This window comes from Miniopterus schreibersii, assembly GCF_964146895.1.
Source record: "Miniopterus schreibersii genome assembly, chromosome: Y".
In the NCBI taxonomy this organism is placed as follows: Eukaryota; Metazoa; Chordata; class Mammalia; order Chiroptera; family Miniopteridae; genus Miniopterus; species Miniopterus schreibersii.
The window spans coordinates 5,942,460-6,080,194 of NC_138120.1; the positions used below are offsets into that span (position 1 = coordinate 5,942,460).

The following is a 137,735-nucleotide window of genomic DNA, read 5'->3' on the forward strand; positions in this document are numbered from 1 at the left end:
TTCCCACTTGTTTATTTTGTTTGTTTGCTTTCCTCTCGCCCGAGGTGATGTATCAGAAAAAAATATTGCTAAGAGAAATGTTGGTGATTTTACTGCCTGTGTTTTCTTCTAGGAGTTATGGTTTTGAATCTTACATGTAAGCCTTTAATCCATTTTGGACTTATTCTTGCATATGGTGTAAGAAGGGGGAGAGGGGCAGGAGGAGATTAACCAAAGAACTTATATGCATATGTGCATAAGTCATAGACACAGACAATTGTGAGGTGAAGGCCTGAACTGGGGCGGGAAACGGTGGAGGGGGCAATGGGGAAAAAGTGGAGGACATCTGTAATACTCTCAACAGTAAAGATTAGGAAAAAAGGTGATCTTATTTCTCTCTCTCTCCCTCTCTCTCTCCTTTCCTTGCCCTCCCCCCCCCCCCCCCCCGCCGGGTCTCTAATTTTCTCACGTCACTTATTGAATAGACGGTCTTTACCCCATTGTAATTCTTCCTAGCCATGAACATGCTCTATGCCTCCATTTATTTGTATCCTCTTCAAATTCTTCAGTGTCTCATAATTTTCCGAATATAGGTCTATTACCTACATAATGTTAGGTATGTTCTCTCTAGCTCCAATTTACTGAGAGTTTATATCATAAATGGGTACTGGATTTTATTGAATGCTTTTTCTGTGTCTATTGGTATGACCATGTTACTTTTGTCCTTCATTTTGTTTATGTGATATATTGTATTAATTTATTTTCAAGTGCTGTGCCAGGCTTGCATCCCTGGAATACATCCCAGTTGACCATATTGCTGAATTTGGTTTGCTAATATTTTGTTGAGGATATTTCCATCTATGTCCATCTGGGATATTTGCTCATAATTTTCTTTTTCTTTGTAATGTGTACATCTGGTTTTGGAATTAAGATAATGCCAGCCTTGTAAAATGAGCTTGGGGTTTTTGAGATAGTTTGAAGAGGGTAGCTGTTAGTTCTTCTTTGAATGTTTGGTAAAGTCTGGTGAACAGCTTTTGTTCCTTGGGAGTTTTTGATTACTGCTTTGATTTAGTTGGTGGTCATTGGTCTGTTCTGATTTTTTATTCAGTTTTGGAAGATTGCATGTTTCTAGAAATGTATCCATTTCTTCCAGATTGCCCAATTCAGCACATAGTTGTTTGTAATATTGTCTTTAATCCTCTGTGTTTCTTTGGTGTCAGTTGTCACTTCTGTCTTTCACTTCTGATTTTATTTATTTGGAACCCTCTCTCTTTTTATTGTAATGAGTCTGGTTAAAGGTTTAGCATTCTTGTTTATGTTTGCAGTAAAACCAGCTCTTGGTTTTAGTGATCTTTTTTCATTATTATTTCTTTTTAGACTCCAATCTATTTGGAGTCTTATCTTTATAATTTCTTATCTGTATAATGTCCTTCCTTCTACTCACTTTGGGCTTTGTTTGTTGTTCTTTAGGTATCAGGTTAGAGCGTTTATTTGAGATTTCTCTTGTTTCTTGTTTAGGCCCGGTATATTGCAATAAATTTCCTTTAGGACTGCTTTCACTGTGTCTCATAGTTTTGGGGTGGTTCTGTTTCTATTTTTGGTTGTCCGAAAGCATCTCTTCATGTCCTCCCCATCGCATTGTTAACCCATTCATTGTTCAGTAACACGTTACTTGGCCTCCATGTGTTTGTGTGTTTTCAGGTTTACTTCTTTTTTTGTAATTGATTTCTCAGTTCATACCATTATGGTCGAAGAATATATGATTTCACTCTTTTAAAATTTATTGATAGCCCGGCTGGGTGTGGCTCTGCGGTTGAGCGTCGACCTAGGATCCAGGTGATCGGGGTTCGATTCCCGGTCAAGGCACATGCCCGGGTTGTGGGCTCGATCGCTGACTGTCTCATCATTGATGTTTCTATCTCTCTCTCTCCCTCTCCTTTCCTCTCTCTGAAATCAATAAAGATATTTTTCTTTAAAAAATAAATAACTAAAATAAAATTTATTGATAGTTGTTTTGTGTCCTAACATGTGGTCTGTTTTTTGTTTGTTTGTTTGTTGTTGTTGTCTTTAATATTTCATATGTCCTATGAGAAGAATGTATATTGTGCAGCTTTGGAGTGAAATGCTCTGAAAATATCAATTAAATTCATCTGGTCTAGTGTGGCATTTAAGGTTGCTATTTCCTTGTTGATTTTCTGTCTGGAAGATCTATCCAGTGATGTCTGTGGGGTGTTAAAATCCCCTACTATGACTGTATTATTGCTCATTTCTCCGGTTATGCCAATCAATAGTTGCTTTATATACTTCGGTAGTCCTCCGTTGTGTGCACAAATATTTACAAGGGTTGTATAATCTTGTTCGACTGATTCCTTTATCATATGTAATGTCTGTCTTTTTCTCTTATTGTATTGTCTTGTTTTTCCCTTGTTTTATCACCTATTTTGTCTAAGTATCACTATCCCAGCTTTTTGTTTGTTTGCTTGTTTCCATTTGCGTGAAACATCTTTTTCCATCCCTTTACTTCTAGTCTCTGTGTGTCTTTTGTTCTGAGGTGGGTCTCTTGTAGACAGCAGATATATGGGTCTTATTTTCTTATTCATTCAGCTACCCTCTGTCTTTTGGTTGGAGCATTTATGCCATTTATATTTAAAGTGATTACTGATAGGTACGTATTTATTGTGAACCTCTTTGTTCTTTCATTTTAAACCTTACTCAAAGATATGTTTTCATTGACTCTAAAGAGAGAGGAAGGGCTGAGAAAGAGAGAGAGAGACAGAGTGAGAGAGGGGGAGAGAGAGAGAAAGAGAGAGGGAGGGAGGGAGAGAGAGGGAGGGAAGGAGGGGGAGAGAGAGAGAGAGAGAGAGAGAGAGAGAGAGAGAAGAGACGAGACAGAGATATTGATGTGACAGAGAAGCATTTATTGGTTGCCTCCCATACACACCCCGATTGGGGAGCCAAAACCTAGGTATGTTCCCTGACCAGGAATCGAACCCACCACCCTTCAATGCATGGTATGATACTCTAACCAACTGAGCCACACACATACAGGCTAGGTCACCCCTTTGTACTTCTTTGTAACTATGTTCTCCTTCCTTCCTTCCTCCCTCCCTCCCCCCCTCCCCCCCTCCCTCCCTCCCTCCCTCCCTCCCTCCCTCCCTCCCTCCCTCCCTCCCTCCCTCCCTCCCTTCCACTCTCTCTGGAAAGCAATGGGAAAAATGTCCTTGGGTGAGGATTAAAAAAAAAAAAAAAAAGTGGCAAGAGGAAAGCAGTTAAGTTACCCACAGGGGAGCTCCTATAAGACTGTTAGTTGATTCATCAACAGAAACAAGTTTCTGGCCAGAAGAGAATGGCATAAAATAGTCTCAAAGTGATGAAAAAGCAAGGACGCAAGGACATACAGCCAAGATTGCTTTACCCAGCAAGGCTATCATTTAGAATTGAAGGTCAGATAAAGAGCTCCCCAGAGAAGAAAACAATAAAGGAGTTTCATCATCACCCAAACAATATTCTTTAAGAAGAATAAAAGATAAAAATAGGAACAGTAAAATGTGAATAAATACATATCTATCCACAATTGAAAGTATAAAACAAAATAAATGAACAAGCAGAACAGAAACAGACTCATAGATTCAGAGACTCTTTCAATGGTTGCCAGCTGGGAGGGGGCTTAGGGGGGATGGGTGAAGAGGGGAAGGAATTAAGAGGTACAAATTGTTTGTTTCAGAATACTCACAGGGATGTAAAGTATAGCATAGGGAATATAGTCAATAACATTCTAATAACTATGTATGGGGTCAGATGGATGCGAGAGTTATTGGGATGATCACTTAGTGCGCTATGTAATGTCTAATCACTGGCATATACACCTGAAACTAATATAATAATGCATATCAACTATAATTGAAAATTTAAAAATGGTTAAAAAAATTACATGTGTGTGTGTGTGTACATACATACATATATATATACACATATATATTACATATATATATACACACACATATATATATATATGAAGAAATAAAAAAGACTGGCAGTTTCTAACAAAATTACACACACTCTTACAATACAGTCCAGAAATAATAGCACTTCTTAGTATTTACCTAATTGAGTTGAGAACATGTCCACACAAATACCTGCACACAAATGTTTATGGGAACTATATTCAAAATTGGCCAAACTGGGAAGTAACCAAGATGTCCCTTAGCAGGCGAATGGGTAAATAAGCTGTGGTATATCCAGACAATGGAATATTATTCAGCTAGACACAGAAATTAGTTATCAAGGAACTAGAAAAAGATAACTTACACTCAAGTTATCAGATTTAAGAAAGTAAAGATTAGAGCAAAAACAGAGAAAAAATCAGTGGAAAAGATCAACAAATGTAAGACTTACTTTTTGGAAAAGATCAACACACGTGACAAACTCAGCTAGATTAAGAAGAGAGAGAGAAGAAATTACTCATTCGCTCAAATCACTAAATTCAAAGTGAAAAGGAGACAGATAATGCCACAGAAATAAAACAGGATTATAAGAGACTACTAAGAATACATATATACCAAAAATTAGGTAACCTAGAAGTGGGTAAGTTCCTATAAACATACAATGTATCAAAACTGAATCATGAAAAATTTAAAATTATGAACAGACCTATAGCCAGTAAGGAGATTGACTCAGTAATTTAAAATCTCCTAACAAAAAAAGTCCAAGTCTATATGGCTTCACTGGAGAATTATACCAAACATGTAAGAAAATTAATGTCAATTGCCCTCAAAATCTTCCAAAAATTCGGAGGAAGAAATTTTCAAACTTATTCTATAAAACTAGCATAACCCTGGCAACAGAGACTGCAAGAGAACTACAGACCAATATTCCTGAGGAGTAGAGATGCAAAAATTTTTGGCAAAATACTAGCAGACTGAACTCAACTGCACATTAAAGAATTATAAACCACAGTCAAGTGGGATTTATTCCAATGATTGGCCAAACTATAAAAAAAAAATTGTGATACATCACATTAATAGAAGGAAGGACAAAAAAACCCACATGATCATCTAAATTGATGCAGGAAAGGCATTTGGCAAAATTCAACACCCTCTCATGATAAAAAACCAAAAACCCAAAACTGAACAAATTAGAAATGGAAGGAAAATTCTTCAACATTTTAAAGGTCGTGGATTAAAAAACCACAGTTCATACTATACGCAATGGTGAAAGCTTTGTCTAGAATGCCTGCTGTCACTACCTCTATTCAACATAATATTAGAGATCCTAGACAGAGCAATTAGACAATGAATGAATTAAAGTCATGCAAATTGGAAAGAAAGAGAGTAAAATCATCATCTCTTTTTGCAGATGATTTTGTTGTTGTTGTTAATCCTCACTGGAGGATATTTTTTCCATTGATTTGTTAGAGAGAGAGGAAGGGAGGGAGGGAGGGAGGGAGGGAGGGAGGGAGGGAGGGAGGGAGGGAGGGAGGGAGGGAGGAGGTGGGGTGGGGAGAGAGAAATATTGATGTGAGAGAGACACATTGATTTGCTGCCTCCTACACGTCCTCCAATAGGAGGCAGGAATCCAACCTGCAACCCAGGTACATGCCCTTGACTGGGAATCAAGCCTGCGGCCCTTTGGCATATGGGCCAGTGGTCTAACCAGTGAGCCACACTGGCCAGAGCTGCAGATGATTTTTTTGATAGAAAACATAAAAGATTACACACACAAATCTGTTAGAACTAAGAAAGGAATTCAACAAAGTGCAGCATACCAAATCAAAACACAAAAATCTACACACGAACAAACAAAGAACAATCCAGAAAAGAAATAAAGTAAATAATTCCATTTACAATAGCACCAAAAAGGATAAAATACTGGTAGAATAAACTTAGCCAGGGAGGTAAAAGACTTGTATACTGAAAACTACAAAACATCACCACTGAGAGAAATTAAAGAAGACACAAATAAATGGAGATACATCCTGTGCACATTGTTGGAAAACTTAATAGTTTTTAAATGTTCATACTACCCCAAACAATCCATAAATTCAACGTTGTCCCTATCAAAACCTTGATGGCATCTTTTCCAGAAAGAGAAGAACCCACCCAAAAGTTTATACGGACTCTGAAGGGATTCTGAAAGCAAAACAAAATTGGAGGTTTCACATTTCCTGATTTCAAAATATATGAAATAGCTACAACAATGAAACAGTGTGGTTCTGGCAATGGAGGCACACACATACACCAATGGAATAGAAGAGAGAGCCCAGAAAGAGTGCAAAGACTACTAAATGGGAAAGGAACGGTCTCCCACAAAAAGTGGTGTTGTAAGAACTGGATATCCACATGCAAACAAATGAAGTTGGACCCTTACCTTACACCATAAACAAAAATTATGTCAAAATGGATTTAAAATGGATTTATTTATTTGTTACAGAGAACTTTTTTTTTTAATTTTATTTTTGTTTGAAATATTACAGATGTCCCTTTTTCTCCCCAATGACCCACTCCACCCCGTCCCATCCCTTAAAACTATAAGACTCCTAGAAGAAAGCAGAAGGGAAAGCTTCCAGAAATTTTATTTGGCTATGATTTCTTGAGCATAAAATTCGTGGTGACTTACTGTACGTATTTACTAATAATAAGCAGCAACAAAGGCAAAATACACACAGAGATATTCACAGTACAATTTCCTGAGATGTTAACAACGGGAGGTTTAGTGGTGAGCTGACTCACACTCGAGCATTCTCTCCTTTGTTTGTCACCAGAGAGTCACGTGAGTGTCCATACAGAAGAGTGCTGATGTTACTAAGGGTGAGAAAGTGCTCACAAAATAACAATCACAGGTGACTGAAGAGGTAGAAGCATTGCTGTTGTTTTGACCAAATGAAAAGCAGTTAGCCAGGTGACAGCATTTTGGAGGCTACATGCTGACCACCTGAAAGAGTGCTGAAGGTGATTCGTGTAAGTCTAGTAGAGGGTGGTTCAATGAATTGAAGAAAAGAAGAGGCACTCATAATGCAGGGAGGCACGGGGAGGCTGCCAGTTCTATCAAAGTAGCTACTGATAATTTCACGACAAAATTTCAAGAATACACTGTATAGAGGCTGAGGGAGTCATTCCCCAACATGTGGTCAACTGTGATGAGACAGGCCTCTTCTGGAGGAAAATGCCAAAGAGGACCTACATCACACAGGAGAAGAAGTGACTGCCAGGACAGAAGCCAGTGAAGGATGGGCTGATGTTATGGCTGAGTGGGAATGCGAGTGGGGACTTTTATTTATTTATTTATTTACACAGTTACTTATTTATTTTTCAATCCTCACCGAAGGACATTTTTTCCATTGGTTTTCAGAGAGAGTGGTAAGGGAGAGACAGAGAGAGAGAAACATCAGTTGGTTGCCTCCTGCACGCACCCTGACCACTGAGGCTGGGGATTGAGCCTGCAACCAAGGTATATGCCCTTGGCTGGAATCAAACACAGCACCCTTCAGTCCACGGGCCGACGCTCTAATCACTGAGTCAAACTGAGCCAAAGGGTAGGGCATGAGTGCGGACTTTAAATCAAAGTCTCTACTCATCTACCATTCTGAAAACCCAAGAGTTTTCAAGAAAATTAATGTCATGAAAAACAAGTTGAATGCGATGTGGAGGGCTAATTGCAAAGCTTGGGTAACCAGGCAGGTTTTCACTGAGTGGATTCATAAAGTGTTTGCCCTGAGTGTGAAGGAATACCTCCCGGAAAAGTAACTGCCACTCGGGGCACTCCTTGTAATGGCCAGTGCTCCTGTTCCACCTTCCAGGCTTGGAGGCTGAGATGGCGTAGGAATATAGCTTCATCACTGCTAGGTTCTTGCCACCTAGCACAACTCCGCTCACCCAGACCATGGACCGGCACGTGGTTTCTAACTTAAAGAAACTCTGCAGAAAGGCACAGTTTCAGAGGTGTTTTGAGGTGACCGCTGAAACTAATTTAACCCTCAGGGGGTTCTGGGAAGAACATTTTAATATCCTCATTTCCTTGGTGCTCATGACAAAGCATGGGGGGGGGGGGGAGAGTGTCTTTCAGCATCATGCAATCAGCCTGGAAGAAATTGTAGCCTGAGCCTGCTACTGAGTGAGACTTTGAGGGCTTTGAGGATGAGCCTGTGTCTGTTGTGGAGGATATGGTGTCTCTGAGCAAGTCCGCGGCCTTGGAGGCGGGTGATGATGAGGTGGAAGAGTTGGTGGGGGACCACAGCACTGAGCTGACCACCAAGGAACTCCAAGACCTTCAGAGGGGGCAGTAGCAGATGGCAGCTGGGGAGCTCTCTTCAGAGGAGGAGGCGGGCAGGGAGGGTATTCCTACTTCACATCAAGGGAATGCTGGGGAGAAATGCAAAGTTTTATTGGGAAATATTACCCTGACAAAGAAGTAGCAAACCATGTGACGAACTTGTTCAATGACAATGCACTGTTTCACTTCAGGAAAGTGTTAAAATGTACGTCACTGGATAGGTTTTCAGTGAGACAGAGGCCCAGTGAGCCTGAAACAAGTTCCAGTGGAGCAAAGACACAAAAGAGAGAAAGAACCCCAGAAGAACAGCTACCTGACATTTTTTATGGAAGGCGACTCCCCTTCCAAACAATATCCCTCCTTCCCTCCTCTCCATATTCAGGCATCAAGAGCTCTCAACAATAGGGGTGAGTTCTAGTGTTTACATAAATTTTCATTTTCTATGGTACATTTCATTTTCTATGGTAATTTCATTTTTGTGAAAATTTCTTTTACATTTCATGTCCTTTTTGTCTTTAAAGTGTTTATTTATAGATTAAACAGTACATAAGAGAGGTTAAAACAGGGAGTCATTTGGGGGCCTGAAACAAATTATTTCAATTTACACTATGTCTAATGGGAAAAATAATGATTCCGTTTCTGAACAAATCTCTTCTCAAACAGCCTCAAATTTAATTAAGTTTGAGGTTCCACTGTACTTTAAAACTTCTGCCCATCAAAGGAAATAATCAGCAGTAGGAAGGCAGCCTATGGAATCGGAGAGATTATTTGCAAATCATACGTCAGATAAGAAGTTAACAGTCAGAATACATATGGAACTTCTGCATCTCAAGAACACTAAAAATAATGAATTATTATTTATTATAACATGATTTATAAAAATGGGGGAAAGGACATTGATCCAAAGAAGGCATAAAATGGCCAGAAAGCAAACATAAATAAAGATGATAAACATCACTAATCCTAAGAGAAATGGAAATCAAAGCTACAATGAGATAACACTTCATATCCATTATGGTGGCTATTGGGGTTGGGGGGTGGTGGTGGGGGGGATCCACACCAGAAAATAACAAATACTGGTGAGGATGTAGAGAAATTGGAACTTTTATATACTGTTGGTGGGAATGGAAAATGGTGCAGCTGCTATGAAAAACCGTATGGTGATTGCACAAAAAATTAAAGTGGCAGGTGAGCGGAGGAAGCTGCGGCTGCTTCTGCAGGAAGTGCTTATGGGGGACAAATAGCTGGGCATTGTGGGGAGGGCAGAGCTTTGTGGCAGCCAGATGTGAGGAATGTAATCACAGAGTGGGCACTGTCACACTTGTGTGCATGGATATTTATGTAGACAGAATAAATATATTCCATACATAGTTCACTTTACAGAATGACACCGCACTATTCCCAGTAAAGGAACCAGCATTTACTGTTTTTGAATGGAAAAAGGATTTAAAGAGAATTACCATGTATAATCCAGCAATTCTACTTCTGTATATTGCCAAAAGAACTTAAAGATCTCCAATAAGTCTTTCCACATCCATGTTCATTGCAGTACTTTTCATAGTAGCCAAGAGATGAAAACAACCCACATGTCCATCCACAGGTGAATGAATAAACAAAATATTCAATGGAATATTATTCACCTTTAAAAAAGGAAGAAAGTACTGTCACATGCAAAACACAGGTAAACTTTAGGATATTATGGTTTGTGAAAAGGGCAGTTACACCAAGACAAACACCAGATGATCACAATCATATGAGGTAGGTCTAAAGTGGTCAAACTCATAGAAACATGGCATGGAATGCTGGTGGCCAGGAACTGGGGATGGGGGAAATGGGAAGCAGTTATTGAGTGGGTATAGAATTTCAGTTTTGCAAGATTAAAAAAGTTCTGCAGATTGGTTGCACATCATTGTGAATATACTTAATACTACCGAACCACACACTTTTAAATAGTTTGGATGATAAAGCTTATACTGTTGATTTCTCTACCACAATTATTTTTAAATACTAGGAAATTTGGGGAGAGAATAAACTCAAATATGACTATGTGTTGATTGCTGGAAATTTGGGGAGGTTAAGCCTAATATTCTCAATTGTCTCTTGAGAAAGATGTTTGTGTGTGTGTGTGTGTGTGTGTGTGTGTGTGTTATTTTTTCATCTTTATTGTTGAAAGTATTACAGGTGTCCCATTTTCTCCCCCCAGTTGACCCCCTCCACCTCGCGCCCACCCCTTCCCCAGGCCTTCACCCCGTTCTTGTCTGTGTCCATGGGTCATGCATATATGCATGTAACTTTTTGGTTAACCGCTTCCCACCCTCCACCCCCCTTCCCTCTTCCCTCTGAAGTGCGATCATCTGTCACATGCGTCAGTGTCTCTGGATCTATTTAGTTTGTCAGATTCCTTTGTTCATTAGCTTCTTCTTAAAGAAGACTCCTCAACATTTCATGTAGTACTGGTCTGGTGGTGATGCACTCCTTTAGCTTTTCCTTGTCTGAGAAGCTCTTTATCTGACCTTCAATTCTAAGTGATAGCTTTGCCGGGTAGAGTAATCTTGGTTGTAGATTCTTGTTTCTCATCACTTTGAGTATTTCTTGCCACTCCCTTCTGGCCTGGAAGGTTGCTGTTGAGAAATCAGTTGATGGTCGTATGGATGCTCCCTTGTAACTAACTGCTTTTCTCTTGCTGCTTTTAAGGTTCTCTCTTTGTCTTTCACCTTTGGCATTTTAATTATGATGTGTCTTGCTCTGGGCCTCTTTGGGTTCCTCTTGTTTGGGACACTCTGTGCTCCCTGGACTGGTAAGCCTATTTGTTTCCCCAGGTAGGGGAATTTTCCTGTCATTATTTTTTCAAATAGGTTTTCAATTTCTTGCTCTCTTTCTTCTCCTTCTGGCACTCCCATAATATGAATGTTGCCCCACTTGAAATTGTTCCAGAGACTCCTTATCTGGAACAGCTTCACTATCTTCCTACATTATCTTTCTATTTCTGGATGCTTTTTTCTTTTTGCTCTTCTGGTTGGGTGTTTTTTGTTTCTTCATATTCCAAATTGCTGATTTGATTCTCAGTGTCCTCTACTGTACTGTTGATTCCTTGTAAATTAGTCTTCATTTCAGTTCATGTAGCCTTCATCTCTGATTGGTACTTTATTATGTCATCGATGGTCTCATTTGTTTTCTTAATAGTCTTACTACTATCCTTGAGCATCCTTATAACCATAATTCTGAACTCTGTATCTAGTAGCTTGCTTGGTTCTATTTCATTTAATTCCTTTTCTGGAGATTTCTTCTGTTCTTTCCTTTGTGACATGTTTCTTTGCCCCCACATTTTGGCTACTTCCAGGTGTCTGTTTCTATGCATTAGGTAGAGCTGCTATGTCTCCAGGAGTTTGTGGAGTGGCTTTGTGTAGTAGGTGTCCTGGAGGGTCCGGTGGCTCAGTCTCCCCAGTCACCTGAGCTGGGTCTTCTAGGTGCTCCCCTGTGTGGGCTATGTGTACTGTCCTGTTGCAGTTGAGCCTTGGTTGCCATTGACGTCACTGGGAGGAACTGACCCCCAGGCCAACTGGGTGTGAGGACCAGCTGCAACTACAGCCAAAGAGCTGCTGTGATTGAGGCACCCCTACGGAGCGGGGTTTACTTCAGTGGATGGAGCTTTGGTGTTCACCCAGAGCACCCCTTGAGTGTGTCACTTGTGGATGTGGTAGGGTTGGCAATCCAGCGTGGTTGAGTCTGACCACCAGGTGCACAGTCTCTGGGGCCTCCCGGGAGGTGCAAAGTCAGCCTCTGCCAGTGTCTTGCCCAGGGCCACCCAGCATGAGCTACACAGCAAACTGTAGTCGGCTGCTACTTGTGCTGGGCTTGGAGGTGTCCAGGAGAGGCCAAGCCATGAACCAATGCAGCTGCCACTAGTGCCAGGCCTGGGGCCACTTATCAAGCTGTACAGGGCATGCTGATGCTTACTTGAGAGATTTTAGGAAAGTCCTAAGCATGAGGCTTGAGAGGCCACTTGCATAGAAAAGGCCCTGGAAATGGCTTGGATGAGCTTGCAAGTAGGGCGGGGGGGGGGGGGGGGGAGGCGGGGAGGGGTCTCAGGGAATCACCAGGGTGGGGCCAAAGGTGTGAGTCAGGTGCCAGAGATTCAAATATGGCACCTACCTGGGGGTTCTGTGGGGGAAGGGCTTGCCAAAGGATCCATGGCCTCTGCCAGCTCTTCTGCCTGGGAGAAAGCTGCCCCTCCACCCCTTGCCCTGATTTCAGGCAAATTGGTTCCTCCCCAAATGTCCCAGGTTCCTTTTTGGCTGCTGCCCAGCACTGGAGCTCAGAGGGAGTGCATCTGAGTGAGCCTGTGTGCCAGCTCTTTAAGAGGAAAGCCTGGGACTCCCACAGCCTCCATGACCCTCAGGGACAGTCCCCACTCGTTTTTACAGCCTGAAATTGTGGGGGCTTCTCTTCCCGGCCCTGGAACTCTGGGCTGGGGGGGGGGGCTGATGCGGGGCTGGGACCCCCTCACCCCTCCAGGAAACCTCCACCCCCAAGATATCCCTCCCGGGTTTAAACCACGGCACCGGGTGTGGACCCGCGAACGAGTCTCTGGGACTCAACTCTGATCCGCCCCATGTCTCCACCCTTCCTACCAGTGTCGCCTCTTCAGTTCCCTGGTGTAGGACTTCTGTTCAGCTAGATTTCAAGAGGATCTGAGTGATGGTTGTTCTGTATTTTAGTTGTAATTTTGTTGTAGTTGTGGGAGGTGGCAGGTGCAGCAGTTACCTACACTGCCCTCTTGTTTCTCTCCCTCTGAGAAAGAGTTTTAAAACAGTAGAAGTTTGAGATAATCATGATGGGAGATGTCACAGTGGGTAATGTTGAGTTTTAATGCATTACATATTAATTCTTTTATACCCACACACAAAAGTGTGTTATATCCATAGAGTGGAATATCATTAAGCCATAAAAGAGTAAAATACTGATATATAATACAATACAAATACTGATATGTGATATCAAAAATGTAGATTAACCTTGAAAACACAATGCTAAGTGACAGTATCCAGAGACAAAGGTCACATACTCCATAATTCCATTTATATAAATTATCTAGAACTAGTAAATCCATACAGAAGATGGTCATCTTTAAGGTTTCTAGGCCCTGAGAGGCCAAAGAAATGGGAAATGAACTGCTTTATATGTGTGGGTTTTGTGTGAGTGTGAGTGTGTGTGTGTGTGTGTGTGTGTGTGTGTGTGAGATGAGGAAAAACACTTGCAAATTAACCCAGGTGGTGGTTGTACTGCACTTTTGAATATATTAAGTGCTTTCAATTATATATACTTTTAAATAGTCAATGTTATGTCATATGTACTTCACATCAATTTTTAAAAGCTCTGCTCCGTATATCTCCACCACACCCCACCCAAGGATTATGCTGATAAATCTAGATCTATAATTATTGCTTGATATCATTCCTTTAAAACCAGTTTGGGAAGTAAAGGAGTTACAAACAAACAAACAAAAATATTTACTTTGACTTGGATATTTGCCTATGTAGTTACCCCCCCCCCCCCCAGGAACCTGTATACTTTAATGTTGAGTTGAGTGACTGTACAGTGCAGTTTCACTTCTGTCTGAAGGATTTCCTTTACCACTTGTTGTAGATGAGGGCTCAAATAAATAAAATCAGAAGTGGAAGAGGCATTAGATTTCCAGCAATCAACACATAGTCATATCTGCAATTATTCTCTCCCCAAATTTCCTAGTATTTAAAAATAATTGTGGTAGAGAAATCAACAGTATAAGCTTTATCACCTAAACTATTTAAAAGTGTGTGGTTTGGTAGTATTAAGCATATTCACAATGCTGTGCAACCAATCTGCAGAACTTTTTTTATCTTGCAAAACTGAAATTCTATACCCACTCAATAACTGCTTCCCATTTCCCCCATCCCCAGTTCCTAGCCACCAGCATTCCATGTCATGTTTCTATGAGTTTAGATATACCTCATATGACTGTGATCATATGGTGACCTGGCACCACAGAAATACAAAGATAAGAGACTACTATTATACACCCACAGATTGAGCTACCTAGAAGGACGGGATAAATTCCTAAAACATAAAACCTAAGACTGAATCATGAAGAAATGGAAAACTGAACATACCAATCACTAGAAGGAGATTGAATCGGTAATAAAAAGTGTCCCTAAAAAATAAAAGTCCAGGACCAGATGGCTTCACTGGTGAGTGCTACCAAACATTCAAAGAAGAATTAATACCAATCCTTGTCAAACTCTTCCCCAAAATAGACAGGGTAAGAACATTCCAAACTCATTTTACAAGTCCAACATTACCGCATAACAACTAAATCCAGATAAAGACACCACAAGGAAAGAAAATTACAGACTAATATAACTGATAAACATAGATGTGAAAATCCCCAATAGAATATTAGCAAACAGTATTTAACAATACGTTAAAAAGACCATACACTAAAAGTGGGATTTATTCCAGGGAGTCAAGGATGGTTTAACATTGCAAATCAGTCAGTATGATACACTACATTAACAAAAGGAAGACTAAAAATCATCTAATCATCTCAATAGGTGCATGAATCAATAAAGTGGGAATGCCTCAACATACCAAAGGCAATATATGACAAACCCACAGCTAACGTTATACTCAAGGTGAAAGCTGAAAGCTTTACCTCTAAGGTTAGGAATAATGCAATGATGACCACCCTTCCCGCTTTTTTTAAAGCATCGTATTGAAAGTCCTACCCAGAGCTATTAGGAAATAACAGCAACAAAAATAAATAAATAAAAGGCACCCAAATTGGGAAGGAAGAATTAAAATAGTCTGTCAACAGATGATATGACCCTATAAGAAGGAAACCCTACAGGCACCAGAAATTTTTCCTTAGAAGTAATACAGAGTCAACATACAAAACTCAGCAATTGATATCTTTTTTAATCAACAACTCTTTTGTTCATTTTCAATTTTCATTTTTAAACAAACAATTTAAAAATGGAACTAAGTAAATTTAGTACATTCATATCATTGTGAAACTATCCGCAATATTTATCTCCAGGACATTTCCCATCATCCCATACTGAAACTCTGAATGCATTAAGCAATAACACCAGGCTATGCACTCCATGTAGCACCAGGTTACATGGTGATTCTATTCTGTTGTGTATATACTATAGGTTTCTGTTTTGTGGTTACCATGAGGCTTACATAAAACATCTTATATTTTTAATACTCTATTTTAAGTTGATAAAGACTTTAGTTGAAATTCATAATCTCTACATTTTTACTTCACTACCACCACCCCCATTTTGGTTTTGATGTCACAACTTGTGTCTATTTATTTTGTACATATATTAACAAATTATTATTTCTACTACTTTTGTCTTTTAATCTTCATACTGGATTTACAAGTAATTAACCCACATCAGGTTATTTTGTATTAGATTAATCTGAGAGGTGGCTTTTTCTTTATTGGGTACTTCCTTGGTCTCTGAAATCACTGTGCATTTTCCAGAGTTTGTATTACAAGGCTAGTTCATCACATTTCTGGGAATTTTTGATTGTTTGTTTTTGTTTGTTTTTAATATTAACATGACAGAATAATAACTTGGAGCTTCCTATTTCAGTGTGTTTTCTTAGGCTCTGTATGTGTCTTTGGCATCCATTAATCATAAGGTCAAACTACCAGCCAAAGTGTTTACCTCTTTCCTGCAAGTCAGCTTGCCTAGAACTCACCTTTCATGTACAGACAACTGAGCCAATACTATGACCCTATCCACTCTCTTATCTAACTCTCACACACCACGCCAATATTTTCCCTGGCAATAAGTTATCCCAGCGCCAGGAACCAGGCAGCCAGAGACCACCTTTATTGCTTAGTGCTGTCCAGAGCATTCAAACTAGACAACCCTAAATTTTACTCTGCCCATTTTTGTCTTTCCTGCAGAAACTCCAATAATTGCGCTGGCCTATGCCACCCCCTTGTTTCTGAGTTCTGCCTCCTAACGTTCCTGATGTTTCCCCTGGGGTCCTGCATGGCTTACTTTTATTTGAGGGGTTGCTTTAGGAATTTGAAATGCTAGTATGTTGAAATACCTGGTCATCCTTTTCCGTGTGGTTCACAGACTGTCCGTTTTGTGAAGATACAAACTCTGGCCTGCGACTTCTTGAAAAGGCTTTAGGCAAGCGCTGTATAAAACCAAAAGTACCTGTGGATGACAGAGGCTTAAGCAACTGTAAATTAATGTATTGCTAATTATTTTAAATATGAAATAATTAATCAGGGTTTACAGTAAAAATGCAATTGATAATTGTTTCTGTGGCATGAAAAAATCAAGATCGCTGTACTTTAAACCCCCTTGATTATTCTTTAACTACCAATTTGTGCTTCTTAACCCCTTAACATTTTTCACCCACCTACCCCCAACCCCTCTCCCATCTGGCAACTGCTAAAATGTTCTCTGTACCTAAGAGTCTGTTTCTGTTCTGCTTGTTCATTTATTTTGGTTTTTAGAGTCCATATAGAAGGGAACTCTTCTGGTATTTATCTTCCCCTGACTTATTTCACTTGGCACAGTACCCTGGAGGTCCATCCATGCTGTTGCAGATCGCAAGATTTCATTCTTTTTTATGCCTGAGTCATAGTCCATTCTATATATGTACCACTTCTTTTTTATCCATTCATCTACTGATGGGCACTTAGGTTGCTTTCATATCTTGGCTGTTATATATAATGCTGAGATGAACATATGGATGTATACGTCCTTTGGATTTAGTGTTTTGTGTTTCTTCAGATAAATTCCCAGAAGTGACATTTCTGGATCCTTCTTTCTCTCTTGTTATATAACCTTTGTTTTAAAAATCTATTTTGCCTGGTGTAAGTATTGCTACCCCAGCTTTTTGATTGTTTCTTTCCACTTTCATAAAATACCTTTTCCATTCCCTTTACTTTCAGTCTTTAAGTGTCTTTCGATCTGAAGTGAGTCTCTTATAGACAGAGTATGTAAAGGTCTTGTTTTGTTATCCACTCAGCCTCCATATGTCTTTTGATTGCAGCATTAAATCCATTTTCATTTAAAATAATTGTTGACAGATACATATTTATTGGGCTGCTGCATCATTTCAGCAGTGGACAGATAATTACAATAATGGTAATAAAGGTCATGAGACTCCCAGCCCTCCCTCGTAAATAAAACCAAGTGTTCTTTCAACCCATAACTATCCTTTCAAACAGCAATTAAAGTATGGCAATGTAGGGGGGGAAATTGTGCCTCCTTGGAAAACGATGCCAGTTTAAGGGAGTACACCCACCTGGGCTGTCTGGTTCTGATTGTATGGGAGCTATTTTACAGCTGTGTTAGTTGTAGATAGTGATAGCAGTACAAAATAATTTTTGTGCATAGACATGCAAGTAAATTCTGTGCAGTTTAGGACATCCCCCTCTAACAGTCATTTTTGCCACTTAACATTTCAATATTTCTTTATTCCATATAATTTGTGCTTCTTTGACTACTCCTTTGAACTGGCTATGAGCTCATAGTGGTTCCTTCATTTAATAAAATTAAGTAAAATCCTTAATACATATTCATTTTATATGTGTCAACAAAAGTATACTGCCACCAATCTAATACCAACAGAATTCCCCAATCTGGGATGTGGTAAAAGGAGAAACTTCATTCAGGGAAACAGTTTGCTAATGGGAAAATTCAGCCTTTGGTACAAAGGGGAATCGCGCTCCCCTGACACGAAGGAGAGGTCCTCTTAAATAGAGAGAGTGCTTGCCCGGTACCACTTTTAGGCAAATGAAGAATTCAAATATGCACAACTTAATTGCTTGGCTTCATGAATTTCTGGTTAGTTGAAGCCTTCATGAATTTCTGGTTGGAGCCTCTCTAATTGGTCAGCACACATGCAAATGAGACTATAGCTGCCTAGGTCTGATTGGAAGGACTGGGGCTCAGCCCACTGGTTGAAAGATGATTTTAGGAACTCTTCTATATGTGTCAGCTCTCAGCAGGAACTGTAGTGTAGGAGGATGGCCAATCAGTCTGTGGCTTTTCCCTGAAACACAGAGTGTGTGAGAGGCCTGCTGGACTTGGGGTATGAATTTGGGGCCAGTTCACCACAAGGAATCCTTTTTTGCAAGATATAGTACTTATTGGGGTTCAGATATCTCTAAGAAAGTTGTAATTTTGCCTCTTTTTGAAAGTTATATTTTATTTGTGATGAGATGAATTTATACTTTTTTAAAAATTAAATTTATTGGGGTGACAATGGTTAATAAAATAATATAGGCTTCAAGTGCACAATTCTGTACATCATCTGTATATTGCATTGTGTGTCCACTACCCAAAGTCAAGTCTCCTTCTGTCACCATATGTTTGGCCCCCTTTACTCTATCCCTATACTATCCCCACCACCCCTTTCTCTCTGGTCACCGCCATACTGCTGTCTGGAGTCTACACTTTCTTATAAAGGAAAACACAGAGGTCTCAACTTCAGAAGGCTTTTGGAGAGGGGTGAGTGTTCCTCTGATTCCTCAATGAACTTGCTTTAGTGAAACAGCAATTTCTGAGGTACTCACCTAAGCGCCGGTTCTCCTCTCTGTTCTTTCCCTCTCCCACTATGGTCTTTAAGCTGTGGGGGCAAAAAGGCTTTGTCAGTGCAAAATTCATACAGGGACACGAAGGAAAATTCGCAGCGGCACCTCCATACCTAGACAGCCATTATCTCACACTTCCCTCCTCATCGCTGTCACTTCTTTGCCTTTTTCAGGGCTTCTTTATATGTGTGGTAAATTACTGCAGAGAAACTAGCAGATCTTTTTTGATGTTTTCTTATGAGAAATGGGATAAAAGAGAGAAGACTTGTGACCAAACAAGTCAGACTGTGCTTTACATGCACTGTCCCTGCCTAAAGACTTTAACAACTTTTGCCACGCTGGAGTCTACCTGTTAACTTATAGAGAAAAGCATTTGCTCCATACCCCCACCAAAGTGAAACATAGAATCTCCTCCCTCATTCCTCCAGCAAGCTCTGGACTCAGTCCTAGTAGGGATATTGTTGAAAAGTGCAGTGCTAAGGCTGCAGGAGCCCCAACCCTCAGAGAGGGTCTGCCATCCACAAGACCCTACACAAATATGCCAGGTAGTGGCTCATGTCCTCTGATTTGAGTTCCATTTGAGATTCTGCCATTTCTTCCATGTTTAGTGGCTGCCCACTACTTGCAACGTTAGGAGGTCCAAGAAATCAGGAGATGTCTGTACCAAACATCCAGGCTCTGCACAATAAGCGGAGGCTCCGAGGCTGTCCAAGTGAATTATCTATGGTTTAAGTTGGTTCTCCAGTACAAGGAACTCATGTGTGTGGGAGCTTGTGTCAAACACGGAAACTTACCCCTAGGAGTTAGTTTATATCTTGGCTATTGCAATAGGGAGAGCACCCTATATCGGAAAATGAGAGTATCTCTACAGGGTGGTTTTGCTTTATAGTTACAAGGAAGAGTAGACAAGTTACAGGTGAAATGATTACAGCTGGTGTTGATCTTTGCATATATGGGAAGTGTTGGTGAGTTACTGAAAAGGAAGTGTTTTTCTCTCTAGCTGGGGGAAGGTCTGTGGTTAGCAGAGTTTAAGGGACTCATCCTGAGTCTTATGGAAATTGTGAGAAAAAGTGCACAGGTTCTCACACAAATCACATAGGTTAGCAGTTTCCTGGAACATGGAATGGTGAGGGGGTTTCTGTATAGTATAAAAGGATTGAGGAAATTCCTTAACAGTTGTTTCCCAGGAACATGTAAAACACAACATAAGTCACTGGATCCTTGCTGAGAACCCAGGAGCATTTGGTGTGCCCAACAGTCCTGAGTACAATACTGTATTGTCAACTGAAACAGGAATTCAATGTCCTTTCTGCTTCAGAACTTGCTGCAGATCACAGATAACTAACTCTTGAAATCTGCCAACCATTTAGTTTATCATTGCTGGGTCCCCCTTTGTACTTATCGGACCTTTTATATGTTAAAAAAAAGTCTTGGTGCTTCCTAAACAGTATTTGTATAGCCTTCTGTTTCAGATAGGTCAGGTTATACATACAGTACATGCGCGCGCGCGCACACACCCACCCACGCGGCTGGGCGTTGGGGAAGGAAGGGGAGGAAGAAAAAGTACACTGTACACTGATCTTTGCCAGCTTAGGAACTGCTTATACTACACATCCACTCACCCGAGGCTGTGGAGGTGACCAGGTTTTCTGCCACACAGTAAAATGGATCGTGGGGAAGAACAGGACTCAAGGGATAGGAAAATCTCCAGGTCCTGGCCATGTGTTGGGAGGGAGGGCAAAGTATTCACCAACCAGTGAGTGGACAAGGGTGTACCCAATTCTGGCTAGAGGGCTCAGGACCTGAAGGGCAGAGGAAATCCTGTCGACAGTACAAAGGCAGGAGGCAGGGTGAAGAAGCAACCTGGGCCTCCTCAACAACATACCTTACCTATGGCCATACTTGCTATCTGAGGCCATTTGCAAGGGGGAAAATCACAGAGCACCACCTTGCCCCAGTTTCAGTAGATGTGGGCCTTTAATGAAGTTTATTTAAAGAAAAGCTTCAACATTTTTCACTGTCCCTGACCTCCACGCCAACCACCTCACACTTCGCTGACCAAGGCTAACAGTTGGAATACTTCAGGCGTCCAGAGCAGGAAATGGTGGTCATATTTATGGGCATCTGCTCTGCAGACTAACAGAGGGGTCCATAGTTAGTTAATGAGAGACTTTGAATTTACATTGTTTATCAGATTTCCTTCTTAAAATGCAATTTGGCAAAACTGACAGGCCATTCTTTCCCTTTAACACCCAACTCAAGCAAAAAATTAAACTATGGTAAAAGACAACAAAAAACTACTATCATAATCATTTTTTCCCCCCAGCCGTTTCCTTCCTTCCTTCCTTCCTTCCTTCCTTCCTTCCTTCCTTCCTTCCTTCCTTCCTTCCTTCCTTCCTTCCTTCCTCTTTCCTTCTTTCCCCACTGACCCCCCTCTGTCTTTCTTTTCCCCACTGACCCCCTCTGCCCCCATGCACTCTCAGCCCCAGGCCTCCACCACACTATTGCCTGTGTCCCTGGGTTATGCATATATGCAGATAAATTATTTGGTTAACCCCTCTCCACCCACCCACCCACCTGCCCTCACCTTCCTTCTGATATTCGTCAGTCTGTCCCAGCCTACTATGTCACTGAATCTATTTCGTTCATCCGATTACTATGTTCTTTAGATTCCACATATGACTAAGATCATGTGATATTTATCTTTCTCTGTCTGGGTTATTTCACTTAGGATAATTTCCTCCAGGTCCATCCGTATGGTCCCCAAAGGGTATGAGATCCTTCTTCTTTACAGCTGCATAGTATTCCATGGTGTAAATGTCTCACAGATTTTTTTTATCCACTCATCCACTCATGGGCACTTGCGCTGTTTCCAGATCTTAGCTATTGTAAATTGTGCTGCTATGGACATAGGGGTGCGTATATTCTTTCTGATAGTGTTTCAGGATTCTTTGGATATATTCCTAGAAATGGGATCACTGGGCCAAAAGGCAGTTCCATTTTTAAGTTTTTGAGGAACCTCTGTACTATTTTCCATAGTGGTTGCACCTCTCTGCATTCCCACCAGCAGCGTACCAGGGTTCCCTTTGCTCCGCATCCTTGCCAGGACGTGTCGCTTGTTGACTTGTTGATGGTAGCCATTCTTACAGGTGTGAAGTGATACCTCATAGTGGTTTTAATCTGCATCTCTCTGATGGTTAGAGACGTTGAGCATTTTCTCATGTGTCTCTTGGCCACCTGTATGTCCTCTTTGGAGACCTGTCTATTCAGGTCCTTTGACATTTTTTAATTGGATTTTTTGTCTTCCTCTTGTTGAGTTGTGTGAGTTCTTTGTATACTTTGGAAATTATCCCCTTATCAGATGCATCCTTGGCAAATATTTTCTCCCATACCATGGATTTTCTTTGTATTTTGAGGCTTTCTTTTGCTGTGCAGAAGCTTTTCCGTTTGATGTAGTCCCATTTGTTTATTTTTCCCTTAAGCTTCTCTTGCCCTAGGAGATGTACCAGTGAAAATTCAACTACATGAGATGTCTGTGACTTTATTGTCTATGTTTTCTTCTAGGATTTTTATGGTTTCGTGACTTACATTGAAGTCTTTTATCCACTTTTAATTTATTCTTGTGTATGGTGTAAGCTCGTGATCTAGTTTCATTTTTTTGCATGTTCCTGTCCAATTTTCCCGACACCATTTATTGAGGAGACTGTCTTGACTCCATTGTATGCTCTTGCCTCCTTTGCCAAATGTTAACTGAGCATAATGGCGGGGTTCTATTTCTCGGGTCTCTGTTCTGTTCCATTGATCTCTATATGTCTGTTGTTGTGACAATACCAGGGTGTTTTGATTATAATGTTTGATATCAAGTAAAGTAATCCCTCCAACTCTGTTCTTCATTCTCTAGATGGCTGCAGCTATTTGGGGTCTTTTTTGATTCCATATAAATTTTTGGACTATGTGTTCTAGCTCTGTGAAATATGCTGTTGGTATTTTAATTGGAATTGCATTGAATCTGTAGATTGCCTTGGGTAGTATCGACATTGCAATGATGTTAATTCTTCCAGTGCATGAACATGGTATATTCTTTCACTTGTTTATATCTTCCTCTATTTCTTTTTTCAGTGTCCTGTAGTTTTCTGAGAAAGGGTCTTTTACATCCTTGGTTAAGTTTATTCCTAGGTATCTTGTTTTTTTAGTTGCAATGGTAAATGGTATTGCTTTTTTAGTTTCTCTTTCTGAGAGTTCCTTGTTGGTGTATAAAAATGCCATTGATTTTCAGATGTTAATTTTGTATCCAGCTACCTTGCCAAATTCATTTATCAAATCTAGCAGTACTTTGATGGAGTCTTTAGGGTTTTCTATGTACAATATCATGGCATCTGCAAATAATGACAGTTTTACTTCCGCCTTTCCAATTTAGATACCTCTTATGTTTTCTTCCTGTCTGATGGCTGCGGCTACGACTTCCAGTACTATGTTGAATAAGAGTGGTGAAAGTGCACAATCCTCTCTTGTTCCTGTTTTTAAGGGAAATGGTTTTAGTTTTTGACCAATGAGTATGATGTTGGCTGTAGGTTTATGATGAGGCATGCTCCCTCCATGCCCACTTTGCTGGGAGTTTTTTATCAAAAATGGGTGCTGGATTTTGTCAAATTCTTGTTCTGCAACTATTGATCTGATTATGATTTCTGTCCTTCATTTTGTTTATGTGGTGTATCACATGTATTGATTTGTGGATATTATAGCAGCCTTGCATCCCCGGAATAAATCCCACTTGGTCGTGGTGTATGATCTTTTTAATGTATTGCTGGATCCGGTTTGCTAGTATTTTGTTGAGGATTTTAGCATCTAGGTTCATGAGGGATATTGGCCTGTAGTTTCCTTTCTTTGTAGCGTCTTTATCTGGTTTGGGGAGCAGCATGATGCTGGCCTCATAGAAAGAGTTTGGGAGTTTTCCCTCCTCTTGAATTTTCTGGAATAGTTTGAGGAGAATGGGTATTAATTCTCCTTTGAATGTTTGGTAAAACTCACCTGTAACTCCATCTGGTCCAGGACTTTTGTTTGCTGGGATTTCTTTGATTACTGCTTCAATTTCATTAGTTGCTATCGGCCTATTCAGGTTTTCTGACTCATCCTGATTCATCTTTGGGAGGTTGTGTCTTTCTACGAATTTCTCCATTTCACCCAGGTTGTTCAGTTTGTTGGCACATAGTAGCTCAGAGTATTTTCTTACAACCCCTTGTATTTCTGTTGGGTCGGTTGTTACATCGCCTCTTTCATTTCTGAATTTATTCACCTGTGTCCTCTCTCTTTGTTTCTTGATGAGTCTGGCTAGAGGTGCATCAACCTTATTTATCTTTTCAAAGAACCAGCTCTTGGTTTCATTGATTTTTTGTTTTTGTTTTAGTCTCTATGTCACTCACTTCTGCTCTTATCTTTATTATTTCCTTCCCTCTACTTCCTTGGGACTTTTCTTGCTGTTCTCTCTCTCATACTTTTAGTTGTTGTGTTAGGCGGTTTATTAGAGCTTTCTCTTGTTTCTTGAGGCATGCCTGTAATGCTATGAAGTTTTCTCTCAGGACTGCTTTTGCTGTGTCCCATAGATTTTGGGTTCTTTTCTGTTCATTTTCATTTTTTTCCAGGAAGATTTTGATTTCTTCCTTGATCTCATTGCTAACCCATTCATTGCTAAATAACATGCTCTTTAGCCACCATGTGTTTGAATATTTTTGAGGGTTTTTTATAGTGGTCGATTTCTAGTTTCATAGCATTGTAATCTGAGAAGATGCTTGATATGATTTCAGTATTCTTGAAATTGTAGAGACTTGTTTTGTTGCTAACATGTGATCTGTTTTTGAGAATGTCCCATGTGCACTTGAGAAGAATGTGCGTTCTGCTGCTTTAGGATGAAATGTTCTGTAAATGTCAAATAAATCCATTAGAGCTAGTGTGCCATTTAAGGTCTCTGTTTCCCTCTTGATTTTTTGTCTTGGTGATCTCTCCAATTACGACAGTCAGGTGTTAAAGTCCCCCACTATGATTGTGTTGCTGTTGATCTCCCCCTTAACGTCCCCCTAAGAAATTTTTTATATAATTCGGTGCTCCCATGTTGGGTGCATATATATTTAAAGGGTTATTTCCTCCTGTTGGATTGATCCCTTTACTATTATGTAGTGACCATCTTTGTCTCTTGTTATGATCTTTCTTTTGAAGTCTATTTTGTCAGAAATAAATATTGCTGCTCCAGCTTTCTTTTCTCTCTTTTTTTTCCCCTCTCATTTCCATTTGCATGGAATATTTTTTCCCATCCTTGCACTTTTAGCCCGTGTGAATCCTCTGCTCTCTGGTGGGTCTGTTGTAGACAGCATATATTTGGGACCCGTTATCTTATCCATTCGGCTACCCTATGTCTTTTGGTTAGAGCCTGTATTCCATTTACATTTAAGGTTACTATTGATATCAGCTTATTGAATGCCATTTTCCCCCATTATGATGATGTACCTTTCTCTCAATATTCCTTCTTTTTCTTAAAGCAGTCCTCTCAGCATTTCTTGCAATGCTGGTTTAGTGGTACTGAACTCCTTTAGCCTTGATTTGTCTGGGAAGCTCTTTATTTCACCTTCAGTTTTAAATGATAACCTTGCTGGATACAACAGGTTCCTGTTTTTCATTACTTTGAGAACTTCATGCCACTCCCTTCTGGCCTGAAGAGTTTCTGTTGAGAAGTCTGATGTCAGCCTTATGGGGTTTCCCCTGTAGGTCGCTGCTTGTCTCTCTCTCGTGCAGCCAGTAATATTCTCTCGTTGTCCTTAACATTAGTCATTTTAATTCTCATGTGTCCTGGAGTGGGTCTCTTTGGGTCCCCCTTGTTTGGAACCCCGTGTGCTTCCTGAAGTTGTGTGGCTTTCTCCTTTGCCAGGTTAGGGAAATTTTCTGCCATTATTTCTTCCACCAGGTTCTCTATGCCTTGCTGACTTTCCTCGCCCTCTGAATGTTGTTTCCCTTCATGCTGTCCCAAAGTTCTCTTAAACTATCCCCCTGCTTTTTGAGTGTTTTTTCCTTTGTGCTGCTCCGATTGAGTGGTTTTTTACTACCACTACGTCACTAAGTGACGTCTTATACGTCACTTATTCTGTCTTCTGCTTCATTGAGCCTGCTTTTAATTCCTTCCAGCATATTCTTGATATCAGATATAGTATTCTCCACTTCTGCCTGGCTCTTATTTATCACATCTAGCTATTTTTTCATGCTGATGACGGTTTCACTAAGTGCCTTGTGGTTCTCATTCATTTCCTTGACCACCTTTATAACCATTACTCTGAACTCTATTTCTGATAACTTGCTGAACTCCATCCTGGCAATTTTTTCCTTTTTTTGTTTGTTTGTTGGCTGTTTCATTGTCTCCCTATTTTAGTGACTCTTAGTGTTTGTATCTGTATATTAGATATATTTGCTGTCTGCCAGTCTTATGGGGTGGGATTTTGTAGTGTGAGTCCAGTGGGGACCCAGAGGTGTGTTTTCCTTATGCTTCTAAGCTATATGTTCTAGGTGTGTCCCTTTTGTGGGTGTCCCTTTTGTGGGTTATTTGAGCTCTCCTGTTGTGATTGGGTCTAGATTGTTGTTGACCCATTCATGGGAGGACCCTCCTCTCAGCTTGGCTAACTGTGGGGCTCAGCCACAACCACGTCATGTGAGCTGTTGCACAGGTGCTGACAGGGCAAAAGAAAACACAACCAAACTGCCAGGAAACAAACAGTAACTTACAAAATATCTTCATGATCACAAATGAAAACAACCCAAGAGAAAGTTGAATTGGGAGGGCAAAACAAGTACACAAATGCTAAAGCAAAGAGGGGGGGGGGAGGGAGAGAAGGATACTATTGCTAATAGTAAAAATAATAATAATAAAATAAGATAAAAAGTAAAAAATAGCAAAGCTACTGGGAGATAGAAAGGGCAGAGAAAAGATTTTGAAAGGCAAGAAGGGCGAGCAAAAAAATTAAGGGTAGAGAGTAGGAATAGGAAAATTGTTGCAAAATAACAAGTAAAAATTAAAGAGACAAACACAAACAAGCTCAATGACAGGAATAAAGAGAATAAAAGGGGAGAAAAAGAAAAGAGAGGGGGGAAAAAGAAAGTTATGCCAATGGAAAAGGAGAGAGAGAGAGAGAGTTAGTTAAAGCAAGGGCAGGGAAGAAGGAGTCCAATAAGAGATATGCGGGAAACAGTAGAGAAAAGCAACAAACTTATTGGTTATAATGATAATATCCCAGCAATAAAGCAGAAAATATCAAGAAAGTCTTTATAATAGAACAAAACCCAAAACAAAGCAAAGCAATAATAATAATAATAATAATAATAATAATAATAAGCAAAGCAAGACAAAACAAATTTTGAAAAAAATTAATTAAAAAATTCAAAACAATTAAAAATTTTAAAAAGAAATATTTTTTATTTTCTCTCTTTTTTCTAAAAAAAAAAAAAAAAGGTCAATTAGGTGAGTTTCCTCTGGGCAGCTTATACTGTCTGAGGCTCACTGTTTTGTATGCTGATTTGGGGTCTCCTGGGAGGTACTTGTGTGTCAGCCAATGTGAGGAGCTGTCTAGGTTTGGCCCTGGTGTCCTTAGGTAGTTGGCTGGTCCCAGGCTCTCTGTGGACCACCTCCATTTTCAGCTATTTTCCTTCCCCCTTCTGGTTGCTTAGTCTTACTCCAGAGTCTTCTGAAGAGTCTTTAGGGTGCAGGTGTAGCCAGTGTAGCTAGGGATATCGCTCCCCTTACTAGAGGTTTTGCTGTCAGGCACTCACTGTGGGGAAGTTAGTCTCTGTTTCAAAGCCAACTCCTCAGCCTCTAGCCTATCCTCCAATTCTAGTTCCCCATATAGTGGCCTGTTGCAGGTTCAGATTGAATTCAGTCTATTGCCTTTTCTGTATGGGCAGTTTCAGTGGCCTGGGCTCAGTGGGTTTGATTTAAAAAAAAAGATTCTGGTGAGCACATCGCCTGCCCAGCCCCCAGAAGGGGCTTTAAGCTTTTCCTCCAGTTCCCAAACAATAGTCCCTGAGAGTCTTATTCTTGTATTTTTATCCTGTGAGCTGTTCTCCCTTCCCCCTCAAGACTGTGCCCTGCAGGGGAAATCTGGGTCTTCAGTGAGCTGATCCAGCCCCTTTCCTATTGGGGGTGTTGCTCTTAGCCTGCGGGAGAGGTAGACGTGCTCAGTCCCTCCTTTCCCAGATCTGGTTGGCTGATCACACAGGGCATTCAGTTCAAACTCTCCACAATGCAGACCCAAATGCCACCTTTCCCTGGTCTGTCTCCCCAGGGCCAGCCAGGAAGGTGGACACCCGTTTAGCAATCAAAAACTCAAAAATGCACAAAGCAACATCACAGGCCCTGTGATGTCTTGGCACCTCCCCGCCTAAGAACCAAGCAGGAGGGGGTCACAAAGTGTGCCCCACACAGGTCCCCTGCACAGCTGATCTCAGTAAAGCTGGGGCAGCTCCTTGCACAATATCCCGGCTCCCTTCAGAGAAGGTAAAAAATCTCCAATTCACCCCACCAGCAGCTCTGGCAGCTGGAGACCTGATCCGCCCCACTGGTGGCTCTGGTCCTGTCTCTCTGGCCATGGGAGGGCTCTCTTCCCCTTCCCCATGCCACACAGTTCAAATGCTTTCTGGGGTTCTACACAATGCCTTAGGTGGCTGTTGAGTGCAGCCCTCTGGCCCCTTTCTATCTGGAAACCACACACTGTGGGACAGACTTTCCTGTGGTCAGTACCCAGGGTGAAAGTCTCCTGTCCCAGCTGCCCCGGCTGCCACCATTATGTTTGTTGTTTCACTGGGAGCACGCGGTCCCCTCCTTGCAGGCACACTCTTCCCCCGGCTCCCTCTGCCCGCCCTGCACAGGCTCTCCTTTCCTTCTCCTTCGCTCTGGGTTTGAGACCCCCACTTTTGGATGCCAGTCCACACTCCCAAGGGGAGGGAGCTTTGCAGCCTCTAACGCCTGGGGCCTCGAAGCCCAGCACTGGCTTCAGGGGGGACTCCCCCTCTCAACACCTCCCTCTCTTACCAGACTCTGATGTTTCTTCAGTGCTCCTTACTCAAAATATATCCACTCAGATATATTTCTCTTGTTTTTCCAAGCTGGTTACACAGTATTTTAGCGGTAAACCCAGTCCATGGCTGGGAGCAAGGGTGCACTGCTTCTTATCAGAGTGTCACCATCTTCCCTCCTCCCGTCTTAATCATTTTTAAGTGTTCAGTCAGGGGGAATTAAACGCATTCATAATGTTGTGTAACCTTCAACACCATCCATCTCCATAGGTCTTTTCGTTTTGTAAAGCTGAAATGCTACACCCATTAAACAATAACTTCCCATTTCCTCTCCTCAGCCCCTGGCAACCTCAATTCTGCTTTCTGTCCCTGATTTTTGACTACTCTAAGTAAGTACCTAGTATAAGTATAATCATACAGTATTTGTATTTTTTTGTGATTGTCTTATTTTATTTAGTGTAATGTCTTCAAGGTTCAGCCATGTTGTAGCATGTGACAGAATTTCCTTCCTTTTAAAAAGGCTGAATAATAGTCCATCGTATATGTATAGCATACTTTGCTTACTTTTGTTTTGCTGTGAACATGGGTGTTCAAATATCTGTTCAATGTCCTGCTTTCAGTTCTTTTAGATATACTGTACCCAGAAGCAGACTTGCTGGGTCATATGGTGGTTCTATTTCCTATTTTTTGAGGGAATGTCATACTGACTTCCATTTCAACAAATGTCTGTTCAAGTCCTTTCCCTGATTTTAAATTGGGTTGTTGTTGTTCATTTTAGAAGTTCTCTATATATTCTGAATATTAATCTCTTAACAGTTATGTAATTTGCAAACATTTTCCCCATTCTCTGGTTGCCTTTTCACTCTGTTACTTTTTAAAATTTAGGTAGAGTTGATAAACCATATTACATTAGTTTCAGGTGTAAAATATAGTCACTCAATATATATATAACTTACATTGTGATCACCTCACTAAGTCTAGTAATCACCTGCGACTGTGCAAGTTTATCACAGTGCTATTGACTATATTCCCCTTCACCTTTTTCACCTGTCCTCCACTAGCCTCCCCTCTGGCAACCATCAGCTTCATCTCTGTTTCTATGAGTCTGGTTTTGTTTTTATTTTATATTTTATTTTATTACTTTTATTTTATTTATTTGTCTTTATTGATTTCAAAGAGAGGAAGGGAGAGGGAGGGAGAGGGAGAGAGAGAGAGAGAGAGAGAGAGAGAGAGAGAGAGAGAGAGAGAGAGAGAGAGAGAGACATCAATGATGAGAAAGTCACTGATCAGCTGCCTCCTGCATGCTCCCCCACTGGAGATCAAGCCAGAAACCTGGGCATGTGCCTCAAATGGCAATCAAACCTCGATCTCCTGGATCATAGGTCGATGCTCAATTGCTATGTCATGTCAGCCAGGCTTGTCTTTATTTTAGAGGCCATGTATAAATGAAACCATATGGAATTTGTCCTTCTCTGTCTGACTTACAATACCCTCTAGGTCCATCCATGTTGCCCCAAATGCTAATATTTCATTCTTTTTTATTCCTGAGTAATGTTCCACTGCATACATGGACCATATCTTCTTTATCCATTCATCTATCCATGGGTACCCAGGTGGCTTCTATGTCTTGATTATTGTAAATAATGCAGCAATGAACACAGGGGTACGTATACCTTTTCAAATGAATGTTTTTGTATTCTCTAGATAAATACCCAGAAGTGGTATTGCTGTATTGAATAGAAGATCTATTTTTATTTTTTTGAGAAATCTCCATGCTGTTTTCCATAGAGGGTGTACCAATTTGCATTCCCACCAACAGTGCTCAAAGGTTCCCCTTTCTCAACATCTTTGCCAACACTTGTTTGCCGTCATGTTGGTAATAGACATTAGAGCTGGTCCTAGGCAATAGCTCATTGTAGTTTTGATTTGCATTTCCCCGAAGACTAGTGATGCTGAGCATATTTTCATGAGTTTGTTGGCCATCTGTATGTCTTTTTTGGATAAATGACTCTTTATATCCTCTGTCCTTTTTCCTTCTAATCTTCACCCAAGGATATGTTTTTGTTTTAAACTAATTTTAGAAAGAGAGGAAGGGAGATAAAAAGACGAGGGCGGGGAGAGAATCATGATCTGTTGCCTCCCATAAGTGCCCTGACAAGGGACTGAATCTGCAACCTATGTATGTGCCCTGACTGGGACTTGAACCACAATGTTTTTGGTGTATGGGACTGACCATGCTCCAACTAACTCAGCCACTCAGCCAGGCTGCCCCCTCACCCCACCCTGTCCATTGCTTGATCAGATTGTTTATTTATTTATTTTTTGGTTATTGAGTTGTATGGTGCCTTATATATTTTGGATATTAACCCTGTATCACATATGTCATTAGTGAACATAGTCTCCCGTTCAGTTAGCTGTCTTTTTGTCTTGTTTTGTTGATGGTTTCCTTTGCTGTGCAGAAGACTTTTAGTAGGATGAAATCCCATTTGTTTGTTTTCGCTTTTTTTCCCCTTTGCTTGATGGGCCATAGCCAGAAAGATATTACTAAGAACAATGTCAAAGAGTTTTTTTGCATGTTTTCTAGTAGGAGCTTTATGGTTTCAGGTCTTATATTTAAGCCTTTAATCCATTTTGAGTTTGTTTTTGTGTATGATGTAAGAGAGTGGTCTAGTTTCATTTTTGCATGTTACCTGTCCAGTTTTCCCAGCACTACTTGTTGAAGAGTATGTCATTACTCCAGCATATGTTCCTTCCTCCTTCGTGACAGATTAATTGGCCATGTAAGCAGGGCCTTGTTTCCAGGCTCTCTATTCTTTTCCACTGATCTATTTTGAGCCAGTACCATAATGTTTTAAATATAGCTTTGCGGTATGGTTTAAAATCAGGGAGTGTCACTTATATGTGGAATATAATAAACAAAATAAACTGATGAAGAAAGTGGATCCAGTAACATAGAAGCTTGGAACAAACTGAGGGATCTCAGAGGGAAGGTGGGAAGGGGTGTGTGGGTGGGGAGAGATTAATCAGGGAACTTGTATGTTTATGGGCATGGCCCATGGACGTGGACATTGGTGTGGGGAGGGCCTGAGGGTGGGATGGATCTGGGGTGGAGGGGATCAGTGGGGTTAAAAGGGGGGCATCTGTAATGGTCTCAACAATAAAGATAAAGAAACAAACAAACTAATTATTAATTAATTAATTATAATTAATTAATTAAATCAGGGAGTGTGACACTCCCAGGTTTGTTCTTTTTCAGGATTGGTTTGGCTGTGCATGGTGGGCGTTTTTTGTTATTTGTGTATATGATTCCGTATAAACTTTAGGATTATTTGTTCAAGTTCTGAGAAGAATGCCATTGATATTTTGATAGGGATTGCATTGAATCTGTAGATTGCTTTAGGTAGTATGGTCATTTGAACTACATTAACCCTTCCAGTCCATGAGCGCAGCATATTGTTCCGTTCATTTGTGTCCTCTTCATTATTTTTTTCTTCAATGTCTTATAGTTTCCAGAGTACCAGTCTTTTATCTTCTTGGCTAAATTTGTTCCTAAGTTCTTTTCTCTTTTCTTAACATAGGATGTAACCCCGAGGAGTGAGGATATTTTTTCCATTGATTTCTAGAGAGAGTGGAAGGGAAGGGTGACCAGGAGACAGAGATAGAGAGAGAAACATTGATGTGGGAGAGACACATTGATTGATTGCCCCCCACATGAACCCTGACTGTGGTGGGGATCAGACATGCAACCCAGGTACGTGTCCTGGACTGGGAATTAAACCCTCGACCCTCCAGCGCAAAGGCTGACACTCTAACCACTGAGTCATGCCTTTTTCCTAAGTACTTTATTCTTTCTGGTGCCACTGTAAATGGCATTGCTTTCTTAATCTCTCCTTCTGTTCTTTTGTTATTAGTGTATAAAAATATGATGAATTTATATATATTAATTTTTTCATCCTGCTACTTTACTGAATGCATTTATTAATTCTATTAGATATGTGTGCCTGTGTGTGTGTGTGTCTGTGTGTGTGTGTGTATTCTTTAAGGTTTTCTATATATGGCATCGTGTCATCTGCAGATAGGGATAGTTTTACTATTTCCTCTTCAATTTGCATATTTTTTAAAATTTCTTTTTCTTGTCTGATTGCTGTGGCTAATTTTTCAAAAATTACTTCTGTCTATTGTGATGATCATATGTTTTTTATCCTTAACTTTGTTGATGTGATGAAGCACATTTGTTGTTTTGTGGGTATTGAATCGCCCTGGCATCCCTGGCACAAATCTCATGTGAACGTGATGAATAATCCTTTTAATGTATTGCTGAGTTTGGTTTGCTAGTATTTTCTTGGCAATGTTTGTATCTAACGTCATTAGTTTCATGGATCTTGCCTATTGTTTTTCTAGTCTGTATTTTGTCATTTCTTCTCTGACATTTATTATTTCCTTCCTCTTGCTTATTTTGGGTTTTGTTATTCTTTTTCTAGTTCCTTCAGGTGTAAACTTAGATTTACACCTGATGTTTATCTGCAATTTTTGCTGCTTCTTGAGGTAGGCCTGTGTAGCTATGAACTACCCTCTTAGACCTGCTTTTGCTGTGTCCCATAAATTTTGTAAAGTTGTGTTTTCATTTCCATTTGTCTCATGGTAGTTCTAGATGTCCTGTTTGATTTCCTTTTGATCTGCTGGTTGTTTCATAGCATGTTGTTTAACATCCATATATTTTTGTTTGTGTTTTTATGGTTTTCTTACCATAGTTGATTTCTTGTTTCATGCCATTGTGATCAGAAAATATGCTCATGAATTCCATCTTCTAAAATTTATTGAAACTTGTTTTTTTGGCCTAATATGTGGAAAAGGTTCCACGTGTGCATGAGCAAAATATGTAATCTGTGGTTTTGGAGTGCAGTGTTGTGGTTGAATGTGGCATTTGAGGCCATTATTTCTCTATTAACTTCCTGTATGAATGATCAATCCATTGAGGTAAGTCCCTAGCTGTTATTGTGTTATTGTTAACTTCTGGCTTTATGCCATTAATATTTGCTTTATATACTTAGGTGTTCCTGTGTTGTGTAGGTGGATATTTATCATTCTGATATCCTCTTCTTAGATTGAGCCCTTTATCATTATGTAACATCCTTCTTTATCTGTTTTTGCTTTGTTTTAAAGTCTATTTTGTGTCATAAGGAATTTTTACTCTGTTGATGATGTCTTTTCACACACAAAATTTTAAAGCTTTCATGAAGTCCAATTTGTCTATTTTATCTTTAGTTCCCTGTGCCTTTGGTGTCAGATCCAATAAGTAATTGCCAAATCCAAAGCTGTGCCATGTGTTTTTGTCTAAAAGTTTTATAGTTTTAGGTCTTACATTTGACTCTTTGATCCATTTTGAGCTATTTTTGTTTGAACATGGTGTTAGGTAAGAGTCCAACTTCATTCGTTTGCATGTAGATATACAGCTGTCCTTTCCCTCACTGAATGGTCTTGAGACTCTTGTTAGAGATCATTTAACTCTATATGTGAGGGTATCTTTCTGGGTCCTGTATTCCATTACATTGGTTTATATGTATACACTTATTCCCATATGATGCCGTTTGGATTACTGTAGCTTTCTAGTTTGTTTTGAAATCAGAAAGTGTGAATTCTTCCATTCCGTTCTTCTTTTTCAAGCTTGTTTTGGTTATTTTGGGTCCCTTGGGAAGCCATCTGAATTTTAAGATGGGTTTTTCTATTTCTGCAAAAATTAAAAAAAGATTCCATTTTTTAACTCAAACTCTTGAAAAAATTTAAGTACTGATTTTAAAGGGCAAAGTTATGGATTTCATACAAATATACAGAGAACAGATATTGAATATTGTAGTTAACTTATTATCAACGAGGGTGTCAGTGAGATATTATAATCAGTTCAAAGGAAAAGTTAAAAAAGCACCATTTTAAAATGGAGTACAGGAAAGTTGAGATGCTCCTGTAAAATGGTTTTTCTAGGGCTGCTATAACAAATTACCACAAACTAGGTGGCTTAAGACAATAAATTTATGCTCTCACAGTTCTGGAGACTAGAAGTCTGAAATCAAGTTGTTACTAGGGTTGTTCTTTCTACGGGATTCTTCTGAGGGAGAATCTGTCTCATGCCTCTCTCCTAGCTTTTGGTGGTTTATTGATAATCATTGGAATTTGTCGGCCTGTAGACAGTATAGGTGGGGGAAAGTTCAATGAATGTCCACTGCACAGAATTCATTTGTATGTGTCTAAACAAGAATTATTTTTTTCATTGCTATAAGTTATCTACAATTTACAGAGTGGTAGAATAGATCAAGACAATGAAAGGACAGAACCTGGAAGAGTGTGCTGCCAACATTAATTTTCCACTGAAGACCTCAGGAATCTTTTTGTTTACTCCCAATGTCTTTATAACACTTAGAAACCTCCCACATTACATGAGAAACTTAACTGGAAGTAGTATAATAGAGTTTCAAAATATTAGGTTGCCTATATTCCTATATAGATTTGCAAAAGAGCTTCTGTTTTTTATTTTTGATCAGAAAATGACTGCTTTTTCCAGGGTAAGGCAGACTAAACACTGATTATAGTGAAGTGAAAAGGTTAGGCTCTGTTTACATTGTGCTTCAACCTATTCTATGCTTTGGTCTTCAGAAACCTAGTGAAGTCTGCAGGATGGAGATATTGTTCTCATATTACAGATTATGGAACTCCTCATATATATTCAGGAAGCTAGTCTAGTATTTCTCATTGAACTGGGGTCAGAATCCAGGTGAGATTTTCCTCCGCCTGTCCCCATCTGCCTTAAAGTTCAATGTCATTTAGTAAGTACTGAATCCTTTTTCTGAGGTCTTGCTACTTGAGATCCCCACCATGCTCTGGCTGAGACAGCCTCAAAAGCCCACATTTTAAGCAGCTCCTTTGACAGCCTGCAAACCACAGGGACTGTAACTTTCCGTCATTTCTCTTCGTGTGGTCAATTCCCAGAAAGACAAATTTAAAGCACTCATGCAGACAGGCACTGTGGCCATGGGGGAAGAATTTTATGGACCTGTGGGGCCGTTAATCCCTGGAGGGACAGCAGGATTAGTCCTGGTGTGGGTGCCGGAATTATTGTGACTAGGTACAATTCCCATGGGGAATGGGAATAGGGCCTTCTCTGACTTGCCAAAAGTATGTTCTCCTTCCCAGTAACGTTCGAGATTTTGCTCAGGCTCTGTCCATGACCCTGAGCGAAGTGTGATGCAGGAGGACAGTAGGCACCAACCCATATTATGCTGTCCTGAGACATAAGTATTCCACAGAAGTGCAGTTTTGTGTGCTTTGCACATCTGATTATTGCAGTTTTGTGGAATGAGGAGCAACTGAGGGAGGAGGAAGTCATAAAGAAACACTGAGTCACTGGCAAAGACTGGAGTACCTGCCCGACTATTACAGTGTTGGCAAGAGGTGGAAGGGGGCCACTCGCAGATGCAGGGAATTACTGTCACAGCTACCCCATCTTCCTCTGAGCTCCACAGCCCAGCCCTTTCCTCAGACCCTGGCGACTGGTAGACCACTGAGAACCCAGCACACAAGTGCCCTCCAAGCGATAAGGGTGTGGGAGTGGAGCTGTGTTCTAGTTGCGTGCAGCAGGGGGCCAGTCTGCCCACTGCGCCTGGGCAGGAGGACACTGTGGCTTTTTTCTCCCTACTGTTTCCAGGATGCAGCACACACCGTATGTCGGTGTGGGGAAGCGGAACACAAGTAAGCTCAGAACCAGCTGTTGCTTACCAGACTGAAGAGGTGAGGGTTTTCCTGCGTATCCCCTCCCTCCCAGCAGAGTGGGGCCAAACAATATAAGAGCTATGGTCTGTCTGGCCACAGTGGAGGCCAGAGAGGTACAGGTGATATGGCATGACCACACCACTTGGGGTCTTCGCTGCAGCTATAAGAAGTTTCCCAGTAATCTGGCTGTAACTAACTGTGGGGCTGGGTTGAGGGGGAAGGATAAGGGAAAGGGATTTCTATTAAAGCTTTTCCCTGACCTTACTTTCACCAAGCAAGATGCTCCAGAACTTTCCTTTACAAATTAGGGCCTCTATATTCAGTCCTCTGCTTTCTTAATGTGATTGCATAACTTTGACCTTGGAAACTCAGTCCTGGGTTATTTGACTTCAAACATCCCCGCAGACTCCTCCACACTAAGGTCCCAACCCTGAAGAAACAGAATAACCGGAGGCATCCAGATGTGCAAAGAAAGAAATAACACTATTTGCAAGACATGCTCTTATACATAGAAAATACTAAGGAACATGAACACACATAATAAATGAATCCTGCAAAGCTACTGTGAATCCCCTCCAGTTCTGGTTAATATTTGCTTTAAATATTTAGGTGATTTAATGTCATCTGCATATATGTATACAATTTTTATATCCTCATGATGAATTTACACCATTATAACTATATAGTGAATTTTTTGTCTCTATGACTGATTTAGACTTAAGTCAATTTTATGTAAGTATATCCACTTCTCTCTTTTTGTTACCATATGCAAGAAATTTTATCCCATCCCTTTACTTTCAGACTATGTATGTCTTTAAAACTGACATGGGCAACATATTTTTGAATGTAGTATTTCTTCATCTCTTCAGCACTCTATGTATTTTAATAGGAGAATTTAGTCCATTCCACTTTAAATTAGTTACTGATAAGTAAGGACGTACTGTAGCCATTTTGGTGTTTTCTGATTCTTTTTTTTTTTTTTTTGGTTCCTTTGTGTCATTTCCTTCTTGCGGCCTTTCTTTGGAATTTATTTTATACAGTGCTTTGCTTTGTTATTTTCTTTCAAATTTTGAGCATTCATTCTTTTATTGATGTATAATTGGCATAAAATATACTATTAATTTCAATTGTACATCATAGTAATTCAATATTTATATACATTAGGAAACAATTTCCACAATAAGTCTAGTGACCATTTTCACTAGACCTAGCTATTGCAATATAATTGCCTATGTTCCCTATGCTGTACTTTACATATCCATGACTATTCTGTAACTGAAAGTTTGTACCTCTTATTTTCCTACTCCTATTTAGCCTGCCCCTCCCCTGTCAGGTAAATAGCAGCTTACTTTCTGTATCTACCAGTCTCTTCTTATTTTGTTTTGTTTGTTATTTTCTCCTCTTTTTTTAGATTATTCATATAAATAAAATTATACCATATTTGTCTTACACTCTGACTTAATATGAAACTCTCTAGATCCATTCATGTTGCATATGGCAAGGTTCTATTCTTTCTATGGCTGCATAATATCCTGCTAAATATAAAAAATTTATCACATTCAGACATCAGAGTCATGGTGGCATGAGAGGTCTCCCTGGCCTCTCTCCTTGAAGTTTCAACTATTTGAATAGCTATAACACAACAACACATTCCCTGCTTAATGCACAAACACATCTGAGAGACCTGTGCGCTGAAACATGTAAAGGTGGGGAGGTGGGCATGAACCAGGGAAGTGGGAAGGGAGAAGAGCTGAGACAGTGCCCAGCATGCAGCCCGGAGCTCACAACCCAAGCTCACTGTGGCTCTCAGCCTAGAAAGGGGAAGAACTGGGTTGCCACTGATACTTCCTTCAGCTAGGACGAGCAGAGATATGGTGAGCATTCCTGCAGGAGTGGTCTGTACACACTGTGGCTTAACCCAGGGGCCTGGGCCAGGATGAAGCACAGAGGTGCAGCTAGGTTCTCTGGCAATCACCATTCCAGACAGAGAAACAATGCCTCGGAGCCCGAGCACCTCCCCTCACAGCCCCAGAGCTGACAGCAGGCCCCAGAAAAAACTGTATTAGTGAGTGTCAGGTTGCAGAGCACATTATCTGCAAACCCAAGAACTGGTACTACAGAAACATTCCCCCCCCCCGCCCCCCCCCCCCCTTCGTGAGTGATTAATCCCAGGGTCAGGTGGAGATACAGAAGGAAGGCCACTGAGGTCTGCCAGTCTCCATTATTGGGAGAACAAAGCCACAAAAGCACCAGACAGCCTCATGCAGGTCACCCCAACCCAAACAATGCTGCTTCACTGCCAGCAGCTTCTCCCTGCATGGGACAGCACGGAAATTTTACAAATCTGGAACCCTATTGCCCACCACATTCCCTCACAGTGTTGGTGCCCCGAGATCGAGGTGACCTGATCCCAGAGGAGATACCCACCTTCCCAGAGAACACAGACATCCATCACCCCACAGAGATCTGAAAAGCCACAGCAGTGCAAGAGAAACTAAAAACGTGTGCTTCAGCCCCACCTACTTGAAAACAATGGAAAGACTCCTTATCAATCTACTAGAGAAATACCACTTGTATGTAGATGCCTAGACAGGGAAGGAATTCATCAAATATTATTAATAACCAAGGTAATGAGGTAGCTAACAAAATAAAAAAATTAAAAATCCCTCCACAGAATAAACTTAAAGACATGGAAATATGTGATTTAAATGACAGAGAACTTAAGATTGCAGTTCTGAAAAACTGAAATAAAATCAATGAACAAATGAGTACAATAGAAATTATGGAAATAAAGAACTCAATAAAAAAAATCAATAATGAGCCAATGAGCATAGAAAATAGAGCTGAGCAAACAGAAAAAATAATCAGTGTTACTGAAGGTAGAAGTCTAGAAATGACACAGAGGGGAAAAGAAAGGATTTCAGAGTAAAAAAAAGAAAAAGAAATAGCTCTAAGAGAACTGACTCCATCAGAAAGAGCAATGTAAGAATAACAGGCATCCCAGGAGAAGAAGAGAGGGAGAAGGAAACAGAGAGCCTATTCAAACAAACAGTGGCTGAGAAGTGCCAACACCTATGGAAAGAGTTAGACCCTCAAATCCAAGAAGCAAAGAGAACACCTAATTATCTCAATCCAAAAAGGCCTTCTCCAACGCACATTGTATTAAGACTGTCAAAAATTACTGACAAAGAATTCACAAGGCACCCAGGGAAAAGAAAACAGTAATCCAAAGGAGGGAGGGCAAGATAGCTACCGTCTAAGGAAGTTCACTTTCTCCCAGAGAACACAGGCACCCACCTTGTGTTACCCAGAAGACTGGACTTGTGGGTAAACAGCAGAACATTTGATTTAAAAAACCAGCTGAGAAACAGCTGATCTGAAACACCACGAGCAGGGAGCGTGAAGAGGGGACAGGAGAAGATGCGGAGTGGGTGGGCGAGTTCATGTAACTGTGCAGCATGGCCTAGAAGCCAGAGGGAAGGTAGGATAGTGCAGCCCCTGGCCTCTGGGACTGTGCGGGTTCTCAACCTTACAGGGGGGATCCCCAATCTAGAGCAACAGAGAAGGGAAGGGAAGCCCATATAGCACTGGAGGGTGGGAATCAGTGGTGAGGTGATCCACCTGGGAGACTCAGACCACACCATCCCAGGCAAAACGCAAGTGGCTTTGTTACACCACCAGCCTGGGAGGTTTGCCCTGATCTGCCTCTGTGGAAGGGGCCATGGAGTGGAAGTCTGAGCCCGAGGAGGGGTCTGACTGGTTCACTCAGCAGTGAATCTGAGGGACTGAGTATTCTGTAAAGGAACTTTTGGCGGAGAGCAGGACAGGGGGCCAGTCTGAGTGTCCTGGGAAAGAGGCCTAATTCTCCCCACCTTGGGCAGAGAGGAGGCACCCCTTCCCCCACCTGTGGACCGGCTCTGGGCTAGAATTTCAGCCATGCTGAAAGTTCAGAGACCCAAGTACAGCTGGGGTTTCTTTTTGGGGGGATTTTTTCTTAATTTATATTTTTTATTCACTACAGCTTGGGGTGGTGACAAGGGGGTGCCAGTGATCCAGGCGGAGATGGGACATTGGAAGGAGAAGTGCCTGCCCACGTGTCCTACAAACTAGGGGTACCACCCCTAACACAAACCTGTTGAAACCACCAGGACTGGGAATGGATACCCTACAGAGCCCAGTTCCATGAAGAAAGAGAAAGCAACTCGGAACAAGTACATTCAAGGGGAGAGTACTGAAGCAGACCCAGTCTCTGGGCTATGGAGGCCTCACCCATCAGTTACCTGGGGCCCTGCAGGGCTTCAGTCAGGTTGGCCAGAGCCAGGCAGTGATAGTGAGTCACATTGGCCTGTACTACTCCCCTGCTACCCATACACCAAAGGGCCAGATACAACAACAGCATCACAGCAAAATCCAGTGAGCTCCACATATAGCAGAACCAAATGACTTTGTTGCTATTGTTGGTTAGTTTTTGTTTGGTTTGGTTTTACTTTCCCTCTCTTCTCCCCCCCTCCCCCCCAGCCCCAGGCCGAATATTCTCTTATTGCTATCTTTCATTTTAGTATATGTTATTCCGATTCTCTCTACCTTTTTTATAGGTTTATTTTTAATGAAATATTGTTTTTCTTTTCCTATTCTATAGTTTATTCAGTATTATTACTTTTTTAAATGATTATTATTGCACTCATTTTTTCTCTTTTCTTTATACTTACCTTATTTCTGGTTTCTTCCTTCTTTGCTTTCATAGTCTCGTTTGTGTGTGTGTGTGTGTGTGTGTTTTCTCCTCTAATTCTTTTGTGTTTTGTTTATTTTATTATTTTTTTAATCCTTACTTGAGGAGTGAGGATATTTTTCCACTGATTTTTAGAGAGGGTAGAAGGGATGTTGAGGGGGAGTTAGAGAGAGGGAGAGGGAGAGGAGAGAGAGAAAAAAACATCAATGTGACAGAGTCACATCGATTGGTTGCCTCCCACAGTTGCCCTGATATGGGGAGGGGACCAGTCCTGCAACCTAGGCTTGTGCTCTTAACCAGGACTGGAACCCATGACCCTCTGGTGTGCAGGCTGATGCTATAACCACTGAGCCACACTGGCCAGGGCCTCCTCTCATTCTTTTGGTGTCATGTCTTCTAGAGTTCTTTTTATGGGTGGGGGGGTGTTGTTTTTTAGTCTTTTCGTTGTTGCTGTTGTTTTTATTGTTATTGTTTTGTTTTCTTTATGTTGTTTTGGGTTTTGTCTGGTTTTGCCTTGTTTTGTTCTGTCAGCACCTGTACAGCAGTTGGCATGACATGGTCAGGCTTGAGACTCACAGTCAACAAGCCTGTGGGCTGAGCTCGCTCACAAATGGAACAACGGCAATCAAGACCCAAATTCAAAAGGAGAGCCCACATAACCCAAACAAGTGTATTTCCTAGAGCGCCCAGATCAGGAGATCAAGGAGACTACACCACTGGGTCCCACAAAGGCCACAGCACCAAGACTGGGAGGCATACCAGTCTTATCTGACACACAGAAAGAAACACAAAGTAGCAGTGAAAATGTGGAAACAAATATAAAGGCCACAAAGGAAAGAACAGGAGGAATCTCCAGGAAAAGAGCTAAGTGAAATGGAGGCAAACAATTTATCAGACAGAGAGTTCAAAGTAATGGCTATAAGGATGCTCAAACAGCTTAGTGAGAACTACAACCAACTTAATGAGAAACAACAAGAAACTTAGTGGAAACTACATTAGCATGAAAACAGATATAGCAATGACGAATAAGGACCAGTCAGAAATGAAGAATGGCCTGGCCGGGCGTGGCTCAGCAGTTGAGCGTTGACCTAGGATCCAGGCGATCGGGGTTCGATTCCCGGTCAGGGCACATGCCCGGGTTGCGGGCTTGATCAATGACCCTCTCATCATGGATGTTTCTGTCTCTCTCTCCCTCTCCTTTCCTCTCTCGGAAATCAATAAAGATATACTTAAAAAAAAGAAAAAAGAAAAAAAAGTAAATGAAGAATGGTCATAGCTGAAATAGCAAATACCCTGGACAGAAATGAATTAGAAGAAAAGGTATAAGAAAGCTACTCAATTAGAGCAGAAAAAAGAAAAAAGTAATTTAAAAACATGAGGACAGTGTGGGACAATGTGCAACGGAGCAACTACCGCATCAAAAGGTATCAGAGGGAGTAGAAAGCCAACGAGGATTGGAGAACCTGTTTGAAGAAAATATTGATAGAAAACATCCTTCACTTGTTGAATGAAAAAGTCACACAAGTTCAGGAAAAACACAGTCCCAATGAAAATGAATACAACGGGACCCACAGCAAGACACATTAGAATGGCACATGTTAAAGAGAAAATTTTAAGGGCAGCAAGAGAGAGGCAGTCACCTACAAGGGAGTCCCCATAAGACTGTCAGCTGATTTTGCAATAGAAACACTATAGGCCAGAAAGGAATAGCATGAAGTGTTCAAAGTAATGAAAAGCAAGGATCTGTATAACCAAGAATACTCTATGTAGCAAAGCTATCATTCAAAGTTGAAGGTGAAATAAAGTGCTTCCCAGACGAAAAAGGGAAACTTTAAGACAGATAACCTTGGGTTATTACTTATAGGTACTTACTTATTGCCATTTTTATTCTTTATGCCTGTGTTCCTGTCTTTCTCTCATTTCTTATTCTTACAACAGTCCCTTTAGCATTTCTTGCAGTGCTGCTTTGGTGGTAATAAACTCTAGCCTTTTTTTGTCTGGGAAGCTGTGGAATAGGCGGAAGCTATACTGCTCTCCTGCCCGTTCCAAACTGGATTTGCAACTAAAATATAGATCAATAAGCCTGAATGACCAGAAATATCATAACCAATGATCCACAGAAGCAATGTGGAGTCATAAGAACAGCAGAGACATGGAAAGGCCTGGATGTATACCCACATACCAAGGATGATATTCTGGAAGCGTATCTGGACTGCAAAGTTCTTCCCTGAGAAGCTTGGTGTCTCAGCCCCACACAGGGATCCCTAACCCAGAGCACCAGAGCCAGGAAGAGGAGCGTGCATAGCATCTGACTGAAAATCAGCAGGGAGAGAAGGGAGTCTGCTAGAAACCCTCTTCTAAAGGGTCAGTGCACAGGATCTTGTTCTTGAACACTCACCTTTGGCTCCAGTAGAGGGAAGGAAACTCAGGGCATAAGGAAGCCATACACAGAAGATCTGCGTGGTGTGGCCTCAAGGAAAGATCTGGAGGGTCAGCCACTGCTAAGTCCTTATCTCACAGCACCCTCAGACGCCATCAGAGCATTTACAGTGCCAGGCTGGGGAGTGCACTAGCCCAATCCTCCAACTGCTGTGGCACCACCCTGCTGAACTCATCTTTCAGATAGGTCCACTGGCTTCACAAAGCAGAAACCTCTGTGCACTTTTTTTTTTTGAGGAGCTGTTGGCAGAGACGCACACAATCGTCAAACTGTGTAACTCTGGAGCAGGGGACATTCTTCCCACCACGGCGTGCCACTGGCATACCCTTACCCACTTGAGAGATCCACTTGTCCTGTGATCCCAGTGGCCACGCTCTGCTGAGCTCAAGACCCGGGGGGCGGGGAGGTCAGCTGGCTGCACACAGTCAGGACCTTCGATGTGCTTTCTCCTGGGAAGCTCTCGTTGGAGACTCAGACGGGCACTGAGTTGTGCCACCCAAGGGCAGGGTCTGTTCTTCCTCTCCACCCCCAACCCCATGCTACTGGTGTCCCTTCCTCATTGGGAGATCTACTTGCCCTGTCTTCCTGACTTTTGAGATCTCACATCCCATACAGGGGTCAGCTGGTTCCACACAGCCAAAACCTTTGGTAGGATTTTAGCTGGGAAACTCTTGTTAGATACTCAGATTGGCACTGAGTTCTGTGATTCTGCAGGACGGGCCATTCTTTCGCTGCTGCATTCTGCCAGCTTCCCTCCATGTCGCATCAGGTAACCCACTTGTCCTGTTCTTCTAACTCCTGGTGGCCCCACACTTTTGAGCACAAGTCCTGGGAAGTGTTGACTGTGTAGAGCCAGGACCTTTGGTGTGTTTCTTGGGAAGCTTTTGATGGTGATTTAGCAGACAGGCACTGAGTTGTGGGGCTCTGGAAGCATGAACCTTTCCCAACCCCACTGCAAGCTGCAGGAGCTGCTCTCCCTACTTGTCCTGTCCTTTAGTCTCTCGATATCCCCACTCTCCTAGCCTCATGTCCTGCACAATTTTTGACTGTTTGCAACTAATGTGAGCCTGTGGTGCAGTCTAGGTGAGCTATGGTCAGAGGCTAGGACAGAGACTAGGTAGTGTGGATCTGGAATAGGGGCTACTTTCTCCCACTGAGTGGCTGATCATGTTGCTGTTAAGCAAATGATCGTTCTCCTGATTCCAGAACTCCAGCCATATTGAGCTCACACCTTGTGGAAGACACTGCAAATTGTAGCCAGCCTGGGCCCCAGTTCTCAGATGTTCCTCACAAAGCTCTCCAGGAACTTCAGGCAGCCTGAGGAAGTGGTAAAGCGGCTGACAGGTCAAAGAGGATTTTGGAGTGCCATGGGCCTTTTGCTGATACACCCCGAGGCTTGGAGCTGGTGGAAGCCAAGGTTTTTACACCACTTGGACCCTCCCAAGCACATTCAATCCCAGTAGAGGTAGCCAGAAACTTTAGATCATTTGGTAGCTCCAGACAGGTATCCCAAGGCCAGTTAATGGCCAAGTCTGACATCAACCTACACTGGAGCCCCCCCCCCCCAAGTGAACCCACCATTTACCAAAAATATGGCGGGTTTGAGGGTTTGAGATTACAGCTAGCCACACAACTGGCACACCCTAAGGAAGATTTTGGTAACCACCAGACCCAGCTGGGGCCACCTCTGCTTCTTGGGGCAGTGTGTGCACAGTGGCTCACAGTTGATCTTCATAGTATGCCAGCCTGAGGGTTAACCCCACTCACAAACAGAAACACAGTATTCAAGACTCTACTACAGCATGAGGGTTCACATAACCCACAAAAGAGACATTTTTGGAACACGTAGCTCAGGTGATCTGAAGGGTTGTGCACTGACACAGACAAGGCACCTGAAAATAAAACTAACATAGTAAGTTTGGGAGTCACAGCAGATGTAGCTAATACAAACACAAATGCAAAAAGGAACACAAAACAGACAAAGGAATATGCCCCAAATAAAAAAAAAAAAAAAAAAAAATGAGAGCAATCCAAAGAACAAAGATCTAAATAAAATGGAAAAAACCAAACTACCAGATACAGGGGTATTTGTGTCTCTTTTTTCTTTTCTTTTCTTTTCTTCTTTTCTTTTCTTTTTTTTTTTTCTTTTAAAATAAAAGGGTTATAAAATGATCAAGGAACTAGGGGGGCCTGGGAGTGAAATGTATTATCTCAGTGAGAAAGAGATAGTAAAAATTTTAAAGGACATTAAAAAATTTAAAAAAGAGCCAGTCAGAAATGAAGAATACAGTATCTGAAGTGAAGGGATACACTACAAGGAATCAACAACAGTTTATATAAGGCATAGGATCAAATCAGTAATTTAGGGTGCAAGATAACAGAGAATAGTCAAGTAGAGCAATGAACAAATATTTAAAAAAATGAGGACAGTTTAAGGAACCTCTGGGACAACAAGGGTAACAACATCCACACCATAGAGGTACCAGGAGGAGAAGAGAAAGAGCAAGAGATCAAGAACTCATCTGAAGAAATAGTGACTGAAAATGTCCCTGACCTGATGAAGGAAAAAGACACAGATGTCCAAGAAGCACAGAGTCCCAATCAAGAGAAACACAAAGAGACCCACACCAAGACACATCATAATTAAAATGCCAAAACTTAAGGACAAAGAGAAAATATTAAGAGCAACAAGAGAAAGACAGTTGTTTAAAAGGGAGCTCCCATAGCAGTCGGCTGATTACTCATGGGAGAGCCATTACCCACACACTCTGGGTTCCTGGGGAAATCTAGGAGGCCCTGACTTGTGTGGCTCTAGGACAAAGGAAATTTTTGGCTCACACAGCTTATTTCTTCACATGGCCAAATTCTGGGCCTCACTGGGCTTAATAAACTCTGCTGGCCTCAACCTGATGACTCCCTGAAACCTCACCCCATCACAAAGGTGTGCAAGAATGCAGCAAATGGCAGTTGGACTTGGTATACTCTGGGACTATGCTGAGTGGCCTCAGATCCAGGACTGGCCAGTTTTTGTTCTGTGTAATTTATTGTTTCAGGTCGTATCTTTAGGGTTTGATCCATGTTGAGTTAATTTTTGTATATGGGGACAAACAGTAGTCTGTTTCATTCTTTTGTATGTGGCCTTCCAATTTTCCCAGCATGAACTGGTGTGTTTTATGGAGTGTATTATATAGGAAAAAGGGGGGAGACTTGATATTTGGGCTCAATTACATTAAATGGAAAGAAGAAACATTCTTCCCAACCCTGATATCAACAAGAAAAACAAACCAAGAAAAACTGCAGAGATCAAATTTGTTTTAAATCTAAGATGGAAACACATGGTGGAGACAGCAGAATCCATTCAACTAGTATGAAGCCTGAAGCAATTGCGGATCACTGTGTTTGAATGCTGGGTGGGTCAGCCAAAGAGATCTCAGTCATCTCTGCGTTCCCCTGTAAGTCCAGACAAGTAAACAATTTTGAGTATTTTCCTAGAGGGGCAAGGATGTAGGCAGATGTGGCAGCATGAAAACTGAAATTCTTAAAGCCAATACTCCGCTTTTTGCAAAGACTTCTGAGCTCCAAATGATTTGTGAGTCCCCAAAGAGTAAGTCCAGAGGAACAGAAACACAACGCTTATGATTGTTTTCACCTGACGCTAATATCTTGCCCTCCCAAACACTGGAATAGTTCCCAAGTTCTTCTAGTACTTTTAACCACGTGGATATAATCCCCTTGAAAACTACAATTCCCAGTAGGCCGCAGGCATAGCCCAGCGGGTACTTTTGTTTTCTTTTTAGAAAATGCAATTGCGCTCTAATTCCCATCCTGGAGTTGGAGCTAAGGTCGCGCAGCTTTCTGGGACTTGCAGTCAGGTCCATAACGTTTACGTAGGTCTGCGCAGACTCACGGGCCCTCCGTTTGCCCTTTGGCCCATAAGTCCAGACCAGTCTCCATAGCTCTCCACCTCTATCACACTTTGTCCGGTAGGGGCCCAACCTTCTCCGGTCACGTGGATTGTATGCAGTGCACTCATTGGCCTCCGGAATTCGGAAGCTCAGGAGCTCAGCTGACTACTCCGCTGTTGGGTCACAGTGCATATGGGTTGGGCTACTTCCGTCACGTCTTTGCGACGCAGGTAAAAGGCGCAGTCTGGGGGAAAAGGCGGCGACTCGGAGGAGACGTTTGAAGCCGCAAAGAGTTGGACCCACGACAGAGCCCATAGCAGGTAAGTCCAGGAAATGTCCTGGTTTTCGCTGGACGCCGGGATTGTAGAGTGAATTCGATCGCTTGCCATACAATTTGACTGACATCAAATTTGAACCTGTAACATCCTAGTGACCATCACGCATCCCTATTTAGCATCTCGCTGACAACCTACCTCGTTCAACCTGAGTACTGCCAGAGGCTTTTTAAATTACTGAGTCTAGCAGGCAGCCTGCAAGTGGAGGCTGGTGGAGGTGCCTGTTTGTCTTTCGCAGATCTGCCTCTGGACTGGGTGCTGGTGAAGTGGCCTTGGTGGACAACTTGGTCTTTCTCACACACATCAAGGCTCAGCCAAGGTAGCCACAAACTTTGGATCACATTTGAGCTTCAAACAGGTTGCTTAGGGCCAGTCACAGAGAGCATCTGATATTTACCTGAACCAGAGTCCCAAGAGGCCCCAGAATCAACACACCCAGTGGCAAGCTTCAGACAACAACAGAGCAGGATCCAACTAGTTTCACAAGTGGCATTCAAAAGGGAGATCTCAGCAGACACCAGATCCTGCTGAGGCAAATTCTGCTTCATGTGGGATAATACCAGTACAGCAGCTTATACACTGTGGTCAAGGTTGATCCTCAGAGCCAGCCTGAGGGTCAGCCCCATACACGAATGAGCCAATAATAATCAACACTCAATTACAACAGGTGGGCTCATATAGCCCCCACAAAACACATCGCTAGGGCACACAGCCCAGAAGATGTAGTAAACTGTACCAGTGTGTCCCACAGGACACCTACCAAGACTGTGAGACACAGACGTCTATCTAATACACAGAAACAAACACATAGAGGCAGCAAAGGTGAGGAGACAAAGAAACATATACCAAATGAAAGAACAAAAGAAATGTAAAGAGCGAAATAAAATGAAAGCAAGAAATTTACTAAAGAGTACAAAAAAGTGGTTATGAGGGTGCTCAAGAAACTCAGAACTTCAAGAGCATGAAAAAGAACATAGAAACGATGAAAACAGAGTCAGAAATTAAGAATACAATACCTGAAATGAAGAATACACAGAAGGAATACAACACAGTAGGTTGGAAAAAGCAGGGATCATATCAGAGATCTGGAAGGCAAGGCAGAAGAAAACATGCACTCAGAGCAATTAAAAAAAAAAAATCCTTTCCTCTCTCTGCAATCAAGATATATTTAAAAAAAAAAAAAAAGCCCGGCCCAGCATGGCTCAGCGGTTGAGCATCAACCTAGGATCCAGGCGATCGGGGTTCGATTCCCCGTCAGGACACATGCCCGGGTTGCGGGCTTGATCCCCAGCAGGGGGAGGCAACCAATCGATGATGACTCTCTTCATCATTGATGTTTCTATCTTTCTCTCCCTCTCCTTTCCTCTCTCTGAAATCAATAAAGATATATTTTTAAAAAAAGAAAAAGGAAAATAACTTTTAAAAATAAGGATTGTATAAGGGACTTTGAGGACAACCTAAAGCACAAAAACATCCACAGGAGTACCAGAAGAAGAGCAGGAGCAAGGGACCAAGAACCTCTTTGAAGAAATAATGACTGAAAACTTCCCTGACCTGGTGAATGAAAAAGTCACACAAGTCGAGGAAGCACAGAGAATCCCAAACAAACAAGATGAATCCAAAGAGGCCCACATCAAGACACATCATAATTAAAATGGCAAAGGTTAAAAATGGAGAGAATCTTAAAGGCAGTAAGAGAAAGACAGTTATCTACCAGGGAGTTCCCATAAGTCTGTCAGCTGATTTTTAACAGAAACACTTCAGGCAGGAAGGGACTGGTGTGAAATATTCAAAGTGATGAAAAGCATGGACCTTCAACCAAGACTACTTTATCCAGCAAGGCCACCATTTAATATTGAAGGAAAAACACATTGCCAGACAAAAAGAAAAAAAGCTACATGAGTTCACCACCACTGAATCAGTATTATAAGAAATCTAAAAGTGGTTTAAGAAAAAGGGGGAAAATATTTTAAAATAGCAACAATTAAATGGCAATAACTACATGCCTACCAATACTTTTAATGTAAATGGATTAAATGCTCCAGTCAAAAGATAGAGGATGGCTGAATGGATAAGAAAACAAGACCCTTACATATGCTGTTTGCAAGAGACTCACTACAGATTGACAGACATACATAAAGTGAAAGCAAAGGGATCAAATAAGGTATTTCCTGCAAATGGAAATGTAAAACAGCTGGGGTAGTAATACATACACCAGACAAAACAGAGGCTCTAAAAACAGACTATAACAAGAGACAAAGAAGAACCCACCAATTCCACTTCTGGATACTTATCTGAAGAAAACCCAAAACTAATTAAAAAACACATAGGCACCCCTATGTTCACTGCAAAATTATAACAGCCAAGATATAAAAGCAATCTAAATTCCATCAATAGATGATATCCATATACAATGAGGTGGTACATATGTATAATATTCCTTTATCCATAAAAATTAATAAGCTTGCCACCTGTAACAACTTGGGAGGATCTAGAGGTTATTACGCTAAGTGAAATGTGAGACAGAGAAAGACAAATACCCTGATTTCACTTAGATGTGAATCTACAAATCAAAATAAGTGAACAAAACAGAAACAAACTTATAGAGAACAAACTGATGGTTGCCAGATGGGAAGGGGTTTGGAGGGTGGGTGAAAACGGTGAAAGAACTGGTGTGCAAATTGTCAATTATAAAAATAGTCATGGGGATGTAAAGTACAGCGTAGGGAATATAGTCAATAGTATTGTAACTATGTATGGTGCCAGGTGGATACTTGAAATTTCAGGATTATTTTATATATATAAATGCCTAACCACTATCTGTATGTGTGAAACTAATATAATATTGAACGTCAACTGTAAGTAAAAAATAATTAAAAATTAGCACTTGGAGGGACAGCAACATTAGATGTCAAAGCATCACAATTACAAAAATAAAGACATGCTTTATACAGCTTGATATAAATGGCCTTTTTCTGCTTCTTCAGCAAAGCAGTGTTTTTGAGATTCATTGTTACAGCAGATATTCTTTAGTCTTATGACAGGATATTACACCACGGTATGGATGTATCAGAATGTACTTATCCATTCTTCTATTGCAATTAGTTTCCTTTTGGTTGTTGTGAAGTGTTATGAACATGTGTACCTTTTTCAATTATCTTCAATGTAGAGTTAGGTTGCCGTTTCATAAAATTCATTTTTTTGAGGAACCAAACTCTTTTCCACATCAGCTAAGCCATTTTACATTTCTCTAAACAATTTACAGGAGTCTCAGTTTCTGTTCATCCTCACCTTATTTTTCCTGGTTAGTGCTACTTCTTATGGACAGTAAGTATAAAGTCATATCTCATATTTGGTTTGCATTTCCCTAAAGACTAATGATGTTGAGCTAGATTTCATGTTTATTACATATCTTCAAGTTATTTTCCAAATTTGTGTCTTTTTATTGAGTTGTAAGAGTTGTGTATTCTGGATAGTATATGCTTATCATATAGGTTTTAGAAACAGTATCTCCCATTTTATAGATTGCCTTTGTTTGTAATGTTCTTTGAGGTAGAAAGTTTTTAATTTTGGTTGTTTCATCGATAGCTGACTCTTGTCATTTTTCAGTGCCATTTTCCATTGTTTCTCTTCATTTGTGCTGTAACAGGGCAGATACTGGCTTTCTCCCAGGCTGTTCAACTAGAACATAAAAATGTGCTTACCTTTCACAACAGCACAAATGGACCTGGAGGTTATTATGCTAACTGAAGTAAGCCAATCAAGCCCTAGTGGGTTTGGCTCAGTGGATAGAGCAGTGGACTCAGGGGGTTCTGGGTTCAATTCCAGCTGAGGGCATGTACCTCAGTTGCAGGCTTAATCCCCCGCCTGGTTGGGGCGCCTCTGGATGCAACCAATTGATGTGTCTCACCTGTTTCTCTCTCTCTCTCTCTCCCTGAAGAGCAATGGAAAAAAATATCCTCGTTTGAGAATTAAAAAGAGAAGCCAGTCAAAGAAAGGTGAGTACCGTATCTCACTTATACGTGGAATCTAATGAACAAAATAAAATTATGAAGAAAAAATCATAGATACAGAAAACACTGGTATTGGAGGAGGAGTTGAGGGGCTGGGTGAAAAAAAAAAAACAGACACAGACTACAGTATGGTGACTATAATAGGGAACGGAGGGTGGGGGGGCTGGAAAAGAATAAAGTGGGGGAAGTAAGTGGTGATGGTGGGGTAGTGAGCGCACAATGCAGTATGCAGACGTATTATTGAGTTGTACATTTGAAACCTGTATGACTTTATTAACCAATTATCACCCTAATAAATCCAACAAAAATATTTTTTAAATAAACTTATACAATTTATTGTTTCTACGTGGAAATGTTTCTAAGCACCAGGTTGTGTAATACTTCAAAATGACTTATTTCAAGTATTGCAAATAAAAAGATTATGGTATAATTCTAATTTTGATGAAATCAAAAATGAAACTTGCTTACTTGCTTACATAGGATTAGATGGACTTAATTTTTGCTTAAATAAAAATCACTGAAATTCTACATATGTGTCCTTGCCAAGATCAGCTAGGACTAGAGAAATTCAATCCCTGCAGCTTTTTAAAGCTTTGCCAAAAGTTACATTACAGAAATATTCTAGAATCACCTACTTTAAAGGAAAAAAAAAATGTTAAGAGAGCTCTGGCTGAATGACTTTTGCCAACCAATCAGAGAGTAGTCTCCTCTACTCCCTGCTTATTTAAACTGTGCAATAATTAACTATGTTTTAAGACCTGAGAAATCAGCTGTTTATAAAAATTATCTTTGAATTTGTTTTATAACTAAAGTCATTAAATGTAAAGAATACACAGAGGCTGTTAAGTTAATCATTACGTATTTACTAAACCTTAACAAAGCAGAGAAAATAAGATTCATATTAGTGAAAAATCTCTACAAAATGTCTTTGAAAAACAAAGTAAGACTGCCTCATCGATTCTGTTATCTCCATGAAAGATGTGAGCTATAAAAATAAAGCAGTGCACTTAGTACTGCACCCCTTTTTTTGTTACTTTCACTTACAGTCTGAAAAGAGGTAGATCTTTCTGAAACACATGAGAAATGAACTGTGATAATAGGTGCAATGAAAGTGATACACAAATAAAAAATAAGTCTCATAACCATAAAATGCATTTCTATAAATCTTAAGATGAAATGGTCCGGTATTTTGCACCCATGTTCTTTTCTCTATGTTAAAATCCATTACACTATAGGTTTTAGAACACCAGACGTTTCCACAAAAAGGCTCACCAACACAATTTAACTGACTGAAGCATTTAAACTTTTTGTGGGAAAGCTATAGTATTTTCAAACAAGGGCTGAAAAATAAAGGGTCAGAAACCATATATTTAAGATTTGCTCAAGTATAAGAGCAGCCCTACCCAACTTGGGTTCTAGAATATAGTAGTAACTGGGAATATTACAGTCATTCAGAAAAGAACCCTTCTCATTAGCCCATTCCTCTTTTATTCCACTTGGTAACAAGGAAAAATTCTGAAAGGAAACCAAAAGTCTCCCAAACAATCTAGATGCTCTTAATATCTTATATTACTACACAGTATTAACTAATACAAGTAGTATTTAAAACAATATACCAAGTGCTGTCAACCACCAAGTTCTCAGCCCAAGATTTATACTCTACACAAAACAAGTAACATAAATAAGTGTGACAGGCCACACAACTTCTTAAAATGTTAAGAGCTTACAAGTGGCTGGGTATTGGTGAAATATGCTCAATAGTTATCAGTTTTAAGTTAAATTCTGTTTCTGACATGTATCTTCATTTCCCCTCAATGAGTTGGGTCCAATATTTCATTTAGTAGCTGAAGGAAGTATTAATAAACTTGAGGGAGGCTTGTTTGATTCTAATTTTGGCATAGTAAAATTTCACATACATTTCTTTTCCTTCACTCTCTGGCCTGTTATCATGGTCAATGGTAAAAAAAATTTTTAAGTATTTCACACCCTGGGTTCTTTTTCCTATTGTATAATTTTGCATTTTTAACCCATTTTACTACATAAGTGTGAAAGGAACATTTAAATAAAATGTTCAGCTTTTCAGCATTGAAATAAAATAAGGAAATTACAATGTTTAGAAATTTCCCCATTTTATATAGGGACCTAGTACTGATTTTTTTTTTTCCTTCCAGATGTCTGTTCTAACCAGAAACTAAACCAGTACAGCTGTTTTTAGTCAAATAAACACTAGGCCTGCTTGTCTCAATGACGTGCCTATATATCCTACTTTCTTTTCAAATGGTATGCTCATATATATAGATAAGCTGCCACAACTTTGAGGGAGTCAAGAGTTGCAGTCATCTCAATTTGTCAAGTGATGAAAATTATCAAAAAGCTGATATGAATCAAATATGCTCTGCTTGTTTCACATTCCATACTGGTTTTATTTTTCAATTGGCATTTAAATGAGCTACCACACAAAACTAATCACCTTTATATTTTCTCTTTTTAGTTAGTGGACTAGAGAGTTTAAATTAATTTTAGTTTTTACACAAGAAAGCAACGTCAGAACCAGTCTAAATTTAATCATGATAATTATATGAAAAGGGCAAAGATAAGGCAATGAACACATGAACAGATACATTAAAAGGCCAAGGCAATGAATATATATTCCAATGAAAGAGAAAATAAGGAAGGTATGCAATACAGCTCTGAAAATGTATACATTAAAACAATGGAAAACTGCTAAGTAGCCTCATGTATCATGTAGTTCAATAGTTCTAAGAAAATACAGAAGTGGTAGAAAAAGTAAGAAAACTTTCATTTGAAAATCAATACTAGCTGCTACAGAAAAGTTATATAGAAAATATATCTCTCAATACAGTCATCATCTCATTAACTGAATCAATGCCCAGAAGAGATCATGTGGTAAGGGTGTTTTGAACTGCGTTTTGATTTATTTGCTGCCTTGGTCTCATCCTGCAAGTAGATTCCTGGAGCTCTTTTAGAGGAAGTGTTCAACTCTTTCTGAGAATCAATAGTAGTACAGGGCTGTATCACAGCTGTTGCTAAAACTACATCTGCTTCTTTTACAGAGACTTGCTCTTTCAGGACTTCCACCTTGTCATTGAGCTCATTTCTTTCCATTTGAAGAGCTCTAAAGAGCTTCTCTAACCGTTCCAGTTTCATTTGAGAGGCCTTGTACTCTTTATCACGAATAGTTTTCTGGGAAGAAAAAAAAAGAATTTATGTAATCTTTGTTTATGTAAATACAGATTAGATTAATCTGAGCCACACTGGAAACTACTTATCATCTCTTGGATGTCATAGTATACTGGTATTTAAAATATTTATATGTGGGGCAATGCAAAAATTAAATTCTTTGTCATGTTTCCTTTGAGTAATCCACTTCGTAACTTTAAGAAACTAGTAAGTATTAAGGGAATTCAGCATCTTAATTTAAAATGCTAGAAATAGGAATAATGTTTTATGTCTACATAGACTTCTTTCTTCTCTTCTACCATTTTAGCGCCCTAATGCTTTCTAGTATGAAATGTTATAAATTAGTCCTATCAAGTTTATGAAAGTGAGATATTTAGTAACTGCACATGGAATACATTTCAGTTTGATTTACAAGTCTGACAAAAAGTAGTTTGTTGCCTTTTGGAAAGAGTAAGTTAGGACAGAAAAGCAATTAGTTGTAATTTTGTGCTCTCTGCATAGGAAATCTGAATCAAGTTCTCTTTACTGAAGATCACAGACTCTCAAGTTGTGGCCTTTGAATTAACATCATCAACATTATCTAGATAATTTTTAGAATTGCAAATTCTTGGGCCTCACCCCAGATTTAATGAATCAAAAACTTTGAGGGGAGCAGCCTAGCAAGTTTAACAGTCCTTAACCTGCATAAACTCATACTATAGAAGAAAGCACAATCTAGATACTTTAGAGCTGTCTGCAACACAAACCTGACCTAAATAATTGGGGGAAGTTTACATAGCTCACTCACAGCCATCTAACTTGCTTCAGGAAACTAACCAAACTTTAGTAATCAAACCTGAAATTACTTTAGCAAACACCAAGAAGTTCCAGCCTAACTTAATATTGAAATAAATGAGAATTCACTATTCAGTCATGTAAAACCTTCTCACCTCTTCAGCCATTTGCAGAAGTACTTTATTATTATTTTCCCATTTGGTACGCCAAATTATCATTTCTTTTTCCAGTTTCTTAATTTTCGTTGTCATCTATGAATCAACACAATGCTAATTTCAATTCTAAGTTGAATTCCATGACATAAAACAGAAGCATTTTATATTATCCCCCCTTATCATTGCACTTGCCTCAACCAGCTAATACTATGTATTTCATTATAAAAAAAAACGTAAATCCCAACATAAATTTTATGTTCTCTGTTTCAGAGGAAGCAGCAAATGCTAACTTCAGACACCACACTCAAGTCAGTTAAGGCTGGAATGCATTTCATTCCAAATGAAGATAGGAAGATCCAAACCTCCTGCTCCCTAACTTGTATGAAGAAAAATGTCCACGTTGTTAAGTTTTCTGAATATAGTATATTAAACTAATTCATCAAATTCTTAGAAGGACAGAGCTTCTCAGCCCTGAAAGATTGAGAATCTAAAACAACATTAAGTATCGGAACTAGAGGGAGTAGAATTTAGGTGACCAGGAAAATATTAAAATTACTAAATCCTTAGCTTTTGTCATCCTCATAATTCACAAGAGTATTTTATTTTAGACTTTGTCAAAGATAAAATGGATCCAAAAGTAAGGCGAGTGTTCTTAAATCAATGCCATAAAATCCCAATTTTCAGAAATTCAAAATAAGATTCAGGCACACCTGTCAAACACCCATGTTTCCAATATTTTTTTATTGTTGGTCTTCATATCAACGCTGTTCCAAGTAGAGATACTGTGCCAGGCAGTGTTAACAAGGATAAGACAGAATCAATGCCGTATGCCATGTGTTATTACCCATAAAACTGTACCACAAGAAAGAGTGTGACAAAGGACAAGGGAAAAGCATGTAGATCTCAGTTGACTACTGACCTATAGGGATTTCTACAGCCACCAGCAAAAAGGGAATGTACTGCAGTCCAGAGGGTTCTCCAAGACAGTGAGTTAAGGAGCCCCTCTCTTAAAACTTTCCATGTCAGCAGCATACATGTATAATCAAGTTAACATTTTCACTGTACATAACAGTTCCCCCTCAACTGGAACCTCAGCTGAAAAAATTAGCAGGCAGATCTCATCTGCTCAGGCTCACTGAATTCACCACATTACTGGGTCTGAAATTACTGAAGGTGATAACTAGAGCACATAACATGGAAAATGTCTGTTTAAAATATGGCAGATACTTTTGTCATTCTCATTTTTAACAATGAAGGAACAGAAACCACTGAGCCACACCAGGTTAGGACACTGGCCCAAAGACTTAAGGGTCCTAGGTTCGACTCCAGCCTAGGGCAGGTACCTTGGCTGCAGGCTTGATTCCCAGCAGACTGGAACCCTGGCCCAGGTTGGGGTGAGTGTCAGAGGCAACCAATAGATGTGTCTCTCTTACATCGATGTTTCTCTCTCTCTCTTTTTTCCACTCACTCTGAAAAGCAATGGAAAAAATACCCTCAGGTGAGGATTAAAAAAAATGCAAAGATAGTTATTAATGTGCGAAATCTGACTACCAAACAGAAGCTTTAAACTGCTATACAAGATCTGATAACAAGGACTATTATCTATTGACTGTTTATAATATGCCAGACCCTACTGTTACTTAACCTCTAATGACCACCATTTCTTAAAATCTCAATTTTAAAAGGGAAATGACAAAGTAAATAATTTGCCCCAAGGAAGTCACACAGTGCAAACAAATCTCAGTCCCAGGACAGTGGCAGATAACCATATTCTTTAAAATTGCCTTTTTAGCCCATATTCTGAAGTGGGATGACCCAGAACAGTTTTATATAAAAATTTTTAAAACTTTATTCAGTCTTTAAATACAAAAGACTAAAAATATTTTAGCTGATCCTTTGAAATAATCTATTTAAAACAAAAGGTATTATATCCTTGGTCTGGATCTTTACAAGATAATTTACACAACACTTTGTGAAAGAACTGAGGAGAGATCTAAAGTGATTTAAAACAATCTACTTGTAGCTCTGACTGGGTGGCTCACTGGGTTGGAGCTTTGATCTCTACACTAACAGGTAACGGGTATGATTCTCAGTCAGGGTGTGTACAGGAGGCAACCAACTAATGTTTCTCTCTCACATCAATGTTTCTCTCTTCCCCTTCCTCTAATAGCAATGAAACAAAACAAAACAAAACAAAATATCCTCAGGAAAGGACTAAAAAAAAATCTACTTTTAAGAATAAGCTGTGATTAGGATAATTCTCTTTAATAATGACAGAATTTTGAGAGTATTAGCAACCTGGAGTAATTTCTGGACACAATGCATGAATATACCAGTGGAGGATCAAAAAAGGTAAACTTAAGATGCTATCACAATATAAGCTCATCCAAACAGTAATCACATGTAAATTTTCTAGTAATATTCTACTATAAATATGTAAATACCTTTTCCATTTCCTGCCGGAAGGTTGTAAAAAGTTCATTGCTTTTTGTCATGGTAGTCTGGAATTCTTCAAACTTATCCATATAAAGAGAAAGCTACAGAAAAAGTATGAAATATTCTGAGTTCCAGATATGTAATTTAAAATCCTAAAACTTTCAAAAGAACGTAATATGACTATGCCTCGCCGGCGTGGTTCCATGACTGTGTGTCAAACTATGAACCAGGAGGCTGAGGTTCAATTTCCAGTTAAGGCACATGCTAGGAAGCAGGCTTGATCCCCAGTAGGGGCCATGGAAGACGCAGCCAATTGATGTTTCTCTCTCTCTCTCCTTCTCCCTTCCTCATTCTGAAATCAATTAAAAAACATATTTTTTAAAAAAGAACATAATATGGATAAACATAGGTTATATGACTGTTGTATGTGATAAAAATAAGAATAAACACCAAATCTTCGAACTGCTAAGATTTATGAAATTTTGTTTAAGCATCTGTGTAAATGCTTAAAATGTATAAGTATTCCATCAATTATAATAAAAATGTACAGTGGAATAGCTAAAAATGTCATACAATCATCATGTTTTATGCACCACTCCTCTCCTTACATTTCAAATGCTGTTCATGGAAAAAGGTCATTCTTTTATGTGTACTACCTCTACATAATCCTTAGTTTGATATCAAGGCTATCTATTTCTTAAACATGGAAGGAAAATGAAACAGAAATAAAAATGGTTTGGTTGAAGAAAGAATTTAGTGGGAGAATAGCTGAGAAAAAGAAAAGCTAAAAAAGGTAGAAACATCTTTTAACCCCCAACCCTCAAGGAATTTTTATTCTAGCTAGAAAAAAAATGTTAACTGAATGTAGAATGCAGAGTCACCTTTTTGGGGGGAAAGGGTCACAGTATTAAGGCAAAAAGAAAGTATGTGAGTGAGCCCTTAACTATGACTTGAGGGTTAAATTATTTTATTGAGACCAGGATGGAATGTTTTAGAGATTATCTCATATATTATTTTCAGGATGAGGAAACAGTGTATTCCACAGATCCCAAGTGGATACCCAAAACCATGCACAGTACCAAACCCTATATATACTATGTTTCTGCCTATACCTATGTACTAATCATAAAGTTTAATATATAAATTAGGCACAGCAAGTGATCAACCACAATAAAATATATTTTTTATAATAATATACTGTAATAAAAGTTATGGGAATGTAGTCTATCTCTTTCTCTCTGATAAATGGGTACCAATCAGATAAATCAGTACCATATACAGTGTGGAGATTCTGGGAAATGGGATGACTCACATCCCAGGCAGAACAGAGCATCTGGCAAAAGATTTCATGCAACTCAGAATGGTATGCAATTTAAAATTTATAACTTGTTTATTTCTGGAATTTCCACGTAATATGTTTGGACGGTAACTGAAATGCAGAAAGTGAACCCAAGGCTAAGGGTGACTGCTGTGAAGTGTTTTGCCAAAGAAAAGTGACAGTGCCTCTGAGGCTGCTGGCCTGGGGGTAGGAAAAACAGTGGTGCCTGGGCAGAATGAGGGAGTTCTGGCTCTTGAGGGAGCTGAGAAGTTACAGCACTTTTAGCATGATCCATTTTTACTGAAGATGGCATATCCGTCTGACAAGTCAATGCTAGTCCACTCTGAATAGTCAGTCAGTGGAAACTACCATGACACCTGCACTTATGTGGCTGGATTACAAAACAGTGGGCCAAGACACACCAAGGCTCTGAGATCATGAACAAGCGCTGGAAAATGACACGGTAAGAGCAGAGAATGAGACCAAGTCTTTGGAAGGGCAGCCACACTTTGGGAGCAGGAAAAGGATGAGTGGACAGCAAAGGAAACAAACAAATGATTAGGTAAGATGAGTAACAGGTCACACAGACTGACAACAACAGTACAACATAAGAGCTGGCCTAGTGAGCTTGGTGAAAAGGCTCTCAGGTGACTTATTACTGAAACAAGTGACTTATTACTGAAACAATTATGAATGACTCACAGCTCCCACCCTCCTTAAGAAACACCTTCCTTACAAGGACTTTTTATACCTTCCCTACATTGATTCTCTTCTTTATTTATGTGGCCAATTGAATGTATAGCACTAAGGCCCTGGTTGGATAGTTCAGCTGGTTAAAGTATCGTCCCAATATGCCAAGGTTGTAGGTTTCATCCCTGGTCAGGGCAAATACAAGAATAAATCAATGAATGCATAAATAAGCGGAGCAATAAACTGACCTCTCTCCCTCTCCCTTTTTCTCTAAAAAAAAAATTTTTTTTTAATATAAAATCCAAAAAATCAGTGAATGAATATATAGGAATAATAAGGGGTTTCAATTTACTAGAAGCATGCTAACAGGATCATAACTTACAACAGAAACTTCTATTTGATTCCTCTTCTACTGCCATAGAAGTTAGGTTAGCTTTACAGAATATCACTACATTATAAAACGTTCCCAAAGATACATAGCACTCAAAAGGGTTGCTATGAAGATAGATGCATACCACTCTTAATGTATTAGTGTACTTTAGAACAAATTAAGGGAATTCTTAAACATTTTATAATACATTTTAAACAAGTAGTACTTTTTTGAACAGAATATAATCTAGTTAATTTTATAAATTATACATATAAATACCATCTGCTTCTGTCTGTATAAACTACATAGGTATTAGTAATGTTTCAGATATGAAAAACACGATCTTTCCTCTATCCTTTAAATGAGTTTGCAGCATCTGCTTACTTTACTCCACAAATAAGAGACTATAACAGAAGAAGACTAAAACTCCAATTTTTTTTAAAAGTTCTCACACTCAATTACATGGAAGAGGACCTGTGTAAAAGCATATGGAGTTTTGAACTACAGATAAAATGGTGTTTTTTTATGCCAGTTTTACTTTCCTCAAATAACAAAATTAGAAAGGTACTAGTAAAGTATCTAGGATAGTAGAAAGTGCACAATAAAAATAGTCTCACTAGTTATCCTGATTTCCTGTGGACTGAGTAATTTCTTGGGACATAGGACTTACAGAGCTAAAATCAACATAAGTCCCAGTCAAATCACAGTAAGTTAGTCACCCTAAATGAACATAAAAATTCCAAGACAATAAGAGATGTATTCTGTTCTAGATGTTTCTGCCTGGGAACAAGGAGATTCATAAATTCTATCATCTTCTGATGTAAAGTTACCTGCTGTTTTAATTGTGCTTCTTGATGTTTCATTTCTTCATATTTGTACCTCGATTCTGTTGCTTCTTTTAATAACTAGAAAACAGAAACATTCTGGCAAAATACTAACAGTAATTACACATTTAAAATGTCAAATGAAGATAGCCTTAGCCTTTATTCTCACTGTTTTAGAAAGAATCATAGGTCAGTGGATGATTACATCTATTGTCATTTATCTCTGTCTTTGATCTATACCAGTTTAACACTTAGATATGTAGGAATAATCTTTTACCTGCTTATAAAGAAGTAGTATCCAAGAGGCCTAATCAGGCTTATGAAACTCAGGGTTAAACTGTGGTCTTTTAGGTGAAAATAATTAGGACAAATAGAAGCACAAAACAAGACTAGGAATCTTGACAGTATCTGGATGGCTTAGAAGCTCTTTTACTCCATGAGAGGCAAGATTAGGCAGAAAAACTATGGAGCAAAGTAATCAACACAGAAATCAGGTTTCCAACTACTTTTACAAAAGTTGGGGGAAGGAGGGGTCTAGTCAATACAGTGTGCGGCAAAAGTGGGTTTATAGTTGTGAGTATAAGGAACACAGTTTATTCTTTTATTATGTTAATTATTGTATTATTTTCCATACAAACAACTGTAAACCTACTTTTGCCCCACCCTGTATACATGGGTTTAAAAGAAAATTATACAGTACAAGTTGGATGGTAATCAGTTACAAAATTAGGTCCTTAAATTTCCGAGACAAAATGTTATACATGGTCCAATTAAGCCTTAAAAAGTCCTTAAACCAACTTAAGAAAGCATACATATGCAATATATGTTATGTAATGTGAAGGTACACACACAATTTATAGTCCACGTCAGAAATGGCAATTGCTTTTTCAGTTGTGCTCAGAATACCACTGTTGGCTGGCACTGAACGTCCACACTGTGAAAATGCATCTTTAGACCTGCACTTAGTATGAGTTGTCACATCTTAAAGAATAATCACGAACTGAGTATTCCATAGCACGTTAACCTCAGGGCCTAGGCTATGTAAATGATTCACTGGATGAAACAGTTCGTATTATTTTAATTGTTTTCTAGGTCAAGTTAAGTATAGTTTAATTTGTGTATGTTAAGTATGGGCTCTCACTATGTTCACAGTTGGTAAACTTGATGTGAAATATAATTGCCTCTAGCACTCAAGACCTAATTTGCCCAATGACTGACACAAATTTGAACCTGATGATCATTACCTAAAAAGCAAGACAATACTCTAGACAAAGAAAAAATAAAACATGGTGTTTCCACTAATTTGGCCCAAAAATTCCAGTATACTTTTTATATGAAAATTTTAACAGAAATAAAAGGCTGAATATATTCTAACATTTCCCAATCTAAGAGTGAAAAACCCAATTGCATGATTCAGATGTATGTAAAACAATGAATAGGTTTAAATGTTTTTAAAGGCTTTGGTTATAATTTTGGCAATAGCTTTAAGAAATAAAACTTACAAACTCTCTCTCTCTCTGATGTTTTTCATCAGCTTCCTTTATGAGCTGTGTTGTCTGCTGAAGCTTGGCATCCACAAGCTGTTGTTGCAGTTCCTTACGCTTGAACACTTTATCAATACGCTGTAGGAAAAATAAAATTTCTTCCATCACTTAATAAAAAAGGGTACACACTGGTAAAAAGAAATAACACAAATTACAATTACTTGCTTCTGTGTTCTTCCTGCTAATATAATCATAGCTAATAACATTAAATATTTCTGTCCCTATGCTTGCAAAAACATCTATGTATACCACCTTGCAACCATCCTGAACCTGCAGGAATCCTCCCCACTGATTACTGCCTGGTGCCATTGTTGCTGGAGGTGGGTTGTCATCATCAACAGCTTCATATCTCTCATTTCTGCTCTACATTAAAAATTACATCTAAGTTATCAAGAAAAAGATGGAGATCACATGAGATCAAACTATTAAACTCATAAATTCCTGAACATTTTTTTCTCATTAAATTTTCCCAAATTTCTTTGGGTAGTAGCATGATATAATGGTAGAAATAGCTGAGGGTCAAACCCAGGCTCAGTGAATGGCTTGGGCAAATTCCATCCTTAATAAATCTCAGTTCCTTTATCTAAGAAGGTGGAGATAACCACATCTACCTTGCAGAGTTATTGTAAAAATCATTGCCCTGGTTAAACTATTTAAGGTGCTTGGTGACTAGCATGTATTACATACACACTTGGTAAGACAAGCCATTATAATTTCCAAGCTAAATTGCTAAGTGGTATTTATGGATAAGAAAGAAATTAGGACACTATTCTCAGATGAAGAAATAGTAACTCTTTTACTTAAAATATCCCATATTATAGGAAAAAATGCTGGTTCATAACTGGTAACCTATTTAAATTTTGAGAAGTGCACCAGATCTAACTGAAAACAGTTCATTACATTATTAAATTATATCTTGACCAAAAAAGAAAATTTGGTAACCCTAAAATACACAAGACTTACAAGTGATATGACATGAAAATATACTTTAGAAATATGCTACATTAATAGTGAAGTAGACTATCATTGTTAAAAAACAGTTCATTTAAAGAGTCTGTTAAACAAAATGAGAACTTTATAAAAAAATAAATCTACTCAAAAGAATATTCACTCCATAGGGCTAAAAAAAGTTTCCTTAAAAATATATTGCAAGGAGAAGAAAAGAAAGAGGAAAGCTTACACAATAAAAAGATGTGAGACATAGTAACTAGTAAAACCTATAAACTTTTTTGGATCTGATTCCAACAATCTTATGGATGGGAGGGTCACAGAAATGTAAATGGTGACAAGGCATTTGACTGATTATTGCTAAATTTTTATCATGTCAATGTGGATCTGCTTCAGAGTCTTGCCATTTCAAGATACCCATTCAAACAGTGCTGAGTGATGTCTTGTATTTATTTAAAAACAGATAAAACAACAGTTGATAGATACAAAAGCGGATAACTTCTAAAGCTAACTGATGTATTCTACTTTTAAACTTGAAACTTGCTATAGTAAGAAGGTAGAAAACTGTTAAAAGATGAAAGAAAATGGTTAGAAAAATATGGACACCCTACATAGCTGATATCTTAAAGAAAACTAAAATGAGCAGTTTATCGCGAATTTGCTTCTAATACAGATACAACTCAACTTCCAGACTAGCTTGTAAAATAAATGCAATGACTGGGTTCTGCAGCCAGATTATTCTTATGAACTTTTTACTTCATTGGATGTGTGGCCACCAAGAGAAATGTGTGACGAATTAGAAGGCTCATTTCCCCCCCCAAATAATATAGTAGGTGGAATGCAATTGTACTTATACACTGTACAGATCATCATAGCAGTCTTAAGAGTATTTGGGAGCCCAATATTTATTTATTGTTAGGTTGAATATGGGAAATACAATCTGTATGCTAAAATCACCATCTACGTATCACACAGCGAACAAGTAGTACTTAACACATCTGCTAGAAATTACCTCAGATATCCAAAGGCACAGGCTTCTAGGCCATGAAGTGAGGATCCCAATTAGTCCTTCAGTTCACAAGGACTAATTGCTAATCCTTACCTAATAAATGCCCGATTTCTACCATGCATATACGAAAGAATATAACCTTGTCCTGTGACAACAGTTTTAAATTAGCAATGAATGGTAGTAATAATTTTTGGTAATAATAAGATGCAGTCTAAATAAACAAAACATCTTTACCTCCTCCCTCAGTGTGTACTGTTCAATAAGCCTCTTCAGTTTCTCTCCCAGTTCAATGTTTTCCTGACGGAGTTTGGCGTTGTGTATGTCATGCTGTTCCAGCTGTGCTTGAATTTCATTTAAAGTAAGCTGGAAATGTGAAGTTGCTTTTCTACGACTTTCTTCTTCTTCTCTTGCCTGCTGCATATTTTCTTCCTTATTATGCAAAATAATTTCTGTTAATAGTTATACCTATAAATAAAATGCTCAAAGATGTTGCTATGTGGGTCCATTTAATGATGCCTGAAGTGTTGCTTCTGACTTACAATTCCTTCTTGATCTATGACCAGAAAGCTCTTACTCAGAAGAAGGGGTTTTCTCAGTAACTTATGAAACAGATAAAACTGCCCTAGTATAAAGTGTTATTTGACCATCTACACATTCACTGCACTCAAGTACAAATAAGAGCTTCTCCACAATCAAGCTTCTTCCACATTAAATGTCCTCCTCAGTGTTTAGGCAGACCTTTGTCCTTATTGGATCAGCCTAAAGAGATCTTTTTCCCAGGCTATAAACCTCAAAAGGATCTTTACTGAAACAATTAACAATCAAGTCAAAATGCTGGCTTATTTGAAAAGTGGAAACAACCTCAACCTACTTTTATATCAAAATCCAAGGCTTCATAAGCAAGGCAAAAAAATAAGACTGTTATACCAGATGAAGATTCATTTCAGAACTGTCCTATACTCTAGGTCCTTGGGGATTTGCTGTGAAAGGATAATCTGATATCTTGCTTAAATTAATCATACTCCAACTGTATCTTCGTACCTATTTCTAAAAGCAACACGTTCCCATTATACAATTTTTTTCTAGCATGTCTGCTGCTTTTTTTGTTTCCTTATTAATATAAATTTTGACACCTTCTGCCTCTTCCTTTATTATTAGCCAAGGTGTAACTAAAGTACTTAGCAAATGAATAGCTGAAGGTCTGAGAGCAGTTAAGTAAACTATTATCCCATTAGCATCTGTAGTACAGCTCTACTTCCTACTTTTTCTTCTCAGACTAATTCTGACTCAAGTCTATTGCTAGTAATTTCTTCATTTCAGGTAGGCATTTCATTCCTTACCCCAGGAGGACATGGTAATCAACTACATTAATGGTCAGCAGAGTATATGGTGACTTGAGCTTCCTAAACTGGAGGACTATGGACATAACATTCCTTAACAGACAAGTAGATTCCCTGTAATGAAATGATATAGATTCAGGAGCTCTTCCCTGAACCCAAACTCAAAAGATAAAAAGAGTGAATCTTCAATTTATAATGACCTAGCCCAAGCAAAACAAAAAGCAAGGTAGTAAGTATATCTCTGAGGACCCCACAAAGCCCTCTGCTCAGGAACCTCATCCACTAGAACATGTGTACCTAAATCAACCATCAGCCATTATTATTACATGTAAGTCCCACTACAGAAAGAGAAGCGAAGATTTACTTCAAACAGATACTCACTGATTATAAAATCAGCCTAAATATCTCCTAAAAAACCAACCTTTAATAAATAAACCAACCTTTAATGTCTTGTTGTAACGTTGAAGTTCCCTGCAGAGAGACTCTAGTTTGCTTCTTGCCAAGACAGCCTTGCTGTGCTCACTCTGCAACTGAACTTTCTCTTTCACAATCTGGGCTTGCTTCTTCCGCAGAATCTTCATTTGCTTCTGAACATTCCAGCTCTCCTCCAGCTAAAACAACAAATACACTTAAAATTTAGAAAGTATAGTAAGAAGCTCTGAGTTACAGGTGAAAGAATTACAGTGATGGAAACTTTAATACTACTCTCTTATTCATTTGTGAAAGGAAAATATACAATTAAATGTATGAAGAAAAACTATCTCAATGCATACTTTTTTAAAATTAAAAACAAAAATAAACCTTAAATAAAAAATTCTTGTGAATTAATATTATATCTAGTTTTATTTTTGTACAAGAACATAAGAAACCAAGCAGCACTGAGGAGTCTTTCTGAGTGAGAAAGCCAATTTTATAATTAGAGCAAATTATTCTATTTTACACTAACAGATAAAATAGTAGTCTTGCACACTTAGTTGCATTTTCTCTTGCCTGATTTTATTTTCGGATACCGACAGTTGGGATTCCTCCAGGCAAATAGAATGGATAAATAAAGGAAAACCAGTGTTTCGAAAGACAGTGAGTATGATGATGTATAAAAATCAAAGGGGAAAAAACAAACACAAATATAGAAGGTGTAAAATAGATGGCCAATGTGGCTAGAGAGAATTACTATAGTGGAAATCCTTCAAAAGGTATGCTGGTAGTTCAAGTTTAAATGGGGTATCTATACTTATGACTTAGGAGCTACTACGTATATGAGGTGACCTGGACAGAGGGTGTCCAAGGGGATACAGTTAATAAATAAGAGTAAAGAAACAAGAGGCTGAAGTGAAATCATGGAAGGAGGCAGAGCAGAAAGTCTTCACAGCAAGACAAATGCACTTACAGAAACTAATACAATTATTTTGGAATTTGAAAGTCTTTTCAAAGGCTTACATCTTCCAGAGAAACGCTTGGCCAGCAAGTAGTGGTACATTTTGGTTCATTTTAAGCCAATAGTGCTGGAGCAGCTACTCATTCTTCCACTCTATAGCCCCTTGGCAGGTAGCCATACTAACACTCCTGAAGTGATTTACACGAGTGAGGGCAAGCAGTCCTCTGAATATCAGAAAATATGTGTTCTGAATGCTAATTAATACATCTGGTGATGAAGGTGCAGACATAAAAACGGACCACCAATGTTGCTGCCTCCATGTGAAAAGGCATGCAGGGGATGTAAGGAAATAGACCCAGTTAATTATTATTTACAACTTTACTTATTCCCTTTTCTCCCTTGGGAAGCCAGATATTTATGTACTGGGACACTTAAAAACATTTACATATCTGCTGAAATTTGAAAAGTCAGCATGCAAAGCCCAGAACAAAGAAAACCTGACAAGAAAGTTTACATCTTAGGTGAATCGCCAACACAGAGACACTCCACAAAAATAACAAAACAAAACATAAAACAAACCATTTTCAAGGACGAGAATCTAATATTCAGAATACAACATTATAAAATTGAAATAACCCATTTTCAATAACAAAAAAGTCATTAAGGCATACAAAGAAATAAAAAAATATGACTTTCAAAGGAAAAAGGATAAAATAACAGAAACTGTCCCAGAGGAAGACCAGATGGTAGAATTACCAAAGATTTAAAAGTAGCTATATTTAAAATTCCCAAAGAACTAAAGGAAGATGTGGACAAAGTCAGAAAACAATATACAAATATAATGGGAAAATCGATAAAGAGAAAAGAAACCATACAAAAGAGCGCCCCCCTCCCCACAAAGGTCAGGAACTTAAAAGTAAAATAATTGAAATGAGAAATTTACCAGAGGAATTTGAAATCAGATGTTAGCATCAGAAAAAAAAGATGGAAATTATCAACTCCAGGTAACAGAAAAATTGAAAAACAATTTAAAATACTAATGGACTTGAAGGACACAACCAATGGACATGTATTGGAGAAGTCCAAGAAGAGATGTGAAGTGAGGGTAGAGAGACTCTTTAAGGAAATAAAGGCCAAAAGTTTCTGAAATTTGATATAAGACATGAATCCACCAATTCAAGAAGCCCACTGAACTCTAGTAAGGATGAACTCATACCCCCACTGTGGTAAAAAACTGTCCAATACAAAAACAAACAGATGTTGAAAGCAGCAAGAGGGAAAGTGACTAATCACATACAAAGGACCCTCAATAACATTATCAGCTCATTTCTCAGTAGAAATCATGAAGGCATAATGTCAGTGCCTTCAAACTGCTGGAAGAAAAATAAGTCTTCAACTGATAATCCTGTATCTGGCAAAATTATCCTTCAAAACTGAGGGAGAAATAAAAACATTTCCAGATAAACAAAAGCTGAAAGAGGCTGTGATCACTAAATATGTCCTGTAAGAAATGCTCAAGGAAGTCCTGCAGGTTGAAATACAAAATGTTAGAACTTGAAGTAGTATGAAGAAATAAATACTGCCCACCAGTAAAGATATATATTTGAGAAATTATCAAAGCTATTATTATAATTGTGTTTTGTACTCCATTTCTGTTTCTACATAAATTAAGAGAAAATACGTTAAAAAAACCAAACTGCCTATTTTGGAGGTGCAATGAATAAAATAGGTAATTTTGTGACATTAATAATTAAAAGTGGTAGGCAAAAGAGCTGTAAAAACAGTTTTTTGTACACTTTTGAATTTAAGCTGGTGTAAATGCTAAATAGTGTTAATAACATCAGGCTATTAAATAGAATTCCCATAATAAAGACAAAAAAGGCTATAGAATACACAAGAAAGGAAATAAGGAAATTAAAACATTTACTACCAAAAATTAACACAAAGTAGACAGCAACGCAGAAAATAAAGAATACAATGGTAAAAATCAATCCTTCCTTAACAATAATTACTTTAAATGTAAATGGATTAAATCCTCTAATTAACAGCAGAGACTGTTACCATAGGTTTGAAACATGATCCTAGTGCTTCCAAAGTTGAAGAGCTGGTGGAAAGTCCTCATCAGATCACAAGCCTGATGGCTGCATGAGTACCTTTTACTTTCCTCTGTCAGGATTCCACTTCAAGAGGGTGATGTAAGATGCTTTTGAACTCACTTTCTCCCATGATCACAACAAATCTACAATTACATATGGAACCCCATATTGGGTACCCCAACTTTTAAAACCTGCACTTGAGAGACAAGTTCCCAGAACATCTAAATTTGAAAGCCAATGAAACTTGCGTCCAAGAGACCCACAAGGCTACATGAAACTGAGAAACAGGTCTTAAAGGCTCAAATGTGTAGTAACCAATTGGCCCCAGGACCCAGCACAGAGGGAGCCGGCTGAAATACCAATCTTTCTGTGAAAAAGGCCTCATCTTTATAGCTGTGGCCTGGAGGGCAACATCTAATTAAACATACATCTGCTTTTCTGGGTCTGCACCTGGAATACTCTCTAACCCTCTCTAGAGGTATCAGTGTATGGGTGCTACCTTCACTCTCTTTGCCCCTCTGCTACACCCTGTTGGAACCTCCCCAAAAGAAGTGTGTACACAAGTCTGGTGCCCTCATGTTTACCTCTAGTGCCCTGGTTATTGTGCTTTGTAACTGTCTGACAGAACACAGTCCTTGATTGCTTTTTTCCCTTTCTACTGAATTTATGGGGATGAAACTGGGTAACAAAATTAAACAGGTTTGTGACAAGCAGTTAGACATGAGCAGAACCAGGATGATGGGCCAGGTACAGAAGGTCACCGGTCAACACCCCAGGTGCCTAGTAAGGACAATTGTAGGATGAGACATCGCCCCCAGGGTGGTCTTTACTCCTCTAGCATCTTGCTGGTGACTCAGTTTAGGCCTCCTGATGTAGGCCTCAGTTGTATTCCAGCTCCAGGCCCAGAAAAACAGCAAAACCAGTCATGGCTGACCTCAGGACCAGCTGCATTGAATGATGCCCCCCAGTCCCCTCCCCCTACAATCCCCCCGCTTGGACCGATCAATCAGTGGAGACCACAAACCTGAAAGGACACCTAGAAAGCTGAGTATTACAGTGAGATCTTTCCCTGGGACCTCCCCTAACATAAAACCATTAGGGTAGAGGACCCAGGGCTCTCCCTCTTGGGAGCAGCCAGCCTTTGTCTTTCCCTTTTCTCCAATCCCCGGTACCCTTGCAGGCACGTTATCATTAGCTTCCTCAGTCCTTTGCCTCTATAACTTGTTTCCTAAGCCCATTTCTTCTAGAAATTACTTCTTCCAACCTCTGTAATTTTATCAAATAAATTTTCTCTTGTAGTTCAGGTCTTAACTCTGAATTCTCGCCTAGCCAGAATCCAAGTTCCAAGGTTGCTGAACCCAGGTCTGGTGTGACCCCACTGGACTAACACCTGGTCAGTTCCCACTGCCTAGAACATAGTTGGTACCATGACTTGGACTGCACAAACCGTAAGTCCTCTGGCCACGAGGCTGGAGAAGGAGCTGCTTTACTTTCCCTTCTTGTACAGGATCAAGAGGGCAAGGCCGTAATTCTAGCTAAAAAGGGATGACTGCCTGTGAAGAGAAAACTAAAATAACTATGAGTGCCTGGCAATGAACTGGCGCTGAAGATACGAGGCACATCTTCCCTTCAGTCTGTGTAAGCAGACACTGTAAGGTGACTTGAGGTCATCATACAGCATAATATAGCAGGGTCTCCCTAGTGATATGCAAGAGCCTCATAGGGACAACAGAATAGAGTAATTAAGTTCTGACCCGGCTGGGGGGCGGGGGGGCATCTAAGGTTTGGTCACCCAGCACTGTGGGTCCTCACAGTTCTTGTAGACAGCAGGTGAGAGAAACTGAAGTACATAAAAGGAGCAAGGATAACCATCAGGCTTTGAGGCCTCTGGGAGTCTTCTCCACAAGCAACACTCTGACACACCACACTGATCCCCAAGGATTCCGCTTGCTATCATAACTCCCTCATACCCACATTCTCAGTGTATAATCCTAACACCCATCTGTTGTTACGATTTAATAGGCCTTGCCTGCACAACTGGACTGACTGACATACACTCTCGCTTGCCTCTTTGCTCCAAGGACACTGTTGCATTTGTCGCTGGGTTCAATACTGTATAAGAACTCAGTTAGACAGGAATTGCTTTCTATGACAGAAAATAGAACCTCTTCTCTTTACCTGTGCCCTATGATGTTGTAGGGAACATCACTGTCCTAATTCTTTAAATTGGCACCTGATAACCTGTATCTGGAGATGGTTTATGCCCAACTCTTTGCAAAAAAAAAATAAAGCCAGTCCTCCTTGCCACTTTGGCTTGAATGACAAGATTCATTGTGGTATCTTCCCTCCCTGCATCTTTTCCTCTGACCATGGGTTTTCTTCCTGTCTCTGAGGAACATCACTGCACTGTTTGAGCATTTAAGAGCCACCAGGGCACTTGCCTCTGGAAGACTCCCATGACAGGATGAGTCGGTCATAACCTGGGAAGTTTGCACTAGGCATCCTGCCAATTACAAGACAACATCCATGCACTCAGGTACACTGTAAAATCACATCTTTGCCCTATGGCCAGAGGGGTGTTCTTTCCTTCCCTTTCCTTTGTGTCTGGAGTTAAATTCAGGCTTTTGAGCTTTTTGAAATTGTGAAGGTGGAGCTAACGAATGAGAGTTGAGAGACCCTAGGCTATAGATAAGGGTTAAGATAACTAAGGATGGGAGAAAAGTGGATGGCTGCTTTTTAACTTTGGCTTTTCAATTGTAGTTGCTTTATAAGGGTCTGAACAGGACCTCTCACTGGATAAATGAGAGAATAAACTCCTCTGGCTTGGAAAATAAGGGACACCCCGCAGTTTCTAATCTCCCTAGAGAAGGCCAACAAGATCTGCCCTCAGGACCTGAGGAGCTGTAGGTGGGGTGCAATAGCCTAAATATTATGATTTATAGTTTGACTGTATAACTAGTTGTGCTTATTTCATAGTATAATATATGATATGTTACAAGTTTTTCCTTTCCAGACTCTCTGTGTTCTCTTTGAATTCAGCAGACCAGTTTATGGTTGGATGCAAATTCACAAGGCAATAAGAAAAAGTCATAAATCTAGAGGCACGGAACAGTAAGAAACATGTGCTCACCACAAGACTCAGTCAGATACTGTCTTATTCGTCCATTGTGAGCCTCGTCAACAGGAGTTGACGTCTGTGGACCTCCAGGGCTACAAATAGCTGCATGCCATGCCCAGCCTCAACCTACCCTATTATTCCCCTTTATAATCCCATCACTGGACCATACTGTAAGACAGGTTTTGGATGCTCATATGCCCCCCATCTTCTTGGTTGGCTGGCCTTCTCAATAAATGCCTTATATGATTCAACCCTGTCTCTGTTGAACTGGACACAGCACTGGGCAGCCCAAACCCAACTAGGGTTTCCCGGTAACACGATCTCTGTCTGGCCCAGCTAACATACATACGTCACCAGGAATCTTCTCTGGTTCCTGAAACCAACTTCTAAGAGAGTCTCAGGGATGACTTATCAGGGACTCTCCCTTCCCTTTGAGGGGTTGCTGCTGCTTTCTCTCCTAGGCCTCTTAAAGAACCATTGCTTTGGGAATATGAAAGGCAGGGCAATAGGTCACTAGTCCAAGTACTAAAGAAGAGAGTTGTGGGACGAGTTTTCTAGGTACTCCTTGTATGGCAGATACAATGGGGACCTCCGATAAGGATGGACAAGTCCAGAGGCAGACAAGTAGGGATGCCTCACTTGGGATTGGCTTTGTGTAAAATGGAGTTTGCCTGTCTGAGCAGAATAAATCCATCATTACCATGCCCAGCCATCACTGCAACCGTTGGTAAGTCTGCCCTCCGGACACAGGGTAAAACTCTACACATGGAGAACAGGATGCCCCTGTGTGGTAGAGTCCACCTGTCTGAGTGGAGTGAGTCCATCCTCCCTGAGACTGGCCATCATGGGGATTTTTGGTAAGTCTAACCTGAAGGCATGGGGTAAAACTCCACCCCCGGAGTATTTCTGTGGGTAAAAAGGAACCTGTGCTACTGTGGTTCTCAGACCATAGGACAGACCACAGACTAGCACAGATGCCTCTAACTCTCCACTGAGAATTTATCTCTCTCTCTGTAGATGGGGAACCAGTCCAGTGTCTCGAGACACCCCTTTGGGTTAAATTTGACCTAAGTCTCTTAAACTTCTCTTGCAATATAGCTTGCCCCCCCATAAAGTGGACAGTGGAGAGGTCTGGCCAGTTAATGGCACCATTAAGTTTAATACTACCCTGCAGTTAGGCCTGTTTTGCCCCTCCCAAGGGAAGTGGATGGAGGATGAGGCCTCCTTAGATCAGTGTGTCTTTTCTATACATGCAAGCCTACACAGCACTCAGAAACTGACCCTCAGCTATGTGTTACCTATAGACTAGGTCACTCTAAATGCTAAAGTGAAAGAAAAATATACTCAGATGGAGAGAAACATTTCAAAAATTGTGAATGTTAGTCCTTTGTCAATATTTGCCAATCCTTAAGGTATTAAAGATGACTGTCCTTATTTTACAAATGAAGTCTTTACAGGGCCAGAGATGTGGCTATCGAATATCAAGGTCAACTTCCCAAAACCTCCCATTTGTTTCAAAACGCTTATAGAAAACTGGCTTTATGAAAGCCATAGGACCTTTGAAATGTAAATACCTGGTCCAAAAACCCCTCAAAACTCTTACCTAGGTCATCTTTATAACGCAAGTTTCTGGGAGTAACCCTTATTAAAAGAAAAAGAAACTGCAAAAACATCATTTTACATCAATTTAACTTATTTCAACTATTCCTTTTTAAGTTTGTGAATTTTTAAAGTTACTGAATATCTGGATATTTTGAAATAACATGAAATAGTGAAACACTGTTTGTTAGCGAAATCTTGGGTTCACCTGCTTTTAGCTTTGTATTGGGGAAAAGTCTGTAAAGCAGAGGTGGCACTGTTGATGTAATGTCATATGCTTTGTTGAAGGTGTGTTTCTTAAAACTGAGTGTTTAAAATGTGTTCCTAAAAGTCAATCTAAAGAATGCTAGTTGCTTCCTTTCTAGTGGCCTAAGAGTTAAAGAATTGTAATTAATTGGAAAGAAATTGTATGATTTTTATAATTGAAGGTATAAGGTATGGAAATATATTTTGAAAGGAAAAAATGAGTTTTTCTAAAGCTGGTTATTTCTTAATGGGTAAAAAGATTTGTGAAAGTTGTGTAAGAAGGAAATAATCTTTTCTGTCAAAGGGATTAACCACCAAACTGAATAAACACCAGCCTTAGTGTCCTCTATTTCACCCTAGCATCCTCCATTTTTGTGCTCAGTATATATGTGCCCAATTGTCCAACCCAAGGGTCCGCCCCACAGGCATGTTTTCTAAATTAGCCAATAGGTTTAGATTGTGAAGCCATACCTTAACCAACAGGGTATGGGGCAGTGGCATTCGCATTAGGAAGAAAAGACGAACGGGCTTCCTGTTAGGTGTGCTTCCTTTTCCTGATTTGGGTAGCTCTGCACCTTTTTTGTGTCTTTATTTGAGGCCCAGTCAAAACCTATTCCCAACAGTTGTAAAAAGGTTTGTGAAAGTTATAGATAGATTTGTAAAGAGAAATGTTAAAAGGAAATTATATAAGTCAGGCCAGTGAGCCAGAACACAAGCAAAACAGGGAAACAGACAGATGGTTAAAATAGTTTGCAGCCATCTAGTTAATCCTAATCCTATCTTTCCTAAACCAAGTTTGCTTTACAGTAAATGGTTTGCATTTTTTTCCTCCCCAACCAGAGGGTAAACAGCTTAAATTTCCTTCCTCAGGTAGACAGGTAGCAGAAATTTGCTAACCACAATCAAGGACAAATGATGTTAAGAGAAGCCTCATTTTGGTATATCAGCATAAAGGTAATGAATTCTATTGAGATCCTCCCCTAAATACCCAGTCTTCAAAAGCCCTCAAAGTGAAGGCCCAGTGTGCCTTCCCCTAAGTAATAAATTTAAGTAAATAAATTTAAAGATCAAAGTAAGCTAATACAGAGTTAGAGTTTGGTTCTCTTCCACTTTGTTAAAAGATTTTCCTCTTGCTTTTCCAGATATAAAGACTCTTTTTTTAAGCAATTTGGTGAATTATATGTATTTTCCTCCTTATCCAATCATCCCAAAATTTGGCAATTCTTAATGAGTAAGTCATGTCAATACGTTTCTTTGCATAAATTCAGTAAGACCAGTTTCCAATTGTGGTTTTATTACCAAGACTTTGGGTGAATGTAATGTCTGAAAGAGACATGCCTGGCTCTGGATGTCACTAGAAAGCCTTAAGAAATGGAGACTGACTTTGAATAAGCCAATAAGTGTACCTTGGAGAAACAGCCTGGTACCTTGTTCAATCACGTGGTTCACGGCAATCTTCCCAGGTTAAGGAACAAAGGTTGCTTTCCTGGGAGATGGTAAGGAAAGAACCTCCATACACACTGGGAACCTCAAGAAGTTGAGGAATTCACCCAAGTCTATAGGTACTGAAGGCAAACCAGATGGGAACTAGGTAGCTCAGCTTTTCTGCCCTGAGGGGCTGGCTAATAAAAGCTCAATCAGGAGATTCCAACAAAGCAGATTTAAAACAGCCCAGGCATTCAATTGCTACTCTTACAGTATTTATGCAAATAACAAGGCCAAACTGAAACTAGACTTAAGGCAGTAAATAATTTGGCTCTTAAAAATGAGAGTGATTTTAGAGGGAAAAAAGTTTTCAATAGACTATAATTGTATTCAAGGTTTTACTTTCCACCTATAAATTAAAATGATCCTGAATTTATCTAGTTTTCTTAAATATTTGGCTACACCCCTCCATGCTGTTTTTTCTCCCATCCTTTGACTTGTAATTTTTAAAAACTAAAAACACGTTTTCCTTCCACCAGACCATTTGTCGTAATTGTTGTTCTAGCTTTTTATAACAATTTTGTCTCCACCAGGTTACAAACCTTACTCGCACTCACAGAATATCACCTCTAGACACCATCACCACCACCTTCTGTGCCTTGGCCTCATCATTCCTAACAGACATCAACGATGTCTTGGCTCTGAAGGAAAATGTCACCCCCTTTCAGCACGAAGAAGTTACAAAAGAGACCCTGAGCTCCTTTTCTCTGAAAGAATTCAGAGCCAAGATCCTTGAGGGGTGATGTGATAGGCAGTTAGGCAAACATGAGCAGAGCAAGGGCAATGGGCAAGGTACAGGTCACCAGGGTGGAAAGCCCCAGGTGCATAGCAGTCGACAACTGTAGGGTGGGACCTCACCCCCAGGGTGGCCTTTCTTCCCCTAGCATATCACTGGTTATGTGGTTTGGACCCCCTGACCTTTCCTCCTTAGAGATAATAATATTCCAGCTCCAGGCCCAGAAAAGCAGCAAAACCAGTCCAGGCTATTTCAGGACCCTTGCCCTAGCTCGAACCAATCAATCAGTGGAGATCACAACCCTGAAAGGACACACCTGAAAAGCTGCTGAATATTACAGTGAGATCTTCCCCTGGGACCTCCCCTAAGAAAACCATTAGGGTGGAGGACACAGGGCTCTCCCTCCCAGAAGCAGCTGGAGCCTTCTTTGTCTCTGAATTTCCCTCCCTCCCCTGCCCCGGCCCCCAGGCAGGTTATCATTAGCTTCCTCAGTCCCAAGCCCCAAAAGCCCTTCCTTTGCCGCTAAAACTTATTTCCTAAATCCGTTTCTTCTAGGAATTACTTTTTCCACTTCTGTAATTTTACCAAATAAACGTTCTCTTGTAGTTCAGGTCTTGGCTCTGAATTTTTTCCTAGCCAGAATCCAAGTTCAGAGGTTGCTGAACGCAGGGGTCCAGTCTGACCCTACTGGACTAACACCTGGTGCCATAATGGCCACCTACAACAGTTTTAGGTGCACAACTCTACCATACATTATCTGTACACTGTATTCTGTGTTCACCACCCCAAGTCAAGCCTCCCTCTTGGGGGCAAAAGTAAGTTTTCCTACAGACCCTGGGAAACTGGAGGATGTGCTGCAGGAAGAAAAACAGAGCTGTAAAAAGATGAGACACCTTAGGGCCTGGATGGATCCATTATTCAGAAAATAAATTTTGAAAACAGACAAAGAACAGGATGCCCTTTGATTTGGTTGCTGCGCCTGAAGCCCGACTCCCCTTGGGGAGCTTACCTCAGGAATGCTGACAATTCACAGGTCCCAGAATGGTACTAGGAACTGGTGGAACTGGGAGTTAACACCACTGAAAATTAACTACCTTGTTATCAGACTTCAAAATCCTAGAAGGAGGCACACGGACCACAGACCCTGCAGCCATCCTCACACACACACCTCTTCCTCCTTGCATGCAGTCCTACATAACCAGCCAGGTAGTAAGGGAAGGGGAAAGCAGATTTTACATGGACAAATCCACTGTTCTGCCATTTGCCAGCAAAAATGGAATAAATGCTCATATTTGATTCACGCTTGACTGCGTAATTGGCTGAAGTAGCGACCTGACAGCCCAGACCCACTGTATCAGGTTTCATCCCTCCATCACTATTTACTCCCCCAATACCCTCCTCCATCTCCCTCTACTCCCCCTCCCCACAGCAATCACCACATTATTGTCTGTGTCCATGACTCCCTTTGATAATAGTGAGCAGCAGGAACTTGCATGCATGGGACAGTTCCTGCCCAGCTATCCCCCAAGACACTGCACACACAGCAGACTGAAATACACCCTCAGACTTTCTATAAAAGGGGCCTATTTTGTTTGCCTTAGAGCTCTAGCCTGAGGGGCAGGTTTCTGGTTCAGCATAGAATATATAGACCTATTAAGGTGTTCTCAGGGAAAGGAGGCCAGGGAGTACCATCTTTGTGCTCAACCAATGACTTGTACCAGGTCACCAATATTTCACAGAGAGCCGCCTGTGCACTTATTTGGCACTCTAATTTTTGGGGCTGCCACCCAGGGGATGCCCCTTGATCACCTGGCTCTGAAGGCCAGCCGAGCTTGTACCTGTAGGTCTCATGGGAAGGTAAAAATGGAGAAACAGTTCCTGCCATCAATTCATGCTCCTTTCCCTGGCACTGGGAAGACAGCAGACTGAAATGCAACCCGTCTTTCTGTGAATGAGGCCTATTAGTATATTTTCATAGCTCTGGCTTGAGGGACAGGTTTGTAATTAAACATCTAGTGCCAACTACAATCCTCTCCAGAGACCAGGGATGACAGAGGGTACCATCTTCATACTCTTCCTCTACCACATCCAAGGAAAAAGCCATTTTGTTTTGTGTCTGCTGACCAGAGGACTCATTCTTTGATAGCCTGGGGAGTTCACAGATTCTATGGCAAGGTAGCAAAAAAGGAAACAGTTCTTAATGGATATCAACCCAGTGCTCAAAGAGATAGAAATGGAAATATACCAGTATTTCCCTAAAAGAATGTATCTGCATACTCTCAAAGCTGCTGCCTGAGGGTCTGGCTTCTAATCAGCCTGAACTGAGCTGCTAAGAATAGCCACCCCCCCCCCCCCCACGGGGACACTGACAGGTATTAGAACAATCTCAACTACTGGGAACCACAAAGAATAAAATAGGCTTTTAGGGCAAAAACAAAAGTTTAGGAGACAAGAGACAGCTATGTAAGGCAGGGTTGATCAGGTTTATTTCCTCCACAAGGCCATTCTTACAAGACTGGGAGAGGTAGCTGTAGTATCTAAGGTGCAGGAACCAACAAAGAGTGACTAGGGGATTCCAAAATGGCTGTGAAATGAAAGCAACACACACCTCCTCCTGGAGCCAAACCAAAGTTACAACTACAATTTAGAGAAATTAACCTGACTTAACAACAGAAGAATACCTGAACAGGAAAATTCTATCCAAGGAGTAAAAAAAGAAGGTGCACAGGGACTGGTAAGAAGAGCAGAGACAAAGAGGTCCCTGCACCCAAGGGTAGCGGCTGGAGAAATACTGCGGCTGCAAAACCCCTCCAAGAGGAAAGAGGGGTCTCAATCTCATGCCCCACCCAGATCACGATGCCCAGGAAGAAGAGCCTGCATAGCATTTGGCAGCAAAAATAAGCAAGAACTTTGTCCACTGGGAAGATGAGGGAGTCTGCTGAAATCCAGGTGCACTCAAGGGCCAACACACAAGGGCTCACTTTCAGGCACTCACCCTTGGCTCTGGTAGAGGAAAAGAGACTCAGGGCATATGGAAGCCATAAAGAGAAGATCTGGGTGGCACTGCTATGGAGATCTAAAACGTAAGTTTCTGAGGTCACAGCCATGAGCCAACATTCCACAGCATCCTCAGGTACCATCTCCCAGGGTCCAGGCCTTCTATTTTTATAGCACCAAGTGGAGAAGGTACACTAACCCTGTCCTCCAAATATCAGTGATACCACCCTGCCAAGCTTGAGTCCAGCATAAAGGACTACTGGCTGCTGTACCTAATAGTGACCTGAGGTGTGCCTTTTTTCTGGAGAAACTATAGACAGACTCTTAGATGATCACTGAACTGAGTGGCATGGAAACAAGGGCTGATCTTTGCCCTCTCCCATGGGTTAGGCAGGCGCAACCCCAAATAGAAGGTTACTTTGTCAGGGTCTCAGGAAGCAGGCAGCTGTGCAGATAAAGGGAGGTGGGCAGCTGCACCATCCGTAGCCCTGCAACCACCCCCAATAAAGGGCTACCTGGATTTGCATTCCCAAATCCTGCTAGCTCCATTCTGTCAAACTCCTACCTGTGTGTGGGGGGAAGACAGTGTAACTCAGGGTATGGACATTTGATGCAATCCCTTCTGGGCCATCCAACAGGGCTCTGGCAATGCACTGCAGAGACAGAGACTAGCAACTCTCTTTCCAAGGACCAAGGCCCCACTCCATCCCAATCAAAGGGCAGAATGGGTTTGCATTCCCAAATCCTGCAGGACCCAATCTGCTAAACTCATATTCATGAGGGGCAGGAGGGTATGCAACTTAGAACTAAGATATCTGACATGACCCCCCTGGAAATCCCCCCCCCCCCGAGGTTCTCTGGCAGTACACCGCAGACATAGAAAGAGGTGAGCAGCTCTCTTCCCCTGAAAGGGCCTACACCTTCCCCAAGAGAATGACTGTCCTGATCTGTAAGTCCCACCGGGAGAAGGGAGGAGGGCAAGTCCAGCTGGCCCAATCTGGCTAGGCTCAGTTTTGAGGGGAAGGAGGCTCTGCTCAAAGCTGGGACCTTCAGAGAGCATCTACCTCCGAAGCTCCAGTTCAGGGCTTGAGCAGAAGTAGCTAGAGCTAAAAGAAGGAGCCCAGTTCATCCCCCTCTCATGTACAGTTGGTGCTGACAAGGGAAAACTCGGTCTAAAATGGCCAATAGTTCCTCCCCCTCCCTTCTTGCACCCTGCTACTTTCCCGCCTGCACCAAACTAGATAGGTTAGCCCTGTCCTCTTACCACAACGTAGGCAGAAGCATGTACGGTATATAACTCCTTGCCCGATTGTGTTCGAGGCTCAAACTTTGGACTTGGGACTCCTCTGGGCCCACCAGTGTAAAATAAACCTCCTGAACCCCGAACCTCCACGTGCCGCTTGGTCTTTCTGTAAGGTGAATGTCTCTGGTTCCGCAATAGTCCCACCCCCAAAAGAAGGCTTTCTGAATGTGTTTGCCCAAATTTCAGTGAATCCATCCGGTCTTTCTGAGCTTACGAAGGACAGCTGGCTACACCCCAACTGAACCAGCACTGGACTCCCTCTGGGGGAGAAAAAGTTGGAGCCTCTGGCAGAGAGTGAACAGTATAGTGTGGAAGTAGGGACCACATTCTCCACACTGAGTCCCAAACCAGTTTCCCATTAGAGGAGACCCATAACCCTATCTGCCCAACCTGGTCACCCGGACCGACCAAGCCTGAGCCCTGAATAAGGGTCAGTGAAACATGACCAGCTTGGGACTACTCTATAGCCTTTCTGTATAAGACTCTAGAGGAAGTCCAGGCAACTGCACTAGAAATAGAAGACTAGCAGCTCTCTCTCTTCCCAAGGTCCAAGGGCCCATACCACCCCAATCAAAGGGGAGCAGATTAGCAGACAAGTGGGCACCAACCTCAGGAAGCCTTGGTCTTTTATTGCTCTGAGTCCCAATCAGCGCTCCAGGAACCCAACCAATCTACACAGATAGGACCCTACTATACACACCCAGGTTCAGTAAATGTAGACACAAACAGTGTACAGTTTGGAATCTCCAGAGAGGTAGCTTAACCGGGTTATACATAATGTCTGAAAGTGACCTGTACCTGAAACCAACCCATCCAAGTGGACACAGAACCAACACAACCATTCAGGTGGGCTTCAGACTACACCAGAATTCATCCCAACCAGCCACACAAATGACATAACCAAAGGACGAACCCAGCAGGCAAAGACCCTGCTAAGAACAATTCCATCTTCGGGGAAGGCCCTGCATAGTATCTTATACATAGTGATTGAGGTTTATCCTTATAGCTACCCAGCCTGAAGGGTTACCTCTACCACAAAAGGGCCAGTAGCATTCATAAAGATGCAGTTACAAGAAACACTCCTAGAGCACTTGAGCCCAAGACACCTCAAAAATGCACCTACATATCACACTACTGTCAGTGGTCAAAGTGGGTATCACAGTCAGCCATCCTAAAAGTCAATCAAACAACAAAGAGGCCAATAGCAAGCAATACACAATTACAACAGGAGGACCCATATAATTCACACAAGGGACACTGCTAGAGCATCCAGCTCAGGAGAGACCAAGACAACTATGGTATATTCACACAATGGAATACTATGCAGCTGTTAAAAAGGATTTCTTCCACTTGAAGACAACATGAAGGGACCTGGACAATATTGTGCTAAGCAAAATAAGCTAGTCAAGTATCACATGATAGACAAGTATCATATGATCTCACTTATATGTGGAATCTAATGAACAAAATAAACTGACAAACAAAATAGAGACATGGAAGCATCTAACAGACTGATGATTTTCAGAGGTGAGGGGAGAGGGAGTGGGAAGAGATAACTTGTGGACATAGACAATAGCGCAGTGAAGGCCTGGGGAGGGAGCAGGAATGAGGAGGAGGGGTTAGTGGGGGGGAACACAGCACATCCGTTATACTTTCAACAATAAAAATAAATTTTTAAAAAATTGAAAGTGAAATATAGAGCTTCTCTGACAAAAGAAGGCTAAAAGAATTCAGTACCACCAAACCAGCATTGCAAGAAATGCTAAAGGGACTGCTCTAAAAGTAGAAGAAACACAGACGGGAACATTCGCAAAAACAATAAAAATGGCACTAAATAAGGAACTATCAATAATATCGTTAAATGTAAGTGGGTTAAATGTTTCAATCAAAAGACATCGGGTAGCTAAATGGATAAGAAGATATAACCCATATATATGTTATTTATAAGAACAAAGGACTCAGGCAACATGAAAATGTAGGGATGAAAAAAGTTTTCCTTGTAAATGGAAATGGGAAAAAACAAAAAACTGGGGTAGCAATACTCATATCTCACAAAATAGACTTCAAAACAAGGGCCATAACAAGAGTCAAATAAACTCACTATTCAATACTAAAGGGATCCATTCAACAGAAAGATATAATCCTGGTAAAAATATATGCAATCAATACAGGAGCAACTAAATATATTTTAAAAAACACAAATGACATTTCGAGAAACTTAAAGGAGAGATCGACAGCAAAAGATCCATAGTAGGGTACATTAACATCCCACTGACATCACTGGATAGATGTTCCAAACAAAAAGTCTAAAAAGAAACTGCAATCCCAAATGACACACTGGATCAGATGGATTTAACTGACATTTATGAAACATTTTACCCCAAAACTGCAGAGCATACAGTCTTCTCAAATGTACATTCGACATTCTCAAAGACAGACCACCTGCTGGGACATAAGTCTTTACAAGTACAAGACGACTGAAATCATATCAAGCACCTTCTCGGATCACAATGGCACGAAACTAGAAGTCATCTACAATAAAAACACTTAGACATCCAAACACATGTAGGCTAAATAACATATTATTAAACAATGAATGGGTTACTAATAGGTTACCCTGAAAAAAATGAAAATGAACAGAAAACAAACCCAAAATCTATGGGACACAGAGAAAACAATCCTGGGAAGGGATGTTCACAGGATTACCTCAAGAAACAAGAAAAATATATAATAAATTACTCAACCCTACAACTAAAAGAACTAGAAAAATAAGAAAATCCCATAGAATGTGGATCGAAGGAAATAATAAACATCAGAGCAGAAATAAGTGATACAGCAACCAAAAATACAAAATATCAATGAAACCAAGAACAGGTTCTTTGAAAGTATAAACAAGATCGATGAACCGTTAGCCAGACTCATCATGAAACAGAGAGGATTCAAATAAATAAAATCAGAAATGAAAGAGCTAGAGTAACAACTGATACCACAGAAATGCAAAGGATTGTAAGGAAAATACTATAAACAACTATACACAAACAAAGTGGACCATCTGAGCAAGATGGACAAATTCCAGAATCATACAATCTTCCAAAACTCAATCAGAAAGAATCAGAAAATCTGAATAGACCAATAAAAAGTAATGAAATTGAAGCAGTAATAAGAAAAAGAAAACTCCCAGCAAACAGAAGTCCTGGACCAGATATTGTCACACGAGAGTTTTACCTAACATTCAATTCCAAAAAATTCAAGAGGAAGGAGGAAGCTCTTTTCATGAAGCCAGCATTATCCTAATTCCAAAACCAGATAAATGTACTACAAAGAAAGATATTTACAGGCCAATATCCCTGATGAACACAGATGCTAAACCCTTAACAATGTATTAGCAAATGTGATCCAGCAATATATTTAAAAGATCATACATCACCACCAACGGTTTATTCCAGAGATACAATACTGGTACAATATCCACAAATCAATAAATGTAATACATTACATAAACAAAATTAAGAATAAAAATCACATGTTCATATCAATAGACACAGAAAAGCATTTGGCAAAATCCAGCACCCACTTTTGATAAAAACTCTCAGCAAGGTAAGAACAGCAGGATCATACTTCAACATAATAAAGGCTATATATGATGAACCTACAGCTAACATCATACTCAATGGGTGAAAACTAAAAGTGTTTCCCTTAAGAACAGGAACAAGACAAGGATGTCTGCTTTCACCATTCTTATTCAACATACAGCTGGAAGTACTAGCAATAGCAATCAGACAAGAAGAAATAAAGGGCATCCAAATTGGAAAGGGAAAGGTAAAACTGTCACTATGCCCAGTGGCATAATACTGCTGCAGACAGAAAACACTAAATACGCCACCAAAAAACTACCAGGATACAAAATTAACATTCAAAAATCCATGGCATTGTTACACCCACTAATTAACTCTCAAAAAGAGAAACAAAACAAACAATCCCATTTACAATCACAAAAACAACTAAAAAATAAGATACCTAGGAATTACCTTAGCCAAGGAAGTTAAAGACCTATATTCGGAAACTATAGGACATTTCTAAAAAAACAGAGGAAGACATAAGTGGAAACATCATTAAAATGTTCATACTATCCACAGTAATCTATAGATTCAATGTAATAATACCACTGGTCTATTTCACAGATCCTGAACAAATATTCCAAAAGTTCACATGGAACCAAAAAAGACCTGAAATAGCCACAACAATCTTGAGAAAGAACAAAGTTGGAGGGATCACCATACTGGATATTAAACTATACTACATAGCCATTGCAATCAAAACAGCCTGGTACTGGCACAAGAATAGGCATATAGATCAGTGGAACAGAACAGAGAAACCAGAAATCGACTCAAGCTATTGTGCTGAATTAATTTTGAAAAAAGAGGCAAGAGCATACAATAGACTAAAGACAGTCTCTTCAATAAATGGTGTTGGGAAAATTGGACAAATACATACAAAAAAATGAAACTAGACAACCAACTTACAACGCAGACAAGAATAAACTCAAAATGGATGCAAGACTTAAATGTAAAATGCAATACCATAAAAATCCTGGAAGAAAACATAAGGAGTAAAATCATGTTCACCGATACATATCTTAGGGCAAGAGAAGCAATGGAAAAAATAAACAAATGGGACAACATCAAACTAAAAAGCTTCTGTACATCAGAAACTATCAACAAAATCATAAGGAAACCCACTGAATAATAGAACATATTCCCCAATGATATATCTGTTAAGGGGCTAATTTCCAAAATATATAATGAACTTACACAACTAAATACCAAGACAACCCAATTTAAAAATGGGCAAAGGACCTGAATAGACATTTCTCCAAAGAGGACATAAAGATGACCAAGAGGCATATGAAGATGCTTAAGGTCACTAACCATCACAGGGATGCAAATTAGAAACACACTGAAATATCACCTCACACCTATTAGAATGGCTATCATCAATAAATCAACAAGCAAGTGTTGGTAAGGATGCAGAAAACAGGGCACCCTCCTACACTGTTGATGGGAATGCAGACTAATATAACCACTGTGGAAAACAATGGAGTTTCCTCAAAATATTAAAATGGAACTGCGATTTGACCCCTGATCCCACTTCTCAGAATATATCCTAAGAAACACAGAACAATAATTTGAAAGAATATGTGCACACTGCCCCCCCATGTTCATAGCAGCCTTATTCATAATAGTTAATATCTGAACAGCCCAAGTGCCCATCAGGTGAGTGCATAAAAAAAAAGTGTGGTATATTTACACAATAAAATGCTATGTAGCTGTAAAAAAAAGAAGGATTTCTTACTCTTTGAGAGCATATAGGATGGACCTGGAGATTATTGTGGTAACAGAAATATGCCTGTCAGACAGAGAAAATATCACATGATCTCAGTTATAGGTGGTATCTAATGAACAAAATAAACTGACAGACAAAATAGGTTCAGAGATATGGAAGCATGAACAGACTTATAGATCTGCGAGGGAAGAGCAGAGAGAGAGTGCAACAAGATTATCCAAAGAACTTATATATGAATAAATGCACAGCCCATGTGCACAGACAATACTAGAGTGAAGGCCTGGGGTGGGGTGAGAACTGGGTAAAGGGGGTCAAGGGCAGAAAATGTGGGACATCTATAATATTCTTAACAATTAAAAAAAAGTGATTAGGAAAATGAAGATAAAGGAGTATGTTTAAAAAAAAATGAATGCAATAAAACTTCACATAAAAAAAAAAAAATCAGTGAAATAAAGATAAGTGATTTACCTGAAAAAGGTTTCAATCATGAAAGATGCTCACCAAGCTCAGAAAAGATATGAATGAAGTGAGAGATTAGCAAAAACATAAAAATATGTGAAACTACCAAATAGAAGTCTTAGAGATGAAAATAGTTTAAGGGAACTATATGATGCTAAACATTCCAGAATCTGCACTGTAGAGTTCCCAGAAAAAGATAATGAGAAAGGGGAAAAGTTATCTGAAGAATCAATGGCTACAAACTTCTAAAACCTAGGGAAAGAAAGAGACATAACTCTTTCCAAACTGGGGAAACACAGAGTGTAACAAATAATGAGTCCAAACAGATGCATACCAACACATACTATAATTAAACTATCAAAAGTTAAAGTCAAAGAGAGACTCTAAAAAAAACAAGAAAAAAATACCACTGGTGTACAAAAAAAACACCCCATAAAATGATCAGCAGGTTGCCAGCAGAAGCACTGCAGATCAGAAGAAAAGGATACAATGTATTAAAATATGTGAAAAATGCCACCAAGTATACCAAGGACAACCAGGAAAGTTGTCCCTCTGAATTTAAAGTGATAAAATGTTCTGGACAGGGAAAAGCTAAAAGAGTTCATCACCAAAAGAATAGCCTTAAAAGAATGTTAAAGGGACTTGTTTAAACTGAAAAGCAAATGCACTAATTATTAACAGGAAATTATACAAAATTATAACTCTCACTGGTAAAGGTAAACAGAGTAAAATTCAGAATAGTCTAATGTAAAATTGATGGATAAATAACTTATAAAGCTAACTTATAAAACTACCAAAATTTACTTATGAAAATGCAAGAGTGTATATACACACACACACATACACGTATGTATATGTATAAATAACAAAGGGAAGAACTGAAATGTAGAGTTTTAGAATGACTTCAAATTTTGGTTATCAATTTAATATAAACTATTACAAATATAAGTTGTTTTATATAATCCTCAGGGTAACAACAAAGTAAAAGCCTATACTTTCTTTACAATGATTTTAAAGCAAAAGCAAGAGGGGAGGGGAGAAAGAGAGAGAGAAACCTCAATGTAAAAGACAAACATCCATTGGTGGCTTCCTGGGAGAGTAACATTGATTGGCTAGCACCTGCACACCCCCACTGGGGATTGAGCAGGCAACCCAGACGTGTACCCTGACCAAGAATCGAATCAGCGACTCTTTGGTGTAAGGGATGGTGCTCAACCAACTGAGCATATACCTCTGATGCACAAAAGATAAAAGGAAATAATCTAAGTATATCACTATAGAAACCATCAAATCACAAAGGAACAGAGCAAGAAAAGAAATAACCAAATCATTACAAAACAGCCAAAAAAACCCCAACTAACAAAAGGGCAAAAAAGTATACACCTATCAATAATTATTTTATTTATTTAAAAACTGTATTAAAATTTTTCTAAGAGTAACAAATAAGAACAGATATCAAAAAAAAAAAAAAAAAAAGATAAGAAAGATGTCAAATGAACAACCTAACTTTACACCTTAGGAATCTATCCAAGTAAAATAAAATAAAATAATAATACACAGAGCCTAAATATAGAATAAATAAAAATCAAAGTGGAAATAAGACAGACACTAAAAGAAAAAATTTTAAAAATCAATAAAACTGAGTTAGTATTTTGAAAGATCAACAAAAGTGAAAGATCTTTAGGTAGACTCCAAAAAAATAAACTCAGAACTCTATTTAATACAATCAGAAATGAAAGAGGACACATTACAACTAACAGCACAGAAATAAAAAGCATTATAAGGGACTACAATGAACAATGATACACTAATGAATTGGACATTCAAGAAGAAATGGATAAATTCCAAGAAATATACACCTTATAAGAATGATGTAGGGGGAATAAACAATCTGAACCAATTATAAGGATAAAAAAATGAATCAGTTATAAAAAATGCTTCAACAAAAAATACCCGAGGACCAAATGTTTCACTGGTTATTTCTACCAAATATGTAATTATCAATTCTTGTCAGTCTTTTAAAACATAGAGGAGGGAACACTTCCCAACATACCTGATGAGGCCAGCATTACCCTGATACCAAAGCCAGACAAGGATACCACAACAAGAAGAAGTTTTATAGTCCAATATCCCTAATGAACATAGATGCAAAAACCCTCAACAAAATATTAGCAAACAGAATCCACCACTACATTAAAGGATCATATATAATGATCAAGTGAGATTTATTCCAAGGATGCAAGGATGGTTCAATATCCATTTATCAATCAATGTGATAAACCATACTGATAGAATAAAGGAAAAAAAAAAAAATCACAGGATCACCTTGGCCAGTGTGACTCACCATTGGCTGGGTGTCATCCCATGCACTGAAAGTCTGCTAGTGCCATTTCCAGTCAGGGCACATGCCAAGGTTGCAGGCTTGATCCCCACTAGGGGGTATGCAGGAGGCAGCCAATCGATGTTTCACTCTCACATCGATGTTTTTCTCTCTCTCCAAATTAATAAAAAATATTTTTAAATATCACAGGATCATTGCAATAGATGCAGGAAGAGCTTCTGACAAAATTCAACATCTATTTATGATAAAAACTCTCAACAGAGTACAGAGGCAATATAATTCAAAAGCCATATATGAAAGTCCACAAGTAACACCATACTTAATGGTGAAAAGCTGGAAGCTACGCCTCTACGATCAGGAATGAGACAAGGATGTCTGCTATCACCAGTTTTATTCAATATAGTACTGGAAGTCCTCGCCAGAGCAATTAGGCAAGAAGAATAAATAGAAGGTATCCAAAATGGAAAAGTGAAAGTAAAATTGTCTCTATTTGCAGATGACATGATGTTATATAAATGGAAAGCACTAAAGACTCCACACAAAATTTTGAATAAACTAATTCAGTCAAGTTCTATAATACTAAATTAATATACAAAATAAAATGTGTTTATACACGTTAATTATAAACTATCAGAGAGAGATATTTTAAAAACACAGTCTCATTTACAATTGCCTCAAAAAGAATAAAATGCCCAGGAATAAATTTAACCAAGAAGGTGAAAGACCTGTACACTGAAAACTGTAAGACAATGACTTAAAAAGACTGAATAAGGCCCAAGTAAAAGGAAACCACCTAAGTATCCATCAATGGATGAATGAGTAAAAAAGTCATACAGTCTGGCCTCTGTTGGCTCAGCAGTTGAGAGTCAACCCATGGACCAGGTGGTCAGTTTGATTCCTGGTCAGGGAACATGCCTGTGTTGTGGGTTCGATCCCCAGTGGGGGGCTGCAGGAGGCAGCTGATCAATAATTATCTCTCATCAATAATGTTTCTGTCTCTCCTCCCTTACTCTCTGTGAAATCAATAAGAACATATATTTTTTTTAAAGTCATGCACTTGGTAAAGTATATAACTGTCTAACTGCTATACTAGACAGCTAAAACTAGTACAAAAAATGTTGAATGCAAACTGTAATAAAATTTTAAAATATCATTCACATATGCACATAGGCATACATACACAAAAGTATTATTATTCACCTATAAAAGTGAAAGGAAATTCTGTTACTTATAACTACACATAGAACTTGATGGCATTATGCTAAGTGAATAAGTCAGACATAAAAAGATAAATATTATGTAAGGTAAGCTCATTTATATGTGAAATCTAAAACAAAAACAAACACAGAATACAGAAAATAGACTGGTGGTTACCAGAGGTGAGGGGTGGGACAGGGAAGAAGGCTGAGAATGGGTGAAGGTGGTCAAAAGTTACAAAGTTCCAGAAAAAGATAAGTTCTGGAATATCATGTACAGCATGCTGACTACAGTCAATAATACTGTATTGGTGGATTCAATAGTAGGTAAGGCAAGAGATTTTAAAAGTTTTCATCACAAGAAAAAATGTGTTACTATGAGTGTTGACATACACTAAGACTCAGTGTGATCACTACACATTATGTACACAGACCCAAATCATGTCTCTGTATATGCCTGAAAATGTTATGTATTGCTATTTTTATATAGCAATAAAAATGTCAATAAGTAAATACATAATGCAACTGTACATTGTCTACAAGAGATTCACTTTAGATCCAAATTACAAATAGGCTGAGTGTAGAAAACATATTCCCTACATATAAAAATATTCCACTACACACCTAAATATGTACGTATTAGAAATATTCTACAAATACAGAACCAAGAGAAAGATGGGGTAGCTATGATAATATCAGATTATTGTTAAGGTGGCAATACTACCCAAAATGATCTACAGATTCAGTGCAATCCCTATCAAACACTGTCAATCATGTTTTTTGCAAGACTGAGAAATATATTCCTGGCCTCACCGACACTACTATCACCTGGGGCCCAAAAGAGCTAGCAGATCTGCAAACTTTTCAATCTCTATAAAGATAACGTTTGCCAATATGCTATGAGAAAATCCATTTTGAAATATATAGAATCTCAAGGGATCCAGAAAAGCCAAGTAATATTGAAAAAACAAAGCTGAAAAGTCTCACAATTCCTGATTTTAAAGCTTACCAAGCTATAATAATCAATAAATTAGTATAAAGACAAACATACACACCACCAATGAAACCAAATAAAGAGCACAGAAATACATTCTCAAATATATGGCCAAATAATTTTCAACATGTGTGCCAAGAACCATTCAAAGGAGAAATGACTGTCTCTTCAAGCAAACATGATGGGAAAACTGAATATACAAGGAAAAACAAACAAATGTTGGACCCTTACCTAACATAATATACAATAATTGATACAAAATAGATGAGTTAAATTAAGACCTAACACTATAAAATTCTTAGAAAAAATTAGGGGAAAGCTTCAAAACATTGGATTTGACAGTGATTCCTATATATGACACCAAAGCTCAGTTTACAAAAAAAACCAAAAACACCACAAATCTGACTTCAAGAAAATAAGACACTATCAAGTGAATGAAAGGCAACCCACAGGAGAAAATATTTGAAAATCACATATGTGGTGAAGAACTAATATTCACAATACATAAAAAGCTTCTAAAACATGAACAAAACAAAAACCTGACCAAACAATGTGCAAACAACTGAATAGAAATTTCTCTGAAGAAGACACACACATGGCCAATAAATACATATAAGATGCTCAAAATTACTAATCATTATGAAAATGCAAATAAAAACATAATACCCTTCCACACCCATTAAGTTGGCTAGTATCAGAAAAAAACAGAAAACAACTGTTTGCAAGAATGTGGAGAAATTGGAATTCTTGCACACTGCTGGTGGTGTGCAGCTACTATGAATTATCATATTAGCCAGCAATTTCACTTCTGGGTATACACACAAAGAACTGAAAGCTGCTACTTAAATAGATATTTGTACACCCACATTCAAAGGAGCATTATTCAAGAGTCAAAAGATGTAAAAAAAACATTTTATTTGTCCATTCATATTTGTGTGCATATGTACACAATGTACTATTATTCAACCAGAAAGAAGTGAAATCTGATGCATGCTACACTATAGATGAACCCTGTAACACATCATGCTTAGTGAAATAAATATGGCATAAAACAACAAATACTGTATGACTCCACTTATACGAGGTACCTAGTGTAGTGAATATCTGAGAAAGGAAGAAGAAAGGTTAATAGAGTCTGAGGGAGGGGAGAATGAGGAGTTATAAAAAACTGTTTCGAATGATGAAAATTTCTAGAGATGGGCAGTGGCAATGTTTGCAAAACAACATCAAAACACCACTGAACTCTGCATACTCAAAATGGTTAAAATGATACCTTTAATGTTACTCATATTTTACAATTAAAAAAAAAAAAAAAGAGGCCAGAGCCAAAGTGTCCCATGGTCTGATCATATAAGGAAACACCTAAACTGAAAATAGGATTTGGGATACTGGGGACTAAGGTGGGTTAGGACAAAAGTCTTCAGTAAGTGAGGAACGACAGGAAAGTCGTCCATGCTCCCAACATAAAACAGAATAGCAGGAAAGTTATACCTGTCTTAAAGTTTAATTAACAGATTTAAGAAGAAAAAAATGAAAAACAGGAAGAATCCACATCTTAGCCTTGAGATATGTAAGGAAAAAGAACAAAAGGGAATCAAATTCTTAGGGGAGAAACAACTTTTAATAAATACAAGTTGAAGTATACCATAGAAGTATGAATTTTGTAGTTCAAATTTTATGAGATCGTAGCAATGATGATGCAAGTTTTTGTCTGTCTTTGGTGGGGAACTGGGAAGAAAAACACTTTTCAGACATCTTCGTCTCCCAAACCCTAATCCCACTAATCCTAGGTGTAGCTTTCTTTTGAGGTCAGGAAGGAAGGATTTTTCTGGTTTCCTTGATGAAGAATGGGGGCAAGCCAGAGCCTACAAATCTGCTATGGTTTGGCACATACTCAAAGGAAAGGCTTGGGAATTTATTTCTCACAGATAACAGGCATTGGCAATTATAAGCATATGGATTAATGATAAATGCAGATAAGTCAAATGCTTCTCCACTGGGGTAGTGACAGGAGGCATTCCAAGCAAATTCAGAAGGCTGGCTGCAAGGTTTTAGCTCACCTTAGACACACAACCAGGGTTCAAAACAGGGAAGATACTTCACACTGTTGTTCCTGAAGGTGCCTCAGGGAAGGTTAGAGTCCCAAAAGGGACTCACTGCTATTTAAACATCTGCCCCAGAGGAAGAGACAATGAAAAAACTGTAAGAGAATGGGACGTAGCAACTTCAGGGCCTATACTTTTATTCATTCATTCATTCATTCATTTTGTAGAAAAGTGGGTAAGGAAGATTGAGATTTTTGAAACATAGCTTTTGAGTCAAAGTAGAATTATGTTCTCTTTGCTATACTAAACAATGTAAAGTGAGTCAGGCACAAAGGAAATTAAGACCATCTAAGATACAGAAATACAACTAATGAATACATAAGAAAAGTCAAAGAAGTGCAATCAATGAGAAAATATTTTCCATTTAATAACCACTAGGCACCTAGTGTTTACTATATATCCTATCTATATTATTTCCCTCATTTTCAAAATGTACAAACCAATACTTAAGAAAAGTTACTTGCCCAGGATCATATAGGTAAGTACTGGCAATGCCAAGATGCAAACCAAAAGCCTTTGCTCTTAAAACTCTGCTCACTCTACTGCCTATATTTCCTTATGGTTCACAACACCAACGCTGGAAGTCTTGTATTTACATATATACCAAAAGCTTTTAAAATGTTTCTCTCCTGCTTAGTAATTCAATGTTTATATTTATTAGAAATGGTCTTTTAAGAATTATAAAAATACAAGAAAAACACAAAATAGTAGTAAGTAAAAATACTAAATTATATACACATACACACTTCCAACTTGTACAAAACAAACACACCTAAATTTACCTACATATACAAAAGACAAAAGACCTACAAAAACTTTAAGAATAGTTTCCCTCAAGATAATGAGTATATGGGTAATTTTTCTTTATATTTTGTGCTTCAGGTACACAGAATTGAATTAATCATCATTTTTGAGTCATGACACAGTGATATTTGCAAGGCCTACTGATTTATTTTCCACCCAACACAAAACCTAAACATTAACAATTACTTACCTTTCTTATTATCCTCCTGCAATTCCAAGGTTTAAAATAATTACTACCCTGCATCCTGTATTCATCTTTCTTTTACTTCCCTTTTTATGTTACTGAATTTCACTGTTTTAATTTAATTTTCCATTTGCTTTGGTTTTACTTACTTTGCACTTTTTCTTTTTAGTGAATTTATTGGGGTGACCCTGGTTAACAAAATTATACAGGTTTCAGATGCATGATTCTTTAATACATCATCTATACACTATATTGTGTGGACTGCCTTATGACCCAATGATACCACTTCTGGGAATATATTTTTTCAAAAAAACTTGAAACATAACTCGGAAGAATATATGCATCCCCTATGTTTACGGCAGTGATATTTACAATAGTCAAGTTATGAAAGTAGACCTGTGCCCATCAGCAAATGGCTGGATAAAAAAATTGTGGTGCCCTGGCTGGTTTGACTCAGTGATCAGAGTAGCAACCTGTGGACTGAAGGGTCCTGGGTTTAATTCCAGTCACGGGCATGTACCACGGTTGAAGGCTCAGTCCCCAGCCCTGGTCACCGAATGACTTCAGGAGGCAATCAATCAATGCTTCTCTCTCTCCCCCTTCCACTCGCTCTGAAAATGAAAAAAATATCCTCGGGTGAGGGTTTAAAAATAAAAAAGTTGTGTTACATTCACATAATGGAATACTATGAAGCTGCGACAGCAAGGACGGACTAGGAGGTATTATGAAAACTGAAATAAGCCAGATAAGAGAAAAACAAGCACCATATGATCTCACTGATATGTGGAATCTAATGAACAAAATGAATAAGCAAAATAGAGACAGACTGATACTTTTGACATTTTTAGTCACCCTAGATTATATTGCTAAAATTAATCTATACTGTTGCATCTGCTATATAGATCACCTGAATCACTGTACAATATTTCAGTTTTCAAAAATAACCAACACATTCACTCTGTTGTTATTGGTATTTGCATTGTTCTTAAGTTTCTCTACTATCACAAGGATATATTAATCTTCTTGTATATGCATGCTGGTGAAAACATTTAAGAACTTTTAGAGTGTAAACCTAGTGTTATTGCTGTAATTTCTACAACGTTCAACTTTATATGATAACATCAAGCTCACAGATTTATATCCCCAACAACAATTTATAGATTCACACTGTGTTTGACACTTAGTATCATCAAAATTCTTAACTTCTACAACTAGAATTGACATAAAATAGAATCTCACTGTGTTCTTTTATTAAAATTAGTGGCGTGACACTGATTAATAAAAAGTACAGGTTTCGCCCAGCCGGGCGTGGCTCAGCGGTTGAGCACTGACCTAGGATCCAGGCCATCAGGGTTTGATTCCCGGTCAGGGCACACGCCCAGGTTGAGGGCTGCAGCCGATCAATGACTCTCTCATCATTAATGTTTCTCTCTTTCTCCCTCTATTTTCCTCTCTCTGAAGTCAAAAAGATATATTTAAAAAACAAAAACTAAAAAAAAAAAAAATTATAGGTTTCAGGTATAGATTCCTGTTACAAGATCTGTACATTGCATTATGCACCCACACTCAAAGTCAAGTCATCTTCCATCACCATACGTTAGGTTTCCTGCCTATATCCATTTTTAATTAAATTGTTTGTGGGTTTGGGTTTTTTTTGCTATTGAGCTGTATGAGGTGTTTTTTTTTCTTTATTGATTTTAAAGATGTAGTGGGAGGAAGGGGGGCAGAGAGAGGAACATTGATTTGTCGTTCCACCCATTTATGCATTTACTGGTTGTTTCTTATATGTGCCCTGACCAGGGATGGAAACTGCAAACCTTGGCGTTATTAGGACAATGCTCTATGCAAATGAGCTACTCAGAAAGTATACTTTCTCCCATTCAATAGGATGTCTTTTCATTTTGTTGATTTTCTTTGCTCAACAAAAGTTTTTAGTTTGATGAAGTCTCATCTGTTTTTATTTCTTTTGTCTTTGCTTTTAAAGGTAATATCCAAAAAATTCAAGCCCAAAACCATGTCAAGGAGCTTATCATCAGTTTCCTTCTAGAAGTTTCATATCTTATGTCCAAATCTACTCCATTTTAAATTCCTTTCTGTGTATAGTGTAGGATAATAATCTGATTTCATTATTTTGCATCTGATGTCCAATTTTTCCAAAAACAGAGGCTGTCCTTTCTCCTCTGTACATTGTTGGGTTGTCATATATTACTTCATCATGTATGGAGAGGATTGTTTCTGAGCTCCCTATTTTGTTGCAATCATCCATGTGTGTTTTCATGCCAATCCCACAGTTTTTATTATTCCATCTCTGTAATAAATATAGTTTGAAACCAGGGAATATGATGCCTCTAGCTCTGCTTTTCTTTTGTAAGACTGCTTTCACTATCTGGGGTCTTTTGTGATTCTAAACAAATTTTAGGATTGCTTGTTCAATATCTGTGAAAAATACCTTTGGGATTTTGATAGAGATTGCATTAAAACTGAAGTTTGCTTCAGGCAGTGAGGATATTTTACAATATTAAATATTCCATCCATGAGGACAAAATTCCTTTCCCCTTATTTGCGTCTTATTCCATATTTGTTTTTATCAATGTCATAATTTTCAATGTGCAAGTCTTTCAACCCATGGGTTAAATTTATCTCTAAGCATTTATTGTTCTTGTTTTTTCTTCCTTTGTGGTTTGATGACTTTCTTTAGTGGTATGCTTAGAGTCCATCTTTTATTCTATATCATTATCTTTTATGATACAGATTTATCTGCTACAGATTTTGGGTTTGTGGTAATTATGTACCTTACATATAAAAGTCTTGTTTATAATAGTCTATTTTTAGTTGATAAGTTATAATGCATTCTAAAGCTCTACATTTTTTCTCCCCACCACACATTTTGCTTTTGATGTCACATTTTACATCTTTTCTTTTGTTTCTCTCTTAATTGTTGTAGTTACTTATACTACTTTTGCCTTTTAAGCTTCACACTACCTTTATAAGTAACACATTGCCATTCATAAATATTTACCTGTACTAATGACATTTATATTTTCACATTTTTTAGTAATTAATGAGTACTACCTCTTCTCAGTCCCTTTAATATTTCTTGTAAGGATGATTTAGTGGTAATGAACTCCCTTATCTTTTGGTTGGAAAACTGTTTATATTTGCAACTGAGTGGTAACTTTGTCAGTAGAGAATTCTTGGTTAGAAGTTTGTTCTTTTGGCAATGTGACTGTATCATACCACTTCCATTTGGATTGCGAAGTTTCAGTTAAAATATCTGCTGAAAGTCTAATAGGATTCCCTTGTACAAAACAAGTTAATTTTTTCTTACAGCTTTTTTACTACTTGTTCTGTGTTTTACATACAATGTGTCTTGCTGAGGGTTTCTTCGTGTTCTCTTTTGGAACTCTCTGTGCTTCCTGGATCTGGATGTCAGTTTCTTTCCCCAGGATAGGGAACTTTTCAGCCATTCTTCTTCAAATCAATTTTCTGCTTCATCTTTTTCTTTCTAGGTTCTCCTTAAAATGCTAATATTATTCCACTTGATGTCATCCGTTGTTTCTTAAACTATCCTCAGTATTTTTACTCATTTTATTTATTTATTTATTTGCTGCTGACACTGGCTAAGCTCTACTGAACTGTCTTTTTCACCTTCACTGATCCATTTTTCTACCTGATTGAGACTGTTGCTGAACTCTTCTACGGTAGTTTTTGTTGTCTTTGCTTCTGCATCTTCAATTGGTACTATCTTATATTTTCATCTTTGTTGAAGCTGTCACTGTGTTCAACCATTCTTCGCCCAAGTTCAGTGGCCTTCATGACCATTACTTTAAACACTTTATTAGGCAAATTACTTCTATTTCATTAAGGTTTTATACAGATTGTTTTTCCTGAGGTTTTATTCTGATCTTTCATTTGGAATATGTTCCTGTGTTTCCTCAGTTTGCTGACTTTCTATATTTTTCTATGTAAGATGAAACAACCCCTGTCCCAATCGTGAAGGAGTGGCCTCATGTACATGAACCCAGTGTTCTACCCTACCTTAGCTCTTGCTTATCTCTTGAAACTTTATGACTGATCAAGTATCCCATTTTATTTTTAATAGCTACCAGTTTTGAGGGTATGTGAAGACCTTGTTCTCCCAAAGAGTGAAGGAGGAGAATCTCAGTCAATACCTAGAAGATGCCACATCCTCAACCAACAACTTTTAAAGCTGCAAATATATAAAGCCCTGTGGGAAAGTAAGTATGTAAACCCTGATGACCACTAGACCAGATCTAAAAGTATCCCCTAGGTGACAGTCAGTAAAATCAGGACTCCTTGGTAGGATATACTGGAAGATCTGGTGAGGCAGGGTGGGAGTGCAAAGACTGCATCCACAGCCTCCATTCCCTGAGAGTACACACCTCTTGGAATGCGCCTGCGCCAAAATTCCTACACAACCGAGGAGGCATCTTTCTCAGGAAGACCGAAACATTTCAGTTTGATGTCTGTATAGTATCCCTGGGAGTGGTATAGTCTGCCAAGAGCTGTCTCTCTGGTTGTTACAGTCCCATGGGAACCAGAAATGCAAGACCCCTGGCTTCTAGAGCCAGACAATGAGTTGTGTCCTCAAGGCAGCAGCTACAAAAAAACCAAGGTATCAGACATCTGTTAAAGCTCCCCTCCCAGAGATACTAGCACTGTGGAGCATAAATCAGGTAGAGTACAAAGATGATGCCTGCTTAGAAAAAATAAAAAGATGTCTCCCACTTACTTTACCAAGACTTTAGCAAGACACAGGAAAAGTGCAAAAATGGCACCCTCCAGTTGTCTTTTTTTTTGATACTCTATAGAGTAAAAAGGTCAGTACCCCTGACTAGTCAGGTATTGGCATGTCTTAAAATTCTTGAGGCACACCAATGTGCCTGCCACAGCAAACTCACTGAAAACTGGCATAGTACACTATTTCATATAACTCACAATTTCAATCCAAATGATTAAAGCTTTTGCATCTAATATTCTTTCATGTCTAGAATTTCTAATTTTAAATATATAACACAGACTCCCAACAGATAGGCATGTAAACATACAAATGTAAATGTTGACCTAGAAATGTTTGAGGATGACTGAGTTTTAGATCTATTTCATATCTCACAAAGCATTATAATGTTCATCATAACTTATAACACAAGGCAGATGCACATTTTGGCATAGTTTATCTGGGTCTTGCTCCCTTAATACTCACAAGATCGGCATATTTCTTACAGAGAGCTGCCAGCTTCTCCTCTGGAGTTGAGAGAGTATTTAAGGCTTGCATCAATAATAATACTTCTTTTCCTGATAATAAAAGTACCAGAAAATATAATTAATCCAATCTGTAAACTGTACATAAAACTTATGTTCAGACATCCAAAATATAATTTAAGGCTATAATTACATACAGAGATTCACCTGCTAAAGTGCAGAAACTATTTTCAAATTATGATTTAATAGCCCCACATGCAAATTTCTTCACTTACCAACTAACACTGGTAGTTTTTACCTAACTGGCATTTAAACAGTAAGAACACTTATTGAAAGTTTAAAAACACCTGCCAAATCACTGATTCCAAGTTAAGATATTTTCCAAAGCATGGGAATAGTTTTTAAGAACTTCCTCCTATCAGGGAGAAATATACAAGAAAGTTCAAAAACCCGTTCAAAAAGCAAGTACTTGTATTCTGCCTATATATAAACTGCATGTAATCCCTTGTTACACAAACTTTTTCCTGTGACAAATCTGAGTTGTAGCTGTTTTCTGATGATTTACTAAGCATAATCTGGGTGTTAACCAAGTATAGTGCCAATAGAAGGAAGACAAATTAGCCCATCCATTGAGGAAGGAGTTTTAAAAATGGTACTTTAAAAACTTTGGTGGGGAGAAGCTTTAATCTAAAGAAAACTTTGACATGTGGTATAGTTATGGGTATGTGAGGGAGGAACAGAGTGACTTCAAAATGAATAATTTCCTATACACATAAATTTTAGTACTAAAATCTTTTCTTATTTAAATTCAGGTACAAATAAAAAGAGGAGTATAATTACCAAATGTGCAAGAAGTAACAGTAAAAAGTAAATTAAAATTTTCTGAAGATTTTAAACTCTAACCATTTAAAGCTAAACAATTTTAACCTGAAACTGTATTTTACAAATACTGTTGGGGCTATAATTTCTGAAGATATTGGTCTTGTTTACAAGAGATTATAAACACTTTTCATACTGTTATAAATTTTAAAAGTCGTTAGGAGTAGTAGATAAGTCAGTCAAATCAGAAAAGATAACCATTGCAAAACTGAGGAGCAACCACTGAGGCAAAACATTACCATATTTAATTTAGTACATTCTTATTATTAACCGTCAAACTAATACAGCAGACAAGAGAAAAACATACCTTGCAATCCAATCTTATTTACCCACTCTCTAAACAACAGGTAAAATATATCCTTTCTAAATTTTAGTGAATACCCTTTAAATAAATGAAGCAAATATAGTTTTAACAGTAATCACTGGATAGATGATTTTAAAAGATTAAACAATGAGGCAAATCAAATACCACTTCTGCAAAACTAGCCATATATATTTTCAGGAAAAACAATTCTTGATTATTCAGAGAAATAACTAACATTCCCATAACTAAGCTTCCTGGACGTCTCCTTTTTTCACCTCCTGCAAATTGCAGCAGACACACACACTGATCTGACCAAAGAAAACAGATGGAGTAGCTAAGTAACATCTACCTGAAACCCAGCCACATTCCATAATCACATCTGCTGCAGAAATATAAGTAAATGAGCTATATATGAAAATGTCCAACCACTGAGCAGAGATTATTACCTAAGGTTTTTTCTTTGTTCTTGTTGCACTCTAAACCTTGTGGACTATCAGAAGGATCTGTTCCAGCTTTTGGCCCAGGAGGCTTCTCTCTTGACTCTTGCAAGGAGTATACTCGGCTCACCAAATTCCTGTTTTTTGTTATAAAGTCACTGCCTTCTTCCTCTTCCAGTGATTGTTTGTTACCTGTGCCACCACAATTTGAATCATGATGTTGAAGAATATCATTTGATTGAGAGTTACACAACAAATCTGCTTTTACTCCTGGTCTGCAAATTTTAGATTCTTCCATTGTGCCAATAACATGCTAGAAGAAATAACACAAGGAAAAAAACATTAAAAAGGGGGTTTAATCAAATTTAATCAAGGGAGGAAACTTAAGCAACACAGAAAAAAATCATTTTTTATTTTACTTTGTTCATGTTTACATGTACTTTTCATTTTTTGTACATAGTAGAATCAACAGGCATAGATCATTTGACATGATTTTCCTCTTTCATAGTTTTTTACACAATAATGATGCTTCTCTGAATCAAAAAAGGGAAAAGAAGGGGAGGGACTATCATAATGATAGATTAGAAACCTCAAGATTCTGTACCTTCAACAATGAAGTGCTGGCAGGATCTATCAGAATCAACTTTTGAAGAACTCTAGAACCTTCTGAAAACTTACAGCACAAAATAAAAACTTACAGCCCAATAGAAAGTTTAGTGAATAAAAAAGAACTTGCTTTGCAGTAGGAGAGTGCCGTGCAATTTCACACTTCCTGCCTCCCATTCCCCACCCCCCAAGGTCAACAGCAGCCAACACTATTTACTAATGCAGGCTAATAGTGCCAGAGGGAACAATACAAACATTATTCTGAAAACCTTATGGTCCCCTCCAACATTTCTGACCACTACCTGAGAAACCTGTACATGAATCTGCATTTGTTTCACCCTGTAGACAGCTGTCCCTGGAAGCTTTTAGGTAAAAACATTCAACACACAAGTACTGGACCAACTCTCCCTCTCTTCATGTTCACTGATTTCTCCTTGTGTAGCCTGTGTACACTCTTGACATTAGTCCCCTTAAGAAGTAAGATGGCTGTGGTTGAAGCTAAGGTCTGCCCATGCCTAAATGGAACCAAAGGCTAAAGATATACATCCTATATGCAGTGAAGAGGACTCAAACTTGTAAGGTTCTGTTGGAAACAGGTATCCAAGTCACTGTGCCAATATTGGGGGAAGATGTTGATCATGCTCTGTTAACCGTGATGTGAAAGGGGGGAGAGGACCTAAAAGAAATAAGACCATAGTTGTTTAATGATTATTCACCTTGCTAACTATAGATAAGTTTTCCTACCGTCCCTGGAAAACTGGAAGATATGCTGCAAGAAGGAAAACAGAGCTGTAAAGAGATGAGACACCTTGGGGCCTGGATGGGTCCACTGCTCAGAAAAGAAAATGCATTTTGAGAACAAAGGACAGGATGCCCTTTGATTTGGTTGCTGTGCCTAGAGCCTGACCCCCCCCTTCAGGAGTTTAACTCAGGAATGCTGACCATTCACAGTTCCTAGGACCTGGTGGGACTGGGTTTTATTTAATACCTTCCACCACCACCCCCTTGCATGCAGCCCTATATAAGCAGCCAGGTAAGAAGGGAAGGGGAGAGCAGATTTTATGTGGACAAATCCCATTTTGGCCAGCAATAATGGAATAAATGCTAAAATGATTCAACCCTGTCTCTGAAAATTGGCTGATGTAGCAACAGGCAGCTCTGACTCATTCTATTCTGTTCAGTTTCACCATCTGGTTCTGTGGGAGAAGAGGTTATTGAATTCAACCGACGGAATTTTGGGCAGTACTATTATTGTGTGGAACCTCAGTTCTGGAACTTAATTCATTCTGGAAGCCTATTCAAGAAGCGATTTGTTTGCAAACCAAATCATTTTTTCCCATTAGAAATAACATAAACTGAATTAATCAGTTCCAGACCCCCAAATGGTTGTTTTAACTTTTCTTATATATAGGACATGTCCAATGTATTGTTTAATGTATAAACACTTAAGTTTATCAAACCTAAATCAATTTTTCATATATCACTGCCTCCAAATGCTGTCACTGGCCAACTGCTTTTTTGTTCATCAAAATAAACAACAGTTTGTCTACCTATTCAATTGCTAGTGATTGTTGTTTGGTGAGCATTTTCAGAACCTTAGCTTCACACATTAGTGCTCTTTGCTTTTCAGAGACTGGGAGGGTTGAGGGCAGAGAGAGAGAACATCAGTGTGAGAGAGACACATTTACTGGTTGCCTCACACACATGCCCGGATGAGGGGCAGGGAGTGAATCCATGGCCCTTGGGCGCACAGGCCAATGCTCCACCACTGAGCAGCACCAGCCAGGGCAACACAGCATTCTTGATGGCCTCTTTATGTTTTAAAATTGTGCTAATCATTTCTTTCTCCAGCAACAAAAGCTTTCTCTTTGTGTTGCCTAAAAGGCACTTTTTGTCGTGCTGAGGTGTCAGCAAGAAAGGGCTGTTAGGTCAAAAATCAAAGTTTTGTTCCACAACCAAAACTTTTCCCCTCATGAACAACTTGGTCCAGAACTGAATTGTTAAAAGAGAAGAGATGTTTAAGAACTGAGGTTTGACTGTATCTCTATACCTGAATGTATAGTACAAATTACTATACATATACAAATGCAAATTACTTATGAAGTGTAATAAGCTTTTACTTAACCATCCCCTAAGTGACAGTGGAAATGCTCTCCTCTGAAAAAGCCGTAACTAGAGTCCCTATGGGGCTGATAAACTCTGATTACATAAACACAAGCAAACAAGAGCAGCCATCCAGATATACCAGATATATTGAAAAAACAGCAGTTAGCTTGTCTCTACACTCTTGCTAACAATGAGCACTTAAACCAATGGAGCCCTCCTGAATCTATAGCCTGATATTCTCCTTTTGGGGTGGGTCAACTCAGTCCATAAAACTAATCATTTAGAAAGGACCCAACAAGTTTCATTTGTTAAATTTAAATGGTACAATCAAGAACTTACCCAGCTAGACCCAACAGAATCTCAACTTTATGCAAAAACAGTGTCCATTATTGTTTTGGGTATCTGTTGCCTATAAAGCAAAGTTATTGGACTAGTGGGATTAACAGAGGCTCTCCAAATGCCTAGGTCTGGTTTACTGATGGTTCAGTTAAGCTGTAACCCAATAGTGTCCTGTTGGCTGCTGTTGCTGTTTTGCCTAAGCATCACTTATAAAGAACCAAGAATAGACATGACTGCTCTGTTGGGTGGGCAGAACTCATTCTCATTGCTCTGGCCTACATTCTTCCTGATAAACCTTGTAACAGTCTAGCTGTGTGGTCTGCAGCTTAGAAAACTACACCGACTGTCAGACTGAAGACTTCCCTCTATAGGATCACAAACTGGGGAAATAAATCACAGCTCCTAAATGAATTATCTGAGTTATTTACATAGATACCCACACCAAGTAAAATCAAGTACTGGTCAAGCCGGCACTACCTAGATTGCTATGATTGTTAGCTGGATTTCAGTCACTGCACTGTTCACCATCAGAGATTGGGAACAAAGAAAAGGATTCTTCATTTTTTATGCAGAAGCTAATTTTCCATGCCACACTTGTGACATATGCTCAAAGATCTATCTGCAACTTTAGCTGAAACGATCAATGGATAGCATTCAGGTAATTCTCAACTCTCTGGCTAGTGTTATCAGTGATGAATATATCTTGCTGTACCTCTGACCAACAGCTCAGGCAAACTAGAAAGGTCAATACAGAGCCTTAAGAAAGCTGTCTTGCTTTCTGAGGTAGACTCTAATAATTTATGAGATTTATTAAGCTGGTTTAGTCTGGAATTCTTGAGGATAGAGTTGAAGTCAATCCTGAAACTTGGGTTCTTCCTGAAGCTGGAAGCCTGTTGATGGTATCCTATGAGATAAACTCAACAGATGTTTCCAACCTATGTTGGTCATATTAAACACTGTGAGCTGGAGATGTATACTCAAGGGAAAAATCACCAGGGCCCACGATAGTGTTTCTGCTTCTCCTCTGAGCACAAGCACAGACTGTCTTTGTCTCTGAATACCTTTTCAAAGATGCCCATACAGTAAATAGCTTTGGAAGAAACAAGAAATGTCCACCTCTAAAGCAATGGGCAAACTTGCTTACTGCCTATATGTTTCTGACTGCCACTGTAAATAATTACCACAAGCTTACTGGCTTATCTTATTTTTCTTACATTCCTTTTGGAGGTTCTATGGGAGAATCTGTTCCATTGCATTCTCCAGCTTCTAGAGGTTGCCAGCACTCACTGGTTCCTAGCCCCTTCCTCCATCTTCATATCCAGAAACAGCAAGTCAAGTCTTATGCATAATGTCATATTTCTGGATCCCACGCTTCCTTTTCTCTTTTATTTATAAGAATCATAAGAATTGTTGATTTCATTGTTTCACCCTGACAATTCCAGAAAACACCTTAAAACCCTAGTCTATGTTATCACATCTTTGTAATTCCCTTTCGCCAACTGGATCATTCATAGGTTTCTGCTTAAGACATGAACATGTTTGAACAGCCACTATTCTGCCCATCACATAGCCCATTATAAAAGTATCTAAACTTAGGATTACTCTTCTCTAATGCAAGTTATCATCTGGTTCTCTTTACAGCACACTTTAGGAACAGAGGCTCAGGAAACAGGTGTAAATGCATACACTGGTAAATGTTGTTATAACAAAAAAACTATCTGTTGTCTTCAGACTTCTCCCAGTATTCATAAACTATGGAAAAATTAGTTGTCTACAAGTAAATTAAACTCTCTGAACCTTCATAGTTTCTTAGCCCTATGATTATTAAGATTTGGGTATCTGCCAGACCCATTTATAGAAAAATGAATGAAATAAGTCCATCAGGATAAATAACCGACAATATGTTATAATAATGTTCCGACTTTCAAATGAAAACCACAATTTTGAAACATTTCAATCAGCTACATGACTTTAGCAGTTTCCCAGTACTTAAAAGGCTATTCTGATGAGAATGGTATTGATATTAAGAAATTTAAATTTTTAATATTGTATGACAATATTTTGAAGATCTACACAAATCAGTCAATCATTATTTTCCAAATGACAATGCATTACAAAATGACTAAAAGGTGTAAGATCCACTTAAAGCAAAAGAACAGACCACTGGATTTTAACATAACATGTTAAAACAAATGCAATGACAGGGTTTAAGATTCTACATTGCAATCCTCAGTAATTTTAAGCAAATTTTAAGTGAAATTAAGTGATGTCTGTGTAAGTTGTTAGGCAAAAAAATTTCAGAACTGCTGCCCTGGGTGCAATAAGAATAGAAACCAAGAGACAGTAGAACAGAGGTCCACACCTACACACATATAATGAGGCAGAGCCAACTTGAGAGAAAACACCCCAAGACTGGGTAGGAGAACAGGAAGAAGAGCACCACCACTTCCTTTTTGGTCAGCTATAACAAAGAGGATTCCTTTTGTTAAGTGACTGGTGTATCAAATTAATATAACCCAATGGATGGTGAGGGAGAGCTGATATAAAGCATTCTCTCTAAATCTTTAATGTTTTGGCCACTCTGATTAAACCAACTCCAACAGCATTTGGCACACCCTCATTTAATCCCCACAAATATATTATAGGCATCTACCATGAACAGCCTGAGCAGTGAACTAATTATTTTGTGGTTAATCCTCATCCAAGGATATTTTTTTCCATTGTTTTTTAGAGAGTGAAAGAGAGACAGAGAAAGATCAACGTGAGAGAGAGAGACATTCCTTGGTTGCCTCCCGCACGCACCCCAACAGGGGCTGGGGATCGAATCTGCAACTCAGGTATGTGCCCTTTATCAGGAATCAAACTCGTGACCCTTTGGTGCACAGGCTAACACTCTAACCACTTAGCAACACCAGCCAGGGCCCATGAGCTCATTTTAACTAGTCTGTCCAAGGACATGAACCAAAGATATGGAAAAATGAAAATGAGTTATCACTATCTTTAATATTCCAAAGAGTATGTCTTTCCCAGAGAAATAATGAAGTTCTCATGACAGTAAGGTGGAGGCAAAGTAACATTCTAGGAGTGTTTGCAAATACTATCTCTGGGCAAAGGAACTAGAAGTGATGCAGTAAATTATAGTACAAACACACACACATAAAAGGAGTAACCAATGCTAAACTTAGGAGAAAACCTATTTCTTTCCACCAGTGAAGAAGCCAGGAATCAACAAAACAGTTTAGAAAACAGCTAATTATGAAGCAGTCTCGTTTAGTTTCATAATTTCCACACTTGTAGTGTAGATACCAGTAGGTTCTATACTAGCAGTTTCTAAAGTAGTAGCATATGTGCCCTAGCCGGTGTGGTTCAGTGGTTAAAGCATCTGTCTGCACACCAGAGTCGTGGGTTTGATTACTGGTCTAATGCATGCACCTGAGATGTAGGCACAATCCCCTAGACCTAATTAGGGTGATTGTGGGAGGCAACTAACTGATGTGTCTCTCTCACATCAATGTTTCTCTCTCCCCGCAACCTCTCTCTTACTCTTTCTCCCTATTTTCCTCCCTCCAAAAATCAATGAAAAAAATATCCTCTCGTGAGGATTAACAAAAAATAATAATTAAAAAATATATAGCACTAGAATATTGAATCATGTACAATGTTTACCTTTGAAACAAGCACAGGTGATTAGATTTTAAACCAATACCGGTGGCTATTTTATCAATAAAACTGTAAGAAGCTAAAAAAAATACATCTAGCTCTAACTGTACTTCAATGACTATTTGCAACGTGAGACATATGTAGAAGTCGATACCGATCTTGGCAGCAAAATGATCAGGACATCCAAAGTTTTTAATGTCCAGTGAAATACAGAGAAGGGTAGATGTTAAGTCACACAATTAGCATATTTAAACTGCAGCCTTCTAAATGTAAAATAGTCCTCTACTTTTATGTGTTAGCTAAGTAGAACACCTCTGTCCCAATTACATAAAACCAGCCTTTCTCGGCTTCATGTGAACCAATAACAATGCACCTTTGAAACATCAAGCCTTTTCTTTTTACTTGTCCTACTTAACCAGATAACTTTAATATTTGTTAACACTATGTTGTATGAACCCTAACCAAATTAAAATGGGTCTCTCTACTTGACACTTTAAACAACTAGCGGCATAATTATACGCACCCTTGTTTTTTCAAGTTACACTAGAGAGATTTCCAGGTTACAAGGGGTTACTTTGCAGGGAGTTACAGTGCACCACACTTCCTAAGTGATTTATCTTAAAGCCCACTTAAGGCCAAATAAATGAACCAGTAAGTGTAAAGCCTACAAGGCTATCTATTCATCTGGTCCCTAGGTTACAGAACATTTCTGATACCTCTGAATCATTGCATCCTATGCTTAATAATGTATTTTCATTTAGTAAACACTATTATCCATTTACCTACAACTTTTTGCTCATATGTAACAAGAAATTTATTTTTGCCCTTTACTATCCTCAATAACTATGTTAAAATAACATGAGAGCCCGGCCAGACGTGGCTCAGCGATTGAGCATCGACCTGGGATCCAGGCGATCAGGGTTCGATTCCTGGTCAGGGCACGTGCCCAGGTTGCGGGCTCGATCAATGACTCTCTCATCATTGATGTTTCTGTCTCTCTCTCTCCCTCTCCTTTCCTCTCTCTGAAATCAATAAAGCTGTATTTTTTTAAAAAAAAGAACATGAGATAAATGGAATAGGTAATGCCTTTGGAGCCAAAAGAACCAATCTTGGCAAATACCACTTACCACCTTTTCTGTGACCATGGGGAGAGGTCAACCTCTTAAGTCTCCTTACCTATAATCCTGGATGTACAGTACCTACTTCACAAATTGTAAGAAAATTAGATATAACTGCAAATTTCTAACCCAGAGAAAACTGCTATAACAATTTAAGAATAAGAACAGTTTACAAAATGCATGCTATTAGTTTCCTATTACTGTTGTCACAAATTACCACAAATCTAATAGATTAAAATTCACATTTTTTTTATAGTTCTGGAGGCCAGAAGTCCAAAATGGGTCACCAGGACTATGCTCCTTCTGGAAGCTCTAGGAGAGAGTCTGTTTCCTTCTCTTTTTCAGATTGTAGAAGCCACCTGTTTTCCTTGGCTTATCACCCCCTTTTTCCCTCTTCAACATCTGTAGCACAGCATCTTCAGATTTCTTTCTGATGTCTGTTTTCATCATGACATGTCCTTCTGACTGTGACCTGACTACTTTCCTATTATAAAAACCCTTTCGAGTACACTGAACCCACTCAGATAAATCCAGAACAATCTCCCCATCTCAAGATCCTACAAAAAAATCACAGTTGGGAGGTCCCTTTGCCATGCAGGGTAATATATTCACTGTTATCAGATATTACAACACAGGCATCTTTCAGCAGGACATTATTCTGTCTACCAGACAATTACATTAATGAGATCTACACTTCCAATCTTAAAGAAAAATATTTTCTTCTAAACTACTAGCAGAGCCCTGGCCAGTGTTCCCCAGTGTTAGAGCGTCAGCCCACACATCAAAGGGTCAAAGGTTTGATTTCCTGTCAAGGGCACATACCTGGGTTGCAGGTTCACTCTCCAGCCCATCAGGAGACAACCAATTGATGTGTCTCTCTTACATCAATGTTTCTCTCCCACTCTCCCCCTACCTCCCTCCCTTCCACTCTCTTAAAATCAATGGAAAAAATATTCTCGGGTGAGGAAAAATAAATAAAAATAAACTACTAGCATAACTTTTAGAAACTATTTCCCACCAAACTATTCTAACTTATAGGAGCAGAAAAACAGGTCTTCTTTGCATGTAATACTTACAGCAGATTAAAGGGTAAAAGAGTGGAGCGAGTGAAAGTTTTTCCTGAGATGTTTTAAAAATATTATGTAGGATTTAAATCAACCCCCAAGAAGATACATGATAATAAAAATTATTCTTATAGTACAAGGAGACAACACTGATGATTTGATAGGTAAATATTTTCCATCAAGTGAAAGAATTTACACAGGGATATGTGCCAAATAACTTAACTAGGAAATAAACTGAATCATAAAAATACCATCTCAGTGTCTAAACCTTTTCTCTTCTGCAAATGACCACCTTAAAAAATATTAAGCATTCTTGATGCTCAATGCTGTCGAACACTATATTTAACTTTTATAACACTTTGTTTCAAATACTGTCACATCCATTATTTTTGTGTGAAAGTTACTTATATTTACATATGACCAAAGAAAAAGAAAGTGGAGGGTGAGAAGAAAAAGTAGGCAAAGAATTTTATTTGGGATATTTTCATATACTAACTATAAATTTCACTAAGAGCTATGTCACTTATGCAAGTTTTTTATTTTTAATTCAATTTGTTATCCACATACCACTTTACAAAGTTAAGCTTATAGTGGAGGAACATCACCAAAAATTGTAAAGGGGGCAGTTCCAAAGAAATTCCTACACTAAAACAATTAAACTGCCCAAATCAACGTTTCTGACATTATGGAATCTAATCAAAAGTTACAACCACCAAGGGATTGCTTATTGAAGAAAGTAGCTACTACATTTTAATAAAAGACCATTGTGTGTTTTTAAGATGCCTACATCTCGTCTTCTTCCCTAATCCCCAGCTTGGAGGTGGATAGCATTCTGCTATGGCTTACTGGTGCCAGACTGGGTAATAGAGACCTTGATCTTAATAACACTGACTGTGGTTTTTGATGTATATCACAGCTCTCTCCAAGGAGTGGCTTGGGGTATGTCTTGTTTTGCCAGCATCAGGATTTTCTCAGGACTGGTGTAGCCTCCTAAATGTTAAAACAACAGCCATAGTCACCTGGGCTAAGGAATGGGCAAAAGAAGCAGCATAGAGAACGAAAGAACGTAAAGAAGAAGGCTAGGAAAGAAGATCCGCGGAAGAATAGACCTTTAAAATAGTTCCAGGTATTCCAGGGAATGTAGAAGGCCACACACTTCCGGGCAGGATGCATGCTCAGAAAACTCTTATATGTACCTGTTTATGCAAAAGCGGAGGTGTATATGCCAAGGCAAGTTTTAAATGGCTCCGCTAAGGGTTAAAAAAAAAAGTTCACCAAACAAAGCCAATTTTAAAAGACTGGTAGAGTTCTTTTTTGTTGTTGTTTTGCTGTTCTACACATTTAAGGAAATCTCTTTCAAATCACAGCTGATCTCTCAGCTAACACAACAGGGTTCAGTGATCACATGGGACAATTTATACAGTAATATTACAATTAAAATCCCTCTTACCCACAGTTACGCTACCCGCAGTTTCAATTACCAGCAGTTAACCTGGTATGAAAATACTAAACAGAAAATTCCAGAAGTAAACAATTCATAAGTTTACAAAGTTTAATTCTGCACAGTTCTGAGGAACATGATAAAACTCAGGCCACCCTGCTCAGTCCCGCCTGGTATGAATCATTCTTTTGTCCAGTGTCTCCACATACTTCAGTCACTTAGTAGCCTTCTCGTATGAGATAGACTATCATGGTAATGTGGTGCTTTTGGTCAACTAACACATCTTTTACTTAATAATGTCCCCAAAGAACAAGAGTAATGATGCTGGCAACTCAAAAATGCCAAAGAGAAGCTGGAAAGTGAAAAGGTGAATTTTCAACTTATTAAGAAAAAAAAAATTCTTATGATGAAGTTGCTAAAACCTATGGTAAGAACAAATCTTCTATCTGTGAAATTGAAAAGAAAATGAAAGCTGTGTTAATTTTTCTGTCACACCTCCAACTGCAAAAGTTATATCCCCAGTGTGTGATAAGTGATTAGTTAAGACGGAAAAGATTAAATTTGTGAGTGGAAGACACAAACAAAAAACATGTTCCAATTCATGACACCACGTTACGCTAAAAAGCACAGAGCCTAAGTGAAGACTTCAGCAAAGGGTTTCCTGAGACAAGTGACACCAAACCATTTTCTGAAAGTAGGGGTGACTATATAGACTCAGGAATAGGGTTGGACTAAAAAATAAATTATTAGAGAGCAAGAGAGAGAGAGACCACATTCACATAGCTTTTATCACAGTATATTATAATAACTATTCCATTTTTATTATTGTTGATCTTTTAATGTACCTAATTTAAATTAAACTTTACCACAGGTATATGTGTGTAGAAACATATATACAGGGTTCAATATTGTCCGTGGTGTTTCTGGCATACACAGGGGGTCTTGAAAAATATCCCCCATAGAAAAGGAGAGGACTATTGTACAATTTTTATAAAAATAATTCACTATACAAACCAAAGTCACTAAACAAAGAAATACAACCAATGAGAAGCAACAACAAACCTTTCCAGAGTTCAGTGTTCATAATTGTATTCCTTACTGCCTTGGCCTGACCAAATTTTACTGAAGCTATTTTTCTTTCCACACACCCCTGAATACTGGCTTACCCATGATGAAGCACAAAAATACAAAATATGCCCCTATTAACAGCTAATTACAGAATCGGTGGAGACACATTTCCCTGTAACTGCAACAATCACCTGTCTGCTAACTCTCCTTTGTTTGCCAATTTCCCCTTAAAAAGATTCTAATCTTGTTTCCCCTTCCCAAAGAAAGAAAAATAATTCTCTGCTATTCTGAAACACATTCCCATATCTTAGGTCACAGTGTTCCCTCTATTCCCATAGTCTCTTTCAATAAGTTCACTTATATAAATCAGGGTTAGTTTTTATTTTACAGCCAAGACATTATAGTCATAAACATTCAGTAGCCAACAAAAAAATTACAAGTCATGTAAAGAAACATGAAAGTCTGCCCTGGCCCCTGGCTGGTGTGGCTCAGTTGGTTGGGGGTTGTCCTACACTTCAAAAGGTTGGTGGTTCAGTTCCTGATGAGAGCACACGCCCAGGTTGCAGGATCAATCCCCATTGGGGGAGTATGCAGTTTCTCTCTCACATCAGTATTTCTCTCTCTCTCCCTCCCTCTCTCTAAAAATAAAAAATAAATAAAAATAAAAGAAACATGAAACTCACAGAAATAAAAGCAATGAAGAGAAAATGTCCTTGATGAAGAAGGCCTAGCACTGAGCTTACTAGATATAGATTTTAAATCAACTGTTATAAATATGTGCAGAGCTAGAAAAAACTATGGATCAAGTACTAAAGGAAATCAGAAAAACATATGAACAACATACAACAGCATAAATATAAAGTATTTCAAAATGAACCACACAGAAATTGCACAGCTGAAAAGTTCAGTAACTTCAATTAAAAATTTACTGAACATCCCAGCTGGTGTGGCTTAGTGGTTGGAGTGTCGGCCTGCACACGCTCCAGGGTTTGACTCCCGGGGCAAGGGCACATGCGTGCCTGGGTTGTGGGTTCGAGCCCCAGTCAGGATGTTGATGGTTTCCTCTCTCTCCACCTCTCCTTGCCTCTCTTCCACTTTCTCTAAAAGTCAGTGGAAAAAATATCCTCCAGTGAGCATTAACAACAAAAATTAACTACACAAGTTCAACAGCAGATTTTACCAGGTAGATGAATCAGCAAACTGGAAGCTAGGTAAATTAAAATTATGCAGTTTGAGAAACAGAAAGAAGAAAAATCAACAGAGCTTAAAAGACCTATGTGACACCATTAATCTACACATCCAATAAACTCAATCTAAGAACGATAAACACAAAGATTATCCTTCAAAATGAAGACATTAAAACATTCCCAACATCCCTGGCCAGTGTGGCTCAGTGGCTAGAGCACTGACCCAGGCACTTTAGTGTCTTGGGTTCAATTCCCAGCCCCAAGCAGGGTGTGTGCAGGAGATAACCAGTTTGTCTCTCTTTCTCCTTTCCCCTCCCTCCCTTCCACTCTCTCTAAAAGAAAGAAAGGGAAAAAAAAAAATCAATCAAAAAAATATCCTCCAGGGAGGATTAAAAAACAAAACAAAACATTTCCAGATAAATAAAAGCTCCTAGTAGACGTGCAGTACAAAAAATGCAAGTGGAATCTTTCAGACAGAAATGAAAGGACATTACACATTAACTCAAAGCCATAAACAAAGAAATAAAAAATAATAGTGAAGATAACTGTACAGATAAATATAAAAACCAGTTTTGTTACATTTTTTGTCTATAACTCCTTTTTTGCCTACATGACTTAATTCAACTTTACAAAACAGTAACTATAAATCTACTTTATTAGCACATAATGCATTAAGATCTATTCTCTGAAAAAACAAAAAGACAGAACTGTGTAAGAGCAGACTTTCTATATACTAATGAGACTACACAGGTGTTAATTCGAACTAGTTTGTTGTAAATGTAAGATATCAACTGTAATACCCTCCCTCCCCCAGGGAGCCACTAAGAAAATAACTACATAATGTACGAAGAAGAAATGAGAACAGAATTAAAATGCTACATTACAAAAGAAGGCAGTATGGAGGAAATGAGAAAAAGATTAAAGACAAATAGAAAACAAAAAGCAAAATCGCAGAAGTAAATTGTTCTCTCACAGTAATTACTTTAAATGTAAGTGGGATAAACTCTCCAATCCAAAAGCAAAGAATGACAGTTTTTTTAGAAAACCATGATCCACCTATATGCTATCTACAAGAGAATCACTTTATATATAAGGGCACAAATAAACTCAAAATAAAATGACAGAAAAGGATATTGCATAAAAATTGTAAGCAAAAGAAACATAACCCTGGCCAGGTGGCTCAGTTGGTTGGAGCATCATCCCACACCCAAAAGTTGCAAGTTTGATTCCCAGTCAGGGCACATAACTAGGCTGCAGGTTCAATCCCCACTGGGGGCATACAGGATCAATGTTTCTCTCTCACACCCAGGTGAATGTGGTAAGTTTGTAGGCAGAGCCTTCAAGAAAACCTGCACAAGTGGGGGGTTTGAACTGTGAAGTTAGAGGCCAGGCAGCATGTTAAGACCTGGGTATCTGCTGCCAGGGCACACTGGAGCTCCCTGCATTAGTCACACAAAAGGGACAAAGTCTAACGTGTGTCAATGGACTTGAAGCCTTGTCCACCATGAACCCAATGGGCCTAATCAGGATATTCAAGAGTAGAAGAAACCCCCAAACAACAAAGCATATTTTTCTATCTGGCAATGGTGAAACCTTTTCCCAAAGACCTAAACACAGGCAAAACGTCTTTCATTTATGCTGGGGAGACTGGCATGTGCTTTTTCATACCAGTTTCTAAATTCTGAATGTGCAGATGTAAAAAAAACATAGCTTGTTGTAAGAATTCTGGTATGTGAGGATTATGTGAAGAAAGAGCCTTAAAGATTGTTTTCTGATTATGGTTACCTGAACTGCCAACAAGGGGTAGGCTGACAAGCATTGGCACCTAAAGTCAGCATAAGAGTTTGATCCAGTTGCAACAGAACTCATTCTGTGGGCACACTTCCATTTCCTCTGTCAGCAGCCTCAAGTGCCTGCAAATTTATCAGCTGCTGACTGGTACCTATTTGAATTTGTACAGTACAGGTTACCATACCCTGGTGCTTCACTGTTACCCAAGGCAGAGTGTGTTCCTAACTGCTACTCTCAAAAAAGCCACCAATACTTTGCCTTGTGCACCTTCACAGCTTCAGAGGAGACACCGGTCTCTCTTGATGCATTAGGAAAGCATTGTAGAAAGGGATGGGAACACAAAGTTCCTGATATTTTGGTCCCCTTAACAGATGCCTGTGGAAGAAACGGAGATATATTTTATTTACTAAGCAACTGTTTTTAGAGAGGCATCAAGGCCCACCAGGTGTGGCTCAGCGGTTGGGCGTCGACCTTGGATCCAGGCGATTGGGGTTTGATTCCTGATCAGGGCATATGCCCAGGGTTGCCGGCTCCATCTCCCGTCGGGGCTGTGCAGGAGGCAGCCGATCAATGACTCTCTCATCATTTATGTTTCTCTCTCTCTCACTCCCTCTCCTTTCCTCTCTCCGAAATCAATAAAGATATATATTTTTCAAAATTTAGAAAATAAATAAAAATAAAGAGGCATCAATCCCAGGGTAGTGTGGCTCAGTTAGTTATAGTATCATTCCGCATACTTTAAAAGGCTGTTTGATTCCCAGTCAGGACACACATAACCAGGCTGCAGATTTGATAACCACTGGGGATCTCTCTCTGAAAAATAAGTGAAAGCATGTTCTCAGGTGAATAATAAAATAAAATAATAAAATTAAGTTAAAATAAAATAATAAAATAAAGTGGCAGATTGGCAATCCTACAACTAGACAAAATAGTCTCAAAACAAAAAATTGTTACGAGTAAGACAAAATGCATTAAAATTTGATGAAAGGATAGGTCATAAATGTATCCGAACCTAACAACAAAACTACAAAAGAGAAACAAAAATGAACAGAACTGACAGAAAAAACAGGTAATTCTAAAATAACAAAACCCAATAAAGCCCATCACCTCCACTAAAGAGTGATATGAGTCATTTTTCTTTAAATATTCTCAATATTTTTTAAAACAACACAATTATACATTATTTCTGCTTCCTAAAAGAGGTGCAAAGGTTAACTTAGAACTAAAGAATATTTTTTCAAGGTAGTGATAAAAGAAAGTTTAAAAATTAATGGTCATAAAGAACTTACATAAAAATGATTTTTGCCAATACAAGATATTTCCTCAACTTTTTAAAGTGAAAATTTAAAAAGTAATATTTAATCAAGTATTTCAATCCCATGCCACAGTCAATTAAATGAGGGAAGGAACTAAAAGTAGAAAGATGCACAGAAAAGCATGAAAAAGAAAGGAAATGTAGAAGTGAGTACACAAAATGAGACAGTAGAAACACAAGTAGAATCTACTTGTACCCAGCTACTAACCAGAAAAGGTTAAAATGCTGAGTAACCTTTGCTGCCAATTCAACAACTTTCTATCCTCATCCCAAGCAATATAAATAGGAACTTAAGTTGCAGTGTTTTGTTTTTAAATCAGAGTTGTCCCTTTGGAAAGAACCTACAAAATCACTGTCACCCAAAGTGACAATCTGTACTACCTAGAGCAGTGATTTTCAAATGGTGTGCCTCAAGACTTTTTAAAACATGTAATACCTGACTATTTAATGAGGGGCACTTACCTCTTTTCCGTTAGATTGTGAAATTTAAAAAATGACAGCCAACACAACAGGCGTCTGGTGTGTATGAATCAAAATTATATCTATCTTTTATTAGATAGGCAAAAAATATGCACAATACTTTTTGGGGTGCCACAGAATTTTAGTAATTACAATTAGTTTAATGTATGCCATGAGGTGAAAAAGGTTGAAAATCTCTGCCCTAGAGTATCTTTCATCCACAGTTTCTTCTTCAATCCCGCAAATACTGGATCTTTCTTTCGAAATACAAACGGGGGAGGGAGGAAGCTACATATAACACCATACTGAGAGAAATGAATAGACCCGACAGGTCCCCCCAATAGGTAATTCTTGAGACTGCTGAAATGTACACAAGACTTTTTAAAATTAATTAGACATGTTAGAAGAGTATTATTTTACAATTTCAGAGGAGTGAACATTTCAGTATTTTGAAAGAAGAGGTACTTTCCCTAAAATTTGTCACTCCAAGGCTGTGAAAAGTCTACAGCAATAGCCTAGGAGTCGCACGTCCTTCTTATAATTCTCAGCAACGACTCCAGAAAAAGTGGAGTTTTCCCACTCTGAAGGGCTCAAATTTTCTGTATTCAGAGAGAAGTAAAGACAAGCTGAATGTTCCAGCTGGTTTCCCAGAATGAGAGACCAAAGGCCGTGTGGGGGAAGGCTCAAGTACAATCCAACGGGAAGGAAGACAGGAAGGACAAAAAAAAAAAAAGTTAGGACAGTTATTACAAAGGCGATGGTGCTCACCAATGTCGTTGGGCCAAGGTACTTCAAAATCACCTCTACATCTCTTGGCTCTACATATATTCTGTCAAGAGCCAATATTCCGGATACAAATAACCCTTATATCTCCGACTCAGGGTCCCATCAGTCCGCGCTGAGGAGGAGAGCAAAGGAAAACCAAGAAAAGGGCGCGCAGCGCCATTATTTAACTACGCAACAATCTCTCCTTGTCTGCCTGAACTCACCCGAGTCTCCTACGTCCCACCGAAAATCCAGAGCAAGCCCTGCGCAATTCAGTCAACTGATAGAGTGCGCACCACTGGAGGCACCCGGACAACATGGGCTGGAAGGGCAGATAACCGACTCCTGAGACCGTGTGGGGACCCTATGTCGCCTACCGCACGTGGTGTCACAGTTGGCACGCCCCCGCCACTCACCTTTTACCGCGGCTATATTCTCGCCTCCTTGACCACTCAGCTGCGAGTTCTAAAACCCAAGCATGCCCCTCCACGCCATTTATTCCAAAACGACTATACACACACCTGCTCCCGCTGTCGTCACGCTGGGAGGAGAAAAAAAAACGAAAGTTCCTCTCACGCGGCTTAGGTTAGCGTGGCAAGCGATCGAATTCACTCTACAATCCCGGCGTCCAGCGAAAACCAGGACATTTCCTGGACTTACCTGCTATGGGCTCTGTCGTGGGTCCAACTCTTTGCGGCTTCAAACGTCTCCTCCGAGTCGCCGCCTTTTCCCCCAGACTGCGCCTTTTACCTGCGTCGCAAAGACGTGACGGAAGTAGCCCAACCCATATGCACTGTGACCCAACAGCGGAGTAGTCAGCTGAGCTCCTGAGCTTCCGAATTCCGGAGGCCAATGAGTGCACTGCATACAATCCACGTGACCGGAGAAGGTTGGGCCCCTACCGGACAAAGTGTGATAGAGGTGGAGAGCTATGGAGACTGGTCTGGACTTATGGGCCAAAGGGCAAACGGAGGGCCCGTGAGTCTGCGCAGACCTACGTAAACGTTATGGACCTGACTGCAAGTCCCAGAAAGCTGCGCGACCTTAGCTCCAACTCCAGGATGGGAATTAGAGCGCAATTGCATTTTCTAAAAAGAAAACAAAAGTACCCGCTGGGCTATGCCTGCGGCCTACTGGGAATTGTAGTTTTCAAGGGGATTATATCCACGTGGTTAAAAGTACTAGAAGAACTTGGGAACTATTCCAGTGTTTGGGAGGGCAAGATATTAGCGTCAGGTGAAAACAATCATAAGCGTTGTGTTTCTGTTCCTCTGGACTTACTCTTTGGGGACTCACAAATCATTTGGAGCTCAGAAGTCTTTGCAAAAAGCGGAGTATTGGCTTTAAGAATTTCAGTTTTCATGCTGCCACATCTGCCTACATCCTTGCCCCTCTAGGAAAATACTCAAAATTGTTTACTTGTCTGGACTTACAGGGGAACGCAGAGATGACTGAGATCTCTTTGGCTGACCCACCCAGCATTCAAACACAGTGATCCGCAATTGCTTCAGGCTTCATACTAGTTGAATGGATTCTGCTGTCTCCACCATGTGTTTCCATCTTAGATTTAAAACAAATTTGATCTCTGCAGTTTTTCTTGGTTTGTTTTTCTTGTTGATATCAGGGTTGGGAAGAATGTTTCTTCTTTCCATTTAATGTAATTGAGCCCAAATATCAAGTCTCCCCCCTTTTTCCTATATAATACACTCCATAAAACACACCAGTTCATGCTGGGAAAATTGGAAGGCCACATACAAAAGAATGAAACAGACTACTGTTTGTCCCCATATACAAAAATTAACTCAACATGGATCAAACCCTAAAGATACGACCTGAAACAATAAATTACACAGAACAAAAACTGGCCAGTCCTGGATCTGAGGCCACTCAGCATAGTCCCAGAGTATACCAAGTCCAACTGCCATTTGCTGCATTCTTGCACACCTTTGTGATGGGGTGAGGTTTCAGGGAGTCATCAGGTTGAGGCCAGCAGAGTTTATTAAGCCCAGTGAGGCCCAGAATTTGGCCATGTGAAGAAATAAGCTGTGTGAGCCAAAAATTTCCTTTGTCCTAGAGCCACACAAGTCAGGGCCTCCTAGATTTCCCCAGGAACCCAGAGTGTGTGGGTAATGGCTCTCCCATGAGTAATCAGCCGACTGCTATGGGAGCTCCCTTTTAAACAACTGTCTTTCTCTTGTTGCTCTTAATATTTTCTCTTTGTCCTTAAGTTTTGGCATTTTAATTATGATGTGTCTTGGTGTGGGTCTCTTTGTGTTTCTCTTGATTGGGACTCTGTGCTTCTTGGACATCTGTGTCTTTTTCCTTCATCAGGTCAGGGACATTTTCAGTCACTATTTCTTCAGATGAGTTCTTGATCTCTTGCTCTTTCTCTTCTCCTCCTGGTACCTCTATGGTGTGGATGTTGTTACCCTTGTTGTCCCAGAGGTTCCTTAAACTGTCCTCATTTTTTTAAATATTTGTTCATTGCTCTACTTGACTATTCTCTGTTATCTTGCACCCTAAATTACTGATTTGATCCTATGCCTTATATAAACTGTTGTTGATTCCTTGTAGTGTATCCCTTCACTTCAGATACTGTATTCTTCATTTCTGACTGGCTCTTTTTTAAATTTTTTAATGTCCTTTAAAATTTTTACTATCTCTTTCTCACTGAGATAATACATTTCACTCCCAGGCCCCCCTAGTTCCTTGATCATTTTATAACCCTTTTATTTTAAAAGAAAAAAAAAAAAGAAAAGAAAAGAAGAAAAGAAAAGAAAAGAAAAAAGAGACACAAATACCCCTGTATCTGGTAGTTTGGTTTTTTCCATTTTATTTAGATCTTTGTTCTTTGGATTGCTCTCATTTTTTTTTTTTTTTTTTTTTATTTGGGGCATATTCCTTTGTCTGTTTTGTGTTCCTTTTTGCATTTGTGTTTGTATTAGCTACATCTGCTGTGACTCCCAAACTTACTATGTTAGTTTTATTTTCAGGTGCCTTGTCTGTGTCAGTGCACAACCCTTCAGATCACCTGAGCTACGTGTTCCAAAAATGTCTCTTTTGTGGGTTATGTGAACCCTCATGCTGTAGTAGAGTCTTGAATACTGTGTTTCTGTTTGTGAGTGGGGTTAACCCTCAGGCTGGCATACTATGAAGATCAACTGTGAGCCACTGTGCACACACTGCCCCAAGAAGCAGAGGTGGCCCCAGCTGGGTCTGGTGGTTACCAAAATCTTCCTTAGGGTGTGCCAGTTGTGTGGCTAGCTGTAATCTCAAACCCTCAAACCCGCCATATTTTTGGTAAATGGTGGGTTCACTTGGGGGGGGGGGGCTCCAGTGTAGGTTGATGTCAGACTTGGCCATTAACTGGCCTTGGGATACCTGTCTGGAGCTACCAAATGATCTAAAGTTTCTGGCTACCTCTACTGGGATTGAATGTGCTTGGGAGGGTCCAAGTGGTGTAAAAACCTTGGCTTCCACCAGCTCCAAGCCTCGGGGTGTATCAGCAAAAGGCCCATGGCACTCCAAAATCCTCTTTGACCTGTCAGCCGCTTTACCACTTCCTCAGGCTGCCTGAAGTTCCTGGAGAGCTTTGTGAGGAACATCTGAGAACTGGGGCCCAGGCTGGCTACAATTTGCAGTGTCTTCCACAAGGTGTGAGCTCAATATGGCTGGAGTTCTGGAATCAGGAGAACGATCATTTGCTTAACAGCAACATGATCAGCCACTCAGTGGGAGAAAGTAGCCCCTATTCCAGATCCACACTACCTAGTCTCTGTCCTAGCCTCTGACCATAGCTCACCTAGACTGCACCACAGGCTCACATTAGTTGCAAACAGTCAAAAATTGTGCAGGACATGAGGCTAGGAGAGTGGGGATATCGAGAGACTAAAGGACAGGACAAGTAGGGAGAGCAGCTCCTGCAGCTTGCAGTGGGGTTGGGAAAGGTTCATGCTTCCAGAGCCCCACAACTCAGTGCCTGTCTGCTAAATCACCATCAAAAGCTTCCCAAGAAACACACCAAAGGTCCTGGCTCTACACAGTCAACACTTCCCAGGACTTGTGCTCAAAAGTGTGGGGCCACCAGGAGTTAGAAGAACAGGACAAGTGGGTTACCTGATGCGACATGGAGGGAAGCTGGCAGAATGCAGCAGCGAAAGAATGGCCCGTCCTGCAGAATCACAGAACTCAGTGCCAATCTGAGTATCTAACAAGAGTTTCCCAGCTAAAATCCTACCAAAGGTTTTGGCTGTGTGGAACCAGCTGACCCCTGTATGGGATGTGAGATCTCAAAAGTCAGGAAGACAGGGCAAGTAGATCTCCCAATGAGGAAGGGACACCAGTAGCATGGGGTTGGGGGTGGAGAGGAAGAACAGACCCTGCCCTTGGGTGGCACAACTCAGTGCCCGTCTGAGTCTCCAACGAGAGCTTCCCAGGAGAAAGCACATCGAAGGTCCTGACTGTGTGCAGCCAGCTGACCTCCCCGCCCCCCGGGTCTTGAGCTCAGCAGAGCGTGGCCACTGGGATCACAGGACAAGTGGATCTCTCAAGTGGGTAAGGGTATGCCAGTGGCACGCCGTGGTGGGAAGAATGTCCCCTGCTCCAGAGTTACACAGTTTGACGATTGTGTGCGTCTCTGCCAACAGCTCCTCAAAAAAAAAAAGTGCACAGAGGTTTCTGCTTTGTGAAGCCAGTGGACCTATCTGAAAGATGAGTTCAGCAGGGTGGTGCCACAGCAGTTGGAGGATTGGGCTAGTGCACTCCCCAGCCTGGCACTGTAAATGCTCTGATGGCGTCTGAGGGTGCTGTGAGATAAGGACTTAGCAGTGGCTGACCCTCCAGATCTTTCCTTGAGGCCACACCACGCAGATCTTCTGTGTATGGCTTCCTTATGCCCTGAGTTTCCTTCCCTCTACTGGAGCCAAAGGTGAGTGTTCAAGAACAAGATCCTGTGCACTGACCCTTTAGAAGAGGGTTTCTAGCAGACTCCCTTCTCTCCCTGCTGATTTTCAGTCAGATGCTATGCACGCTCCTCTTCCTGGCTCTGGTGCTCTGGGTTAGGGATCCCTGTGTGGGGCTGAGACACCAAGCTTCTCAGGGAAGAACTTTGCAGTCCAGATACGCTTCCAGAATATCATCCTTGGTATGTGGGTATACATCCAGGCCTTTCCATGTCTCTGCTGTTCTTATGACTCCACATTGCTTCTGTGGATCATTGGTTATGATATTTCTGGTCATTCAGGCTTATTGATCTATATTTTAGTTGCAAATCCAGTTTGGAACGGGCAGGAGAGCAGTATAGCTTCCGCCTATTCCACAGCTTCCCAGACAAAAAAAGGCTAGAGTTTATTACCACCAAAGCAGCACTGCAAGAAATGCTAAAGGGACTGTTGTAAGAATAAGAAATGAGAGAAAGACAGGAACACAGGCATAAAGAATAAAAATGGCAATAAGTAAGTACCTATAAGTAATAACCCAAGGTTATCTGTCTTAAAGTTTCCCTTTTTCGTCTGGGAAGCACTTTATTTCACCTTCAACTTTGAATGATAGCTTTGCTACATAGAGTATTCTTGGTTATACAGATCCTTGCTTTTCATTACTTTGAACACTTCATGCTATTCCTTTCTGGCCTATAGTGTTTCTATTGCAAAATCAGCTGACAGTCTTATGGGGACTCCCTTGTAGGTGACTGCCTCTCTCTTGCTGCCCTTAAAATTTTCTCTTTAACATGTGCCATTCTAATGTGTCTTGCTGTGGGTCCCGTTGTATTCATTTTCATTGGGACTGTGTTTTTCCTGAACTTGTGTGACTTTTTCATTCAACAAGTGAAGGATGTTTTCTATCAATATTTTCTTCAAACAGGTTCTCCAATCCTCGTTGGCTTTCTACTCCCTCTGATACCTTTTGATGCGGTAGTTGCTCCGTTGCACATTGTCCCACACTGTCCTCATGTTTTTAAATTACTTTTTTCTTTTTTCTGCTCTAATTGAGTAGCTTTCTTATACCTTTTCTTCTAATTCATTTCTGTCCAGGGTATTTGCTATTTCAGCTATGACCATTCTTCATTTACTTTTTTTTCTTTTTTCTTTTTTTTAAGTATATCTTTATTGATTTCCGAGAGAGGAAAGGAGAGGGAGAGAGAGACAGAAACATCCATGATGAGAGGGTCATTGATCAAGCCCGCAACCCGGGCATGTGCCCTGACCGGGAATCGAACCCCGATCGCCTGGATCCTAGGTCAACGCTCAACTGCTGAGCCACGCCCGGCCAGGCCATTCTTCATTTCTGACTGGTCCTTATTCGTCATTGCTATATCTGTTTTCATGCTAATGTAGTTTCCACTAAGTTTCTTGTTGTTTCTCATTAAGTTGGTTGTAGTTCTCACTAAGCTGTTTGAGCATCCTTATAGCCATTACTTTGAACTCTCTGTCTGATAAATTGTTTGCCTCCATTTCACTTAGCTCTTTTCCTGGAGATTCCTCCTGTTCTTTCCTTTGTGGCCTTTATATTTGTTTCCACATTTTCACTGCTACTTTGTGTTTCTTTCTGTGTGTCAGATAAGACTGGTATGCCTCCCAGTCTTGGTGCTGTGGCCTTTGTGGGACCCAGTGGTGTAGTCTCCTTGATCTCCTGATCTGGGCGCTCTAGGAAATACACTTGTTTGGGTTATGTGGGCTCTCCTTTTGAATTTGGGTCTTGATTGCCGTTGTTCCATTTGTGAGCGAGCTCAGCCCACAGGCTTGTTGACTGTGAGTCTCAAGCCTGACCATGTCATGCCAACTGCTGTACAGGTGCTGACAGAACAAAACAAGGCAAAACCAGACAAAACCCAAAACAACATAAAGAAAACAAAACAATAACAATAAAAACAACAGCAACAACGAAAAGACTAAAAAACAACACCCCCCCACCCATAAAAAGAACTCTAGAAGACATGACACCAAAAGAATGAGAGGAGGCCCTGGCCAGTGTGGCTCAGTGGTTATAGCATCAGCCTGCACACCAGAGGGTCATGGGTTCCAGTCCTGGTTAAGAGCACAAGCCTAGGTTGCAGGACTGGTCCCCTCCCCATATCAGGGCAACTGTGGGAGGCAACCAATCGATGTGACTCTGTCACATTGATGTTTTTTTCTCTCTCTCCTCTCCCTCTCCCTCTCTCTAACTCCCCCTCAACATCCCTTCTACCCTCTCTAAAAATCAGTGGAAAAATATCCTCACTCCTCAAGTAAGGATTAAAAAAATAATAAAATAAACAAAACACAAAAGAATTAGAGGAGAAAACACACACACACACACACACACAAACGAGACTATGAAAGCAAAGAAGGAAGAAACCAGAAATAAGGTAAGTATAAAGAAAAGAGAAAAAATGAGTGCAATAATAATCATTTAAAAAAGTAATAATACTGAATAAACTATAGAATAGGAAAAGAAAAACAATATTTCATTAAAAATAAACCTATAAAAAAGGTAGAGAGAATCGGAATAACATATACTAAAATGAAAGATAGCAATAAGAGAATATTCGGCCTGGGGCTGGGGGGGAGGGGGGGAGAAGAGAGGGAAAGTAAAACCAAACCAAACAAAAACTAACCAACAATAGCAACAAAGTCATTTGGTTCTGCTATATGTGGAGCTCACTGGATTTTGCTGTGATGCTGTTGTTGTATCTGGCCCTTTGGTGTATGGGTAGCAGGGGAGTAGTACAGGCCAATGTGACTCACTATCACTGCCTGGCTCTGGCCAACCTGACTGAAGCCCTGCAGGGCCCCAGGTAACTGATGGGTGAGGCCTCCATAGCCCAGAGACTGGGTCTGCTTCAGTACTCTCCCCTTGAATGTACTTGTTCCGAGTTGCTTTCTCTTTCTTCATGGAACTGGGCTCTGTAGGGTATCCATTCCCAGTCCTGGTGGTTTCAACAGGTTTGTGTTAGGGGTGGTACCCCTAGTTTGTAGGACACGTGGGCAGGCACTTCTCCTTCCAATGTCCCATCTCCGCCTGGATCACTGGCACCCCCTTGTCACCACCCCAAGCTGTAGTGAATAAAAAATATAAATTAAGAAAAAATCCCCCCAAAAAGAAACCCCAGCTGTACTTGGGTCTCTGAACTTTCAGCATGGCTGAAATTCTAGCCCAGAGCCGGTCCACAGGTGGGGGAAGGGGTGCCTCCTCTCTGCCCAAGGTGGGGAGAATTAGGCCTCTTTCCCAGGACACTCAGACTGGCCCCCTGTCCTGCTCTCCGCCAAAAGTTCCTTTACAGAATACTCAGTCCCTCAGATTCACTGCTGAGTGAACCAGTCAGACCCCTCCTCGGGCTCAGACTTCCACTCCATGGCCCCTTCCACAGAGGCAGATCAGGGCAAACCTCCCAGGCTGGTGGTGTAACAAAGCCACTTGCGTTTTGCCTGGGATGGTGTGGTCTGAGTCTCCCAGGTGGATCACCTCACCACTGATTCCCACCCTCCAGTGCTATATGGGCTTCCCTTCCCTTCTCTGTTGCTCTAGATTGGGGATCCCCCCTGTAAGGTTGAGAACCCGCACAGTCCCAGAGGCCAGGGGCTGCACTATCCTACCTTCCCTCTGGCTTCTAGGCCATGCTGCACAGTTACATGAACTCGCCCACCCACTCCGCATCTTCTCCTGTCCCCTCTTCACGCTCCCTGCTCGTGGTGTTTCAGATCAGCTGTTTCTCAGCTGGTTTTTTAAATCAAATGTTCTGCTGTTTACCCACAAGTCCAGTCTTCTGGGTAACACAAGGTGGGTGCCTGTGTTCTCTGGGAGAAAGTGAACTTCCTTAGACGGTAGCTATCTTGCCCTCCCTCCTTTGGATTACTGTTTTCTTTTCCCTGGGTGCCTTGTGAATTCTTTGTCAGTAATTTTTGACAGTCTTAATACAATGTGCGTTGGAGAAGGCCTTTTTGGATTGAGATAATTAGGTGTTCTCTTTGCTTCTTGGATTTGAGGGTCTAACTCTTTCCATAGGTGTTGGCACTTCTCAGCCACTGTTTGTTTGAATAGGCTCTCTGTTTCCTTCTCCCTCTCTTCTTCTCCTGGGATGCCTGTTATTCTTACATTGCTCTTTCTGATGGAGTCAGTTCTCTTAGAGCTATTTCTTTTTCTTTTTTTTACTCTGAAATCCTTTCTTTTCCCCTCTGTGTCATTTCTAGACTTCTACCTTCAGTAACACTGATTATTTTTTCTGTTTGCTCAGCTCTATTTTCTATGCTCATTGGCTCATTATTGATTTTTTTTATTGAGTTCTTTATTTCCATAATTTCTATTGTACTCATTTGTTCATTGATTTTATTTCAGTTTTTCAGAACTGCAATCTTAAGTTCTCTGTCATTTAAATCACATATTTCCATGTCTTTAAGTTTATTCTGTGGAGGGATTTTTAATTTTTTTATTTTGTTAGCTACCTCATTACCTTGGTTATTAATAATATTTGATGAATTCCTTCCCTGTCTAGGCATCTACATACAAGTGGTATTTCTCTAGTAGATTGATAAGGAGTCTTTCCATTGTTTTCAAGTAGGTGGGGCTGAAGCACACGTTTTTAGTTTCTCTTGCACTGCTGTGGCTTTTCAGATCTCTGTGGGGTGATGGATGTCTGTGTTCTCTGGGAAGGTGGGTATCTCCTCTGGGATCAGGTCACCTCGATCTCGGGGCACCAACACTGTGAGGGAATGTGGTGGGCAATAGGGTTCCAGATTTGTAAAATTTCCGTGCTGTCCCATGCAGGGAGAAGCTGCTGGCAGTGAAGCAGCATTGTTTGGGTTGGGGTGACCTGCATGAGGCTGTCTGGTGCTTTTGTGGCTTTGTTCTCCCAATAATGGAGACTGGCAGACCTCAGTGGCCTTCCTTCTGTATCTCCACCTGACCCTGGGATTAATCACTCACGAAGGGGGGGGGGGGGCGGGGGGGGGGAATGTTTCTGTAGTACCAGTTCTTGGGTTTGCAGATAATGTGCTCTGCAACCTGACACTCACTAATACAGTTTTTTCTGGGGCCTGCTGTCAGCTCTGGGGCTGTGAGGGGAGGTGCTCGGGCTCCGAGGCATTGTTTCTCTGTCTGGAATGGTGATTGCCAGAGAACCTAGCTGCACCTCTGTGCTTCATCCTGGCCCAGGCCCCTGGGTTAAGCCACAGTGTGTACAGACCACTCCTGCAGGAATGCTCACCATATCTCTGCTCGTCCTAGCTGAAGGAAGTATCAGTGGCAACCCAGTTCTTCCCCTTTCTAGGCTGAGAGCCACAGTGAGCTTGGGTTGTGAGCTCCGGGCTGCATGCTGGGCACTGTCTCAGCTCTTCTCCCTTCCCACTTCCCTGGTTCATGCCCACCTCCCCACCTTTACATGTTTCAGCGCACAGGTCTCTCAGATGTGTTTGTGCATTAAGCAGGGAATGTGTTGTTGTGTTATAGCTATTCAAATAGTTGAAACTTCAAGGAGAGAGGCCAGGGAGACCTCTCATGCCACCATGACTCTGATGTCTGAATGTGATAAATTTTTTATATTTAGCAGGATATTATGCAGCCATAGAAAGAATAGAACCTTGCCATATGCAACATGAATGGATCTAGAGAGTTTCATATTAAGTCAGAGTGTAAGACAAATATGGTATAATTTTATTTATATGAATAATCTAAAAAAAGAGGAGAAAATAACAAACAAAACAAAATAAGAAGAGACTGGTAGATACAGAAAGTAAGCTGCTATTTACCTGACAGGGGAGGGGCAGGCTAAATAGGAGTAGGAAAATAAGAGGTACAAACTTTCAGTTACAGAATAGTCATGGATATGTAAAGTACAGCATAGGGAACATAGGCAATTATATTGCAATAGCTAGGTCTAGTGAAAATGGTCACTAGACTTATTGTGGAAATTGTTTCCTAATGTATATAAATATTGAATTACTATGATGTACAATTGAAATTAATAGTATATTTTATGCCAATTATACATCAATAAAAGAATGAATGCTCAAAATTTGAAAGAAAATAACAAAGCAAAGCACTGTATAAAATAAATTCCAAAGAAAGGCCGCAAGAAGGAAATGACACAAAGGAACCAAAAAAAAAAAAAAAAGAATCAGAAAACACCAAAATGGCTACAGTACGTCCTTACTTATCAGTAACTAATTTAAAGTGGAATGGACTAAATTCTCCTATTAAAATACATAGAGTGCTGAAGAGATGAAGAAATACTACATTCAAAAATATGTTGCCCATGTCAGTTTTAAAGACATACATAGTCTGAAAGTAAAGGGATGGGATAAAATTTCTTGCATATGGTAACAAAAAGAGAGAAGTGGATATACTTACATAAAATTGACTTAAGTCTAAATCAGTCATAGAGACAAAAAATTCACTATATAGTTATAATGGTGTAAATTCATCATGAGGATATAAAAATTGTATACATATATGCAGATGACATTAAATCACCTAAATATTTAAAGCAAATATTAACCAGAACTGGAGGGGATTCACAGTAGCTTTGCAGGATTCATTTATTATGTGTGTTCATGTTCCTTAGTATTTTCTATGTATAAGAGCATGTCTTGCAAATAGTGTTATTTCTTTCTTTGCACATCTGGATGCCTCCGGTTATTCTGTTTCTTCAGGGTTGGGACCTTAGTGTGGAGGAGTCTGCGGGGATGTTTGAAGTCAAATAACCCAGGACTGAGTTTCCAAGGTCAAAGTTATGCAATCACATTAAGAAAGCAGAGGACTGAATATAGAGGCCCTAATTTGTAAAGGAAAGTTCTGGAGCATCTTGCTTGGTGAAAGTAAGGTCAGGGAAAAGCTTTAATAGAAATCCCTTTCCCTTATCCTTCCCCCTCAACCCAGCCCCACAGTTAGTTACAGCCAGATTACTGGGAAACTTCTTATAGCTGCAGCGAAGACCCCAAGTGGTGTGGTCATGCCATATCACCTGTACCTCTCTGGCCTCCACTGTGGCCAGACAGACCATAGCTCTTATATTGTTTGGCCCCACTCTGCTGGGAGGGAGGGGATACGCAGGAAAACCCTCACCTCTTCAGTCTGGTAAGCAACAGCTGGTTCTGAGCTTACTTGTGTTCCGCTTCCCCACACCGACATACGGTGTGTGCTGCATCCTGGAAACAGTAGGGAGAAAAAAGCCACAGTGTCCTCCTGCCCAGGCGCAGTGGGCAGACTGGCCCCCTGCTGCACGCAACTAGAACACAGCTCCACTCCCACACCCTTATCGCTTGGAGGGCACTTGTGTGCTGGGTTCTCAGTGGTCTACCAGTCGCCAGGGTCTGAGGAAAGGGCTGGGCTGTGGAGCTCAGAGGAAGATGGGGTAGCTGTGACAGTAATTCCCTGCATCTGCGAGTGGCCCCCTTCCACCTCTTGCCAACACTGTAATAGTCGGGCAGGTACTCCAGTCTTTGCCAGTGACTCAGTGTTTCTTTATGACTTCCTCCTCCCTCAGTTGCTCCTCATTCCACAAAACTGCAATAATCAGATGTGCAAAGCACACAAAACTGCACTTCTGTGGAATACTTATGTCTCAGGACAGCATAATATGGGTTGGTGCCTACTGTCCTCCTGCATCACACTTCGCTCAGGGTCATGGACAGAGCCTGAGCAAAATCTCGAACGTTACTGGGAAGGAGAACATACTTTTGGCAAGTCAGAGAAGGCCCTATTCCCATTCCCCATGGGAATTGTACCTAGTCACAATAATTCCGGCACCCACACCAGGACTAATCCTGCTGTCCCTCCAGGGATTAACGGCCCCACAGGTCCATAAAATTCTTCCCCCATGGCCACAGTGCCTGTCTGCATGAGTGCTTTAAATTTGTCTTTCTGGGAATTGACCACACGAAGAGAAATGACGGAAAGTTACAGTCCCTGTGGTTTGCAGGCTGTCAAAGGAGCTGCTTAAAATGTGGGCTTTTGAGGCTGTCTCAGCCAGAGCATGGTGGGGATCTCAAGTAGCAAGACCTCAGAAAAAGGATTCAGTACTTACTAAATGACATTGAACTTTAAGGCAGATGGGGACAGGCGGAGGAAAATCTCACCTGGATTCTGACCCCAGTTCAATGAGAAATACTAGACTAGCTTCCTGAATATATATGAGGAGTTCCATAATCTGTAATATGAGAACAATATCTCCATCCTGCAGACTTCACTAGGTTTCTGAAGACCAAAGCATAGAATAGGTTGAAGCACAATGTAAACAGAGCCTAACCTTTTCACTTCACTATAATCAGTGTTTAGTCTGCCTTACCCTGGAAAAAGCAGTCATTTTCTGATCAAAAATAAAAAACAGAAGCTCTTTTGCAAATCTATATAGGAATATAGGCAACCTAATATTTTGAAACTCTATTATACTACTTCCAGTTAAGTTTCTCATGTAATGTGGGAGGTTTCTAAGTGTTATAAAGACATTGGGAGTAAACAAAAAGATTCCTGAGGTCTTCAGTGGAAAATTAATGTTGGCAGCACACTCTTCCAGGTTCTGTCCTTTCATTGTCTTGATCTATTCTACCACTCTGTAAATTGTAGATAACTTATAGCAATGAAAAAAATAATTCTTGTTTAGACACATACAAATGAATTCTGTGCAGTGGACATTCATTGAACTTTCCCCCACCTATACTGTCTACAGGCCGACAAATTCCAATGATTATCAATAAACCACCAAAAGCTAGGAGAGAGGCATGAGACAGATTCTCCCTCAGAAGAATCCCGTAGAAAGAACAACCCTAGTAACAACTTGATTTCAGACTTCTAGTCTCCAGAACTGTGAGAGCATAAATTTATTGTCTTAAGCCACCTAGTTTGTGGTAATTTGTTATAGCAGCCCTAGAAAAACCATTTTACAGGAGCATCTCAACTTTCCTGTACTCCATTTTAAAATGGTGCTTTTTTAACTTTTCCTTTGAACTGATTATAATATCTCACTGACACCCTCGTTGATAATAAGTTAACTACAATATTCAATATCTGTTCTCTGTATATTTGTATGAAATCCATAACTTTGCCCTTTAAAATCAGTACTTAAATTTTTTCAAGAGTTTGAGTTAAAAAATGGAATCTTTTTTTAATTTTTGCAGAAATAGAAAAACCCATCTTAAAATTCAGATGGCTTCCCAAGGGACCCAAAATAACCAAAACAAGCTTGAAAAAGAAGAACGGAATGGAAGAATTCACACTTTCTGATTTCAAAACAAACTAGAAAGCTACAGTAATCCAAACGGCATCATATGGGAATAAGTGTATACATATAAACCAATGTAATGGAATACAGGACCCAGAAAGATACCCTCACATATAGAGTTAAATGATCTCTAACAAGAGTCTCAAGACCATTCAGTGAGGGAAAGGACAGCTGTATATCTACATGCAAACGAATGAAGTTGGACTCTTACCTAACACCATGTTCAAACAAAAATAGCTCAAAATGGATCAAAGAGTCAAATGTAAGACCTAAAACTATAAAACTTTTAGACAAAAACACATGGCACAGCTTTGGATTTGGCAATTACTTATTGGATCTGACACCAAAGGCACAGGGAACTAAAGATAAAATAGACAAATTGGACTTCATGAAAGCTTTAAAATTTTGTGTGTGAAAAGACATCATCAACAGAGTAAAAATTCCTTATGACACAAAATAGACTTTAAAACAAAGCAAAAACAGATAAAGAAGGATGTTACATAATGATAAAGGGCTCAATCTAAGAAGAGGATATCAGAATGATAAATATCCACCTACACAACACAGGAACACCTAAGTATATAAAGCAAATATTAATGGCATAAAGCCAGAAGTTAACAATAACACAATAACAGCTAGGGACTTACCTCAATGGATTGATCATTCATACAGGAAGTTAATAGAGAAATAATGGCCTCAAATGCCACATTCAACCACAACACTGCACTCCAAAACCACAGATTACATATTTTGCTCATGCACACGTGGAACCTTTTCCACATATTAGGCCAAAAAAACAAGTTTCAATAAATTTTAGAAGATGGAATTCATGAGCATATTTTCTGATCACAATGGCATGAAACAAGAAATCAACTATGGTAAGAAAACCATAAAAACACAAACAAAAATATATGGATGTTAAACAACATGCTATGAAACAACCAGCAGATCAAAAGGAAATCAAACAGGACATCTAGAACTACCATGAGACAAATGGAAATGAAAACACAACTTTACAAAATTTATGGGACACAGCAAAAGCAGGTCTAAGAGGGTAGTTCATAGCTACACAGGCCTACCTCAAGAAGCAGCAAAAATTGCAGATAAACATCAGGTGTAAATCTAAGTTTACACCTGAAGGAACTAGAAAAAGAATAACAAAACCCAAAATAAGCAAGAGGAAGGAAATAATAAATGTCAGAGAAGAAATGACAAAATACAGACTAGAAAAACAATAGGCAAGATCCATGAAACTAATGACGTTAGATACAAACATTGCCAAGAAAATACTAGCAAACCAAACTCAGCAATACATTAAAAGGATTATTCATCACGTTCACATGAGATTTGTGCCAGGGATGCCAGGGCGATTCAATACCCACAAAACAACAAATGTGCTTCATCACATCAACAAAGTTAAGGATAAAAAACATATGATCATCACAATAGACAGAAGTAATTTTTGAAAAATTAGCCACAGCAATCAGACAAGAAAAAGAAATTTTAAAAAATATGCAAATTGAAGAGGAAATAGTAAAACTATCCCTATCTGCAGATGACACGATGCCATATATAGAAAACCTTAAAGAATACACACACACACACAGACACACACACACACAGGCACACATATCTAATAGAATTAATAAATGCATTCAGTAAAGTAGCAGGATGAAAAAATTAATATATATAAATTCATCATATTTTTATACACTAATAACAAAAGAACAGAAGGAGAGATTAAGAAAGCAATGCCATTTACAGTGGCACCAGAAAGAATAAAGTACTTAGGAAAAAGGCATGACTCAGTGGTTAGAGTGTCAGCCTTTGCGCTGGAGGGTCGAGGGTTTAATTCCCAGTCCAGGACACGTACCTGGGTTGCATGTCTGATCCCCACCACAGTCAGGGTTCATGTGGGGGGCAATCAATCAATGTGTCTCTCCCACATCAATGTTTCTCTCTCTATCTCTGTCTCCTGGTCACCCTTCCCTTCCACTCTCTCTAGAAATCAATGGAAAAAATATCCTCACTCCTCGGGGTTACATCCTATGTTAAGAAAAGAGAAAAGAACTTAGGAACAAATTTAGCCAAGAAGATAAAAGACTGGTACTCTGGAAACTATAAGACATTGAAGAAAAAAATAATGAAGAGGACACAAATGAACGGAACAATATGCTGCGCTCATGGACTGGAAGGGTTAATGTAGTTCAAATGACCATACTACCTAAAGCAATCTACAGATTCAATGCAATCCCTATCAAAATATCAATGGCATTCTTCTCAGAACTTGAACAAATAATCCTAAAGTTTATACGGAATCATATACACAAATAACAAAAAACGCCCACCATGCACAGCCAAACCAATCCTGAAAAAGAACAAACCTGGGAGTGTCACACTCCCTGATTTAATTAATTAATTATAATTAATTAATTAATAATTAGTTTGTTTGTTTCTTTATCTTTATTGTTGAGACCATTACAGATGCCCCCCTTTTAACCCCACTGATCCCCTCCACCCCAGATCCATCCCACCCTCAGGCCCTCCCCACACCAATGTCCACGTCCATGGGCCATGCCCATAAACATACAAGTTCCCTGATTAATCTCTCCCCACCCACACACCCCTTCCCACCTTCCCTCTGAGATCCCTCAGTTTGTTCCAAGCTTCTATGTTACTGGATCCACTTTCTTCATCAGTTTATTTTGTTTATTATATTCCACATATAAGTGACACTCCCTGATTTTAAACCATACCGCAAAGCTATATTTAAAACATTATGGTACTGGCTCAAAATAGATCAGTGGAAAAGAATAGAGAGCCTGGAAACAAGGCCCTGCTTACATGGCCAATTAATCTGTCACGAAGGAGGAAGGAACATATGCTGGAGTAATGACATACTCTTCAACAAGTAGTGCTGGGAAAACTGGACAGGTAACATGCAAAAATGAAACTAGACCACTCTCTTACATCATACACAAAAACAAACTCAAAATGGATTAAAGGCTTAAATATAAGACCTGAAACCATAAAGCTCCTACTAGAAAACATGCAAAAAAACTCTTTGACATTGTTCTTAGTAATATCTTTCTGGCTATGGCCCATCAAGCAAAGGGGAAAAAAAGCGAAAACAAACAAATGGGATTTCATCCTACTAAAAGTCTTCTGCACAGCAAAGGAAACCATCAACAAAACAAGACAAAAAGACAGCTAACTGAACGGGAGACTATGTTCACTAATGACATATGTGATACAGGGTTAATATCCAAAATATATAAGGCACCATACAACTCAATAACCAAAAAATAAATAAATAAACAATCTGATCAAGCAATGGACAGGGTGGGGTGAGGGGGCAGCCTGGCTGAGTGGCTGAGTTAGTTGGAGCATGGTCAGTCCCATACACCAAAAACATTGTGGTTCAAGTCCCAGTCAGGGCACATACATAGGTTGCAGATTCAGTCCCTTGTCAGGGCACTTATGGGAGGCAACAGATCATGATTCTCTCCCCGCCCTCGTCTTTTTATCTCCCTTCCTCTCTTTCTAAAATTAGTTTAAAACAAAAACATATCCTTGGGTGAAGATTAGAAGGAAAAAGGACAGAGGATATAAAGAGTCATTTATCCAAAAAAGACATACAGATGGCCAACAAACTCATGAAAATATGCTCAGCATCACTAGTCTTCGGGGAAATGCAAATCAAAACTACAATGAGCTATTGCCTAGGACCAGCTCTAATGTCTATTACCAACATGACGGCAAACAAGTGTTGGCAAAGATGTTGAGAAAGGGGAACCTTTGAGCACTGTTGGTGGGAATGCAAATTGGTACACCCTCTATGGAAAACAGCATGGAGATTTCTCAAAAAAATAAAAATAGATCTTCTATTCAATACAGCAATACCACTTCTGGGTATTTATCTAGAGAATACAAAAACATTCATTTGAAAAGGTATACGTACCCCTGTGTTCATTGCTGCATTATTTACAATAATCAAGACATAGAAGCCACCTGGGTACCCATGGATAGATGAATGGATAAAGAAGATATGGTCCATGTATGCAGTGGAACATTACTCAGGAATAAAAAAGAATGAAATATTAGCATTTGGGGCAACATGGATGGACCTAGAGGGTATTGTAAGTCAGACAGAGAAGGACAAATTCCATATGGTTTCATTTATACATGGCCTCTAAAATAAAGACAAGCCTGGCTGACATGACATAGCAATTGAGCATCGACCTATGATCCAGGAGATCGAGGTTTGATTGCCATTTGAGGCACATGCCCAGGTTTCTGGCTTGATCTCCAGTGGGGGAGCATGCAGGAGGCAGCTGATCAGTGACTTTCTCATCATTGATGTCTCTCTCTCTCTCTCTCTCTCTCTCTCTCTCTCTCTCTCTCTCTCTCCTCTCTCTCTCCCTCTCCCTCCCTCTCCCTTCCTCTCTTTGAAATCAATAAAGACAAATAAATAAAATAAAAGTAATAAAATAAAATATAAAATAAAAACAAAACCAGACTCATAGAAACAGAGATGAAGCTGATGGTTGCCAGAGGGGAGGCTAGTGGAGGACAGGTGAAAAAGGTGAAGGGGAATATAGTCAATAGCACTGTGATAAACTTGCACAGTCGCAGGTGATTACTAGACTTAGTGAGGTGATCACAATGTAAGTTATATATATATTGAGTGACTATATTTT

The 137,735-nt window shown here is 39.6% G+C and overlaps 1 protein-coding gene across 6 annotated transcripts; it reads right to left on the minus strand.

Annotated features, from left to right (window-relative positions):
• Nucleotides 1-52,334: 52,334 nt before the first annotated feature.
• Nucleotides 52,335-119,658, minus strand: LOC308551989 (gamma-taxilin-like). 6 transcript variants are annotated; one of them, XM_081126931.1, is made up of 11 exons: nucleotides 119,366-119,406; nucleotides 118,848-118,977; nucleotides 101,935-102,238; nucleotides 100,307-100,398; nucleotides 67,142-67,312; nucleotides 65,596-65,790; nucleotides 63,363-63,482; nucleotides 61,867-61,941; nucleotides 58,667-58,759; nucleotides 56,223-56,318; nucleotides 52,335-55,296 (listed from the first exon to the last, which is right to left on the minus strand). In XM_081126931.1, the coding sequence occupies exons 3-11, from the start codon at nucleotides 102,221-102,223 to the stop codon at nucleotides 54,976-54,978; spliced, it is 1,452 nt and encodes a 483-aa protein (XP_080983057.1). In that variant the 5' UTR covers nucleotides 102,224-102,238; nucleotides 118,848-118,977; nucleotides 119,366-119,406; the 3' UTR covers nucleotides 52,335-54,975. The 6 variants fall into 6 exon arrangements, with proteins under 6 accessions (XP_080983057.1, XP_080983056.1, XP_080983055.1 ...); XM_081126930.1 differs by having other exon boundaries at nucleotides 119,261-119,385; XM_081126929.1 differs by lacking the exons at nucleotides 118,848-118,977; nucleotides 119,366-119,406 and adding an exon at nucleotides 119,505-119,658.
• Nucleotides 119,659-137,735: the final 18,077 nt, after the last annotated feature.

What these genes read in the sequence shown, in the direction of transcription:
- LOC308551989 (XM_081126929.1), bottom strand. Translation starts at nt 102,223, where the DNA reads ATGGAAGAATCTAAAATTTGCAGACCAGGAGTAAAAGCAGATTTGTTG. An exon ending in AGTACACACTGAGGGAGGAG is followed by an intron (nt 63,483 to 65,595) that starts GTAAAGATGTTT and finishes TTTTTCCTACAG; the next exon opens with CGTATTGATAAAGTGTTCAA. An exon ending in TTCTGCAAATGGCTGAAGAG is followed by an intron (nt 55,297 to 56,222) that starts GTGAGAAGGTTT and finishes TTTTCTTCCCAG; the next exon opens with AAAACTATTCGTGATAAAGA.